This window comes from Python bivittatus, unplaced genomic scaffold (assembly GCF_059951505.1).
Source record: "Python bivittatus isolate LINGU-HERP-01145 unplaced genomic scaffold, Pbiv_v1 ctg000220_np1212, whole genome shotgun sequence".
NCBI classification, from domain to species: Eukaryota; Metazoa; Chordata; class Lepidosauria; order Squamata; family Pythonidae; genus Python; species Python bivittatus.
This window is the reverse complement of record NW_028277048.1, coordinates 7,554,191-7,658,363: the sequence shown is the minus strand read 5'-3', so window position 1 is coordinate 7,658,363 and position 104,173 is coordinate 7,554,191. Positions and strand designations below refer to the sequence as shown.

The 104,173-nt window shown below is 42.0% G+C and overlaps 2 protein-coding genes across 22 annotated transcripts; one reads left to right on the top strand and one right to left on the bottom strand.

The window, feature by feature from the left end:
* The first annotated feature begins 11,748 nt into the window (after positions 1-11,748).
* Positions 11,749-19,420, top strand: CCNQ (cyclin Q). Of its 5 annotated transcripts, none has more exons than XM_007420483.3 (6): positions 11,749-11,944; positions 13,319-13,430; positions 14,100-14,283; positions 15,161-15,293; positions 15,460-15,720; positions 18,795-19,420. In XM_007420483.3, exons 2-6 carry the CDS (start codon positions 13,343-13,345, stop codon positions 18,879-18,881), a joined length of 753 nt encoding a protein of 250 aa, XP_007420545.1. In that variant the 5' UTR covers positions 11,749-11,944; positions 13,319-13,342; the 3' UTR covers positions 18,882-19,420. The 5 variants fall into 5 exon arrangements, with proteins under 5 accessions (XP_007420545.1, XP_007420544.1, XP_007420543.1 ...); XM_007420482.3 differs by having other exon boundaries at positions 11,750-11,925; XM_007420481.3 differs by having other exon boundaries at positions 11,751-12,145.
* Positions 19,421-25,153: 5,733 nt separating this feature from the next.
* Positions 25,154-101,928, bottom strand: ATP2B3 (ATPase plasma membrane Ca2+ transporting 3). 17 transcript variants are annotated; one of them, XM_088137754.1, is made up of 22 exons: positions 101,724-101,928; positions 89,449-89,646; positions 87,001-87,258; positions 86,086-86,211; positions 82,362-82,487; positions 79,265-79,285; positions 74,524-74,559; positions 71,689-71,853; positions 70,359-70,573; positions 69,317-69,559; positions 65,965-66,206; positions 64,576-64,810; positions 62,990-63,169; positions 62,061-62,148; positions 61,742-61,848; positions 55,220-55,411; positions 49,928-50,141; positions 48,375-48,586; positions 47,131-47,238; positions 46,252-46,434; positions 38,602-38,688; positions 25,154-28,728 (listed from the first exon to the last, which is right to left on the bottom strand). In XM_088137754.1, exons 1-22 carry the CDS (start codon positions 101,926-101,928, stop codon positions 28,405-28,407), a joined length of 3,765 nt encoding a protein of 1,254 aa, XP_087993880.1. In that variant the 3' UTR covers positions 25,154-28,404. The 17 variants fall into 17 exon arrangements, with proteins under 17 accessions (XP_087993880.1, XP_025021242.1, XP_025021257.1 ...); XM_025165474.2 differs by lacking the exon at positions 79,265-79,285 and adding an exon at positions 76,144-76,161 and having other exon boundaries at positions 74,524-74,565; XM_025165489.2 differs by lacking the exon at positions 38,602-38,688.
* Positions 101,929-104,173: the final 2,245 nt, after the last annotated feature.

Sequence of the window (104,173 nt, the reverse complement as noted above, 5' to 3'; positions counted from 1 at the left end):
GAGGTCAATCCTCTGTGAAAAAGGCTGACAGAGAAAAAATGGTTTTCTGTTTGAAAGCTGAGCAAATCTAGTCAGGACTAAAGAGCCATAAAGAGAAAGCACAAGGAGGGTCTTTGCCCATCAATATTTAGTAACCTGGGCAGCAGACCAAACAGGTACATACTGTAAGTTGCTTGGTCCACTGTATTAAGATGTAATGCATTTTTACTTTTACTTTTATTTCTATTATTATCATTATTATTATTTTGGCGCAGAGTCAGGTTTTTTTTTTGACTCCTGGCGACTGCCTGGACAAGTCACTGCAGTTTTCTTGGCAAGGTTTTTCGGAAGTGGTTTGCCATTGCCTCCTTCCTAGGGCTGAGGGAGAGTGACTGGCCCAAGGTCACCCAGCTGGCTTCACACGTAAGGTGGGACTAGAACTCATGGTCTCCCAGTTTCTAGCCTGATGCCTTAACCATTACACCAAGCTGGCTCTAATGCATTTTTATTTCAGTGTTGATAAGCATCTCTAAATTTGCTCATACATGACATTTAAATCCACATTTTGTTTTGACGTCTTTTATTGGGTGATGCAAATCTTCTCCCTGTTTTGGGGAGATGTTTAAGTGTTCACTCATATTGGCTGTGTTGTATTAATAGACATGGAATCTTCGTAGTCATAAGAGTTTGTTTCTGTAATATATTTTATGTGGCTTTGAAAAAAGTTCAGATGCTTTACTGAGTACAGAGAAAGCCCCTGTTTGCTTACAAAGATGAAGACAGATGTGATGTAGACATCAAGGAGGTGGTAAATTGGTCTCCAAGTTGTACCACTTCAGCTTTCAGGTGGAGGCTAAAATGACAGAATACTCTTCCCAACTTAAAATTTCCTTCACCTAGAACATGCTGGCTGGGGAATTCTGGGAGTTGAAGTCCACACCTCTTCAAGTTCCCAAGGTTGAGAAACCCTGACCTAGAAAGTACAGTAGATGCCAGGGAAAAGTTTTAACCCTGCCTTTTTTTTTTAAATGGAACAATCCAGGCATAGGCTTACCATTGCAGTGAGAATTAATAAGAGGACTGCAGTGGGAAATTAATATGAATTTATCTATACACACATATGCATTATAGCCATCAAGTTTCAGGTATAATGTATACAGTATCGCAAAAATGCTCTTGGGAAGGAAGGACTGTGACTTATCCATATAAATTTGTGGCACAATATGCAGAAATATCATTTTTTAGTAGAACAGCTTTGGAAAGTAAGGCATTTCTAAGAGAGCAAAGAGATTTAGGGGTGGAAAAAAGGCCCTTTCAAATAACCTTCAATGGTAAATGAAATCCTCGTTCTCTAACCATGTCTATAAAAGCTTCCAAGAAGCTACCTTGATTAGAAAAAAAGTACAAGTACTGTATGCATGTGCCACTGTCCCATTTAAGGCTCTGCTGTATTATTCACTTGCTACATGTGGTGAATTAGGGGCACTAATGGGAGCACTCACTTGAGTTTTTCAAATATGCCATTCCCCTGCTTCAGAATTGACATTTCATGCCAATAGGGTTGGGGGTCCATTTGCAACTCTTCTGTGTTTTTCAGCTTCTTCTTCTACTGTGCAGTGTATTTTGATTGTAACTAGTACCACTAGGAAGGTAAGGTCTCTTGACTTTATAACTATTCCATTCCAGCTGTGCAGTGCTTTTCGATTAGATCTTCAAAAGCGCTTTGAAGTGTATGGGAATGGGAATGTAACGCCTGACTGGAACGTGTTAAAGCAGCTGTGCTTGATCCCAGGGAAAGGTGCAGATGTTTTAAAGTACAGGTATTCCTAATTTAGCAACCACAATTGGGACCGGCAATTTGGTCAGTAAATGAAGCGGTTGCTAAGTGAAACCGCGACTGTACTAAAGCTCTTACTTCAGCTTTCCGTTGCTTTACAGATCTGCAAAGGTCATAAATGTGAGGATTGGTCACCAAGTTACTTTTTCATCACCATCGCAACTGCGAACAGTTGCTAAATGAGGCTAAACAAGGACTACCTGTACTTTAGAAGATGCAATGTCAATGTTTTTGCAGCCCTTTTTAGAGATCCATTCCAAGGCACTGCACAGCCCTGACGTTCATGAATTTTCTTGACAACAGTTCAGAAATGGATTGCTATTGCCTTCCTTCAGGATGTTTTTTTGACTCCCAGTTGAGCCTTAGAATTCCCTGGTAATTATGATACCTGCTGATGCTTCACTTCCAGGTCAGACAAGGCCTGTACATGTTGCTACTTAGCTAGTCATCTGTCTAGAAATACTTCAGGTTTTCAAATCTTTGGCCAGCAACACATTTTCTTGAAAAGTGTTCACAACTAGGTGATGGGCCAGCCTCTCAAACTTCTGGAGAATGTTCCATAAAACGTTGTAGCAAAATGTGCAGGTTTCTCAGTGCCTTTCTGCAACCATTCACCATAGGTCTGCATTTTTCTTTTTTGTTTAGATGGGGAAAAAGTTACCTAGTAGTGACTAGAAAGCTATGATCATCATCTCCTGGCTGCCAATGATCTGGGCTGGCCCATGATATTTTAGTGCCTGAAATGCAGCAATATTCTGTTGTTTATGGCAGGGAGTATGGTTGAAAGCTGGGAAGAGTTGTGGAAGGTGGATGAAAACCAAAAGGCTATTTACATTATAACCCATACTGCAGAAGAGCAGTTAAGGTGGCCTGGCCCGTAGGATATAGCCAATTATGATGGCCAGTGAGGTCATCACTAGCACAGCATTCTTCCTCGGCCTTGATATTAGGGAGCAGGCGATTGCACTGATGGACAAAAAGGCCGTCCTCCCCCCATTCTGAATATAGATGCTGACAGGACTGGCAGTTGTCATTTATAATAATATTATTAATTGATCAGTTAAAAATGTTGAGCAATGCACCCCCACGTATGTATGCATGTTTATTAATTCTTTAAATGTACTGCTATAGTAATATATGTACAGGTAGTCTTCGAGTTACGGCCGTTTGTTCAGTGACCATTCAAAGCTATGACAGTGCTGAAAAAAATGCACTTACGAGTTGGTCCCTGAAGTTATGGCCATTGCAGCACCAGCACCCCAGTCACATGATTGCGATCTGGGCACATGGCAACCCCTTCGCACTTATGACTAGTTGCCAAGCACCCCGCGATCACATGATCATCATCTGCAACCTTCCCTGCTGGTTTCCCACGTCAATGGGGAAGCCAGCAGGAGAGGTCACAAGTCACTCTGGTAAGTCTCCCCCACTCTCTCCGGCCTTTCTTTGCTCACACGCACCACACCCTCCTTCCCCCTTTGCTCACTCACTCACATGCATGCACTGAGCCCTCCTTTCCCCTTCACTTGCTTGCATGCACCGCACCCCCTTTATGCTGTGGCACGGCTCTGGGGCTTGCAGGAGGAAGGGGAAAGCTTCACAAATGGCTAGCAGTTTCCAACATGAGCTGCAGAGCATGTGCCAGAAGCGCCCCTGGAAAGTCCTTGGGTGAGCAAAGGAGGGAAGGAGGGTGCACTGCATGCAAGACATCGAAGGAGGAAGGAGGGCCAAGAAGCCCCTAAGCCACAGTGTGGCAAGCAGCCCCAGAGCTGTGTGGTTCTGAGGCTGCTTGCCACCCTGCAGAGTGGCCAAAAGGACAGAGATTGAGGTGGGGAGATAGGTGGGAGGAGAGTTGGAGGCAGTCTCTTATCTTACTGAGGCTCAAGGCTGGGAGGGATCAAGCCGGAATGGCTTGGGTGGGTCCTCAGCTAACGACTGATGGAATTCGCTTAACGACGGCAATGAGTGCTGGGATTGCCGTCACTAAGCGATGCAGTCACATGACATTTTGCTTTATGACTGCATCACTTAGTGATGGAAATTCCAGTCCCAATTGTGGTCATAAATGAGAACTACCTGTATATCATAAAACATAACCACCAAAATAAAAATTGAAAAAGGAAGAGAGAAAGGATGTGATATATAAATATAAATATAAATAAGCGTTCTACTAACAGAGAGAGTAAAAAAGATGACCTTGATGGAGATAAGCCAGATCTGTTCCCAGAGCAACAAGGCAAGAAGCACAACTCAAGCCCAAAAAATCTGAAGGGAGGAGAAAGTGGCTGAGACAGACACCTCCTTAGTTCACAGGAGTACAAAGGGGCGGGGGGGGGGGGAATAAAGCCCAACCAGGCTTGCAGATTCTGCTGCTATAGCTGATAAAATAGTTTTAACCTTCCTTTGGAGTTGTTTTCTTGGTCTGGTATACATAGTGGGGCTGACAACTCTTTTCTTCCTGTTCCCCGATGGTGTGTCTTGTATATGCCCTGATGAGCATGCTGTCCACTTTGGAGACCACTGGGCTTGAGTAAGGAGGGCAGGCCTCCTGCAAACACAGTAGGGGGTTACTATTGTTCACCTTACTATCTGTCAGCTGTCAGCTGTCTCACTCTGCCTAATAGTAGAGCAAGCCCTTTGTGGGATCATGATCAAACAGCAGGATGGCCAGGATTTGGTGGCTGTGATGGTGGCAAAGATGTCGGTTTTCAGTACGTTTGCTCAGAAAATTGATCTTCATCTCCTTTTTCTTCCTTCTCCTTCTCCCTCTCTCTCCCCCATGACCTGCAATGTTTTCTTCTCCATTCCTCCCCTGGAGGAATTTGGTGTGCAGTTAGCATTCTGCCCTCTTTCTTATGATCTGCGGTGACTTCAAGGAGACTTGATACCTGAGATATTTAAAAGGCAAGCTACTTGATGTAGCCCTAATGGGTCTGATTGATTCTTAGGCTGTGGATCCCTCCCTCCCTCCCTCCCTGGCCCAATCTCCAGAAGGATGCTGGAAATCAACATCATTTTTCTAGCTAAGTGGTATCATCTCTCAAGCAAAGCTGTTCTCTTCTCCTGCCTTCAGCCTAAGAAGAAAAAGGGGGAAAAGCCTTTTTAGTGGCAAACTAGCACATATGGGAATGGAAACCATGGTAACGGGAAAAGTGGGAGCCTGTTTATTGTGCAACTCTATGGCTTTTGCTCTTTCTCCTTATATGAAGAGATGATTTCGTGCTTCTTCAGATGATATATTATTTTGTGGGAATGTCAGCGCTTAAGGAAAAAGGGTTTGATACATTACCTTGGTTGCTTTCACCAGATGGAACAAAGGTTGGGCAAGATGCTTTCCCATCCCGACCCGTTCTCACCTACATCTCCACCTGCTATTGAAGCTCCAGATGCCTTTGTAGCCACAATAACATTGAGAACTATTACAGAAGAGATTAGCAAGCTTTTGGCTGGGTTCACACACCACGCGAAGTCATAATTTGATTTGATTTTAGCTATGACTGTTGGGTGAGGCCAGTAATTGCAGTTTGTCATCCTTGTTTTATGTTTTAGCAAGAGGTATGATCCCAATCTCAGAATGATATTCAAGGCCAAGAAGGATGGAAAATTAGGAGTGTTAATCGGGTCATTTTTCCGTGATATTAGCTTTTCACTGAGACTCACATGGCTAGCCAACCACTTTCACAAAAACCTGCGATCTAAAAAACCTCTGGTGGAAAGGGGCTGAAAAGGGCCTGTTTGTGTGAACTTGTGGGGAACTGTCTGCAAATATACCCCCTTTGTACTTTAGATTATAATATGTAATTAAGATAGACTTTTAATGTAAAGGTTAACTTCTGACATTGTCCTATATAGATTGTCTCTAAGGCTGAGATTCATAATCAAATCCTCAGCAGGGAAACTTATGTCAGCTCACTACTTTTCAGCCTAACCTACCTCACCGAAATATTAGGGGTGGGGGTGGGGGGCATGTATACTGACTTGTATGCAACACAAGATGGAATATTTAAAAACTATTTTTCAGCAGGTGGCAGCCTCTGGAGAACTTTGCGTGGGCTCAAAAGCTAAGCAGAGTTGGGCCTAGTTAATACATGGATGGGAGACTGCCAGGGAAAACCACAGTAATAGGGCTAGACTGCAAAATGAGAAGAAAAAAAAAAAGGAAGATGGCAACGGCAAAACATTTTCATTTGCTGCCAAGAAAACTATATAGGTGTGTCTGTAAAGGAGCCAAGGAGACTTTAATAAAGCAGTGGATTCATTTCCATAAGAAACTTTTATTAGATCTCTTTAAAGGTTTGCAGTTATTAACAGATATGCATACCATCCTCTCCCCTGTAGACTCTGGGTATTTTATTCCATTTGTAAAAGATGAAAAACACATAAATGTTCAAAGAGCGCTTTCAAAGAACTCAATGAATGTTGTGCTAAAGCTATTGCCAGCTGTGATGGAGGGACATGGGAAGAACTTTATTTTATAGATTCACAAGTAGAATCGCAACACATTTTTGCAATCTAGAATGCTCCTCTTCAGGGTTCCAGTCAGCTAGTTATACCCTTCTCCTTCTATTAACTCCCCTACTTATTTTTTTTCCCCCTCAACAATCAGTGGATGGCTTGACCCTGCAGTGCAATGGATGTGCCAATGAACCAAAGGAAGATGCCATCAGATGGACAGATGAAAGGAACAAGTCTCAAGGGTAAACTTTTATCTCAAATTCAGCAGTTCTGGAACTTAAGTTGGCTGCTAGGGTTGGTAAAACATCAAAGATGGTTTGCAATCCTGCTGGTGGTCTGTATATTGTCTGTATAATAGTTTAACCAGAGATAACAAAAGAAATACCTCAGTACACTATAAACAAACTATAGAAAATAAACCCTCTTCCCTTTGGCATGTTCAGCTACAATAGTTTAAAAACTATTACCTGTCTCCTATCTTGTATTACACGCCCAATGTATTTCTGCTAATATACAAAAGGAGCTTGCAGTCCGTTGGCACTGTGTTCCTCCAATTCTCAGCACTCTAATGTAAGCAAAACCTCTTCATGCATTTCATAGTATAAAGAGGAGACATTTCATTCTCATAGTAGGTTGCTACAACTAGCCATTAAAAAAACAACTGTGAGTTCTTTTACTGAGCGGAGTGTTTATCCCACTCTCTTGCTGGAACTGAATGTGGGTTAAACTTGGCCAGTTTGGAAATACCCGCTCCTCTCTTCTGAACCAGATGGCTTGTTTGCATACCCCTGCACAATCTATTCCAGGAGTGAGCAATGTTTGAGAGGTCAGAGGTCGCAACTCATCCTTCTGCCCTTCTGAAGGGCCTTCAGCCATCCAGTGATGCTATGACATCACTGTGGGGGGCATAGATGAATTTTCTCTGCTTCTGAGAGTGGGTTTAAGTTAGGGAAAGGAGCATGAGGTCTCCTAGACATTACTTCCATTTCCATACTTAGAACCATCTTAAAACCTGAAAATGGGCTGAAATTGCACTACCAAATCTCAATGACATTCTCTTGGGGGGGTTGGGGGTACATGTGGTCCATTGATTATCCATCCCTGATCTAGAATCTGACTGGAGTGCTAAGGAACATTTTAAATGCCCTTTTTAGAGATTTTCTAGTGGGGCAAGGAAATGAACACACTCTATAGGATAAATGCTTTTTCACTGCATTTTTATTATTTCTCCCTTGGCAACTACTAGGCTCCCTGCCCTACCTGAGGAAGATAGAGGGGAAAAGAAGGAAACTGGCATACTGCAAATGGACCCCAGAAGGTTTTTTAGAAGTTAACTACAAGGCATTGCTTGGATATATGGTAACTCCAAGGCTTTGCTTGGGTATATGGACAGATGCCCAGAAAAGGGGTAAAATAGTACAGTGCATTGGCAGTATTCTGCTATAGCAATACCCTGTAACTGTTTATGTCCCCTGTGGGAGCTGTTTTGTGAAGCAACCCATATGAACAAAATATGCTCACATGCTCTCAACTTTCCAAATGTTCCTACCAGCTCCCAAACACTTGGCCCTTGATCCAAACCATGAACAAATTACAATGGCTGTGTTCACATAACATCCTAAGCCAAAGCACACAACATTTTCACTTAATGGAATGCCCTGATTCACCAAACATGCAGACATCATGCGATTGGTTTGCTTTTGGTTTTGCTAAGTTTTATAAAACATGGTTTAATACATTTTGTGACTAGATCTGCTATGTATCTCATTATAGAATCAGAGCTGGAAGTGGTCATTTAGGCCACTGGCTCCTTGCTTAATGCGCCAATCCAACTGTTTAGTCTACTGTGAGAGATGGTGGGGTTGACATCTGTCCTTGAACCCTTCCAAAGAAGGGGAGGCCACTACCCCTTTGGGCAATTGGTTCCCCTATCAAAATGTTCTTACTGTTAGGAAAAATTTTTCCCAACATTCATTTGGAACCTGGGATTTAAATCCCTAATTCCATGTCCTACAGATGCATTTTCTGGTCATGTTTTTATCAGTCCCAGGTTTCAATCCCTGTCCCTCCATGCCCTTCACAATTACCTGGTAGTAATGCATTGTTTTGTCTTGAAGACTGAAGCAAAATAGGGTTGGTTGGAACCACTTTGTTTCCACATGCATAGCACAAACTTCCTGTTTACTTAGAAGTTAGACCAGCAGCTTTCAATCAATGGATTTTACTTCTAGCAAATTTGTTTACATCTATGCTGAAAAAGCTGAAATTGCCCTGCAAATGAAATTATTCATTTGTAAGTTAATTTTGAACAGCACCCTCTAGTGATGAACCATTTTGACACAGGCTTTACAATTGTTTTTAGTTTATGATCTACAGCACTTATTTACTTAGCTGTGGTTTTCTAATTCAGTGGTTCTCAATCTTTCACATTTTACCTCCTACCAATCACAGATCCCACCGGAAAGGAAATATTTTTCTGAGTACATTTATACATTTACAAGCATTTTCTTGCTTTAATCCTTCAGAAACAACAATAACACTGCTATAAATAATAAGGTGGTAGCACAGTAAAGCTTTAGATGTGTACACAGGGGTACACGGGATGTTAAGTCCCACTAAACTTTGTGGGGATTACTTTTGAGAAGGCTTGGGCTAAACTCTGGCTGGTTTCTAAAGCACTTTAAGGCTGTTTCTGAGATGTAACTTGCAGAGCAGTAACTTGATGCCCTTTTGCCTGGGGGGGGGAAAACCCCCACCCTTAAACAGATAGCAGGGATATGGAGGAGGAGCTGTTACTAGTTAGTCTCAAGCAACAGAGATGCTATCCTATCTATGAGTTTGAAAAAAAGTGAGCTAATTCTACATATAAGGCCATGCGACTGTATTGCCTCCTTTTTTCCCTTCAGTTGAACTGATTATGTGCCATCAAGTTGGTGTCAGCTCTTAGCAGTCACAAAGATAGACTTTCTTAAGATGATCTGTCCCCAAACATGCCCTTCAGGTCTTCTAACAGTGCCCATCACTACTGTAATTGAGTCCACCCACCTTGCTGTTGATCCTCCTCTTCTCTTTCCTTTCACCTTTCCCAGCATTATGGCCTTCTAAAGGAAGCTGGGTCATTGTATAATTTCAACCTGGTCATTTTGTCTTGAGTGACAATTCTGGGTTGATTTGTTCAATGATCCATTTGTTTTTTTGGCTATCTATTGTATTCTCAGGGGTCTTCTCCAACACTAAAGTTTAAAAGTTTCAATACTCTTTCTATCTGGCTTCAAAGCCCAACTTTCACTTCTATAAAGGGTCACAGGAACACCATTGTCTGCACAATTCTGATCTTTGTAGCTATAGACGCATCCTGGCATCTGAATATCTTTTCCAAGGCCTTCAGGGGCGTTCTACCAAGTGCTAGTCTGCAGCATACTTCTTGACTGCTGCTTCCTTTACTGTTGATAGTTAGTTGTAAAAGACAGAAGCTAGCTACCACTTCAATATTGTCACTGCCAATTCTAAGGCTGGCTGCTGTTCCTATTGCCATTAGTTTGGCCTTCTTTATATTTAATCTTAGTCCGATTTTTTTCACTGTGCTCCTTGACTCCCATTACTAGGGCTTGCAGATCATCTGCATTTTAAGCTATTAGAGCAGGGTCATTGGCATAGCACAGATTATTTAAGTTTCTTCCTCATGCTCATCTTCTTCCAATCCAGCCTCCTTTCAACTCTGCCACTGATCTGGTATGAATGGAAACTGATGGCTTGCCAAGGCAGACCTTGGCTGCCATCTCCACTTCCTGAGATGCTGCAGGCTAATGCCAAGGAAGGACTGGCAGTGTTTTGAAGGAGGCAAAGTGGATGGAAAGCAAAAGCAGAAAGCTGGCTCAGTGAGTCCTCACAGACCCAAAGCACCTGCAGGATGCCAGAGGAAAGATAGTAGGCTGGTGAGGGTGGGAGGGAAGTTATCACATGCTTTCAGGCATGCAGCCAAGCACGAAGATTTTAAGGTCTGCCTTGTGTCTTATGTATAGTGTTTTGGTGTACCACTAGTGGTATGTGTATTATTAATTCAGAAACCTTCTCCTGAGCTGGTAAACTACTATACTTCAGTCAATGAGGGCTCACAAAAATGTCCCTCTCTATAAATGATCTGCAATCAGAAAAAGATAATATGTTCAGAAGGCTAGGCTAGAAGCTTTGTTTAGCTTATGTCAGTGTTGTCCAAACTTGGCCACTTTAAGATGAGTGGACTTCAACTCCCAGAATTCCCCAGCCAGCATGGCTGGCTGGGGAATTCTGGGAGTTGAAGTCCACTCATCTTAAAGTGGCCAAGTTTGGACAACACTGGCTTATTGTATTATACCCCGTACAAACAGAGGGTGAAACAGCACGCTGTAACACGGAGGAGGACTATTGATTCAGATGGCTCTTTGGTTGGTTCCCTTTAGAAAATTGTTTATATTATTTGGACATAACCAACATTTTGTTGTAGAAAATGACTACAGTATTTGTACAATGTATATTCTGCCTGTCTCTCCATAGGGCACTCATGGGGGTAACAATAAAAGAGAAATAAAAACATTACCACTCAAAAAAGTTAACCATTAAAGCTAATTCAGACTGAATTGGAAGAGGAAGATCGTGACAAATGGCTAAGTACAACTCAGTAAAGAGTGCAATCCACAGCTTGGAAACTATATTGTATATATTTAACTTTTTTTTAATGCTCCCTTTATTAATCTCCAGCTGGCTACATCCAAACTATAATACTTTTCAAGTTAAGGACCATCAGCCTAAGAATTAATGTTTTTCTGCTATTTCTAGCATCACCTACTAATTTCCAGCAGTCATCTTCCTGTGGGATTCAGGGCCTTGCACTTTGGTGAAAACCAGTCTCTGCTGAACCTCTCAAAGAGTTTTCCAGTTTCCAAATGGGTGACCCTTTTAGCTTTTTTGCAGCAAAAACTGGCACAGTGCATCTTACACTAACAAAAACTATCAAGAGAAAAATGCATTAGTTAGGCTGCATTCACACATTAACACCCTAGGTTTGTTTAAATAAGGTTAACTGGATAAGCATAGCTGGCTGGATTTCCCAAGATCAGAGATTCCCCCAATTACAGTTCCCCCAACATCACAGATTTAAGGTATAACATTGACTGTGTACACACCACACGTTAACTAAACACAAACAAGCATAGGTTTTTGATTCAGCGCGTTGTGTGAAAGCAGCCAGTTTCTACAATGCTATTTGTAATGTAATGTTTTTACAGTGCTGTTCACAAGGCTATTTTCCCTGTGTACGCTGCGAGAAGAATATCGAAAGGGAAACAAAAAGCCCCGGGAAACAAAAAGCCAAGGCGGCTTTTCACCTTCGCTTGACTCGGTAAGCGTTACGCACACGACAGCAGCGCGCCGAACGCCGTTCTCCGTACAAAGGGGCAGCGCTGGCTGCAGCGCGCGCCCTCCCAGGCCTTCTTCACGTGATGGGCCACGTGGACGCACAGCGCGCTCGGGCGCCGCTTCTCTGATTCGGCGGGGAGGGAGGCTCCTCTTTCCGCCGCGTCCCGGGCGCTTCGGGGTGGCCGCCACTGGCCGGAGGACAGCCCAGCGCGACTACCAGGAGGGGCGCCCTGGGCTGGTTCTCTGGAGCGAGTCAGAGGGTAGCCGCGGCGGGAGCGGGTGAACAAGCGGCGGGGGAGCATGCCCGAGGGTGGTCCGGGAGAGGCTGGCGACTGAGCACGAGGCGCCGAGCTGCCAAGCGACGACCGGGAGACCGACTGAGCAGAGAGGGGCTCGGCGCCCGCTCTGGGTCTCTCCCCTGCTCGTGTCCGGGGCTTTCCGGGTCTCAGATCGTCCGGCCAGCTCGGTGGCGGAGCGTAGGTGCGATCAAATGCTGTCATCTCCTGCAGGGGGAGGTGGTTGCAGCCAAGTTCATGATGTCGCGGAAGTTTCGGCTTCTGGCCGGTCTTGAATAGGCCCCCCAGCTCTGGAAAGATGAGCTGTTGGGAAGGTGGTCGCTCTAGGATGCTGTCCAGATGTTGGGGGTGGCAGCGCTGATGAGTCCTGGCCAAACTGACTGCTGGTCCTTCTGGGTAGGAATTATGGTAGTTGATTTCAAAGGCACGTGGAGGACACCAGATTGGAGGAGACTTCCATAGGGTCTGTTACAACTAGGCATGATCTGCCCTCCCACCTTGCCCCCCTCTTTGATAATTCATTCTTAGGATTTTGTAAATAATTAAAACATTTGTAAAATAACATCTTTATTGGTCCTGAGTATGCCTACTAGCTGGAAGAGGAGCTTACTCTAATCTCTTGTTCATGTATTGTGTATACTGCCTGAGAGCTCTTTTGATGTGTTTACCTTTACTATATGTGAAACAACCATTAAATTATAAGTTCTTTCTGTCTTTCTTCCCTCCTCTCTTTTCAACTTCCTCAAACTGTTTCTCTTTCTGTTGGGTACCTATCCCCTTAAAAATTAATATTGCTATGTTTGTGTGCAGAACTAGTAGCACAGTTGCAGTAGCCTTTAAGTAAATAAATTAATTACATTGTAATATCAGATTGCAGTTCAGCCATTAACTGAAAAAAATGAACTAAAGCTCCATGGGTAGACTACAGTCTACCTTTGACTCACTTCTGCCAAAGATCTCTGTGTGTAAAACATGTTTCTGTACCATGCTCACTTTCTCTTAAGTGTAGATTCAAAGGAACATTGGGAAGATTTCAGAGTCAGGATCTAAGTTTTGGTATTCCACAGCCACAATAGGGTTGAGAAGGCTAGCTCTACAGTCCTTCCTCCTAGATCTGCTCCAGATCTCCAGTTGGCTATGATCTTTCCTCTACAAGTGTCCTTCAGTATACTGTGAATATGCAACTCTTCTGGATTGTTTTGAGTCTGGTGTTTGAGTTTCATTTAAAAAATGGAACCCAACAGAATATGGTTAATAGCAACTTGTGAGAAGAGCTTTGTTTATACAAGGAATAATGGAAGTTCTGTAAAGGAGGCGTGTTTCCTAAATTGACTATTTGTTTCTCTTGCTTATGCAGATCCTTTGAGACCAACCAACATTCATGAATCCCACTAGATTGCAGGAAACCAGCCAAGTATCTGCAAATGTCAGAATTCACTTCAAAGTCTGCAGGTTCATCATGGAAGCAGGTGAGAGAACAATTGCTACTGGTAATTAAAATATCTGCCTTCCATGGTTAGTAATGCCCAGTTCCTGTGAAAACAGTGTTGCTGTATTGGGAGAAAATGCTGATCTGTAAGGTCCTTGGAGTTAGGGGGTTTTACTGGATAGACGTAGAGTCAGAGACAATGCAAGATGTTAGATTGGTGGGCCTCATGAACTAGTGTGAAATAGGTATGACTTACTCTATTTCTTACTTAGTTTTAATCATGTCTTACACTTGAGTAGACACATGTAAACATTTCCAGTGTCTTTGCACTTATTTGGGAGAATTCTAGAAAGTGGGAGCAGGTTTACTTCTGATGGAGGAACTGGATAAAAATACTTGGGTGTTGATCCTATGGCCTCTGCAACTCCCATTTTTCCTGAATCTTGGCTGTGCTGTTTCTCATCCCAGTAGGCCTCAAGTCCCCTATTCCTGAACTGCTTTACAATGAGAGCTGTGCAAGTAGGACAGACCTTGGCAGCTTCCATTCATTTCCAGGAGGTTTGTGTAGGTGAACCTCCTGATGGGCCATTACGTCCTCTGCTTGTAGCCAGGTCATCTCTGAGTCAAGAGGTTGTATCTTGCTTCTCTCCTCCTTTTTCTTTCATGGGGGATCTAGAAACTCCTTGTTGAATCTCCTTTCTGCTGACAGGTGTGAAGTTAGGCCTGCGCTCTGTCCCTATCGCTACAGCGTGCACCATTTATCACCGATTTTTTATGGAGGTGCCTCTGGAGCCATATGATCCTTACTTGGTAGCTATGGCTGCACTGTATCTGGCTGGGAAGGTAGAAGAACAGCATTTGCGGACAAGGGACATCATCAATGTGAGCCACAGGTAATAAGCGTTGGGAGCAGGGTATGTAGCTTTGACTGGCAGGCTGGATGTATGAGTCAGCAAAACCTGACTTCCTGCAGCTTGGCATTCCCCATTGCAAAGGGAGCCTCCACTACAGTAAAAGTAGTTGCTGAATCAAGGGATGTGTAGCCAGATGGATCTGGTGCTCTCCACATGTGATGGAACTGGAACTTCCAGAATTTGGTCATACTAGTTAGGAATTCTGGCTGCTGCAGCCTCCACATACTTGGAGGAAGAGCAGATTGGAGAAGGTTGGCTTAGGTCATAGGTCCATTTGCTTTAAATTATAATGCACTTCATCTGTTTTGCACATCCAGTTCTTTAGGTATTACTAGGCTAAGTCACCTTAATTCACAAGACTTCCTTGTAAGATTCAGGAACCCAAAAAGAACCTTGTGGATCAGAAAAATACCTCATCCGTTTTTGTATTGGTCAGATAGTTGCTCCCAGGAAGTCCATAAGTAGAACATGAAAATAACAGCTGAATAACTTTGTATATTGAACTGTAAGGTTGTGTGGAAGAGATGTTTCTTCCCTAGCAACTAGCAAAGCTGACCTGAAGGGAAATTCTTTCCTGGTTTTATGGCAATTTCTTTCTGCTTTCTAATAATTATATATTATAGCAACAACTTTAGAGCTATGATAGCCTACAGAAATAAATACATCTACTCCATCAAATAAAATTTATTCTTTCTATTGAAAATGTCCTTCATAAATGAACCGACCTAACAGAAAACCATAGAAGATTGTGAGGTCACCCTTGACCTGGGAGCTCAGAGGAAGGATCAAGTCAGGTTACTTGCAAACTGCAAGAAGGAACCAGAAACTTTTCAGCATTTTTCTTTACTCCTCTCAGGTACTTGCACCCTCGGAGTGACCCCCTGGAGCTGGACACACATTTCTGGGAGCTGAGAGACAGCATTGTCCAGTGTGAGCTACTCATGCTACGGGTGCTCTGCTTCCGTGTCTCCTTCCAGCACCCCCATAAGGTCTAGGCTACATAGCATGGGACTCAGGGTGGAAATGGGGTGCATGAAGTACATTGGAGGCCAGGGGCTAAGTCTTTACTTCTCTGCCTTTAGGCACTGAGTGAATACTCCTGTTGCAAGAGAAGTTGATACCAAGTTCTTTTCCTCTCCTCCCCCATGTTTTCAGTTATCCCTGACAGATGTCCTCCTCTTTATGCAGTACCTTCTCCATTATTTACTGTCCCTGAAGCACTGGATGAACCGGCATAGTTGGGAACGGACCCCGGTGGCTGCAGCAGCTTGGGCTCTGTTGCGGGACAGTTACCATGGACCCCTGTGCCTCCAGCACCCTCCACAGCATATTGCTGTGACAGTCCTTTACCTTGCTCTGCAGTGTTACGGGGTGGAGGTACCTGCTGACGCTGAAGCAGAGCGGCCGTGGTGGCAGGTAAGAGAGAAGTGGTGGGAAGTAAGCATCTCAAATGTGTTATGTGTCCTTCAGCTCAAATTGGATCAGGTTTGGAGCATGTCCCCATGGGATTTTGTTTATATGGTTGTTTGCTTGTTTATCATCCTTGTTTATTTATTATTTATTTATAGGTCATATTTATATAGCAGCCCATCTCACACAAAGTGACTCTGTTTCATGGCCTCTGCACTTTAAACTGAAATGCAGGCAGTGCAGTTTCTTAGATGTTAAGCTACTGCTATCACCTGACCTGCACCAGAAGTGGAAAACCTCCCTCTGACCTACCATACTTTAATCAGTATATGTACAACTTTCCATATTTAGGGAAAATCTTGAAGCAGCATACAGTAATATATCAGAACCAAGGCAAATATTAAACTACATATAATCTTTATTATACATATTTTTAAATCAGATCATTCAGTCAGAAAACTATAATGCTGCCTGGTATCTATCAGCCCAAGCCAGCTTTATCACACATGGAAGGACACAGATTCCTCAATCCTGGTCTATGCATTCTGGCTGGGTTCATACATCATGCTCAACTGTGGGTTTTAACCAGGTTAGGCAGAACAAACCCTAGGTTGTACCTCATATGTATAACTCTGACGTGGTTAGGTAAGAATGGAGAGTAAAACCATCTGAGAATTGTCCACCAGGGTTTCAGATGTTTCAGGAGCTATGCATTCAAGGCCAGGGAGCATAGTGCTGATTTTGTGTGGACCATTCCTAGGTGCCCTACTCTGCAGTGGGCTGGTTGTGAGTATTTTCTGAAACTGTGTTCTGGTGACAAGCTAGGGATTCTGCTGCCTCCCCAGACACCCTGTTGCCCAGTAATTTCCCTTCCTGAGCTTCTAAATCTCATTGTGGGGCTAGCATTGAACTCCTTGTGGCTCTTAGCACAGGAGAATTCAGTTTCCATGCTCTGGGAATGTGATTTGGAATAACTTGGTTGTTCATGGCCCCCATGGCCCCCAGTGATGTAATTAATACTTTGTCATGATCAGTCTGTAGCTATTTGCTTTTAGGGACCTCAGCAAGGGTGGAGGATTGATTAAAATGATCTGCCCTGGACACCTTATTGATCTGTTTTGTTTCCATCTCATACTTGAGGATTTTGTCAGCATTGTCGTGGGCAGTTCTGCTGCAAGTCTTGCTTGTCTTTGAAATGTGAAGATAATGAGGGCTTTGGATATGAATTCCAGCAAGACAGAATTGCTATTTGTACATAAACATTCACTGGCTCTAGATAGAATTGCATTCCCTCTGACGAAGTAGGTCTGCAACTTGGGAGTTCTCCTGGATTCATGGTCCCTCCTGGATTATCAGGAAGAGCCTGCGGCCAGGGGAGCCTTTGCCCAGCTCTGGCTGTTCTGCCAGTTCAAGTCTGGCCCTTTTTAGAGTGGGAAACCTTAGCATCTGTTACTCCTGCCCTCGTTATGTCAACATTAGATTACTGGAACCTTCCTCTGTTTGAGGCTGTCTTTGAAGACTACCTGGAAACTGCAATTGGCACAGAATGTGGCAGCCCACATGCTGGCAAGTGAGAGCTGCTTCAGCAGAGTTAAATCCACATTGTAGGTGCTGTGTTGGTTGCCAGTATGGTTTTGAGGACCTTCAAGAAGCTTGCCTTAGCCTACAAAGCAACTATGTGGCTTGGGTCTGAATCACACACAGAATTTGCCTGTCCTGTTTGATCAGTCTGCAGGGGGTGCTCTGGTCCCTGCTCCTCGGGAGGCTGGGGAGACAGGTTCTTGGATGGAAACAGGGTTTCTTGGTGGTCTTCCCCCAGGTCTAGATGGGCCCCCACAATTTTAGTATTTCAGAAAGCAGTGAAAATCTGGCTTTTCTGTTGAGCATTTGGGACCTGAGATGTTAGTTGATGATGATGTTGTTATTTCTGATTATGTTTTGAAACATGGAGGTTTTAACTTTATGTGGGCCAACCAGAGTTGTTGAAATGTGCAAGTTATAAATTATAGAAGTAAATAACCATAAGAAGACATAACCTGTAGCTTACAAATCACAGTGGCTAGGTGCGCGTATCATGCTAAGTCAAAACCAAACAGAGAGTGATGTATGAACTTAGCCAAGACTTACTCCTCCCTACTTTGCAGGGGGTACATTAGGGTCCCTGTGTAGGAAGAAATTCCAGGTCTGCCCTCAGTGCTGATTAGATCCATACAGTTGGCATGCTCTTAAATGAATAATAAAATTTGAGTTGTGAAATGAGTTGAGGTACAGCAGATCCATAGCTGGGTTACATCTTTTTGTTTTTAAGTGACTAATACAGCCATAGCTCCCTTGAACTGAATTAAAACATACAAGTACCCTATGGAGCAAATAATATCTATATCATGTGGAGAGCAGTTTCAGCTAGATAAATAGCATCAGGTAGGAAAGCTAATCTTCTTCACCCTAAGCCTTAGTTTGGTGGCCCTAATCCATTCGTTTGCAAAAACATGGGAGAGTTAAGCACAGATCTGCTATAATTCACTTTAAACAATTAGGCCATATCCTTGCTTAGACTTAAGCTTACTCCTGTCAAAACTGTGGAATCCCACAGATAATAGAAGGTGATGAATGTTAAGATGTAAACCATTGGGAGTTTCTGGGAATTATGGTGATGTAAAAATAAAACAAATAAAGAAAATGTACTTGCGTTTATTTTTAGCTTTGCAGTTCCACCTTCTAGTTCAGGCATTGGAGCTTCTTTGCAGGATAAGGACAAAAGCCAGTAGTGTGGTGGTCAACAGGGAAGTTGGAAGCAGATTGCAATTTTTAATGGAATAGGCATTAATAGGGAGAAGCATCACTTTATGTGGTGTGTTTACACCCATTTCTTCTGTCCCTCTGCCAACTGTGGTCAGATGAAATTTTTGAATTCTGCAAACCTATCTTAGTGAGGGAAAGTAAGCGAAATAGATGCACCAAAACTGGCTATATGGCACTTTCATTTCAGGAAGAATATTTTACCCACCTGCTCCTGTGAGTATTAGTTTTTTTTTCCCTCCTTTGCTAAAACCTTTTCCTCATTTTAATTTACTTTTTAGGTGTTCAGTGAAGATCTTTCCAAGCCTGTCATTGACCAGATAGTCTTGGAACTGATACAGATCTACACGTTGGATGCAGAGATCTAAGTGCACTATGAAGAGAAAGACTTCCAGCCCAGGGCCTCTAGTGAATTGGCATGTTTCAAGCTGGGATAGTGGTGGAAGTATTATCTACACTTGAAGGGACTGGCACCAGAGGTGCATCCCGTTCTTTTGAGACATCCTGTTGAACAGCAGTGGAGTTGAACAAGTGAAGCACCTTGATAGTGCTGGGTATCTCCCGATTCACTTTCCAGTGTGGAATTAATCTGGAACTCATCTTCCTCTCCCACCAAAGAAGGATGTTCTGAGCTGAAGTTTGTGGAATGATGAAATGAGTGAAAAAGATTCTTTTCTTCACCTATTTCAAGTAAAATGTGTTGGCCGGACATTTAACTTGTTTCTGGAATAATTTCCCAAGCCTGAGTGCAAGCACTGCTTTGTGCTGACCTTGTTACGAAATTAGTTGGGTGTGTGGCGTATCAGAACCAATAGGTAAACCCTCTGTGTGGTGCAGTAGTATCTGAAGGGTAGTCTGACTCCATTGTTGTGTTTTCTTCAGTTCTAGAGTAAAAAAGGAAGCTTCACTGGGCTGCTGCATTTTTGTGTTTCTAGGTCAAATGGTACTACATGTCCAGAAGAGGTCTGTACATTGATAATCCTCCTGAATTTGTGTTCCTTCTGATAATAGAAATATTTATCAAAAGAAGGAATTGGTGTATGGAGCTGAAGGCAAGATTCTAGGTAGACATTCTCATTTTCCTAGCTAATTGTGCAGAGGAGATCAATTCCAACTCTCTCCTTTTTGGGTCTTCAGATTTTCTCATTTGTGTTAAAGGCCCTGCCCTTTCTGGTTATAAATTTGCTCCTGTCTTTAGGTAGTGTGATTGGAATATATTTGGCCAAGGTACCTTATAAAGAATATTTACTACCTCCAAGAAGGAAAGCCTTATGGTCGTCCATCAGCCCTATCTCCTAATTTACAGAAAGTCTGATAATGCCATCTGGTGTTTCTAAAGTGTTAAGCAGAAATTATCTGTGTCCTTTTTATGCTTTTCTCTATAATGAGAAGGCCTAGAAACCTTTTTCCCACTAGCTACACATGATTTTATGGGAGCTACTCTGTAGGAAATCCTATAGAATTAATATAGTGCTGTGATTGAAATAATGTTGAACACATATACCTCCCCAAACTTATACTTTATTTTACTTGCATCCTTTAATCTGAAGCTGTGTTTTAGACAGATGGGAGTTCAGTGCAAAACTTGGAATTCTGTAGTTGTTCATCTTTAAGGGACCAAAGCAGAGAGATGCAAGAAGGCTTTCAGCTCCAGGCATAAGAGCAAGGGGAGATTTGGGAAGTTTTTCTGGGTAAGATAACTGCACTTCCAGAGGAGGGTGTTGCAATTGTTTAGGGCCACAAATTGGGTACACATGCACTATTAATTGAAAGCCATGCCAAAACTATCAGTACAACGTCTCAGGGAATTTCACATTCATGTTTTTTAAACATACTGTGTACAGAAAGTCCCCTAGATACGAACTTTCAAGTTGCGAACTTCCACTGATACAAACAAGATGGACCAGGAAGTTGGAACCAGAAGTCGGACCAGAAGTCTGGAGAAAGCGTGCAGCAAACTAATCCTTTCCTGCCATCTCCTGACTTCCGGTCCTGGCTTCTCGCCTGGTCGGTTGTGTTTGGTGTGTGGCGACTGCAAATTGCAGACTGCAAATGTCTGCAATTAAGCACAAGAGTCTGGAAGGGGACTGCCGCTTATGTAAGGTGCGAGCTGCACATGTTTTTTTTGCTCGTTGGACTTATGAACCAAACGGACCTAAGAACAGCGTCTCGGAATGTAACCCTTTTGTAAGTAGGGGACTGTCTGTATAACTAAAGTTAGTGATCTAGTCGAGTATGTTGCACAGACAGGTGATTATCTGTTTATATGAGCAGCTGATTGCATCTCGGTATAAATAGTTGTATTTGTACAACATGCTTGATTGAATCATGGGGGACATAATATATCACTGGGTTTCCCAAACACTCTGCTGCAGTGCCCTAGGGTGCCATAGCAAACGTACAGAGGACCATGGGATATTTTAAATTTTTGAGGGAAACACAGTGATATTCAACATTTGTCGGACACAGCAAATGTTTTGGCTTAGGGGCACCATGAAAACAATTACTGAGACACTAAAGGCTCCATCAAGTACAATTTTGGCCTAGGGGCACTGAGAAAGTTTGGATACCTCTGGCATATCATATGAACAGGACATTTTGTTTAAATGACCCAATCATTATAATGCCAGACAGGCTGGGCTTGTTTGGAGTAAAATAATTCCTGCAAGTCAGCTGTATCATCTAGACCAATGTTTCTCAATCTTGGCAGCTTGAAGATGCATGCTGGCTGGGGAATTCTGGGAATTGAACTCCGTGTATCTTTATGCTACCAAGATTGAGAAACACTGGTCTAGATGATAAAGGATGCTGGCTGGGGAATTCTGGGAGTTGAAGTCCATGCATCTTCAAGCTGCCAAGATTGAGAAACACTGGTCTAGTCTGAACTGTTATCTCTTTAAGATTGAAGTAGCATCTTACAGAGACCATAGAAATGGAGTTTGTCTAGAAACACCGACTCTGATTCCAGCTTTCACTTATGTAGTAGCAGTAGTATCATTTTTCATGTGTCTGTGCATGGTTTACTTGCAGTCCAATATATCATCTGAGGTAAGGAACTCAGATCTGTCATAGGAACACCAACCCCAGTCATCATGAATTAAAAAAAGTTCCTCAACCCTAAAGAAAAAAAAACAGAGTCAGGAAGCAGGAGGTAGCTGGCAATCTCTCAATCTTTTTTGGTAGCAGCTGAGAAGAGAGTGTAAAATTGCTGGTGGATTAGCCGCTGGTGCATGAAGCTGACTGGGAGAAGGGATGAAGGAGTTGTTTGTGTTGTGTGAGTACAGTTGCTTAGTGGTAAACTTAGACTTGGTCTTGCCCTTTTACAGACTTAGCTTTGGGTTTAACCAGGAACTTCCAAATAGTGCCTAAGGTCTATAATCATGAGAGGGTGAAATGTAAAATGAGTCTCCCTAACCTCAGTATTCTTGGAATAGTGGATAAAATATAGGTAAGGGTTTCCATACAATACATTGTGGGTACTCCCCAGGGTGTTTGTAGTCCATGCTGTGGACATGAAACAAAGGGTTCAGATTCTATGCCAGGGAAAAAAGTGCCCTTTTGAAATTGATGTTCAATGATATATATATTGGTTCTTATTATTTTCTCACATTCTGGTTATGGGAAAAGAGCAATGTCTTAAATGGAGCTCTGAACCCACCTTGTTATTTTATTCAGCCACTCTCCTTGCTTCTAAAAATTCAGCAGGCATTGTTTTCACTGTTAAGTATATCTTCTTAACCACAAGGGCTAGAAACTTGTGTTGTTCTAAACCAACACTGGGATTTTCAGGAATTCAAATCTAGGGTCTATTTTCTTTATAGTTGCGAGCAGTTTTCAGTGCCAGCAGACTGAGTTGCAGGGATTTTGACAGAGAACTTGGCTCATGACCTACTTTTCTAATCTTTGTACAAAGAATGTGGGAGTATAAAATGAGGTGAACAGCACGGCAAAGCATAGCTTCTGGCATTCTTTCCAACCCCATAGAACTCTTGTTTCTTTTCTGTCACTTAGTGATACGTGCCTGTGTATCTTTGTGTTTCTGCTGTCCCCTCATGTTACCCCTCTCTGTGTTTGTCTATATGTGCAGATGGGGATGTGTAATCGGGAGAGTGTTGGAATTCAACTTTGTATGTACCAGTTTTCTATACTAATAAATGTATTGATCACTAGGGACGAGAGAGAGAGAGAGAGAGAGAGCGGGATGTTGCCATTTTGATGTCTTTTCTTGCCAAAAATACTTCCTTTACATGTGCCTATGTGACATGCCTCCTGTTGTTAGACCAGTGTTTCTCAGTCTTGGCTACTCGAAGATGTGTGGACTTCAACTCCCAGAATTCCCCAGCCAGCATGGCTGGCTGGGGAATTCTGGAAGTTGAAGTCCACACATCTTCAAGCTGCCAAGACTGAGAAACACTGTTAAACTGTGATACTTTTCCATCACTTCTCTTCTCACTCAGCTCAGCACTTTCTTCTGACTGAGGAATGGGCAGTTCAAAGCAGTTCCAGATTTGCTCTCTTAATGGAGCAGAGCACACTACAGGCTCTTTCCTGCAGCTGGATTTAAAGAATTTGGGCTTTCCTGAATAAAGCTTATCTTTTTTCTTTTTTTTCTTTTTTTTAACACAAGAGTCAGCTCAAGAATGTGCTCCTAACTTTGGAATTTTTCTGTTTATACCTCCTTTCCACTGTACAAAGCTATCTTTCAAGTTATTCTGGAGGGCTTGTGATGAGTGATAGGGCACTCAGTTGGATTGTTTTTGTTATGTTTACGGTTTGGGGGTTTTAGAGTTTTACATGTTTTAGTTTCTGCCACGGATATTTTATTTAAATGATTGGGTTGCTTGAAATTACTATAAACTGCGCTGAGTCCAGCAATTGTGGCAGGAATAGAAATAAATAAATAACGACATCTGTATCCAACAGGGAGAGGAGAGAGGAACTTAGCAGATTCTGAGTTGCTGCCCAACTATCTCTTCCATACGGATCCATTGGGATTTTTTTTTTCTGGAATGTTTTTCCCCATACTCCCTGGCGAGATTCAGTCTGCTTTCAAACTCAGTCTTTTTGCTGGCTTTCTCTGCTACACTCGATTTGGTTCCCTTCTGTTCAGTTTTCAGAGAATCTGCTGATGGACAGAGAGACCTATGAACAGAGTCCTGAGTCCCTTTTCATAATGTCTTTCCAACATTTTACTGACTAGGAAAGAAGAAAAAAGGCCATTACAGTGATGATAAAGCCGTCCTAACATCCTTCCATTCGTGTTTATAGAGCCACAGATCTTGTACCTCATGTAATTCAGTTGCTGTATGTTTCTTCTCTTAACAGAATAGTCAGATCTAGTTACTACAAATCCTATTCTACTGGAAGGAAGCAGAGAATGTTGTGTGGGCAATCTGAGTAAGTTGGCTCAACCTTTAAAGAAAGTATGCTACAAGTCAGCTTCTCTTCAGTTTTGCCTTTCTCTGTAAGAAATGGTTTCCATGCACAGTAAAGTTAGATATTAAAGAAATGGTTCCCATGCACAGTAGATATTAGTGCAATCCTAATTAGGTTGCAGCTAGTCTCCCTGGAGCATCAGCTGTTATTTAGACATGGCCTACTGTGGCCAGTGCTTGCTTGTCTGTGCCAGTTGGCCATTCATGAACACTAAGGCCCTCTGTTCCAGCCATTTCTAAACTGACTTATGTTTGCCTGGCATTTGCAATACACGAGCACGTGCACAAATGCAAACACGCTCATATACATGCACCAATGAAAACCACCAACTAGAACGAGGTGGAGAAGACAAAAACTGAGCTGGGAATTTGATCCAGATACAGGATAGAACCTAAATGGAACTTTTCAGCCTTCCCACGCAAAAGCTACGGCCCCAGGTTCTGTGGCGGTGATGGAGAATCATTTTGTGGCTGCTGCTCTTAAGCAGTTGGAAATCAGAAATGTTTAGTGATCTACTTTCAATTATCCAGAGATCCAGCAGCAGATCCTGATCTGTCTCCTTTCTGGATCTAAGGAGCTTTACGTAAAGTATGTCATGCATTGAAGGGAGGGAAGAGTGACAAAGGGGTATGGTAGAGAACAGGTATTTAGTTCAAGTGCATTGGTAACACCGACTAGTTCATTATTTGGCAGTTCATTATATGCCAGGATTTCTGGTAGTGATCTTTCCCAGTGCTACCTATTGATGCCAAGGACTGAGCTTTTCAGCCTCTAAAGCAGTGTTTCTCAATCTTAGCAACTTTAAGAAGTGTGGACTTCAACTCCCAGAATTCTGGGAGTTGAAGTCCACACTTCTTAAAATTCCCGAGGTTGAGAAACACTGCTTTAAAGCTTTGTTCCGCTATTGAATTACAAACGCTCTAGGTAAGGATTGCTACATGGAAATAAGAATAGGACGGAGCTAAGTAGAAGAAAAACGTGTTTTAAAAACTACTATAAGAAGTGACAGATTTTGCTCATGTGAGGTGGTTTTACTTCAGGAGGCTGTTTTACCATTGATACTCTGATGGTTTTTGTGCTAACCAAGTCGATTTTAATAAAGCCGTTTACTGGCTACTTCCAGCTTTATGCTTTTGGATTTTTTGCGTGGTCTCTTACATTAGGACAAATGTACAAAAGCACTTTTTTTTTAAACTTATTTATTTATTTTTTTAAAAAAAACCCTTCATCCTCTTCCCATTAGAATATGGTTTAGAAAAGAAATGTCCCCAACAAGAATGGATTCTTCTCCCCTCTTCCCCCTTGGAGTGAATGTCCTTTCCCTTCCCCAGTTGTGAACAAACTCACTTGTAAATGGCTGGCAAATTTACAGCGACAAAGTGACCTTTTCTTTGAATAATTTTTAAATATTTATAATTGTTTCTATCAATAATATCTACAATATTGAATGAAAAGAAGCCCCGGTTGAGACAAAAGTCTTCCGTGGCTCCATTCCCCTTCCCTGAAAACTAAAGTATTTAAGATTTTGGATTTATTTTTTTTAAAAAACACTCAGATGAGAAAAAAGAAAAAATTGTTGTTTTTGTTGTTTTCTTCGAAAGAAAAGATGGCAACAAAAAGATTTACAGATGGGTTTGGCATTTGCCCTTCCGGAGGAGGGATGGCTTTTCTGACAGTGCTGCAGCTGGTATTTTCAAGCAGGCTTGCCCTAGGAAATACAAAACATGTAACGTGTAACATAACGATGGATGCTCAGCTGTAAGGTCGAGGGTGGAGGAAAATGACACTGCCAGAGTTCTCGAGGGACTCATCTCTGCAGCCTAAGTCAAACAGTCTGAGTATGTATAGCCCCCCCACCCCACCCCACCCGCTGCCTGATTTCTGCCTAATCCACTTTTAACCACGAAGTACTCCTTGATCATCTTATTTGACTGAGAACCAGGAATAGCTTTTAGGTGGCTGCTGATGCTGCCCCATGTTTGAAAACTCTTGGTATTGAAGCTTTTAGACCGCTTTCACGGTGAAAGGATTTGCCTGGCTAGGGCGACATCTACCCCTCGTGCAGCATTCTGTCACCCACCATGACATCAACTTTTTTTAATGTCAGTATAGATACCTTAGATTTGTATTGTTTGGGGGGGGGGAAACTGAAAACGTGTTTAACCCAGTGCCCTTCTCCCCTTTTGGTGATAAAAAGAATTTTATGGTCATATGTGACAAAATTCAATATATTAATACTCTCTTGAATTTTGATCAGGATATGGTATCTCATGGCCTAACTGATGCTGTGTGGTAATTTTTAGTATGTCCTCCTTAACTGTCCTAACTTACTTTATTGAACTGCTTAAACATGGTCTTCACTCAGCCACAAAGCTTATTGGATGGCCTTAGACAACTTGCTCATTTTCTCTCAGCCAGCACAAGATCATTGTAAGGATAACATGGAATAATCCCTAGCAGACTGCTCAGAGCTCCTTGGAGGATATAAGTGAAGGGTTACACTTAGACAGTAGTCTACTCAGAGGATTATAACATACGAGTCAAGAATACACAGGAGCTATTTCTGTTCTCTTCAAATGCTCGATACAGGAGATATAAAGTACTAATAATATGCACTTCTCTTCCACAAATTAGTACTGTATGGATGCTGGAAATTTTCCAAGGCAGCTCCCCTGAAATGGAAGCTCATTTCAATGAGGCTTGTATAGAAGGGACCCCAGAAAGTTGCCTATGGATTAACTACATCTATCTCCCATAATGGCCCTCCAAACCCGCTGTGTACATTGACCGTCCCATTTTATCTTATTGGCAGGATCTCCTTTTTTTCTCCAAGACGCAGTTTGAATTGGTTTGATTGAGAGAATTGCTAAGGCTGAACTCAATTCCTTGTGTATCATTCATTAGAAGAAGAAGAAAGATTTCAGCTTTAGACCCAAGGTGAATTTTCCCAAGGAAGTTTGGAATCCATACGGATCCTTGTTGCTCCTAGCTCAGAGTTTGCACATCCTGTCTGAAGAGAAATATCCTCTCAATCAGTGCAAAGGGCATTTTGAAGTCATGGTAAGCGTAACTAATCTCTGGAATAAGGTGGAATAGAAAGGTAATTTTAAAGTGGTAAGTTCAAGCCGCAGTGTGGAGGTGAGTAGCCGTAATGGGCCATGCAGTCTTGTGCAGTCACTGCATGTATATTTTTCTAGGTTTCCTCACAACTATAAGGATAGAAATCTTTGTTGTGGTGGTTGATGTTTTGAAAGTTAAATGATTCTCAGAAATATAATTTTCTGACAAATCTATCAGATAATATAGATAGCCCTGATGAATGCTCTACTTTAGTGATCTTATGCAACAGGAAAGATGTTCTGTTCTTTCTCACTGGGTCACAAAGTGCGAGCTTTATCTTCTTTTTCCACCCTAAATTCTCTGTACTGTTCAGCTATTGGACATTTGGTTAAATCACTACCTATAGGAAGCATATGGATTGTGAGGACTTGGGGGGGGGGAGAGAAGTGCCCCACTGAAATGGGACCCCACTTTTGGTCACTTTTTCAGTATTTACCTGAAAAGTCCCAAATTTGTGTCACTGCAACCACACCCTATTTTCAGTCATACTATATCTGCACTATCCAACCCAAAAAACATTTCCATGTCTATTACTCAATAATTGTTCCACAGTCAATTCCCCTCCTAATAGAAAGGAATCTATTTTTTTCTTGGCAAATCCTGATATAAAATACAAGCTCCAGCAAACAATGTTTTTTTTTTCTTTTTTTAAAAAAAGCAAAATTGCCCCAGACTGAAATTCCATTGGGGGAGGAGGAAGAAGAAAGGAGAGTTTGATAACAGGCATGCGTTATGGTCAGAAGATCCGTTAATACATCTGTCGGTTGGTATCATATATATATATATATATATATTTTAGGATAATAGTTGTCTAGATTATTCCTCTTTTTCTCCTTTTTTGTTTTGTTTTGTTTTTGTTCCTTTTTCTGGTGCAAATATAGTTTCTTTTTTAAACACTGAGAGGGGAAAAGAAAAAAGAAAAAAGGTTCCACAAGAAAATCAAAGCAACCCCCAAATTGCAGGATCATTGTGGGTTCGGTGAGTGTGTTTGTGTCCAAAAAAACCCCAAAGAACAGATTAGAGAAATGCGTGGTTTTCCTGTACACTCTCTGGGACTCAGCCCAAACCCCTCGAGTGACTGAAGAAAACATCTCTCCCCCTCTACAGGATGCTTTCACTGCATCAATTCAGTATGTCTTCGGTTGTCTGAGCCATCCAATGGCAGAAACCTTGTCCTTTTCCACCCCACTGAGAGAAAATACCTCCGGCATCAAGAGGTGAAGTGCCATCTCCTGTCGGCTTTCCATCCTTCCTTAGCTAGCCTATCACCCAGGAGGAACTGGACACCTCTGTTGTGAACAAAGTCAATTCAACTGGTTGCATGGTAGGGTGGTGTTAGAGGGAGGTTTCCATGCTGTGGAGTGGGCTAACTGGGCTGGATGAGGAGGTAGGTGTCTTGCTGACATCGGTGCTAAGGTAGATGCCGCTGTCAATGGCATTGTTGTTCTTGTTGGGAGATGGTGGGGGACTGGCCCTGAAGTGCTGTCTTAGGGGACCCTCGCTCTCCTCCACGTCTGTATCGTCAATGAGAGGGATGTTGTGGATGTAGTCGTTGATCAAGAACTCGGGCGTTGTCATGAAGTTATGGATGGAGGTCTTGGTATCTGGCTTCTCCAGCCCTTCATAGAGTGAACTACGGAACGCTTTCACTACGCGGATCTGCAGAGAAGGCCAAAAGGAAGGAGAAGAGAGTGAATGAAAGGTTGACTTAGTACTGCTGAACCCAATGCCAGGCCACATTTGTGGATTTTGCTAATTGTTCATCCTTTGCCATCTCCGCTTGGTCTAGGAGAAGGCTGAAGAGATGGGATAGGAACCATTAATCCTGAATTTAATTTTCCCCTGATTTCAGCCACTAGACATAAGGCAGTGCTGACCAAGTGTTATCAGTAATTCTCTACTTTTTTGCAAATATCCTTAGTAAAGGGACTCCCAGTCTGTCAGTAAACTGAGGGCATGTTGACACCACAAATATGTATTAATCGTGCATAATTCTAACTCTCATGACTTCTCTGATATAATCCTACGGGACTGTACGTTAGTGATGGGGCTAAATGTTTTGCTAGAATTGCCTTCCCCGTTTAAACCATTGCAGTTCCCTAGGGATAAGGAATGACTATTAAGCCAGTGTAAGTATTCTGTCAATATGTGTGAAGAGCTTTTCACTGGGGGTGGCAGCAACTGAAAGAAAGCCCTCCATGTTAGTCTTGTATGTTAGGCTACCTGAAAGCTGTATGGGTACCTACCTTCCAAGGATTATTATGAGCAGAAGCTAAAACTACTAAGACAAGCTTGTGAAACAGCAGCTGGGCCATGGGTGACACATCAGTGTTATGCTGCCATGCCAGATTCTCTGTACCGTGTTGCTATCCAGTCCTTCTGCATCCTCTCCCTATTCATGATGTTTCTCCAGTGCCCCCCTTTTTTATTGTCTGTAGTTTGACTGTTTTGAGTTAATGTTAATTGGTCCTGGGATAAATTGCTTAATGTGTAGCTGAGGAAAAAAAGAGCCTTCATTGGAAACAAGGAACAAAACAAAAAGGGATGTAGAACCGTCAGTTAAATGAATGAGACATGAATGGTTAAAACAGGCATAGGAAATGGTGGTGATATGTGGGCAACCAAATATGCTTAGTGACCTAATCTAGCTGTGGTAGGGAATAGTGTTTGTGTGTGATGGTGGTAGTACAGTAGTGGACATGAGTTTAATTTAAATAAAGCAACGGGAATGGAAAATGAAGGATTTAACACCTCACTCAAGAAATATCCATGTTTGTTTTGACTCTGACTGGTTGGGAATGGTATTTCATACTTGCTCATGGTTTATTGTAAGCTGACCTCACCTCACAAAGCGTTGCTGGCTTGTTTCAGCAACAGAAGTGTATCTGCTGCTTCTTTTAAGGAAGCCCTGGGGAAATTACACCCTCCACCCCAGTGAACTGTGCTGCCACCTTGCATTTTGATCCATCAAGACATTGTGGCTGTAGTGCTTTGTGAGTAAACATCTCAGGATACTTTGCATATAACATGGAGGTCAGTGTCTTATAATTTATGGTGGATTTTGGTGTGGAAGAAGGAGGGACTTCTCTCATGCTTCTTGGATAGGAGTAGCCCATCTTGATAAATGCTCAGAAGGTTGGTGATGGAGAGGAGATACATAAAATGTTGATAGGGCTGCATGCTCAGTGGGGAGGAGAAAGATTGAGGCAGTCCTAGGCAATTGCATGCATTTGACTGTCTTCTTGCCACATCATGCTTTGGGGACCCAGCATCCAGCTCCTTTATCAAAAGGATGAATTGGGGAGGATCAACCTGAGAAGTCCTAAAAGAGAAAGGCAAACCCCTCCAAAAATAGGAAAACAAAACAAATTTACAAGCAAAACCAAATGAAAAACAAACAAAACTCCCAAACCAAAGCAATTTGGAAGCATGCAATAATGGCAGCAATGTGGGGTCAGATTCCCAAAGGCAATTTATAGGATAAATACGGAGTAGAAGGAACATAATGTCTGGGAAGTTCCTTAATTATCTTTCCTACTCTTGGAGAGAAATAGGTGTATGAATGTGTGTGTGTGAGTGAGTGAGTGAGTGAGTGAGAGAGAGAGAGATGAGAGAAGACAAAGGAAAAAATAGGACATTTAATTCTAAAAGTAGTCGATTGGTGTGTGTGTGTGTGTGTTGCAGGGGGCGGGGAGGCAAATTCTTGTGCAATTTACAACCAGAGAGACATTACCTTCAAGCTGGAATTCAACAGAGGCTCTGGATTTCAGAGCTAAACGTCCCTCAACATCAGCCAAAGAATCTGAGGAAATGGGAAGATGTACAGTTTACGCTGCACCATATTTGGAATGACCTATTTTGGCCTTTAGAGCCAGTTTGGTGTAGTGGTTAAGGCACCAGGCTAGAAACCGGGAGATTGTGAGTTCTCGTTCTGCCTTAGGCACAAAGCCAGCTGGGTGACCTTGGGCCAGTCCCTCTCTCTCAGCCCTCAGAAGGCGGCAAGGGCAAACCACTTCTGAAAAACCTTGCTAAGAAAACTGCAGGGACTTGTCCACGCAGTCACCAGGAGTCAGCTCTGACTCAGAGGTACCAATAAATAAATAAATAAATGGCCTTTAGCCCAAGCCTCAAACTAATCTCAGAGAATTATTTTGATACCAAAATCATGTCAGGTTTTAATCCTAGGTGTCTTGCTAACTGCATTAACTCCTCAGTAGAGATTGTTGCCTCTGACAATACCTGCTAAACTCTGTTTGCTTTAGTTCAGTTCAGTGCCTTGACCAGGTAGGGTTTTATGTTTCATTTGTGAAGTTGGAAATAATCTGGTCAATGGCCTAATCCCCAGTTTCCTACCCAGATATCATCAAAATCAATTAGGACACTGTGATTAATAAGATGATTCATTTCAGCAGGACTGATATAAGAGAAGTGTCCACTGTTAATTTCTGGAAGGGGAGCCATTTTGATTTTCTGCCTAAGTTCAAAATGACTTGTGCCCATCTTATTTGCCCTAAATATTATTGTGTTGGGTTCCTTGATATTTCTGGCTTTCAGAACTGTGACAGTTCCTTGGGTCATACCACCCCTTGGAAGACGGTGGGGAGTGTGTTAGAAAGGGGTAATTTTGAGTACAAAAGAAGAGGGGGGGAAAAAAAACTACATGTGACTTGACATCAGACGTAGTTTGGCTCTACAATTCAGATGGCAGAGGGAGAAAGAAGTGCCTGTCAGTTGTTAGTGATACATTTCAGTCCTTCATTTGCAAAATGGGAATGAGAATTGGACCCTGTTTACTTTGCAGCGGGCTGCAGAGACAAATTAAATGAGAGGCCTATTGATCCACCAACCTGCCTATATGCAACTTCTTGTCATATAGGCCAGCCTCCATTTGGGAGTGGCTTCTGCATGTTCTTGTTATATATACCTCACCAAACCCAATAGATGGTTAATAGGCTACCCATTTGGGCTACCCATTTCAGTGGCTAGGCTAGAGGTTATGCTGAATTGAAGGAAAAATGAAATAATGCCTTTTTCACCCTTAAAATGGCTGGAAACATGAAAGAACTGTTATTCGTTTTTGGGGGGAGGAAGGAGAAACCATCCAAAATCAGCATTCCCCAAGTATCTGTTTAGTTGGTTTTTTTTTTAAGTTGTTGTTGGCGCCTTCAGACTTGATCTCTACTCAAGCCATGGACCCTGTGGGTAAGCTGACCTCTTGGAAAGACGCACACGGTGCTGTGCAAATGGAAGTGCATGATGGCTGGCAGCTGCGGACACATAGAGCCAAAACCCCTGTGGGAGACTTCAAGGTGCATGTGGCAAAAGCAGAGATGGGGGGAAAGGTTGCTTTCATGCTGCAAGAAAGTCAGGGCACGATACCCCCAAAAGACTTCAGAAAAGCAGAACGGCACAGACACACAGTGAAAACGTCTCCAGTCACAGCCGCAGGAGAGGAAGAGAAGAGAGAGACCCATGCATTGTTGCAACAGTACAGTAAACGTTCGAGTATTGAGGCCCATCCTTGCTGTTTGGGGAGGAGACGAGGGAAGAGGGGATAATGAGTTCATGCTGTGCCATTGGGCCCCTCCGTCCATGCTTCGCCGACTTCCCTCCTGCCCCTGCCGTGGCCAGAAGCAAGTGGTAGGACACAAGAGAAAAGATGAGCCAGCAAGTTGAGGTGGAAAAGCACGGGATGGCAATGGGGAACCCTTCCGGGACATCCAGTCTTCAGACACTCTGTACAATTGACGTTCCATGCTTCAGTCTTAACCTGCACTAACGCTTCGGGAAAGCTTAGAAAAACGTCTCTTCCACTTCTCTTACGTTTATGACTCTGCTACAGAGGTAAACTGGTTTAATAGGCATTCCTTCCCCGGGAAACTTTAGTTTGGTGGCACCAGCTCTGCTTAATGTTCCCAAGGGGAAAGTGGTGCGGCCAAGAGGTCTACCTGTGTCTGCACTGCTAACTGGCTGAAATTATAGATCCGGGTTCAAACTATGATGGGATTCTTGCATGGAGTTATGGTCCTTTTCCTAACCAGGGAAAACATCTCCCTCCCACCTCTCATTCAAAGCCAAAGATCAGTCTGCCACAATTCAGCTGCTAGGATCTAACGTGATCCAGAAATAGAACTATGGGCAGATTGAAGAGCAGGACCGTTGCAAACAGAGGTTGATTGGTTTTGAGTTCTTGGACCCAGAGTGCATGGACTCCTATCTGGAAAACTTAAAAGGGATAAACCTTGGGGTCAAAGCAATTTTTGCATCAGTCCAATGGCATGGCATGTTTCTCCTTTGGCTTGGGTTAGAAAACAGCTGCCATTCCTTCTCAGGAATAAAGCAAAACCTGCGTGTGTCCAGCTGTTCCTTAGAATCCCTAAATTATAGGCAAAGGATCCCTAAATGATACAACTTGTCACTATTTTGAAGTGATAACTAGACACTGATGACGACCTAGCAAATCTGTGGAATGGTGATAAGCTGAACGTGCATTTTTAAGAGTAGTGACAAGATAATTCCTCCTTCACTGAGCCAAATTTTATAGGAAGTATATGGGACACAGAGTTGAGAAAAACACGCATCTCTCGTTTAATGTTCCAATGGTACACTATTTGTATCTTTCAACACTAGAAAAATGAAATCCCCATAGACTGTATCTATAGGTAAAACTATTTAAAACTAAGTAAGGGAATCTGACATACTATTGCTTAGATTCTGGCTGGGGTTTTATTACCACACGCATAAAATTATCCATGGATAATAATTATCAGTGGTTAATAAAATTATCAAAGATTGGGTGGGCGATCTTTTACTGACAGAGGCTATACTTCAAAAACATCAAGAGGGTAAGAATGGGATTTCCAAGTGGTGGTTCATTTTTTTTGGAGAGAGATTCTTTTTGGGGGCATATATTAAGCCAAAATAAAAACTTGAACACCGTTTTCATTGTATTGCTAGAAACCACTAGGCAGTTACGTCACAATTTCTTAGCAGTCTGCTACTGAAATTTGGTAGCACAATTTCTGAAGCTTCTGGAACTGCAAAAAAAAAAAAAGAAGAAGGGGTGAGGGAGATAAATTAGATCACTCTTTTTGGTAGGTGATCCCAAATGAGTGCCTGCTATGGAAAAAGGTGGCCTTGAATAGAAAGAAGATTTCACATATTCAAGTAAATTAGGGGTCCTGCTCTTGATGGCAAGGAATTTGGCCTGGCCTAGATCCTATCCGTGCATGTAATGCCCGAAGTCCCCATGAATAAGCAAAAAGCAGCAGTGATGGGATGAAAGTAGGTGAAGAAAAAAATAAAGGAGTTGTGGGAGGAGGAAGTGTTTGATTTTGTTTTTATTAAACCCTAAAGGAAATTCCCAGCTGGTATAGAGGTGGTTCCATCCATGACATCTTGGAAGCTGAAAAGCAAAAAGGAAGGGGAACTTTGTAAGGGGAGGGTACCTGGGACAGGGACTAAGGAGATTCATTTCAGGCTCCAGAGGGAAAAGATTTTGAAAAATCTGGTTAGGACAGCAGCTGTTGTACCGGGCCAAAGTGGTACCTGAGTTAGACATGTCTGTAAGCCAAGTTTATAGATCTTATGGGTGCTGTTTTTGTTTCTTTTAGTAGGTATATGTCTGCAGTTTATATATCACAATTGCAGTCTTACAAACTGTGAACACTGCTAGAAAAATTGTGAGCTTTTCCCTAACCTTCCTACATAGCTCCTTCCATTCACAATACCTTGATACTCCATATTAATTAAATGAAAACAAACTATCGTTCACTGATTACAAGCTCATAAATTAGAATCCTTGTTTTTTTCAAAAACTTTGGAAGAGCGGGGGATTTATGTCTGAATCATTCTTTAATCTTGCTGGCAGAGTGAATGCAATGGGAGAGCTAAGTTATTCCACGTACGTACCCAAAATGTGTCGTAACTCAGTTAACAAATGAAATGCCTCTAATCAAAGACATATTTATTTATTTGGATGATTTATACGGCTGCCCCTCTCACAACAGTGAATTTGTTGATTATGTCGGTGTGACTCCTTGTCACAGTCCATGATCTATAGCGGTGTTTCTCAACCGCAGGAACTTTAAGATGTGTGGACTTTAACTCCCAGAATTCTGGGAGTTAGTCCACACATCTTAAAGTTCCTGAGGTTGAGAAATACTGGTCTATAGCATTCAAAACAGGGACCCATTCTGTCTGCAATGAATAGACATGCCGCCACTGCCCCTCAAAATAATGATTCCCTACTTTCTTAGGTTCCCAGCTGATATAATTCAGGCTTGTATGTTAAAATCGATACCTAATGCTGTGAAAGAAACAAAGTCTAAAATCTTAAAAATCTGCTAGATTCTAGTATAACTCAGCCCTACCAAAAACTGTAGGGTTATCAAGAATAAGGCTATTTGCAAAATAGTACTGATTTGAGAAGCATTGCCTGGTTCTTTTGGCAAGGAAAAACAGGCTTCGTATCAATTCATCTGTGCTCTCTGCTGGCTCTCAAAGAACCCTCTGTCTTTAAAGAGCACATCAAAAAATTTCAGCAGAAACTGAGGAAACATTAACTCACCGAATTCTTGGCTATCGGTGTTTAAGGCATTAGGAATGTATCAGGAAAAAGCAGGAGGTGGGGGGAGGGAGATAGCTGGAAGTCAGACCAGATTCCAGTTAGCTGATAACAGTTCACTTTCCCCTCAGTTTTAAAAATGGACTGAAATAGTCCCAGATCTGCTGAATGAACCTGTTTCTTTCTAGCTGGGTTTGGGTAGCATACAATGTATGTTAAATGCAGCTCTGTTTCTATTTGGGTGAAAAGTGATGGGCTTCCTAAGCACAGATAGATAGATAGATAGATAGATAGATAGATAGATAGATAGATAGATAGATAGATAGATAGATAGATAGATAGGAGAGAGAGAGAGAGAGAGAGATCCAGCACCTACATTGTCACATTATGGACAGGAAATTTGTGTATGAGACTGTTATGCTTTAGCTTTAGAGGCAAAATGAGATCTTGGGTGCCAATTAGTGTTACAAGATTGGGCTGCTGCAAAGCTCTTTTTCTGCTGAAATGGCACTGAAATAAAGCATTACGCAGGGTCTTTAACCTCAGAGGGCTTTCTTGGGAGAGCGTCTTAATAGAGTGCATTCGGATGGTGGAAGCTGCTAATTGGACTTTCTGTTTCACAGACCAAAAATGTTTCAAGCTGTTCTGTGAGCCTGAAATGACAAGATTCCCCTGTGGAAATTTTAGGGAGGAGAAACCCATTTGCCATCCATAACATGGTTCCTAAAAAAAGAAATATAATCATCAGAAACAAAAAGAAAAAGAAACAAAAACACACACAGCCTTTCCAAGATGCAGAAGGTGGGAAAAGATTCCCAAGGACATTAATGGATATCAATTGCCCAAAGAGCGACAGCAGCTCGCTGGAAGGGAGGAAAAGAGTTTAATATAAAGGCAGCATTTAGAGAGACAGAGAGAGAGAGAAAGAGAGAGAGAGAGCTGCTAAAAGAGCAGCAAAGATGACAAGGCCATACTCGAAGGTTTACATTGTAGGTTATGCCCCCATTGAAAAGCAAGATCAGTGCATGTCATACCAAAAGGCACCATGAATCTACCACACCACACCACAATGCCGGCATGACCACCAGCATGGCTTTGATTGGTTAAAAACAAAACAAAACAGAAGAAAAGAAATAGTTGAAATATTCTAAACAAACCAACTTGCCAAGAATACCTGGGACCAGCAGCTGGAGAACAGACGGCTTACCTTTGTGGATCTTTCATTGTTGTGCCAAAAAAATGAGAAATAACAACAGGGCTTCTTTTCAAGTAGGCAAGGAAGAGTTGGTACAGTTTCTGATGAGGGATGGGGTGGGTTAGGGAACAGAAAAGGGGACTGAGGGGGATAAAAGGAGCAGGGGAACCATTTCTTTTCACCAACACACAGAGGAACTGGTCCATGACATCACAGGAGTGCCTTCAAGAAACATGTTCTTGTCTTTCACTTCTTAGGAGGTCCTCTTTCCTGACACATCCCATCCCCAGAATTCTTCCCTGCACTTATGTCAAGATTTCAATCTTTTCCATGGACACTTTTTAAAACCCTTGGATGTCCCACCCAAGGCAGCATCTCCACCTATAGAGCAGGCATTCTTTTTCTCAAAATCATTCTTCTCCAACGTGATTTTTTTGTTTGTTCAAAACCTTCCTACAACTAACCCATTTTGTTAGTGAAAGATGAATAGGATCTCCTCTGCAATTTCTTCCACCCTATCTGCAATCTAGATTACAAATCTGAACCAGTTTTGAATCCATTTCACTGTCATAGTACCATCAAGGACCTTAGGACATATTCTCACTCTAACATTGTATTAATGCTATTTGAACTGTCATGGCTTCAGACCACAATTCTTTTAGAGATCTGTGCTTCTTCTACTACTAACCTTCATTACTTTAATTCATCTGGTCCACCAGAATGTGGGAGAATGCTGTATCAGTTGTTTCTAGTGAAGATGTGCCCAGAATCATAGATTTATGACAGCTCTCCTATTTCCCTTTCCCCCAAAAAAACATTTGGAGCAAAGTTATACAACTCCCAAGATTCTTTGGAGGCAGGCATACCTCTAAACCTGTTTTTTTGGTAATTGAATGTGAAGTGTGGGTGGCAGACTATATTTGAACTCATGGAGCTATCTCCATGAGAATGTGTTTTGGCGCAACTTCTGTTTATTCTAAAATGTGTCCTGGTTCCCTCCAGATTTAAACCAGACCAGAATTGCCTTAATCTCCTTTATAGTCATCAGATGATTTCAGATTGAGGCAGGAATATAAGAATCTACTCCAAATGTTTCGTGCCCTAATCTGGAATTTGATGCCCTTTTGCTCTCATCTGTACCTCCTTCCCCATCTCTTACATGCAACAGCAAGTGACACACACCAAACAACACAATAAACACCAATCACTATCAAAATGCGTGGCTAGATCAAGAAATGAGGCTGGATCCCCAGCTGGTATTGTTCTCCCTTGCGGTGGCTCATCTGACGACTTGACCCGTCCCCAGGCCCAGCCCCAGCCCCACCTTGCCAGCTGGGGATCTGACTCCAGTCCATTAAAAACCAGCAGCCACGGAGAGAGAAAGTGAACGAGACGAGCAAACCAAGGAGAGAAAAGGGGTGCAGGTGGTTAAAGAAGGAGAGGCAAAGCGCAGAAATTGTATGGCTTTATAGAAGTTGGAAATCCGGCATGGCTGAGACCGGACAGAGTAAAAACTGAAATAAATAATATCGCAACAGTGGCTGCAGCAACGAGGGACTGAGGGATGGGGGTGGGTGGATAGAAGAGAGGGAAAGGGATATTGTAGGAGGGCAGAAATAGAATGGGGTGGGTTTTTTTTTTTTTTTTTGTCTTGTTTTGCTTTTTGTTTTAAATCACAAGCAGTAAGAGGAAATCAAGACTCACTCCCGGCACCGGTGCTGGCATTTGCGGCGGAGAGAATTACGTGAGTGGGGGTAGAAATATTGGTTACATCGTGCAGTTGACTGAGGACGGAAGAGCGGCGTCGGACAGCCCCCTGAAAGGAGCCGCTTCTCTTGAAGGTGCTAACTACCTCCATCTGCAGGAGAGAAAATGAGATAGAAAATTTGGGTGGCAGCGGACAGTGGCTGCAGTGGAACAGCCCGTGCCAGCCAAAATTGGCCATGCTGGGTATTTGGCTTCCTGCCAAAGGCTGTGAAGCATTATGTGCCAGAGACCAGCTGGTGGGAGTTGGCACCACCCTGATGTTCTTTGATGGAGAAAGCAAGTTGCACCAGCAGAAGATCGAGGAAACTGGTCACACCCGAAGGCTCCATTTCTAGATCATTTACACAAGGTACAAACCCATGATATGTTACCCCAGAATTATTCGGGGAAAACCAGCCACCAAATCAGTAACTGCCAACCCTCCTATTAAGAGTAGAGCACAAGGCACACCTGAGTTGTCAAACTCACTGCTGCGAGATGTGGTGAAGGCAAGGACTACACTTTAAGATGAATCATAATGACAATCATTCCATCTTTGAGTGTCACCAGGGCAAAAAAGAGTCAGGCAAGGGGAAGGGGCTATAAAACATTTCCAAAATCTCAGATTGCTGTGTTTGAATTACCTTATAATCTCTTGTATAAAAACCCATTCCTCCCTTCCCACTGGTATCCTTTTTTAGCATGACTAAAGAGTTGTGTGTTGAAGAGCAGACAGTACAGAGTAGGTAGAGGAAAATTCAAATAAAAGTAGACTTGATTCTTTATAAAAGGGATGACTATGGATAGGAAGAAGTTTGGGCGTCAACCTGGTTGTATCTCTGAGGATCTTGATTTCTCCTATATTAATGTTATTCATTCCTGTTTTTAAATTTAAAAGAAAAAAGAAAAACATACTGTTGCCATCAAGACAAATCTGTTCCCAGGGTTCCAGTCATAACTCTGCATGGGTTCAGCAAGCATTGAGAAAGATCCAACATCCAGAAATCCTTGAATTTTAGAATTTCTTCATTCATATCGATAGAATATTGGATATTATTGGGTTTCATTGTTTGTCTCTCCCCAAGCATGGGTTATATATAAAAGGTTGCACTTACAATGTGTCTAACACTCTAACTTTTCCTATCTGTGAAAATCCACACTTGTTGAGGCCAGTACATCTTTTCACTGGAATGTGTCTGAAATTTCTCCTGAGGCCAAGGGCTCCACCCTATACTCTATTCCAGGTACAGAAATGAATTGAACTGGCAGTTGAATTTTACTTTGAGCCTGAAAATAAAACAATGTCTTCCACTACACTTAGGAACAGTAGCTTAGGATAAGCTGAGTAGTACACACAGCTCTCTTTTCCAACACCCCTGCTCACTATTCCTCCACTTCTGCCCTCAAAGCCACCAACTCACTTTGACTAATAGTAGAGCCAGCCCTATTTCTGAACATTGAGTTCCACTTCCCATGTGAGGGAGAGGAGATTCTAATCCTTTTCTTTGGTGATGTTTCCACAGTGTTGTCAAATAGACTTTTAATTTCAAAGTTACCTGAAATAAACCTGAATAAACATATTATCTCAGAAGGTCTACTAAGTGCAGTGCTTGGCAAATAGCATGAATCTTATGGGATCCATACATTGAGGCAGTGCTGACTTTGTATAGTACACAGTTGTACAGTCACTTAGGATATAAATAAGAGAAAAGACCAGGAAATAATAGGGTAGGATGTTGGAAGAAAAGTTCATTCTTTTGGTTCAAAATTAGGTTATACTAGTATGAATTTTGGAGGAAGAGCAACGTACAGTATTGTAAATAATAATAGTTAACCAGATATAACCAAAGCCTTTTGCAGCTGGGCCTACCTTTATCACAGAATCATAGGACTGGGAGAAGTCTAACTACCTCCCCTCAGTTTAAGAAATTACTCTTAAATCCCAGAAATAATTCTAATGGGATTACTGTATATACTCATGGATAAGCTTATCCATGGATAAACTGACCCTCAATTTTTAAACTAAAATACCATGAAAAACATGCCATCTGCGGATAAGCCAATTGTGAAAATTAAAACATACAAAAATGTGGAGGGTCAGCTGATCCACAGATGGGCTTATATGTGAGTATATGCATAAAATATAAAAAGTTGAGGGAAAAACGTACTGTATATACTTGTAGATAAGCCCATCCACAGATAAGCCGAACCCAATTTTTGGGTGTATTTTGGCACCTAAAATTCTCGGCTTATCTGTTTCACACTAAGCCAAAATGTTTCTTTGGTTTTGGCATAGTGTAAAATATGAAACTAGGCACCATGGTTAATAAATCATGTCTTATGATGTAGCGTGATAGGTGACGCAAACATCTTCCACAAGCAGAAGGCCTTGTCTCATCTTTCCCTAACCCGGATGACCTCGCTGGCTGGAAATTCTAAGTCCCAACTTATCTGAAGTGTGACAGACAGGGATGGCTGCATTACATCAATCAGTGCACAGGAGAAATCTGCCAAGATTTTAATAAAAGATTAAACGAAAATAAACCATCATGTATTTCTGAAACCCATCATGCATTATGTGTAGCTTAAAAAAGAAATCCCACTTCCAAAACTAGCTGTTATATCTAGTTCATGCAGGTATGTTGATTATAATATACGTGATGAAGCGCGTAACTGAATGTTGGCCTTCACCATACAGAGGTTGCATAGCATTATTGGAGATAGTCTCTGTATATAAATATTAAGACAAACATGCCTTCTGATGCTATAATATCTACTGTGAAAAATGAATGGATCAATCCTTTTGGTGATGTTTCTCTCTTATTTACGTGTGTAGGCCTGGTTCTAGGTTCTTGAGTGATGGAAAGGACCTACTGCATCACACCAGTTTGGTTCACTCATTGCTCTAAGCCATGGTTTGTTTAGTTAAACAAGATATAATGGCCTGATTCAAACATTATACTAAGCCAAAATCAAGGAAACCAGATGATGGCTTAGTATGATGCATGCTCCCAGCCAACTGTATGCACAAGCTGATTAAAACTCGGAACAAGTGAGGATGCCACTAAATTGATGGGCTTCTTCTTAGCTGTTTGCAGCATTAACAGGGACCAAGGAAAGCATGAGATCTCAGCATGCTAAGAAAGGGAAGGTAAAACCTTTTTGTTCCCACGCATGAAATAGATTGGTTGGAAAGGTGGAGTGTGTGACACAGTAAATGAAAGCAAAGTTGTATGTATGTATATGTTTGTGTCCATGTAAGAAGGACATGTGAAAGGGAAGGAGAAATTCAGGATTCATCTTTGTCAGCTTCAAACATGTCCACTGTCAGCTTCTACCTTAAATTCTAAACATGAATTTACACACATCTATTTCATGTTTTCCCTCACTCCCTGCAAAAACAAGACAAAGCAGGCTTATGCATTTAGGATATTGGTATATTCAGTGGGATGAGCGCATAAAACTATTCCTGGCACTTCAGACTGCACAGATGTGTTATGTGTACATGTACATGTTTGCATACTCTCCCTCCACCCCCTAAAAAATTTTAGAGTAGAATATCAGCATGTCAGAGTGAATGGCTGAGTAAAAACTTTATTTTTCTATGTGCAGCGAAATTTTGGTGATGTTTTACATGAAAAAAAGTTGCAATGGGACATTATCTAGTCCATAAAAAAGCTTCTTTGTATGATTTCTACTGAATTTATAAATAGGATGTATTACATCCAGCATCCCCAATTTCCTATTTCTAAGGGTAGTCAGGTATATGATAGAGGAAGAAATAGCTGGGAAGGGGGAAAGTCATGCCTGAAGAATTATTATTATTAATAATAATAATCCAGGATCATAGAAGTTCTGAAAAAGAGGAACACTCATATGATGTATTTGGTTACACATATAATTGTGTTTGAGGAGTATTGCATTCTCCTCATTTAGAAAGTGCACCTTCATATAATTCATGACTATCAATAGCATTTGGACAGCAGCACAAAATCAGTGTGGCCCAAAGTGAATACAGTAGACTCTGGAATGAACATTCCCTCTTGAACATATGGCCTGCATCTATCCATGGTACAAACATACACTGGCAACATCTTTTTATTCTGCTGTGTCCCCATGATGTTCCCTTCATCCTGCTCCCAGCCCATGAGTGAAGCAGGCTTAAATTGTTTTTCTTACATTTATTCTGACACAGATAGCCTGAAGGTGTCTAAAATTCATTAAGCTTTCTCACCCATTACCTTGGAGGAAAGTGAGGTAATGGGGGAGACTGGGAACAGAGACAAGATAGGCATTAACAAAGGGCTTACCAAATGTCATGCCAGTATTGTTATCTGCTGACTGGTAGACGGCTGGATAGCACATCACAATGGGGAAAGATCCATGGACTTACCAGGATGGCTTTTGCCAGGTCACTCTTTGAGCTGTATTTCCCCAATTTTGCAATAGGAAACATATAGCTTATACTAAAGGGCCACAAGATGGTTAAATTAAGCATACAGATCCAGATAAATCAGTCATCTTGGCTAGAATGGAGATATAATATAGGTACAAGCCAGTTTGGAATTCTTGATCTCCTGCTGGTGCAAATGGTATGAGCAGGCAGAAGCAGGAGAATGTCCAGTTTGATACCAGTAGGTTTTGGTGCAAGGCATTTTGAACTACAGGAAGCTCCCTGCTCCCCTCTCCTTTAGTTAGTCAGCTTCTCAGAAGCTGTTCTAGTTTTGACTCAGATTGATGTTGCACCGTTGCTACAGCTTATGTTTCAAGGGGATAAAGTTGATCTAGCAGGCTGAGATGAGGGGTATGCACTTAAGCTCTTAGAATGAAAAGAACTGGGACTTAAGCTTGCATGGAACCTCTACACTCCATCCTGGAAGCCCTGGTTCTTCACCCCCGAGGGGGAAGGTTGGGAGGGGAGCCAGATTCCTGGGTTCCATCATGAAAGATGGGGCACATGGGCACCCTTCATCAGTGTAAGATGATTGAGAGCTGTTGTTGGGGAAGGGTTGGAAGACATGATTCTTGGGTGGTAGTCATTTCATTATAACCATTCAACAGCAATTTTGATACATAACATGCTATTGGTCATTTCTCATCATGCTCCTGGCCAGGGAACTTCCTTGATCCAAGAGCATCAACTCTTAAGGCAGGAACAAGCCACCTTTTTTTTTTTACATGCTAAAAGAAAAGAGTTGCAACAAGGCACATGTCCCACCCCCTCTTTGAGGCAGTTGGAGGAAGTGGGAAGGGATGGGTGGGGAAAGGCTGCAACCAGAAAGCATGTCATTAGAACACAGAAGCCAGACATGGGTGTCTTTGGAATCATGCCTCTCACATGGACCACTTGTGACCACTCGTACTTGTTGTACAAACTCTGTAAATACCCAAGGTGGAACAGCCTGCCTTCAGATGTGTCCCACCTATCCTGTGTCCCACCTATCATCCAGGGACCTTATCTTGTTGTATGGTTAAGATTACATTGAGATTGCCCACCAATTTATGAGTTCAACTCTTATGTACCTAATAATCCTTGTTTTAATGTTTGTTGAAAAGGAATAGACATAATGCAGAACTTTATAAGCCCAGGTCAATCAAATGCAGTATAGTGAAATTAATTAGAATTATCTCAGGGCGCTTCCAAACTGCAGGCTTCTAAACTTACTCAGTCATTGTTTTTCTGCTATAAATTATATGCTGAGTGGCAACTGGTTTTTCACATTCAGTCAGTACAATACTTCTGTGTGGAGACATTTCAATTTTTTCCCAGTCTACTAGAAGATGTAATTTAACTGTGTGGGTAAGGGATCAGAATTAAGCAATATATGTATAAATTAATTTTAACATGCTGACATAATTTTTCAAGTGTATTGTTTTGTATTTTATTTTTTTAAAAGAAAAGCTGAAATGGATTTTAGCCCAAATGTAAAGGCTTACTAAAAATACTGCCAGAACTGAGCTATCTGAAAAGGTAATAGTGAAGTATACTAATAAGAAAAGAGCAGCATTAACTACCCAAAACATCACTGAACTCATCAAAGTCATACCTCTTTAAAAACAAATGGAGGATTTTAGACATTGTGCGGTTGTTCCACTCCTTACAAAAAGAATAAAATAAAATTTCATGAATTTTCAAAAGAACATAAAAGAAGCATGAGGAAAACATATGATAAACAGAAATTTCATGTTGATTATTTATAATTGCCCCATCTCCACCCCAGGCTAGTAAAGCTTCACTATGTGAATTCCTATATAAATATCACTGGGGAAGCACCATGACAGGAGGATTTCCAGTGGGGTGAAAGAGCTGTCTTTTATGTTTTACAGACCCATTTCTTTCCTTTGGATGCTAGACTGTCCCGCTTTCTTCTTTCTGTCAAAATGCTGTTTCCTCATAAATGGAATAATGTGCTATCACTGTATCGGACAAGTTACAAATGCCAGATGGAGCACGAACCTCATCCAAACTTCTTGTGGAAAACTTGGGAACCCTGGCTTTGAGGCAATTTGGAATTTGTCTTACTGATAAAGCAAGGCCCATGATTATATTTTAATACTTTGTATTCCATGTGGCTACCATGGGAGGACTATCACCACCATAAAAGGAAATAGTGCATGAGCAGGGAAATTTCTCCTGTTTCCTTTTTGATACTTTGGTTCAGGGATGTAAAACCAAAATTGGTTGAATGGCCAAATTTTTCACCCAGAAAGTAGTCAAGATAGAGCTATAATGTTTTACCTTCCCCAATATTCTTTCATTTTCAACTGATAAACATAGATTTATCTTCTGTATGCAAATGTTTCTTTCCTAAAATCCATTTCAGCCAAGGAAAGAAGGGCTTTGAAGGAGAGATCATAGCCTAAACTCACTTCATGTGGTGTCTTTGTCTCACTACATCTGTGCAAGGAATACTCCACAATTATGTCTTAGGTACTGTACTTATGGTGTTACAAACTGCAAACTGGGCTTGTTTCCAGCAGTGGCTCTGCTTGTGAACTAATACACTAGCTTGGTGTTTGTGGCTTCCTGACCCTGCATATGATCAAGGAGTAAAGTCATAGAATGAAGAATCTGCAGGATCTTATGGGTCATGCCCCAGCTCCAGTACCATCCTGGATATTTGGATCAAGCTCCCTGAAAAACAGGTACAATGTGGCATAGCCAGCATTATATCTGGGGTGATTTAGACAGTACATGCTATACTGGTCTTACCATTATCACCTTTTTCCTTATTGTAGAAATTACTGCTGCTTACTCTATTGCAATGAACATAATTGGCACTGGTACTACTGTTACAACTGCCGCAACTGTCTTAGTTAGAGATTTGCTGTCTTTTTCTTGGACCATTTTTAAGTAGCCCAACAACAAAAATCATCATCCCATTTCTGCTTTTATATGCTGCCTCTGTTCAGGCATCCAAGCATGGCATTCATTAGTTTGTTCTGTTGAAACCAAGTGGGAAAATGCCTGACATTAGAGGTCTCTCTCTCTCTCTCTCCCCCAGGCATGAGCACCGAGTGAAGCCACCATGTCCTGGGAGGGGGCAGGAGATAACCAGATGGAAGATTTGTCTTCAAATCACTGCTAAAGCCAAGGAAGGATTGGGTGAGGGGATGGGGTGGGAAGCACTGGTAGGAGTCAGAGGTGAGGGGGCTCCTCCTCACTGTCTCATACCTGGGTCTGGATGCGGTTGAGGCCACGGAACCACAGGATCTGGCCACGGCGCAGCTCCCGCTCAGCGTGGTCAATTTCCTCCTCATCCTCAGCCATTTCCTCATCTGTGATCTCATCCTTACCAGGGCCATGTCCTGCCTCCTTCAAGCATTTAAGTTGGCTGGTAGGGATGGTGGCAATGACCTGCAGCAGGGAGTAAATATCTAGGCTACTTTTCAGTCTTTTCTCTGTAGAAGATTTCTATTGCACAATTTCAATATTTTTCAGAATAAAATTTAATAATGGTGATGGACCAGGAAAGGGATCATGGGGCAACCAGAGTTTGTTTAATGAACACAACAGCTCAGTGGGCCTCGGATGTGAAAAAAGACATATTCCATGCCAGGGATGGTTAGGAAGTACTGTACTGTAGTCTATAATGCATTACAAAAATATACAGTTGTAATATAAAGGTACTGTAATAACTTTAGGCAATCTATAAGGCAATGGGTGAAGAAGAGCAGCCACAGGTGTATAGGTCTGGAGCATCTTACCTATGGCCAAATTTGACATTTGGAAGTTTCTACTTTGAAGGAAAAGGAAGGAAGGAAGGAAGGAAGGAAGGAAGGAAGGAAGGAAGGAAGGAAGGAAGGAAGGAAGGAAGGAAGGAAGGAAGGAAGGAAGGAAGGAAGGAAGAGGGATAGGTAAGTATGGGAAGAATGAGAGAGGTATACGATGCTGTGCATGGTGCAGCAAAAATGACTAAGAGAAGTTTTTCTTCTCTCCTGTTTCATATTTTGTGGGACATAATACTGAAAACAAGGCCTGGAAGGAAACATCAATACAGATGGAGAAGTAAGATAAAGCACATACCAGTGGAAATGAACATGATTTCCTTACCTGTCCCCAGACGAGTTCCCCGAAGCCCACAAAAAGACACCACAGCCATTGCTCTGCATTCAGTGGAGAACAGCTGAATGGCTTTCCCCCAAATTGCACAATGAGGATCTGTGGGGGATGGGGGGAAGAGAAGTATGGTAAGCTAATAGCCAACTTTTTAGTGTTAGAACAGGCTTGACTGAACAGGACAGAACGGAAATCAGGATCAGGTTCAGGACAAAGAACAGATAGGAACAGATCCAGGATGGGAGGCGGGAGGCATCCTCAGGTAAATGTGAGAATAGGATTTGCAAACAAAGGACCAAAGGACTAAAATATTACATGTTGCAGGGCGAGAACTACCAGAAGTCTGAGGAGGACAACCATAAAGCTACAAAGTAAGTGAAATCTCTGAGACAGATAAGCTGTCTAAATACAGATCATCCATCCATCCATCCATCCATCCATCCATCCATCCATCCATCCATCCATCCATCCATCATCCCTCTGTCAGCCCCACTAGGTAGATCAGACCATGAAATCAGCTCCACTGGAAGGCTAAAACTACTTTTATTGAGATTGGCTATAATAACAGAACATTGCAAGTCTGATTGTGCTGTCCCTCCCCCCACTTCTTATACTTCCTGTGAATCAGGACGGCATCTGCCTGAGCCACTTCCCAATGTTATCTCGTTGCTCTGGGCTTAAAAAATGTTTCAGTTCCATTTGCTAGGTAACTGTTTGTGCATATTTCCATGAAGGTCATCCATTTTACTCTCTACACTATCCATCTATCTGTATACCATTTGTATTTTAATATATCTATCTTCTGTCAACCTTGCTTCTCCCTGTCTGCCATGCCTTTCCTTCAAGGTGTTGTAGTCCTCAGTGTCAACATTCATATTTGGGGCAGGTATATGTCTACCTTGTCTATATATGAAGTGTCTGGGACCTCTAATAACTATGATCTACAGAAACATGTATGAAAAGTCATATTTCATAAAAATATATACTTAACCACTGAACCATTCATTTATAGTTATACACCAGATTTCCTGATTAGCTATCCCTAAATCTGTTGGGATTAGAATCCTCAAACAGCATGGTCATTGACCGTGATGGCTATGAATTCTGAGAGTTGCGTGCCCAACATATCTAGAGGGCACCAGGTTGTGGAAGTCCTCAAAAAGAGGAAGTACATTCCTCTTTTCCATCTTTTTCTAACTCCATCCAGCTCTTCACAACTGTTCGCTGCAAGCTTATACCTGTATGCCAAAGGTGCCCAAAACAATGGTGCAGAAGATGGGGTTGCCAAAAATGCCATCAAAGACATTGCGCTCTCCATGGATTTTGCGGGCATTGATTTCATTGAAGAGCTGCATCATGACAAAGGTGTTAAAGATGATGGTGTAATGCTCCGAGGGTGGGGAGTGCAGGGGAGCATTGCGGCCACTGTCGATGTCAAATAAAACCTCTCCTGTGGGTAAGGAAAGGGGGTAAAGCAATGCATCATGGACAGAGAATACCAGATCCAACCAGCCAAATTCAACCCTCCGCTGAAGTTCCAGGTTGGTGTTGTACTGAATGGGCAAGTAAGCCCCCACCCCAAATTCACTCTCACTGCCTACCTATCAGCCCCTCATGACAGATGGCAAATTGCCAGCTCAGACATTCAAATCAGTGTGTTGGGATTGGAATTCTAGATCTTCTCGAGGGATGCAAGACTTCTTGTGGGAGAGGTCTTTACTTTAGCATGTAACAAAGAGTGCTTCTCCCCCAAGCCCTCCCTTTCCATGGGGGAGAGCTTTTGTTCTCTTGGAAACTGCAGGCAGGACTCCAGGAGAAAAAGAATAAGTAGATATGTGTCGAGGTGGGTGGGAGAGAAGGAACTAGGATTCTCCTCCAGCTCCGTTTAAATTGGAATATATAGGAAGTTTGCTTTTTAGCATATTTTAATTAATTAAGATTTATCTATTTTAATTAATGTTTATTCTGTTTTTACTGTAAATGCCCAGAGTCACTCTGTAGTGAGATGGGCAGTGACAAATTTGAAATATATAAATAAATAAATAATTTCCAGATAACGGTTGAATCTAAAGGCATTTGATTCAAGCCTAGTCTATTCTTTAGAGAAATGGGGGGAAAGTTAGCTAAGAACTCTGCTAATTTTAATTTTAGTGAACATTTATCATCTCTGGTATACAAGCTCAGTCACTGGGGGTGGGGGTTGTAACTTGGAACCTCTTTACATCAGAGTTGCCTCTAAACTAGGAGCAGACCAACATTCTCCGGTGGCCTTCATCAGATCTTTCTCTTTTCCAGTAGTTCTTTCAAGATGCTGACTGTGATTTTAGCAACTCTCTATTTTTATCTCCTTCATCACTAATTATCTTACATGTGACTACTTAAAGTTGAAAAGGAATTTTTATCTCTTCCTTTTTTCCTACTAACGGTTGATTCTATTTATACCTTGTGAAGTTGAACTGTTTCCCAAAGAAGGGGGGCCTATTACCCTATCTGCTTGCCTAAGTGCTGCAGGGCAAAGAGGTGGCACTATGGAATTTACTTTTTTCCCCCTTCTCTCATTTCTCCCTTTAATTTGCCAAAGAAGTAGCACAGGTTGTAGAACTCTCTCTCTCATGCCAGGGTTAGGGATGGGGTGCCCCTGGAAGACAGATGTGGCAGCCATAACTACTGAATTGCTAACATGAGGCAGGAGGCAAAACTAGGACATATCGATCCAGAAGGCTTCTGGGACAGTAGGTGGAGACTTCCAAACTTCTACCCTCTGGGTTCTACAGTTTGCTTGTTAACTCACCCACAAAGAGGAGAGTAAAGATGATAATGAGCTGGTACACAGCATGGCCCAAAATATTCTTCATCATGGTGCGGGAAATGAGGGGTTTGTTGCGTCCATATGGCTTGCGCAGCAACAGGGCCTCCGTTGGGGGTTCGGTGGCAAGTGCCAAGGAAGCAAAAGTATCCATAATGAGGTTCACCCACAGCATCTGTACTGCTTTGAGTGGAGAATCCTTTAGGAGAAATTGAGAAGGAAGATTACGACATCTTTAGGAAGAGAAGGAAGCCCACACCCATCCATCTCTATGTATCTTAAGATATTACACCAATGGACTACTCAGAAATGGGCAGACTTTCAGTTACTACCTACAAAGGATCAGTTCACAAATCCAGGCTTTTTTGTAACCCAATCAGTACCAGTCAGGGCTTCTGGCATTTGGGGTATACTAGGTCAACTTCATCAATGTGTTGATCTACGTACCATCACAAGGGGCATTTCCAGGCAGAAGATCTCAACAGAGATTGAGGCTTTGTAGGAGAGAAGCCATGTTACTCTATGGTAATCAAAATTCAGAAGGTGTCTGGTAGCACCTTTGTTAGGCAAAAAAAGTGCTACCAGACTACTTCTGAATTTTAGTTCAGGTCTGTGCTTCAACTAAGAGCTTATGTATAGCTGACTAGGAATCAAAAGGAGGAGGAAATAAAGAAGAAGGAATCCATCAAGAATGAAAGGACAAGAGAAGTCTTGCTCTCCTGAATTTACCTGTTGATGGACAGCTCCAAAGACTCGTCCTTGCGCTCTTTATTATTCTTTTATTTTAAACTGGATTGAATTGGATAGTACTTTAAATAGAAGATGACATGGAACAGAGTACTGTATTGTACAGTTTGGGAGTAATTTGTAAGGTACAATTGACAGGTAGGGAGAAAGTTAACTCTTTTATCTGTGACATCTCTTGCCTGTTATTTCCCTCTGGAAATCTCTGCAGTAGTGTTATAAAATCAACAAGGAGTTGGGAACCCAGGGAGTCGCTCTACTCTGAAGATTTGTGAGAGGTGCTGATATCAGAGTAGAAATCATCGGGCTGGATTTGCCAAAGGTATGAGCTGGTGTAAGGAGTTCCAATGTCTATCAGCTCAGTCTGCTTTTCACAGACTAATTAGGATATGGCATGTCATAATCTGGATTAGAAGAGCAATTTGATGCAACAGCAGCAACAAGGGGATCTTTACTTCAATATCTGCAGCATGTTTCTGTCACTGAATTAATAAACAGATTCTGGCACTTTCTCTTCGATGGGAGAAACAGGAGGATTTGTTACAGTGCCTGTCCTTGTTGGCGTAATCCTTGTGCTCCTTTCCTTAGGAAGTAGAGCAGAAGTCCTAAGGGTGCTTCAGAGAGTGGGGAGGGAGAAGACAATTCCTTAAAGTGTGGCAGGTGATCACCAAAAGCAGCCAACACACCCGCTATTAATATTGGGGGCTGCTGGGGCTAACTCTGCTCACCATAGCATAATTCTTCATCTTTTTTTTAATTAAATTAAAAATGCTTTATAGTCAGATTAATAGAATATATATACATTTACAGATGTTCATCTGATTATTTTTACACACACACACACACACACACACCTGTATATATATATATCGTCTTTTCTGAAATGAAAAGGTGAAAATGCATTTAGATATCTTTTTCTCTCTCTCTTTCGTTCTCTTCGTACAACTACTAAGGCAACAGAGAGTTATGGGAACAAACTGTGCGTGTGTGTGCAGGCATGTGTGTGTGGTGTCTGTGTGACCATCATTCCCGCTGTTGAATCCTCCCATCACCCTAGTTCATTGCTCTAAGAGAAATAGCTAAATTGAGATGGAATTTTGGGTCAGCCTCATTTTCGGTACAAATCTTACACATGACAGATGGCATCTTTCAAAAGCCATTTCCCATTCAGTTTTATACATGTCAGAATGCTAAGAACTTTCCAAACGTGGTGCCTTTTGGATGTGTTTGAACTGCATGCTGGCTGGTGTCAGGCTCCTGGCTTATGCTTAAACCCAAATTAATCCCCTTTCCAAGCACGATTCTCACAGAGTCTCTTTAGCAAGATGTGCTGAGATGAAAAGGACGGGTTACATGAATTTCAGCAACTCAGCTATTTCCCAACATCCAACCAAGGTATTTCCCAACAGATATTATGGGAGAACCAGTTTGGTGCAGTGATTAAAGGCACCAGGCTAGAAACTGGGAGACGGTGAGTTCTAGTTCTACCTTAGGAACAAAGCCAGCTGGGGGACCTTGAGTCAGTCCCTCTCTCTCAGCTCTAGAAAGGAGGCAAGGGCAAACCACTTCTGAAAACCTTGCCAAGAAAACTGCAGGGACCTGTCCAGGCAGTTGCCGGATGGAGTCATCCTTTTAGTTTTTACTGTGTTTCCATGAACCAGCAAACTGCCAGGTCTTTTTACTGATCAGGAAGGAATTGCGGATGGTGCTTTCTAAAACCTTCTTTTGAATCTTTATGTCTGGGGACTGATCATTACCTCTGAGAATTTTGGGATTTGTAATTGTAACAAACCTGGAAAGATATTCAGCTGGAGAAAGCTAACTATGACCAGTGTAGGCAATTTAGAAATCAAGTATCTGAAGGAATCTCTGCTTTTATAGCAAATTATCTAATGTTGGAAGGTCTCCTCCAGTTGACCTCATCATCTGTTTTTTAAAAGATTTTTTTAAAATTTAAATTTATTAACAAGTAACAGTTGACAATACAGTGGAGTGTATACAGAAGCAAAATACACATAATCTTATTTAATTAGATTTTCTAGAATTTTGGAACTGGGTAACAGACAATCATTATGCCTTTGTTTAAACCAGGTGAAATAAAAAATAATATTGTATGCTATCGTAATACAGTACTGCCATATTTTTTAAGTCAGATTTTCCATTAGAGTGATTTTCCAGCATCTCTGCCACCATATGGAGATATTCAAATCCTTTCCTGTTTTCCAGGATCTTGCTACTATTTGCCTGGCTGCAACCAATAAGAATATCAATTCTTTATGTTTCAAAATGTTGTTTGGATTATGAAAAAACAAAAATCTGGCAAGGTCAACTTAGGATCTAATATAATGGTCTGAGTTGTAATACTTCAGTCCAAAAAATCTGAACTATTTTATATGATCCTATTTCTTTACATTTTCTACACCACATTTTGCTCTTAACACTTGGGATCATGTAGATTGCAACCCAAGACAGACTGTGTTGAGTTTTTATTTTCCCAGGCTTTCTTTTCAATTTTTCTTTAGATGTTGTCATGTTAATTAGCATTTTAAACTAGGTTTTGTAAATTGCCCTGGAAGCTTTATTGAAGGGCAGTATGGAAAATTTTAAAATAAAATAAATATATGCTTCATAATTATTGTTTCTATTCATTTGTATATTTATGCAACTTTGACTGATCACCTAAGCATCTTTAACTGGATGACAGTTTATGCAAAAGATTTCAGAAAATGGAATGAATACACCATAAAATAGAGTCAAACTTCACCTCAAGTCTGATCAAAGCTTGGAAAGATGAAGGCATTTTTTTTTTACCCTTTGCATCTGTGCTGTAAATTTCATGGGGATTATTTGACACTACAGGTAGTCCTCACTTAACAACAGTGGGAACTGGAAAATTGGTCATTAAGTGAGGCAGTCATTAAACAAGTCACCACGACCAGACCCAATTTTATGACCATTTTTACAATGGTTGTTAAGTGAATCAGGTGGTTGTTAAACAAATCCAGCTTCTCCAATGGATTTTTTTGCCAGAATTCACTTAACAACCATGTGATTTGCTTAACAACCATCATAAAAAAGGTCACAAATTGTGATCATGTGACCATGGGGGGTGCAACCGTTTGTGACTGTTGTAAGTGTGAGTACAGGTTGTAAAGCACTTTTTCCGAGGCTGTCATAACCTTGAACCATTGTTAAACAAATGGTTGTTAAGTGAGGACTACCTGCATACTGTATTGTGTTCTTCCCTCCAGTATGAAATCTGATTCTCAAGCTTTAAATGGACTGACCTAATAACACAAGTTGTGAGTAATTGGTGCTGAAGCAGTGTTTGACTGTAGGTGTAAACTAAGTTCAAAGCAACAAATACATCTAAGTAAGGAGTGAGAAGTAGCTTGCTTTTATAGGCCCACATCTGTATGTCTTAGCTGGAAATGCTTTGCTGACCAGTTTATTCAAAATTGTCATTTACCGAAAATAGCAGATTGTGTGGCAGTAAAACAACCCCCCCCCAAAAAATAGTTTCATGTATCTGTCACTGATTGTGTGGATTGAACAAAGACCTGATCAGTGCTTGGGAGGATTTTAAGCTGATTTATCTGTCTGCATTGTCCTATGTTTGTCAGGCCCTAAATGGCCCTTGACATCAGGAATCTTACCATAGAGCAGTGTTTCTCAGCCTTAGCAATTTTAAGATATGTGGACTTCAACTCCCAGAACTCCCTAACCAGCATGTTGGCTAGGGAATTCTGGGAGTTGAAGTCCACCCATCTTAAAGTTGCCACAGTTGAGAAACATTGCAATAAAATATTGAGAAGCTCACAAGAATGTGTGTCACAAAAGGCATATGTGTTTCCCTTTTGGGGTGGCTTTGTAAGTCCCCTGCCCTCAGCCAAATAGGAGAAACTGAATGTAGTTTCACAATGTTTTTTGCTTAGAGTTCTGTTTCAGCACAGTGGAACAGTGAGATTTGGGGGGGGGGGAACCCCCTACTGTTCTGGATAAGAAAGCTCATTGATTGGAACACTTCAAAGGATGTCACACAGAAGAATGCCAAGACCTGTTCTCTATCATCCCCAAGGGCAGGAAACAAATTAATGGATTTAAGTTACAGAAAGGCAGATTCCGGTTGAACAATTGGAAACATTTCCTAACAGTAAGAGAAGTTCAGTGATGAAACTAATTACCCAGAGAGGTGGTGGGATCCGCATTGAACAGCCCTCCATTGGAAATCTTTTTGTATTCCTGCTTGGAGCCTGGATCTGGACTTGCTGGCTTAATGGCTCCTTCTAAGTTTATGGTTCTATCAATATTTTATCATGATTTGATGAGGGTTTATCTCCCCTTCTCTTAACCTCTCTCATCCTTGAATATTCATTTTCCATTCAGTCATCCAAGACACACTCACACATTTTTCCACTCGGCTTGAGAAAAACAGCTTGCACAGGTAATTCTAAAAGTCCTATTGTGTGTTTTCCCAATTTCTAGACAACCCTGCGTCCTCCATTTACTGCTCCGCCTCGCGATGCAGCCCACCTGGGTGATGCAGGCCCCAGTGAAGGCCACGATGACGGCCACCACATTGACAGTGAGCTGGAACTGTAGGAATTTGGAGATGCTGTCATAAACATTGCGCCCCCACATCACTGCCTTGACGATGCTGGAGAAGTTGTCATCAGTCAGGATGATGTCCGAGGCCTCTTTCGCCACATCGGTGCCTGCTATGCCCTGAGGATGACACGGAAGTAGATGGTTGGTACTTTTTTTTTGTAATGGGCAAGCAATCTCTCTCTTTGTTCTCTTAGGACCCTAATGTTCCAATAGATGTCTATTCTAATAGTACTTTAATTGATCTAATTCACCCATCGCTTTCCTTCAATAACAGTTTGTGCCCATTCTGCCTTCCATGCTATGATAGGAAGATCAGATCCTTCTGTCGGACAGCAGACCATTAATTTCATGCCATCCTCTTTCTTTTCTTTTGGCCATGATGTTCTTTTTCCCTACAGATTTCAGTTTATTTAATGTCCTTTGAAGCTAACCCTATGCAAATTAAAACATCTATGTTTATTTAGGTTTATTTATTGATTTGCTATACAGTTGTAGGCTGGAAATGTACATAACAACAGAAGAGTATACCTGAAAGCAATGTAGCCAGGACAGAAATCATAAAAGACAATCAAACTGCATTAGCCAACATGTTTATCAAAATCTATTCTTTTCTGGGCAGAGCTCAAACCCAGTGCTATCAGTAACAGGGAAAAGATGGCAATGTTCCTGGAGATTTCACTAGACTGATCATTTAATTAAAAAACTTACAATCTCTGATTGGGACCAGCTCAAGTATTGGCTAAGTAAGGGGGAAATTAGGTCTGCACACCAGGTATGGTATAAAGGGCAATTCAATAAAACATGCACAACTGTCTCAACCTCCACCATTGAGTACATGGGCAGGTATTCCTAATAAGGGATCTGCTACATTTCCCCTCCAACAGTAGGACACCACACCTTGCCAACGTGAACTCCCTTTTATGAGGAGCAGGGAGAGTATGATCAAAATGTTGAGGGACCAAGGTCTCTAGAGTGGTGGTAGAAAGCTTTTGACTTGTTGCTTTGTACATCTAAATCAAGCACTCTCTGCTTAACTTCAGCCACGGCTTTTTCTGGACCAAGATGAGTAGGGTGTGGGTTGAGATCCCACAGTATGACATATCATAGCCTGTATGCTCCTTCCAGCGCATTTGAGAATGCAGCTGGGTTTGACTGGCCTTATATAACGTACCTGCTAGAGATTCCCCACAAACATTCCTGGGTACTCCCTGATTCTTCCCTCCACCCCCACCAGTCATCCCCTTTTGGCATTCTCTCTTTTTTCTCTGATCTCTCTACCAACATCCCTTCTTCCTTAGGGGAAATAAGCATTAGCTTATTTTATTTTATTTTATTTTATTTTATTTATTTGTTGCATTCCTTTCCCTATGGTTTGCCAGTAAACACTGTAGGAGGAGCATTATGTTAGTCTACGGTAGCCAAAAATCAGGAGTTTGGTAGCACCTTTTCTGATTAACAAATTTTATTAAAAAACATAAGCTTTTGTGAGCTACAGCTGACTTCATCAGATGTGAAATGGCTAAACTGATGTAGCATTTAAATGGGGTGAGGCTTCCCTTCCCTTCCCTCCCCCCCCACCCCATTTCAATTTAAACTCTACAACTCCATTCCTCTGATGCAGTGAGATGTAGCTTTTGGAAGTTGATTTTTTTTTTTTTAAACAAAATCTGTTAGTTGGAAAAGATGCTACCAGAGTCCTTCTGATATACGTTTCTCCAGGAAGTTTCTAAATAGACCCACATATGAAACAGAAAAAAGAAAAAATGGCATTGTAACTCTACAAGGTTAAAAAATGGAGAGAGACAACAGAGATATCTCGCCAGCCAGCCAGGAGAACATGGATAAGAAAAGAGACAGGACCTTTGATACATGCATGCACACGCACACACATACATATACTGTATATTTGGGTGCCTCAGGAACTGTGGAACCCAGTCCTGTGCCCTAGAGTGGCAACTCCAAAAACACTCTGGGTGCCTTCCAATTTTAAAGGAATACATAATATAAAAGAAAAACATGAACACCTAGACAAAACGACACAAATAACAACCAAAGAATGCTAGGGGCTCCACATACACTCTAACCCCAGGTCTGGGAAGAGAGCCAGGTCATCAGAAACCTATGAACATTTAAGGGTGGGAGCCATACATATTTCCGGGATTCTGCTGTTCCAGAGGGCAGGCACCGCAACAGAGAAGGCACACTTCCTAGGACAACATTTAACTGAAGGAACTGGAATACATCCACTTTGCCCAATCATACCAGATAAGCAGAAACTATTGGACACAGCCATTCCCTCAAATAACCAGGCCCTGTGCCATGAAGGACTTTATAGGTGATGAGCAGCACCTTGAATTGCACCTAGAAGCCAGCTGGTAACCAGTGCAACTCATGAAGCAGTGATGACACACAGGTGCAATGAGAGACACCCATTACTACCTGCACCACTGCATTTTGGACCAGCTGTAGCTTCTGGATGGTCTTCAAGGAAACCCATGTAGAGCGCATGGCAGTAGTCCAATTGTGAGGTGGACAGGCATGAGGGACCATCTGAAGGGTCTTCTGGTCAAGGAAAAGGTGCAACTGGAACACCAAGTGGACCTGTGCAAAGGCCCTCCTGGCCACAGGAGCCACCTGCTTTTCCAGCAGTAGCTGCAACTCCAGGAGGACCCCAAGTTGCACAGTAGTCCTGAATGGGAAGTACAACCCCAACCAAGTCCAAAAATGAAAACAACCCAGACCTAGGGGACCAAAACCACCACAGCCACTCAGTCTTGTCAGGGTTGAGTCTGTTCCTCCCTATCCAGACCTGAACAGCCCCCAGGGCCAGTACAGTGGCAGCTTCAACTGCACAATCCAAGTTGAGATGCACAATTGGGTATCATCAGCATAGTGATGATACTGGACTCTAAACTGACATGACCTCACCAATGGTTTCACATAGATGTTAAACAGGAGGGCTAAGAGGGTTGAGCCTTGAGGCACCCCATAGGTGAGGGGCTGCAGGTATGACCTCCCCACCGACAATCACCAATTGGAAGTGACCACTGAGGAAGGAGGTAAACAACTGCAGCACAGTGCCCCCCACTCCCAACCCCCACAACCAGTCCAGAAGGATACCAAGTTTGACGGTACTGAAAGCTGCTAAGAGATCAGCATTCCCAGCATCCTTGAGTACAGCCCCCTCAGATTCCTGCCATATCTACCTCTGCCCGTCTCAATTTCATTCATAGCACATGCCCTCTCCTCTCCCCAGTTCCCTCCCACCCTAGTTCCCCAGCCCCTCTGTCCCAGGTCCATCCACTCATACCTCCCCACACCTACCAACTCTCCTCACCCCACCCAAAACAAACAAACCAAACATTAACAACCCCCCCCCCCACTACCAATGCAGCCAGCCTGGTTCCTCCCAAGCTTCTTGGTCCCCCACCAGCTGCTCTGCTCCTGGAGCTCTGCAGCTTCAAGGCATCTGATCCTCCAAGGGAGCTTCTACACTCCCACCATATAGTATAGCCCCGTTGTATTGTGATTACAGAAGTTCTCTTTCCTTGAATAGATTTACTTTATTTAATTGTTCATGCAATATTAATTTATCAGCATAATACTTTTAGACTTCATATCAATATAGTCTATAAACAGGAGTAACTTCTGCAAAGGTGAGAGGGAAGTGCAGAATCATTTTAAACCCTTCTTTCTTTCTGGCAAGCTACCCTTCATCTAATATAATCACATGTTATTCTGCATTTCACACATTTTCGTTCATCTTTATTGTTTTCAAGGTAAGTTAGACCAATGTATTGTTTCAGATTTCTCTCCTTCAGTGAAATACAAAATGGCCCTAGTATGAGATACAAGCTAGTTTTGAGAGTTTTCATCAGTCGCCAGTAAAATACTTCAGAAATGTTTTTCATAGTCCCCCACCTGAAATGTTTCGATGTCACCCTTTCTTCCTAATCAGATATGTTTTGTGTTAATGAGTTGTGAATTCAGACAATTCTGCAAGGGAAGAAAAAGGCTACTGGCATTTTAGAGACTTTCTAGTCACTAAAGGAATTGGGACGAAGTAATACAGCACAGAAGAGTATGCAAGCTTTTGAGTTTCCCAGAACTCTTTATCAGGTGAAGTGATATAAGAAGAAAGAGGTGGAGAAGAAGGATCTGCTTAGCAAGTATACAAATTCTCCTTCATTAGCCATCTTATGATCCCCTCACGGCCTAACTTTCTGGGACCTATTTGTCAAGTGAAAAAGTGCAATTGTTCAGTGGACTGGAAAATAAACTTTCATCTCCCCAAAGAACAATCACACGCCAAACTTCATAATATATACGTTAAAGTTGCTCCTACAGTTTGCATTTCAATCAAGCATTTTTACCTGGATTTCCTTTTCTTTCCAGTAGGCCTCTCTAGGACAAAACGTACATGGATATTATTTAAGGAGGCTCTTCTAAAACCCAAGAAAATAAAGTAGTCTACAGGTGTTGCTGATCTTTGGCATGGTATTTTCCACTGGGAGTTTAAATGCATCTTTAAAAAATACTTTTCCCCAATAAGAATAAACGTCTGCTAAAATTCCAGTCTTGACCCCCTTCTGCCTCTGGTGACATCATCATCACTCCACTTCCATGAGAGAGAGGTGAAAAAAATGGGGGAGAAGTACTGTCATTATTGTGATCAGTGATCAGATGTTTAGAAGATTTATCAGTCATTAGTTCTGATCCTGTCTAGGAGTGAGTTATAAGTATACAGTAGTCTGTATATATAAGCCCTGGAATACGTTCCTGCCTCCCAATTCCTATTTCTCACACATCTCAGTCAGCAGCTTTTTTGGAACCTTAAAACAAACAAACAAAAAAAAATTGTGCTTCTTTCTAACTTTGAGATTTTGGTCAGAATTCCTAGAACTGACATGATAGTGTCACAGCATCAATATATAGTCAATCAGGTCCTGATATCATAAAGCCAATTCAGAGTGAGGAAGCAAGATGATCGCATGTTGTTTTATTCCTGCATACAAACGAACCGTAATAAGGCAACTGTTTCAACCCAGCCCTAATTAAAACTACCATAAATGATTGGTAGCATATACTGCAAGCGTGCAATATATGTTCAAGGGTGTGCAATCCATGAAAAGGATCAAAAAGGCCTCAAATAGCAGAGCCCAGTTTGAATCTTGTTAGTTTCATTATGAATATATTCACTCAGCACTCACCAGTAAAGTGGTAAATTTGGAGCTGCGTAAGCTCATACTGACCATGAATATACACAGACAGACATCAACAGCTTTATAGCAACAGCTTTATATTAGGAATGTAGTTCTATGCATACTTACCTCAGGCCAAACTCAACTGAAATCAGTGGTGCTCACTTCCCATTGAATAGGTTCAACTGATAACACATTTTGACTTTTTTTAAAAAAAAGTTCTCCAGCTAGTTGAGATAAACCTTTAGCTTTTTAGTTAGATGTGTAAATAACTTGCAAAGGAGCCAGTTTGAAGTAGAAACCCCACCCAAGAAAAGATGCATCTAACCAGCACTTATTTTGTTTATTCTCTTGGCTTCCTATATGGATATCTGGCACAAAGAATAAGAAATTCTGAAATCCTTGTTATCAACTCATTTACTTGCCAGAGCAAAGAGGGACCAACACTTACTTTGCAAATGACATCACTGCTGCTGATCTGAAAAAAACAACCATAGAGCTGTGCCTCCTGACCTTTCCTCTCTCACCTTGCAGACTTGATCAGGGGCCGCTGCTTATCCAGAACTGTTTTGATGGCCAGCAAGAGTGGGCTGGTTGGTGCTAATTATGTTTGTAAACTTTAATATTTTTTTAAAGCTCCAAGTGACATTTAAATTAGCTAATGGCTGCCCGTGGCTGAGCCCCTCAAGTTGGATTTGATCCAACTAACTCATAACTTTGGCATCAACACTGACACAGAGCAGCAGGCTACATTAGAATTGGCCCCTCTCTTTTCAGTTCAAGGTTGCCTGCTCATCTGCAAGGTCAAATCCTGAAAAAAAATCTGCAAATCTGCAGAAATGGCTTATATAAGCAGCATTAACTGAGTGACGACTATGATGTCCCCATGGCACCTCCCTGTCCCCAACTCCCTTGTGCAATTGGTATTCAAAGATTTTTTTTTTCATGAAAATGGCAATAAACAGATAAACATACATACAGTATTTGCTTGCTTTTTAAAAAGGTGGACAGCCTGTATCGAGCATAAGGGAAGGGAAGGACTGATGGCGGCTGGGCCAGCATTGAGTTAACTAGTACGTACATCTGTCATTGCAGCTGCGACGCCAGGAGGATGCTGGGCTCATCCCACAGATGAAGGACATGCTGTGAGCTCTCTTTTTATATTATGTTTGTCTTCACCCTAGTTCCCTGTGAAGTGGATGTCCCTGTGGACACAGGGGAGGGAATTCAGTTCAACTCCTCTTACCATGGCAAAGCCCACATCGGCCTTCTTGAGCGCGGGTCCATCGTTCGTTCCATCCCCAGTGACAGCGACTACCTGGCGCTGGTCCCCAATAGTGCTGTCAATGATGCCTTGAAGGTCAAGAATGTGAGTTAGCTAGTAGCGAGTGGGCTACGATCCAAATACATCCCAGAGCTGTTTGCATCTTTATGTGGACATGCTTTCAGAGAAATTCTGGGCTGCATATCTGGAGTTTGATTACAGGAAATAAATCCAAATCCCAGGAATTCTGATTCCCACCACCCCATTTTGACTGAGGATGAGGAGATTGGTGGCATCTTACCTTTCACAAGGGTGTGCTTATCGGTAGGTGATGATCGAGCCAGAACTCGCAGCTTTGGCCAGATTTTATCAAGACGTTCTTGTTCTATCTATAAGCATAGAGAAGTAGTATATGTAGTATAAGAGCACAGAGGAAACTGCCCTGGGTCATTTCTGCACGATCAATTTATAGCATCTTCTGGAGCTATCCAGCCATCATTGGCCAGAATAATGCAATCGGGCTTTATATCACAATGGCTGGGTGATACTCTGGAGGTGCTGTAAGTCCTTAGTGTGGCAATTACTGAGTCTGGCCATTAATCATTTCTAGCTTACTGACTAGGCTAGCTAAGGGTGAATCAAACTGAAGTCCAAAATATCTGGAGAGCATCGGTTGCCTACTTCTCTAGTTTTTGCAATAGATCTTTTCCCTCCCCCCACCCCCCCAATCCCCTCTGGAGGGAGCGAACCTAGGATTTTCTGCTTTGTGCTATGGCCTTTCTCCAAACAGGTCTGAGATTTATACAGGTCCCCTCAAGTTTGACACTCATCATCATCTCTCGGTGATTGCAATATCAAAGGCTTGGGCCAAATGAGTGACATCCTCTCTCATCCTCAGCTGAATGTGACAGGGAGTATCACAAGTAGCTTGGCAATCCATAAAATGGAATAGAGTTTTACCCCTGATATGCCAGCTTTCTGTTTGTGGGAAAATTTTTAAAAAAGGTGAAGAATGTTCAGAATGTTCCTAATGACTGGAGTTCATGAAAAACTGAGATTTGTTCAACTTGAAGGTCTCTTGCTTAGGAGGATCCTCTTCCTGATCCCCAAAAGAACTGCCATCTGGGCAAGCCCTGGGAGAAGGAAAGCTACTATTTCATTACTCATCTCCTTGACTTTGGATTCCAGGAGTAGCACCTTCCCCAAAGCTTAAAAGCCCTTCTTCAATACCTCTCCCTTCTCGTTGCGGATCCTTCGGTTGAATTCCTTTCCCTCCAGGCACAAGAAGTCCTCCCCTGGCTGGATGATACCACATTTGGCAGCAATGGCCCGGGCTGTGTTGATGTTGTCTCCTGTCACCATACGAACAGTGATGCCGGCACGCTGGCACTTGCGGATGGCCTCTGGCACCTGGAAAGGGGACACGTGGTATATCTAATTAAAGGCATTGATTGTTACAGCATAACCTGATTCTTGAATCTTCCACCCCAGTACTGAATCTGCTATCCGAACTAGGAATCGCAGCTTTACATTTCCAAAACAGAATCACGCTGGATTCATATCCAAAGTCACCAGTTAATCACTATTTCACCCCCAAAGAATCTAGCAAAGTTGGGGAAAGTAGAGGCCAGGAAAGAAATTGAATCATAACCCCCAATCTTTTTCTTTGAAGTAAAAGTGGCCGACTTCAGTATATTTTTGTTTCGCCCATCCAAGCTGCTGAGATATATCTACAAATATACCCTGATACTGTATCACATTCACAATGCTCAGCTAAAATAGATGGCTAATGTCAGGAGGACACAATCCTGTGTAGGAGACATGTTATTCATCTTAGAAGCCCTTCTCCTAGAGCCAGATGTGTTGAAGATGATTGTCATCATACTGAGTATGAAAGCAATCCATATATATTGAGAGGAAACTATTCATTGACTTCCTGGGTAGTTAATCATGTTCCCCATCCATAATGCAATGCTGCATCTTATTTTCTCAGATAATGAAAATACTTACTTGCACAGGATAATAATTAAAATCTATGTCTTAGTTCTTCATTCTCTGCACTAACCAATGAAAATATGTACCACAGGAGTCCAAATACTTTGTCATGCAAAGTGTGCCTTTTTAAAAGTTGAAGCAGTTATGGTGATTTTACTAGTCCTGGAAAAAGGGGAAGAGCTGTTATTTAGCACAGAAATCCCAATGGATCTGGCCATTGGAAATCTCCTTTAGCAACTTCTCCAGCTTCTTTCTGGCCTCTAAAAATGTATTAGGTTTTGACAAACATGTCTTCGTAGCCTAAGGATTAGAAACATCATTTTCCCTTTTTGATTTTTCTTAAAATCAAAAAGAAGCTATTGTTAGGAAACTTAATTTTGGGCTCTGTTCTACACACCTCTGACCTTATCTGTACTTCTACAGCAGTGTTTCTCAACCTTGGGAACTTTAAGATGTGTAGACTTCAACTCCCAGAATTCCCCAGCCAGCATGAATCCTGGGAGTTGAAGTCCACACATCTTAAAGTTCCCAAGGTTGAGAAACACTGTTCTACAGAACTCAAGCAGCTCTGCATGTTTGACAAAATTCTCTTTGGATCCAAATCCAACACTTTACGGGCTAGGCCATCATTTTGTTCTTATTCACCAACAGAACTCAGACCCCTTCCCTTCCCTTCCCTTTCAACTTTGATGAGCCACTGGGAAGAAATGGGAGATTGAAAGCTAAAGTTGAATTCCCCTGACTCAGAAAAACACTAGGGTGGGACCGAGAATCCAAAGGTAGGTTTGTTCACAGAAAAGCCACCTCTATCCAGCCATTACCTCTGGCCGCACAGGATCCTCAATCCCCACCACAGCGATGCAGGTCAAGTCTATCACAATATCATTCTCATTCTCCCAGTCAGGCTCCTTCCCTGCTGGAAAATCCCGGTAGGCTATGCAGATCGTTCGCAGCCCATCACATGCCATGGGCTCAATCACTTTCTTCACCATTTCGTCTCGGTCCCTGGGCCGGAAGGCCCGTAGCTCTCCGTTGCTATTGAGAATGTTTGTGCACCTGAAAAAGGGATGAACACACACACACACACACACACACACACACACCAACAGCAGGTTATACAGAATCCCTTCTGCTTAGCTTCAGTTCTGCATACCGTACAAGATATGCAGTGACTCATTTACCCAGGCTGTTTATTACCTGAGTCTAAAAGACAGTAACTTTTCAAAATGGGCTAGTTTTGATAAAGAAAAAAAGAAAGTTGTGCCTTTGAGTCATTATTGACTCCTGGTGATTGCCTGGCTAAGTCCCTGCAGTTTTCTTGGCAAGATTTCAGAAGTGCTTGCCCTTGCCTCCTTCCTAGGGCTGGGAGAGAGTGACTGGCCCGAGGTCCCCCAGCTGGCTTTGTGCCTAAGGCGGGACTAGAGCTCTCCCAGTTTCCCTTCCCTGTTCCTAGCCTGATGCCTTAACCACTATACCAAACTGATAAAGAAACCTCTGCACAATACTGTAATGGTAGCTAAAGGGGGCTAAATGGGAAATGAAATCTGACGTGCCAGAATTCTGCTAATTCCGACTTCTGAGCCACGTCAGGGCTTTTCTAGTGACTATCACCCTGAAAGTTTTAATTAACTCAACACTGCCAGTGTTAATTGCATACTGCTCTGTTGCTTTATTGTTTTAATGAAATGCTGCTTTAATTTATTATTATTATTAGCTGCACTTGTAACAGTTGAAGAGAGGGATGAAACTTATTTACAACTGTTCCTGTTTCTCCTTGCTCCCAGCCTTTAGGGATTTTTGCTGTCCTTCACATTTGGCCATTTTAGTCATTGCTGATGTCCCCATTACAAATGTATCCTCAAGTGAAGTACATCGGTAGCCTTAGGCAAGCTCTTGGTCTTAGCTCATCATCACGTTACCCATATTTATTTGAACTTCTTTAGCCTGCTTCTGAATTTAAAATAAATTCTTTGTCTGGATCCCAATATCATGGGGATAATAATGTTGACTTTTCACAGGGGGTGTTGCAGGAATTCCTGGGATAATGTATGGGAATGTTTCAAGATTCTTCAACACTGGAAACTAAGTGCAGTTAGAATGACCACCCTGGTGCAAGCTTCAGAGTAAGAGATAGTCCTGCCCAGTCTAAGATAGTAGCCTTTATCTGTATGAAGGTCCCTTTCATCATTTACAATGCAGAGCAGACTCACTTTTTGAGGACAATTTCGGAAGCGCCTTTGCTGAAGAGGCGATAGCCACCATCAGGCATACAAGTGACGGTGCTCATGGATTTGCGGACAGAATTGAAGGTGTAAACCTTGTAGAGCTTCTCCTCTGGGATGTGTTCACGGACAGGCTGGTAGTCACGTCGCAGATCAATGACAAAGCCCAGCAGTGCACATTCTGTCTTATTGCCCACCTGGCGTGGCAGACCCCCTTCTTTTTCTGGAGGCTAAAGAAAAGAGAGGGTCAGAAAGGAGAGACACCCAATTCAGTTCTTCCTCCTTCATCATTTATGCATCAAAAAGTGTGTGCATGAGGGTAGGGATGGATCGGTGATTAAATTACTGGGTCCCAGAATTCAGACTTGTAATAGGCGTTGAACCTAAGGCCTAGAAAAATTGATTTAATAATTGTTTAAATTATTAAAGCTTCCTGCGTAGAAGGAAGTCTAGATCTCTCTAAAAGTTTTCAGTGTTCTTGCCAGTTAAATTGGCAATTTGGTAGCACACCAAGGTAAGTATTTAAAGTGTGATTCTGGGGAGTTATACCTTCTTAAGGGATTTAAAAAAAGTCTCAGACCCTAGAGATTGGGACTCAGATGTTGCTGGTCTACAGTTCTGGCAGCTCTTGCCAACAGAATGAGTTATGAGGGATGATGAAAGTCTTCGTTCAGCAACATCTGGAGAATCAGAGATTTGTCACTCTGTCTAGTCACTTTTCTCCAAATTGAGCTGGCTTCTTCCACTGGAGTTTGGTTGGATCAGAAGGAAGTTGGGCAACAATCTGCAGGTGCAAGACTGGGAAGAGTTTGGCATCTCTCATCATTATGCCTTCAAAAAGGAAACCTTTTCCATGTGTGCCCCAGGACTGGGAAAGGCTTTCATTCAGCTGCCACCCCAAGTAGTATATTTAACTCTGGTGTTAATGGTCATATGTTCTCCTCTTTAAATAGTAATGCTGGGGAACCTTCCTGCAGATGTTGCTGAATGGGGCCCTGCTCCAGTGGCCCTCGCATCTGATCTGATCTTCAACTGGAACTCATGAGGGCCTCCAAAGGAAATAAAAACAATGACTGAGTTTATTTGTCTAGGCTAAAATGGGGTTTGATGTTGTGGTTCAGCCATTATCTTCTCCTACTTTCTGAACCAAACTGTCATGTTAAAAGGTACTATGGTTTCTTTGTTGGGTTATAGCATTCTAAGTTGGGTTTTGTTATCCTGGGTTCAGGGTTTAACATTTCATTCATTCATTCATTCATTCATTCATTCATTCATTCATTCATTCATTCATTCATTCATTTTATATAGTCACCCACTCAACATGTGACTCAGGATGGGCATACATAGTTAAAAGCAACAAATAACAATCACCTCCACCACCAATAAAATATATATTAAAACCTATTGTGCTGGAGGCATTTTGAACAACCAGGAACAATTAAAATGGACTCACAAAACCTTCTGACCCAGTGCCTGGAGGAAAAGCCAAGTCCAGAGTCTTTTGGCAGGTTTGGGACCATGTGTATCTTGGGGAAAATGCTATTCCATAGGGTAGGTGTGGTGACAGAGAAGGCACATCTCTTGAATGCCTTGAGATGCCACTGCCTGAGTGATGGGATGACAACCCTGTTAAATCTTACTGGAATAGTAATCCAATACAGGCAGTTCAGCTAATAATCAGGCCCTGTGCCATGAAAGGCTTTATAAGTAACAACCAGACCTGAAAGTCCAATGGTAATGTTATGTTATATGGGCAGTCCCCAACCTTTATTGCCAGTGGATCCAACAGGTACTCTGCCTCCCCTATGACATACTTAACTCAAAGTACCTAAACATCAGAGGGCCTTTACTCTGGCACGATGCCATGCCCTCCTCTCAGCTATCCTTGAAGGCCGATACAGGAAGACCGCTTGCCCAGAAAGACAATGCCCCTGTGACTCTGGACACATGGAAACAACAGAGCATATGCTTCTCCAGTGCCTGTATTACAGAGACATTCATACTAGGCTCATCTCACCATTATTCCATAAATACCCAGGGTGCACAGGACAATTCAACACCTCCCTGCTGCTTTCAGATACCAACCCTGCTACAACATATAATGTTGCCAGGTTCTGGGCAGCAGCGATTAAAATTTGTCAGATGATGACCTGTGCCATAAACTAGTCTTAATGAGCATCTAGTTCGTCATACTAGAGTGCTCTCTAATTTGATATCGTCTGCCATATGCTAACCTTTATGCTCCCCTACACCCATCTAATGCTCCTACCTCTCCTTTTAGATTCCTTTTAGATATACACTTTCTATTTTATATCTTTTAGCTTTTTATTATTATGCTTTTTAATTGACTATACCCCACCCTCCATATGTTGGTCTTTGACCATAATAAAGATTTGATTGTTATTTTATATGGGCATAGCAAGTGCTCCTGTAACTACTTGCATGGCTGTATTTGGATCAGTGGTGAGGAGTCTTCAAGGGCAGCCCCACGTAGTCCCCACTTGGACTAGACAAGAGGTGTCCAAGGCATGAGTGACTGTAAATAGGACTTCCCAATGGAGAAATGGAGGCAACTGGCACACAAGATGGAATTGTGCAAAGGCTGCCACCTGCTCTACGAGCAGGAGCTGAGAGTCTAGGAGGACCTCCAAGTTGTACACCAACTCTGTCTGGGGGAGTGCCACACTACCCAGAAGTAACGATGGAAAATCTTCAGATCCATTTTGTGTGAATTCAGCTATATATTCCTAAATGGCCAGTCGGACTTTCTCCCTGTTCTCCATGCACAGGTAGACATATGCAGGAAACCTCCCCGCTCCTGTTAATTCCATCTCCCTGGGCTTCTGCCTGTTTTCCTGTTTGCAGTTCAAAATATTAGCCAGAGATCAGTTTTCTCCAGCTGGATGTTTCCCCAGAATTTTTAGAGCACAGCCTCCTAGCATTCCAGGAGCTTCCCTTTTAGCTCTTCTTCATGTTCTGCATTTTTTTATTTACTGCTAATTACTCCCAACTCAAACGTCACTTCAAGTGAAACTACAGAGGTAGCCTTACACCAGCTGTTGGTTCTTAGTCTTAGCCCCTCCCCATATCACCCTGATTTTTTTTAACATCTTTATACCATTTTTCAATTTAAAATAAATCCTAGATAATGGTATGATGGAGATAATAACACTGACTTATTTCACAGGGAGCTATGTTTCCCAAGACTGCAGCCAGCATGGGTAATGGTGGTGGGAGCTACAGTTCAACAGCATCCTGAGGACCACAGATTCCCTAGTACTGCACTTCTGGCCCAATCTAGCCTTAGGAAGGTGTATCTCCACAGGGGACTACTACTCACTAGTATCTTGGTGGTATAGGCACTGTTGATGGCAATGGCATGCACCAGCAGATCCAGTGTCTTGGATGTCAGGCTACTGGGATCAGGGGTCTCCTTGTAGTGAGTGTCACCCATGTAGGACTGCACAACTGTCATGCGATTGGTGGTAAGGGTCCCTGTCTTGTCAGAGCAGATGGCCGTGGCATTGCCCATTGTCTCACAGGCATCCAGGTGCCGGACCAAGTTGTTGTCTTTCATCATTTTCTGTAGTCAGGACAGGAGATTCAAATGTTTAGCTCTATACATATTTCTCTCCGTAGGACAGAGTGAGCAAATGGCGGCCCACCAACCCACCCACTTGCATCCCCACAGCGTTCCCAGAATAGGCGAGGGCAAGTTTTGAGTCCTTGTTTTTTGAGAATTGGGAGATTTAAAGGACAGAATTCCAGATGCCTAATGTACCCACAGCACCCCTTAAAAACCTTGACCCTCTCCAAATGCCAAAACATACATTTATATTTTTGTGCAGCCACATCACACTATGGGCTCATATTCAGTTTGTAATCATCTCTTCTTCTAAGATCTTGTTCACAACCCATTCTGTATCTGTGGAACTGATTATTATTGTTTCCTAACTGAACAATTTTGCATTTGCTCTGTTACTCTTCATTCTGTTATTTTCATATCCCACCCACCCTTAAAGTAGCTTGTTAATCTGCACCATGGATACTTCTTCAAAAGTTTGCATTCCTATAATTTATTAAGGAAGTTACTGATTTTAAAAAATGAATTAAGAGGTAGTCTGGTGAACATTGTTCTTGACAAATGCATACTGATTTCTAATGATAACTGTATAATTTTCAAGGGGATGGATGATGATCTGCCTTATGATGTATTCTTCAATCTTCCCAGACATTCCTGTTAGGCTAACTTGCACCAGAGCTTCAAAATTAGAAGGCCATCAGAGAGCATTTATGGGAGTAGACAGCACCAGAGCTTAGCCAAGAGTCCAGCCAGGTATTTTAGAGAAAACCAGTGAAGACACTGGGGGCATGATGCTCACCTTGACAGAGTAGGCTAAAGAGATAGTGACAGCCAATGGCAAGCCTTCAGGCACAGCCACCACCAGGACAGTGACCCCAATAATGAAGAACTTGACAAAGTATTGCACGTAAACCGGAGTGCACTCAGCTAGCCACGTCTTCCCGTCAATAACAAATGTTTGAATGACGAAATACAGGACGAGGATGATGACTGTGATAGCTGACATCACCAGTCCTAACAGGAGTGGAGGAAGAAAAAAGAGACAGTCAGATGCAACAGCGAGACCTGAATCTGTGAAACCACACACCCTGCAAATAAGATTGCGTCTTGAGAACATTCTGTATTAAAAGCCAGAATGTGAGAAGAAAAGTCCCCAAAGGGCTTCTTGGCACAATGCTCAGTCAATTCCACAAATTTCCACTCCTAAAATGAGAGCTGATGGGAGCTGTTGCTGTATAAACAACCTTCTTCAATCTGATGGCCTCCAGATTATATCTCTTTCATCCTCCAGCAATGTAAGTGTCTAGAATGGGAATGATAGGGGTTGAAGTAATCCAAAACATCTGTAAGACAATACACTGGGGGAGGTCTAGGAAACAAAAATGGGTGGGTGGAGAAAAGAGGAGCAATTTCACCTCCTTTGTACTATATTTGTTATCTGAACATAAGGGAGCACTGGAGATTGGTGATGTTGTAATAATGTGTCTTTGTCCATCTAATAGAGATGGGAAATTCAGCTTCTCAGCAGCATCTGTCCAACATCTCAGCAAGGTTTATTCCACCAAAGGACCAGCTTTTAGGGAGAGTGTTTTTTTCTCCATGCCATAGGGAACAGACCCCTTCAAGAATGGGCAGTTTTTAAAACTGCAAGTAATGGGAATTTGGGTGCAAGGCCTTTGGGCACCAAAAGTTCCAGTTTTGTGGGCAGAAAACTGATCTACCAAACACTGGGTATTTATGGTCTCCATCTTCCTGAGTGCAAGAAGTTGGCTTTAATAAGAATGAAGGCATGCCTGAGTCTTCATGTATGCTTATGGGGATCTCCAAAGGCAGAGAGAAGGACGAAGAAGGCTTCCCATGACCCTGAGGGTAGTTTCAGTGCTGGGGTAGTTCTTTATCCCTCTAAAACTGTTAAAATTGGATTAGAATACTGACAAAGAGTAACAATGGATAAATAATTAATACGGAATAAAAGAACAGACAAGCTCTTGCTTAATTCATACATATTGCATAACAGGCCCTTTCTTGGCCAAGAATATTATTCATTCATTTATTAGCAATGGTGCAACCAAGCTTACTCCCGACCCCAAAGGGAAATGTTCCCAGTTGTTACAATGCAGCCCCCGTACCTGCTTTCCCAATTTGAACAGCCAATTTGGTGAGCTTCCCCTGCAAGACAGATTTCTCTTTTTTGGGCACACTGGCCTTCTTCTTCTCCCGTTCTTCCATCTCACCACCCTCGGCACTTTTCAGGGGTTGCATCTCCATGGCAACTGCCCCATCCTGTTTTTTGGCTGCAAAGAGATAGGAGCAAATATGGAGTTGCCCAGAATTGCTGGATCTTTATTATAATTCTGTTGCTGTGGTTGCCCTTCTGTGTGTGTGTGTGTGTGTGCTGTTTACTTTTCTTGATCCAGTTGTTTATAAACAGCATCCTGGTATGCTACAAAAAAAATAAGACAGACATTTCCTAGCCAACTTATTGATCTCCATGAAAAACTTGTTAATAAGCTGTAGCTGAGTTCACATTTTGTACTAAATCACTATGATGTTTAGTTGGGTTAGCAAGATGTGTGAAGCCAGACATTGTGGTTTATAAACAACGGTTCATGGTTTAGAGTGAAATGTGAATCCAACCAATTGTAGCTTGGTCAACAAGGTACATTTTTAAAAAATTGTGACCTAGCATGAGGTGTGAACTCAGTCTGCTACGAAAGGCATAAAAGCAAGGCCATAAAAAGTTAGGGTTCTTTTTGCAATATTGCAACTGGTGCCATAATCAAAATGGGTGTATTGGATAAAGCAGAATTTGCCCAATGTTAGGGCAGATCTGGTTTTTCAAAATAATTTTTTACTGCAAGTTGTCTGATTCATTCCTGGAATTATACAAGGTGTGTGTCCAGGCAACATCATAGATCATTATAATACTCCTGTGTTTTTCTCACCTGTATTTTTGTTCTTAATGTAACAACCTGTTTAAAGGAAATGGTATGGCTGTAAAATGTATTTTGATTCCTAGTACTAAAAGCCACCTAGATTTATACATTACACTAAGTCATGACTTTGGTTGTGGCTTAGCATCACCTGTGAACTAGGCCATTATGGCTTACTTAACAATCAGCAATTAAAACATTGCCCTTCTTCTCAGCTATCTCACCCCTCAGATCCATGCACACACCAGTTATCTAAACAAAAGTACAATCATTCCCAGGTACTTCCAATATATAGAACAGATCTGCATAAGCAATTGAGCTTGTTTTAACAGCAAAGACTTTTCCCAGTTGAACTCTAGAAATGTAAGTTCCAGAGACAGAGATTTTCAACAAACATTAGGACCCCTTATAGAAAAACCACTTAGCTGCCATGGATGAACAAAACTTATTTTCACGATAAGTCCAGAAAGTTTGCATCTCAGGTGAGACATACTGTTCTGAGACTCATTCAATGCATATTGAACCTACAGAAACACAACATATCCATTCAGGAGGACACTCATTCCTTTTAAAGCTAAATAACCAATACTTTATGATACTTCAACAAGAGTTTTGTTAGCACTATCTTTTGCACAAGATGCTCATTTTTCTGAACAATCATATTACATTTTATTCTTTCTTGGAAAGAAGCTCATACGCCAGACCTACTGCCAAGCTTCCAGAAAATTCAAAGTTCAATTCAAAGTCCAGCAATACAGCCATCTGGTAAAGACCTGTAGCGTCTTAGTACCTTATATCCTCATTTTTTCTTTTCTTTTTTGGGAAGATAATATTGCAGTGGATGTTGATTAATCAAAGCAGTTCTGACAAATCATTGTCTGGTAGATGGAACCATGCTTCTTTTGGTTTAGAACTGAAGAAAAAATAGAACCTGACACACATTTGCATGCCTCTAATATTAACTACTGTAGGTCCTAGTTGATCAGGCAAATACTCCTAATTGGTTGTAAGCTGGCAGAAAAACAGAGGGTTAGGTGAGGTGATTGTCTCAAGCTTAACTGTGTATGTTAGGTTAAGGTGAGGATGTGATCATCCAGATGTTGAAATCCAGCCCTTATCAGCTATAGTGAGCATGGCCAGTGGTTGGAAAGGATGTGATGCGCTGAGGTCTTATCTACTAATCTAACCTATGTCTAGTACATTATCCAGCATTGATTTCCACTTGAAAAACCCAAGAACTGCCATGTTTCTTTTTTTACTTCTGTTCTCTGCCTAACCAGAAACCCTGTGTTTTATTTAAATCTGAAGATTAAATAGGATTAGTCATTCAAATATCACTTGCCACTGTATCCTAGAATCCTAGGGTTAAACGTATAAATAATTCAAACATCTGAGGCTAAATATATATTATGACCCTAAACATCTAGCATAGTTTTGCTCTCTGGTCCATGCTTCCATCCATGCCTTTGCTTTGTGGAAGATTGGACCTTTGGGAGAAAAAGCTTCTTCACTAGTCTGCCATATTTTGGTTGGTCCTAATACTGAATGATTGACATATTCCTGGAAGAGCTAAGAGTTATGCTAAAGACAAGTCAAAATGACAAAAATTTGTTCCTACAGTCACCGGGAGTTGAACTGAACCTGATAGCACTTAATTAACTAATGGTTTTAGGGGTTCTCTGAGTTTCATTTTTCATGTGCAGACGTTTATAACCCATCTAGCTAACATCTTCAGTGCTATGATCTTGGAGAAGTGGGGCTTGTTGTGGAATATTTAGTTGCTTAACAGGCCATGAAACATCTGCAAATGAAAAAGCTCTGCATATCTTGGCCTCAGGTCATCAGGCCTAGACTTATTGCTGTTGTTGCTGTTGTTAAAAAATACCATTTTAGAATGCATTGGAAATTATGGTATAACTAAAAAATCTCCAACTAAACTATTAAGATCTGGAGAACTTTAGTTCTTTCCAATATATCTGGCTCCTCCAACTAAATGCAGGCACTCGAGAGATATGTTGGGGAAACATTTACCTTTGTTTTGATTATTCTCCACTGCCCCATCCTGCTGCTTCCCTACAACAGAAGAAGGGAACGACAAACACAGGACGCTTGAGAACAGACAACACAGCACCAGCACAGCATGCACGCACGCACACACTATGGAGAGCGTGGATCATGATAAAGCTCCTCCCGCTATGCCCTGTAGGATGTAGTCAGTCTTCTCCAATCTGATGTCCACCAATTATATTGGCTTGCAGCTCCCATCATCGTAAACCAACATGGTCCACGGCTGGTTGGAGATGGCAGGAGTTGTAGTCCCACACATCTGCAGAACACATGGTTGAGGACCACTGATACAGGTGCAGGTAAAGATAGCTGGAACTAGGAGAAATGGGCCTGATTTAGTGGCTTTCGTCTACTGCTAAGTTGGATTGAATTGTACGCATTGAAAAGAGAGGGGATAGTTTTAGGTTCCTGTAAAAAAGAAAAGGGGTGGAATCTTGCCCCATTTCAAGGATAAGATGTTCAAACAGGCTAGGTAAAAACAGAGTAGGAGATCTGCAGAACTGGGAGAAATGTAAATATAGCAATGAACGTAGAGACTTCTATTAGCGTTTAAAGTGGAATGAACTAAAAAGAAGCACCTTTTCTATCAAAGAACTTTCTCCTTGAAGAAATTAAGCTCTTCAGGGTGGCCCCAGCAGGACTTTTAAAAAGCTGATAGAAATCCTCTTCATAAATCACAACTGACTGCGTGATGATTTTGGTTGATGCTGGTATTGACAAGATTCTTATGGAGGCTTTAGGCAAAACATCTTACTGGCTCCATCTCTCTGCCTTGCTCCCTCACTCTCCTGTATGACCTCTTCTTGCCTAGAATAAGAGAAGGACTGTGCTCCTCATCCTTAACACACTTATTGGCTTCCTGCTGTAAGGTGACCAGATGTTCTACTTTCTGGAAGATAGTTTCTATTGGAATGGGTTCTACACTGGAAAAGCTGTCCAGCCTGATTTTATTTTAACAATATAGACTATGAAGAAGAGTGAACAGGTTTCTTGGAACTGTCCATCAACTGTCAGAACCTGAGATGTATTGTACATTTATTTCCCTTTCATCCAGAAGAAATGAAGCTTTTTCTCTTTTTTAGTGATATATAAACAGCACCTGTAATTTACTGTATCCCTCTGGTGATGGTTAGGATGAAGACTCATGGAGGACTGTAAAAACAAGCTGTAGAATGAGCAGGCAAGTGGGGACAACTACTAAGAGGAACAGCAGGAGCTGGGCTGAATCCCAAATGCAACATTATTATTATTGTTATTGTTATTTAAATGTATTGGCTACTCAACTCTAGTGGACTGCATCTCAGTGTTATAGCCATAACTGAAATATGCAATACCTGATGAATGTATCTCTTTCTATATAGAGGAGCCATCATTTAAGAATATGCAAGATTCAATGGAAATACTTAGAATGGCCTATAGATCTCCACCAGGGAGGGAGCCTTTTGCTTATAGTTATGTTTTTAGGAGACAACAAGGAGTGTTTCTTGCAGGTCCTGCTTATCAGCTCCCCAGAATAATCTGTCTGGCCATGGTGGGGAAACAGAATGCTAGACTAGATGGGCATTTGACCTGAACCAGAAAGACTCTTCTTCTCATTATGTTCTTATGGATGCTCATAACTGGCCTGCATGGATGATTATGCATTCTTTAGATACTCAGAGATATGGCCTTGGACGTATATCCCCTACACTCGCAGTGCTGGAAACCTTTGTTTTGGCCTTGAGAAGAAATCAGTGAAAGAAGGGACCATAGCACAGATGAAGTTGACACGTGTAGAAAGGGAAGGCATAGCAAGGTCCAAAAATGGTGGGAATCAGGGAAGACAGAGAAGCAACATTAGTAAGACACTTGGAGTGGCACCATTGTGAATGGCGGGCCTCGCCAAGGAAAGTTGTGTGTGGGGTACCAGTGGCTTTGTGCCAGAATACCTTCCTGTCTCAGCAATACAGGCAACTCCAAGTATAAAAGGAAATGTAATTCGTCAGTCCATTCTCCCAACAAATGGTACAAGTGCTGAAGCTCTCTGTTCTGGTTCCAATCAGAATGAGGTGAGAGACTACAAGGTAGCCTAGGAAAGCCTTCTGAATTTATTACAGAAACAAAATAAACAAACGAGAAAAAAAAAGAGCCCACGAAAAAGGCAATCAAATTACAGAGCTCAGGAAACAGGAATCTGAGAAGACAAAGTAATAACTATGCAGATCCAGTGTTAACCATCCATTAAATGATGGCATTGATCAAGAAATCAGGGATGCTATGGAACTTGTTTGGTGTAGATGGTGACTGTAAAAAGTCCATTGATATGAAATCTTTTCTGGATCTCTGTAATTAGGACATGTGAGTACTGAATAATGAATGAAAGACGCCTTGCTGCAGTGAACTGATGAAAAGTGAAGCTGGAATGGGGTAATATTGACCACTAGTGAGAATGAGTTCAGTAAATCCCAATGGAAATAAGCCACACACATTTTAAAAATGTGAATATCAGCAGTATAGTGCAATATTTTCAATTAAAATGCTCAGTACAATTTCCTGTTACATTAAACATGCTTTACCAGCGTCCGAAAAAGTCCACATTGTAGTCATCTGGCCACTGCACAGAGATAATGTCACTCTTAGAAGGTCCAGACACCACTTACCTTACTTCAGCATGATGAATGCTGAGCCAGTCTTTATTTTGTTTCTACCCCAGCTCCATTTTATCTTCAGATTAGGTGTATATTTTTTAAAAAGTGCCATTGCAATAGGATGGGGTAGGAAGGTATATTGGCAAATTGATGGATACTAGCCAATATATCGTCTCCAGAGGCCCCAGTGTTCTCCCTTCAAGCTGAATCAATGTAAAATACCGAAAAGCTACTTTTTCTCCAGAGCTCTCTCACAGAAGAAGAAAAAAAATTCACACCCATATGTTTCTTTGCAGATTGTGGAGGTGCTATCAACTATCTCCATTATTTTTTATATCTGTTTTCATTCAAAAGTTAGATCTGGAAGACAAGGGTGGGGGTGGAGAACTTGTTCATTCATCTGTTAATTTGTTTTTGTCTATTGGGATATGCACGGTGCATAAAAATGTGGAGGGAAGTGGGAGGTAATGGGAAATGAAAGGAGACAAGACTATTAGTAAGGACACTTGTGGGCTTCTGAGTGAGGACCTATGGCAGGCTAGACGTCCTTGCGAGCACCTCCATGAGCGAGGACAGCACCGTGATGAAGATCGGCAGCCACTTGGCGAATTCTGGCTGATGAAATTCTCTTCGGAGAAGGAGAGATTGGGAGATTGCCCACTTGTGCTCTGGATAGCTGGTCCTCATGAGGAGACCATAGGAACTGAGTTTCTTGGGGTTGATTGTGAGTTGAACAGCTTGGGAGACGAGGGAATATCAATGCACTCAAAACCCTTGTATAGCCTTTACAGACATATGACCTGCAAAAGCTTCACTTTCTTAAACACTTTTGGATACAATTTAAAGCTTAAGAGAGATCTTCTGAACAGCAGGAAAGAATAAAGACACTCGGTAAGTCGCCTTCTTTTTGGAATTAAGAAAAAAAAATATTATCTTAAAAGATTTTAATTTAAAAGTAAAAAGCTTAACAAGATTTTGATTTAAGAACATTTCAAATGGTTAAAAGGGACAGTAATTTTAGAAAACAGACAAATATAATTTTTTTCTGACCAAGGTGCCTTTAAACATAGTAAAATTAATCAGACAAGCTGACCAGACCTCTGTGGGAATGATGATTGTTTTTTATTAAGGAAAGTAGATAATTGGTGGATTTGACAAAATAAGAAGATAAGGGTAATGTGAGCCAAACTGTGTGACTGTAGCTATGGAGAGCAAATTGAGACTAAAGTGTTAAAGACAGAAAAGCAAAACAAGAAAAAAAAAGTTTGCCTTTTACTTTCATCCTAGTAATTGACATACTTTCACTTTATCATAATGGCAACCACAAGAAAAGCAACAAAATAGGAGAAGGAAGGAGATGTTCATTAGAACAACTTACAGATAAGGCATCATGCCAGATTTATTGCAGAAAATGTTTGAGGAATTTGGCAAGAAGATGACTGCAACAGTTGCCAATAGTTTGGGTGCTTTTAGAAAGGAAATGGAAGAAGGATTTGCAAGGATAAAAAAGGATATGAAAGAAGAAGTTAAGAAGATTGAAGGATCTGTAGGACAATTGACTAGAGATGTAAAACAAATTAATGACAAAGTGGAAGTTTTGGAAAGTAAGACAGAAGTTATAAATAGAGAGATGGAGAAAGATTTGGGCAACTTGGCATTACTGGAACTGAGAGAAAAATAATTTTGTTTTAGAGCACTTTCAGAAGATCGTGGGGAAGATAACAGAGAAAAGATTGCTAAATCTTTGTGTAATTTTTTGGACTGGGATGAAGATGACACAGAGACAGAGACTGATAAGGCAACTGACTTCTTTGATTAGAGAAAGATAATTACTTGACATTCATCAATGACTGGAAATCCCTTATGGACTTTTTGCTTTATGACTTATGGTTTTGATGATTAAGAAAGAATAGGTTATAGAAAGAAGGGAATTATGATCAAATTTCAGAGAGAGAGGTTTGATTAGAATTGTATGTATAACTGCCGAGAAGACTGGAAGCCACTTCTTTATGTGTGTGTGTGTGTGTGTGTGTGTGTGTATACCCATGTTTTCTGTTCTGTTCTGTTCTGTTCTGTTCTTTTATTTTCTTTTTCTTTTTCTTTTTTCTATCTTCTTTTCTCTTTGTTTTTTTCTTTTTTCTTTTTCACATTTATTTCACTATATTTTTTCTTTCTTTGAATGTATTTCTTATTATCTATGTAAAATCTTTTAATAAAAACTATTAAAAAAAATAAGGACACAAACTTAGACTGTTGGGCCAGAACCAATTGGTTAGGCTAATTGCTGATTTCTACTCGGTTTTCTCTGATGTTGAGTTGTTAATAGATAATTTGTAGGCTATAGTGAATGGTCACAGACAATGACTGAATTGATGGCCACCTTTGGCCAACAACTGCTTAAAACTCTACGGTCATCTTGGTGGATGACCTTTACTAGAAGCTGGGTGGGGGAATGCAATCCTGCTAATTCTCCTGGATTTCTTAGCAACTTTTGCTACCATCAACCATAATATCCTTCTGGTTTGCCTGACAGAACTGAGTTTGAAGGACATTGTTTTACAGTGCCTGTGGTCCTTCTTGCCCAGAAAGTGGTCCTGGGAGATAACTGTTTGACTGAGACGTGGGTCTCATCTTTTCCCCCTTATTGTTCAACAACTACATGAAAATAGGAGTCAGTTTTCTGCTCTGCCAGGTACATGATATCTTAGTTTTGACATCAGAGCCCTCCAAAATAAACAACCAATAAGTAAGTCTTTAGTCCACGTATACTTACAAGCAACTGTATTTTATATTAGTGAAATAATGGATAATCACTGTGGCACTAAACACTCATCATTGCTGATATTAATGATGGAAGATATTGCATCATTTTGGATATAAAGGAAGTCACTTAGCACTTGAGTTAATGCATTATGCCAATTATTAATGCATTATGACAGTGGGCCAATTTGCCATTGTATTTAAATTGACTGTGATGGACACCCAAAGGCCATGGCATCACAGAGTAAGCCAATTAGTGCCATTTTGAACCTAGGCCAGCTACCACCTTTCAGTTTGTTATGAATGTTTGTTTATTACATGAACATCCCTCCTTTCTTTTAAAGTGTACATAGGATTCACAGATGATTTTACATCCAGATCGTGGCTAGAGTTATGTCTGCTAACTATAAATAACTAATTACAGCAAACTCACTATAATATGCATCTTCAGACAATGACCTGGACACAGGGCATGTTAGGAAGATATACAGGTAGGAAAATGATAAAAGATGATGTCAATTCATTTTGGAGAGAGATGGTTAGATAAGTATTGTGAGTTTTACTGGGTGAAGAAGATTGCTTGACAGTGGTTGGCTAACTTAGATGGCTTTTGATTGAGACATTGGCAGTGCTTCAGCCAGCAGAACGTTCAGATTGACATAAATGGATTCTTGTCAAAAAATGAAAGTGTGGTAGAAACCATCAGGGACTGTGAACAAATTAAGATGCTATTTATTTAATACCCCTTTGCTATGATGGATTCAGTGGTACTGTCCCCTTAGCTCAATTGTTCTTTGATCAAGAATTAATTGTAGTCGATTTTTAAGGTCTAGCACTAAATCAATACAGGTTTGGACATAATTAACAAGCTAACACAGAAATAAGCTGCTTATTATTCAGAAGGAATAAAAAGAGGAATTTAGGCAAAGTGGAACACTTTTCTCCTGCACCGCTTTTTTCATTGAACATTAGCTCTTTTTTTAGACTGGCTGGGAAAGGCGCTGCAGTGGTTTTCCCACCTTCTTAGAGAGTTAACATAGTTAATGAGTCTTGCTATATGGAAGATGCAACAATAAAGAGGCAAATGCCAAAGACTTTGAGCTGTGTCCAGTTCCTTGCTGAGGCAGATTCCAAAAATGATGAGCCATAATTCAGTATGCTGAGTCAAATTTCAGCAGTATTGAACCAAAAGTATTGACTCAAATATTATTATGCAGTAGTGCCCTTTCAATGTTCTCCCAGCTGTGTGGGAGTCACTTTTCTGTGCACTGCTGGGAGAACATTTTAAATCAGCTGATCACATGGGTGAATAGCTTGCATGAGCAATGCCTGTGATTGGTTGGGCTGGGTTCTTTATGTGTTCCCCCAACTCCATAGGGAGAAGAAGAGAACCAAGCAGTGGGTAGAACCAGTGAAGGACAGCCAAGGGACTTATGGGGGCAAGTAAAGAGGAGAAAGTCTTGTGAAGCCAAGAAAAGAAGGAATGGGGAGAGCAGAAAAGATGAGTGGATTCCTATCACCAAATGAGAGATGTCTGGGATCCAGTTAAAAGAAGGAAACATAGAGGGAGATGATAAAACAGTTTTAGTAAAACAGCCTTTCCCAATGTAGTGCCCTTGAAACTACAGCTCTAAAAATGTCCAGCCAGGATGCTCCTGGGAATTTAAGAATTATAGTACTAATCCTAGGGGACATTGTGCTGAGAAAATAAAGCTAGATGGAACAGTCCCACTGATCCAGCAGTGAAGCAATGTTTCCAGAATATTTATTCCACCTCAGTTTTTAGATAGTCCAGAGCAGTGTTTCTCAACTTTAGCAACTTTAAGATGTCTGGACTTCACCTCCCAGAATTTCCCAGCCAGCATGCTGACTGGGGAATTCTGGGAGGTGAAGTCCAGACATCTTAAAGTTGCCAAGGTTGAGAAACACTGGTCCAGAGTGTGAGTCTACTTTGTGCAAACATCCCACACAAACATCTGTTCAAAACCTAGCAAATTATCTACCCAACATGTGCTACCTGAAGCAGCATGGGGAGTGTTATCTGGGAATGGTGGGCAGGCTGGGGAGTAAGGTAACCAGAGGGTTCTGAATAGTCTTGTTAGATAACCAAGGAAAGCAAGCAATGCTGAAGATGAGGGCCTATGAATCCTTGTCATGATCAGAAAGGGAGCAAATTATAATAAGGTTCTATTAGCCTGAAGTCATCTTTGTGTCAGCTATGCAGAGACTATAGATATCATTTGCAAATGCTGGACGTTTTTGAAGACATTTATGTGGAGCAGATCTGAAACGCATCTTGATGCCCTAGCTTTGGCCAACAAGAGAGCTGATATAAGCATGAAGACTGGCATGCAGGACAGTGGAGCCAGAGGTACACTGAGGACGTGCTTACCTTGACCAAAGAACAGACCTTACCTTTTTTCTCTTTCTTTTCCTCCTCTTCCCCACCAGCCCCCAGCAAAGTAAAGATAATCCCAGTCTGTGAGTTGATCCCAACAGCCGTGATAACCATCCGCCCAGAGCCTTCCATGACGTGGGTGCCTAAACCAAAGGACAAGTCAGAAAAATACTTAATGGAAATGTCAGGAACCCAAGAAACAGATCCTCTGGATTCATTACAAAGTGATGTATTCTGGAATGGGTATAGAGTTGTTTGACATCTGTTGATGGTGTGATTTGCAAAACATTAGCAAAGGGTTCTCATAGGGCTATGCAGTACTTGGGACTTGAAGGGAAAAATATGTTTTGGAGTGCGGAGAGGGGCTTCATGTAGCCCCTGTGGCAACTCTTTAAAGCAGATGTGAATTGTCCCCAGATTGCATGGCTGCAGCAGCATCATGGGAAGAAAGACATTTGGAATTACTGATGGGTGCTACATGCACGGCTATATCTGTTTTCAGAAACTCACCAGAGGTAATAATTTGTGATGGATAAATCTCAACTTTCTAGTAAATGACAACAATTACATCTATAACTACAGTGTTGATTTTGCAACCCTGAAGTCTGCTGCTGTAAGCCACTGGTCATCAGCTTGGGTCTTAAAGAACCCTATGCTTCCTCAGAAGCTTAACCTGAAGAGAGCCAACATGGAGGACTAATTCCTCTCAAAGAACAGTAGACCTTTCTAGGTGATCTGCAGCCACAGGGAACTTTTGGATGGCTTATTAAGTACATTATTTTCAGCTCAAGAAGTATGGCAATGAAACTTGAGAGGCTCTATGACTGGTTTCAGACAACCCACTAGCATAGCTAAAATGTTGTTAGGGATCTTGTATTTTAACGTCTTGAAAGAACTCAGCGATTGCCCAGTCATATTACTTGAAGCAGGCCATCACATTAAGCCATAATTGGTTGCATTTTTTGTATGTGATGCATTATGTGAACACAGCAATTGTGCATTATTAGGCTGGGATTTAGGATTTAGTGCATCTGAACCAAGTTTGCCCCGCTAGATCACTCCCTGAGGTCATTTTGGCCATATAATGAAGCACACCATGGTGAAAACACTGTGTTTTTCATGTTATTAAGCCAAGGACTGAACTTCCAGGCTCAGTCCCAAGAGCTATAAAATAGTGATAATGTTTAAAGTGCTTCTCAAAATTACAGGGAATGCCTTGGCGCCAACCCCATACATACAAGAGAACAATGTACTCCTTTTGGAAGTACACAAAGGAACGGGGTCTGCGAGCAACACTTGAAACGCATTGAGTCTCATCACTGTAAAGCTTATCTACCTCACATGGCCCCTGCTCTTTTGGGACTGACTCAGTCCCTGGATTGTTCCCCAGCAAGTAATGAAAGCTCTTTGTTACTTGCTCCAGAGTTGAGATTCAATATGAAGATGTACATCTTGGCTGAGCATGAACTCTTCTTCTGGCATCTTTCTTTAAAAAGTTCCATATTTCCAATCAGTGTCAGTACCTTGTATGATTCATGCCAGTGATTCGTCCAAATCATTATGTGATCTGGCTCTGAACAGAAGACAAAGGATTAATGGGCTTTTGGCTGTTCCAAGTCTCTGGTGTGAGGGACTTTTTGTGGTTTAGAAAAACAGCCCTTTGGATTTGTCTGGGAAAGAGTTGACTTGGATTTGGAGGGTGAAAGTACCGTTGACTTTGCACTAATACTATTGACTTGCTTTATTGCTTCTTTGCTCTTAATGATGCCTGCTCAACTGTAAGGGGTGTTGTGTTTGTTTTTAAAAGCATTGATTTTATTACAGGTAAATTTAGCTCTCAAAAGAGCCTCACAGGGCCCCAGGAGCCTCTGAAATATTTGGTACTCCGTGTGAAAAATAGAAATGAGGTGCCATACTACCAATCTTAGGTTTCAGTGAAGCTTAAGCCTCACTTCTCAATCGTGTCATTAAACTTCAGAGTTCTCCATTCTGATCCATAGCCTACTGCTCTGTGCATTGCTCTGATTTCCCCCAAATCAGCACTTCTTGGTGGGCTGTTGCACTTACAGCGAAGAAGTAATAGAGTGTCTGATGGGAGGTAATAAGGGACCTTCATATCCTTCTCCCCACATCTGCTCTCACACACTCGGCTGCTTTGGCAGTGCTCCTGTTAAGGATAGAGTTGCCATTGGGATCCGTGTGCCAAGGCCCTGTAGGTCCCGTGACAGCCATGATACCAGCCCTCCTGCAGGGATGGCTTTCAATCAGAGCCCTGGGCTCTCAAGGGACTGTGGGGCTACTGTGAGCACTTCTTTGTTTTTTTAGCAGGATCCCAAGCTATTCGAACTTCATGCAGCAGAATGTAGGGTGAAAGGATTCTAAACCAAGGATTTATTTTGAGTTCCAGAATGGGATAAATCTCTCAGTCCTTCTGCACCAACCAAATACAGTCCTGGTTATTTCAGTGAAGGAAAGCATTGTGATGTGGCTGCTGCTGCTGCTGAAAAAAATCTTGACGGATCTATTTATTTCATCAAATTGATAGAGCTGCTCAACTCAATTGTCTCTGGTGGCTTACAATAAAAATAGACAATAACACAAAAAGCCCTCAGTAAGATGACATGGCCTGATAAAACTAATAAAATCTGAAGAAGAACAAAGTCTGTTAATGCAGGACGGCTGAAAACAAACAAATAAACCCTCCTCATCCCAAGAGAGAGTCAGGTCTTCAAGGCTCACTGAAAGGATGGCATGCTTGGGGCAATACCCACCATTCAGGAATAGACACCCTGACGGAATGGTATCTCCATAATATCATAGCTACCCAGAAATCTGCCAATAGATTGTGACTTCTTTTCTGCTGTTACAACATGCGGACTGTCTGCATGGCTCAAATACAGCTTCCCTCACTTTGTGCTAAGCTTATGTTCCCTGAAAACCTCTCATAAAGTGAATTTGCAGAAAGCAAGACCCTGACCCCATGGAAAAAAGGGCTTGTGGGATCTGGCATCAGATTTTGTAACCTGAAGGCATTGACAAATGTGGTCCTAAAGTTTTAGAGGAAAGAAAGGGGTTTTTGAGGGAAAATGTTCAAACAGTTTTGGTGAGAAAAGCCTTGGCATGTTTCCAGACCTGTGGCACAAGTTTATGCTGGCACAAAGCATATTTTCGACAAAAATGATATATCACATGTGCACAAAGCAAGGGAAACTTATATGCCCAGGCATCCTTTAATGCCACAAGGGATCCTCGGGGAGACATGCAGGAGTCCCTTACAGAAAAGAATGGATATAATTTCTTCACCTTGTTTTTACATATAGAGTAGTCGATTTGGTGTCTGTTCTAAACTACACCGTTTTATTAGAAAATAATAATATAGTTATATTAGTAAGTTGCTACTTAGTTTTGACGTCATATCATAGTTAACCTTTTTAAAAAGAAATGTTAATTGTAATGGTTTTTGAAGACATATTTTGTGCATTTGAATCCGTTTTAACTCTTGGCGACAAGTCCATGCAATTTTCTTGGCAACCTTGGAAGTGGTTTGCCCTTGCCTTCTTCTTCCTAGGGCTGAGAGAGAGGGACTGGCCCAAGGTCACCCGGCTGGCTTTGTGCCTAAGGCAGGACTAGAACTTACGGTCTCTAGCCCACTGCCTTAACTGTTACATAGACTGACTCAGTGATTACATCAAGCCAGAGTTCTGCATTCAGAGATGCAGCCCTTTCTTTGAGGCCCCTCACCTGAGAGCAACATGGGATCCTTGTCCACTGATTTGCGTACATGATCTGACTCCCCCGTCAAGGAGCTCTCGTCTATCTTGAGATCGTTCCCCTGGATGAGTACTCCATCTGCGGGAAGCAGATCACCTAGGAGGGGAGAGAAATAGGTCAAAGCAATGGATTCCACCAACAAATAACCTTGGGCTACATCCTTATGCCAATTATCTACACTGGATGCCACCCATTTCCCCCGCTTAATTACTTAATGAGGAACAAGCATGCTTGCTATTTAATAGTGAGCAATACACTTGTCCTTAGTACTTCCAGGATTTCAGTGGGAAAAGACTTGAAAAGATATGCATGCTTGCAGTAATTATATTTCTGGAATTAAGTGTAAGGAAGAGCAACAAAATAGATGTGCAGACAGCTGTGCACATGTTGCAACTGCCACTGTGTTGGGGAGTGAATGGGGGAAGGACCAGCTTATCTAAATCCTGGCAGGGACAGAATAGAGTCGGTTTCTGTAGTGTAGGTTGTTTGAAATGAACATAGAACAGGAATGAGTTCTGTGGGCAATTCATTGCATTCCTTGAGAAACAAGAAATGAAAGCGCAACGGCATAATGAGAAATAAAGCTTTTGTCTGGAAACTGTCCTAGATAATCTTAGAGACCAGCCCCAAGGTTTCCTCCCTGATGACCCATCATAAACGTTGAGACTGTGCATCTCTGCATTACAACTGCAAGAGAAGCTCATATCAAGCTATGCACCAGCCCTGCTCTGGGATACCCCCGAGCCCTTTGTTCAGCCAGTACCTTTGGAATTCCCAGAGAGATAAACCAGATATCAGGGTTGTTTTAAATCCAGTCCCTGAGCTATCTCTGGATACACCACAGTGCAGCTGACGTGCCTTTGCAGTGGTCATCCATCCCCTTACCATATTTGATCTGGGCAATGTCTCCCACCACCAGTTCAGCCACGGGAATTTGGACCTGTTGCCCATTGCGGATGACTGTGAATTTCTGTTCCTGTTCTATGCGGCTTTGCAGACCTCGGAACTGCTTCTCTTTGCTCCAGTCGTTGAAGGCTGTGACCAGCACCACGCAGATCACTGATAGTAGGATGGCAGCACCTTCAATCCAGCCAGCTTCTGACTCACCCTCATCCTCTGCACCCCCTGACACGTTCCCGCAGGCTGGCAAACAGGAAAGAGGAAAGTGTTGAAGAGGAGAAGGCTCCTATTACTCTGACCACACATCACTCATCGCCTTAAATCAGAAAGAGGTGCCAAGTGTTTCACACTGTAACTCCCATCCTTCTATCAGCCACAATATCGGGGGCTGCTGGCAATTAGAAGTCCAACCGTGGCTAGCCCTTCTTATTGCCCACTCTCCTCCTCCAATAACTACAGGTCTGAGGTATCCTAGGAGTGAGGCAACAGTTCTAAAGATTGCCAACTTTGCCATTTAATTTTCCAGTATTAATATGCCCTAAATCCCATACAACTGTCAAGATGAAGCCCCATAAATACAAATATTATTAACTGGGGTGTGTTGCTATTGATGCTCATAGACTGCTGCAAAATGGCATAGAACTGGATGATTTCTTCGATCTACTCCAAATGGATTGTGGGAGAAGTGGGCTGAAGTATAAAAAACTCAATAATAGGTGAGTAAATGGAAGGTAACAGAATTAAACCAGCCTGAACACCCTGATCTTGCCTGGGTAAAATGGGTAAAATAAGCCTCCATTTCAGAGTGTGGTTGTGTATGTGAAAGTCACTTGTGAATAATAAAAGTATACAAACATTCATAAAAAGCTGAATCAGCACAGCAGACAAAGATATTGGTCAGCATGAAGAAGTTTGATAAACTTGAGTGGTCTAACCTGCAGAATCAATTATCTCTTGGCTGACCCAGCTGATCTGCAAAGAGGGCAGATGGATCCACCATCTAAGGGCAGAGCTTTGATGTCACATCCACACAATCGCCAAAATTGTTCCCCTCCCAGTGTGGAACTAGCAAGAAATCAGGCTGCCCTCACAGTTTGTCCTTATTGTGCAGCCAGAATAGCTCTGGGCTGCCCTGCGGCTTTCATGTACAATTCTATGGGCTGCGATTGGTGGTTTCCTTGACGGAAATCCTAGCCCTGCCCAATGTCATGCACCTACATCCTCCTATTGGTACGCACAATGTTCTGATTTACCCCTTACACTGCAGTGTTTTGCTTTTTTTCTTTCCTACTATACTGTGGATGGATCGAACTTTAAAAAAGTCCTTGAAACGATAGGCTGACTGGTTGACTGGTTGGCCCATGGATCTCTTGGCTGTCATCTCCTGTTGTCTGGATTTGTGCAGCCACTGGAAAGAGCTGGCCCTTGAGAAAGGGGGTTACCTGTGGGGATCATGTAGGAGCTGTGAACTACCCTAAGAACATTACATGAGAGGAGGAAGTGGCGAGCCAGAGTTCCTGGGAGCATGGGCTGGTGGGAATCACCAGCAGAGAGGCCATAGAGCAGGGTTTCTCAACCTTGGCAATTTTAAGATGTGTGGACTTCAACTCCCAGAATTCCCCAGCCAGCATGGCTGGCTGGGGAATTCTAGGAGTTGAAGTCCACACATCTTAAAGTTCCGAAGTTAAGAAATGCTGCCATAGCGTATGAAAGACAAGCCCTTTCAATTACACTTCCAATTTGTTAAATCAGGGACGTGCTATCCAGTTACAGGGTTCTGCACTCTCTAGGTCCGTCAGAGGCCTTCCATGGTTCTTCTACAAATTATATCAGGGAGTGCCTCCTTTGAAGGGAGTCTGCTTGTTCTGTGGAGTCCATTCAAGGTTCCTTCAGGTTTCCTCCTTCAAGAGCTGAGAAGGGTGAGAGATCAGGCCTTCTCAATGGCTACCCTGTCCCTTTGGAACAGTTCACCCTTCCCCCGAGATTTGGGCAGCCCCCACTCTGGACAGTTTTCAGAAGATGATCAAATGAGTATTGTTCCTTTGGGCATGCAGGATCTAAGCACTGTTTGTTGTGCCTTATCTGTTCTGATGGCTCAGATTCTACTGCTGTTTTTATGGCTATCTTATGGCTTTGAGGAGAAGGTTGCTTGGTTTATTGTAGGGATCTGTCTTGTGAATTGCCCGGAGTTATGTGACTGGAATAGTATATAAATAATCTAATCAACCAATCAACCTCTGGCACTGGATGGCCATAGGGCATTATGGGAGATTTCAGTGGTGGCACTTGGTTATATTTTCCCAAAATGCTCCAGAGCAATGTTCCACCAGGAATGTTTCGGGAAATGCAACTGGCAGCTCCCCAATCTCTCGAAATGAGGGACTCCACCCATCTGTGGACATCATGGCAGGGACAACAAGGATCCGACCTCACCTTCACTCTGTTCACCCGGTGGAGCATAAAAAGACAGTCCCAAGGAGATGATGGCAGCAATTTCAAGAATGATTAGGGTCACATCCTGAAGTGCCTCCCACACTAATTGCAGGAAGGTCTTGGGCTTCTTTGGGGGGATAAAGTTCTGTCCGTAGATCTGTCTTCTCTTTTCCAGGTCAGTTGTGTTGTCGGAGAGACCTGGGGTCAAAAGAGAGAGTGGTAGGCATGAGGCAGCAACTCTTGTTGGCCTGTTTTATGGCAGGCCAGGAAATGTAAATGTACCAGGAGAAAAATGTGCTGGTCAGCTTTCCCAGCTTGGTACCTCAGGAGCTAGACTACAGTGCCCATTGTCCCCACCCATAAGGCACCAGGTGGGGAAGGCTGTTCTGTTCTCATCATTCTATCATTCTCCAGACATTCTATTACCCCCTAGGTTCATTCTTTTAATGTTTGAAGTGGAGCTATGCAATGAAGGGGTGGGTTGATGTAGATACAGTCCTCACAAATCAACTTCAGATAACTCCAGCTCTTGCTTGGCAATTAAAATTGCTGCTGGCATGTGGGTGTAGCACCCTAACTCTCTTGATGTTCTCTTGTTTGGGGCCTGCTGGGTGGTTTGCAGTATGGAAAACAGTGGGATAAAGCTGCTTCAATCGTGGTCTGGGATGAGGTGACCAATGCCATGAAAACAGGAGGGCAAGTTACATTCATTTATTTATTTAGATTTATATCTAATTTATATCTCCTATTTATATCTCCTTTTGTTCAGCAGCTCCAGCTGGCATACATAAGGCTCCCTCCTCCCATTCCCCTCCCGCAACAGCCACCTGTGACGAAGGTTGGATTGAGACAGAGGGATTGGCCCAAAGTCATCCAGGAGCTCCTGTGGTTGAGGATGGATTTGAACCTGGGTGCCCTGATGCCACTTTAAGCACTATAGAACAAAATAAGAGGAAAGAAGGAAAGTGTGGGTCTAAGTCTAAAGCAGGTGTCCTTAGTAAATGGCTTTGCCCTCTTAGAAACCAGCCAGAGATGCTCTTAATTCTTAGGGCACTCAGTTACGGCTTTGAGGACAAATCCTGCATATCTGAATAGGTTGCACTAGAGGCCCTTAATGGGGGAGAAATATCCTTTCTTCTACTGTTGCAGAGTTGTAAGGGAGAGGCGATACATTTCGGTTTCCTATTCTCTCCTCCCCCCACCCCCCACCTTCAAACCAAGTGCCTAATTCAAAGGAATAGGGGATAGTTAATGTTTTTCTGGAATTCTGTCAATGTTTTGTCAGGACAAAGCAAGAATGAACTCTGACTTATGCAGAGAGACCAAAACCCATCTATTGTAAAATAAATTTGGTCACAGTAGTCACTTTCAGCATGCAACTGATACAACGTCCCGGTCCAAAGGTGAAGCCTGGCATGACTTTTTCTTTTTTATCAGTTTGGCCCAGATTAGAAATTTGTTCCCATCACAACTTACAAATAGTTTTACCATCAGGGTAAGATGGGGGTGCTGACAGCAGTCTAGGCCCCACTCTGCTGAATGATTAGGAGAGACCCCCAGCGGGAGGCTTATGTTGTATTTTGAGAAAAATAAAATAAAACACATGGTCATCTAAAACAGCCCCTTGATAAAACCATTAAGTCCAGAGAATAAAACTATGTAACTGCATCCTGGCCTACATGGAACACCTAAGCAAAAAAAGTCTCTCCTCTAGCATTCAGCTGGCAGGTACTTACTATGTTCCCCCACCCAGTTTTCATAGCTAAATATCTCCTCTCCATTTCCCTGCCCCCTCCCAGCCAGGGGTGCTGGTAGATTGAGTGTGCTGCTCTCCCCAGAACAGAACTATACAATGGGCCCTTCCCCACTTCACAGGGAGAAGTCTGGAAGGGAGCATTGGTCATGTCCAGCACTGTGAGAGCAGGATTTGGGGGTCCACCTCTGTGACGGCTTCCAATGGAACAAGCAGGAGCACTATAAAATGCTTGCCCCAGATTGAAGAGAGTGAAGCTGCTGTCCCTTCAGTTTCCCTCTCCGAAATGTTAGGGCATCTTTCCACCCCAGCCTTCTCTAAAAGCTGTGGACCTCACAGCAGAAGCAAATGGGTGTAGGTTGGCACTTCAAAGACTTGGCACCGGCAGTGAAGGAGGAGGACTTCACTCCAGGCTGGGACTCAGTGGCTCCTGGGAGATAAAAGGGCCAACTGGGTGGCCCTGCAGTTGTCCTCTCTTCCTTTGCTCACCTTTCCTTAGCTTTTGACTCAGGAGGGAGGTCCTTGTTAAATATTAAAAATGCCAGAGAGCCAGGCAAGCAGCAGGAATGACAACCCGGAGTTCGCTCTCAAATGCCCTCCACAGTTGGCCCTGGGGAGCCAGAGTGGGGCCTCTGCTTTTTCAAGACAAGGAGGCAACAGGGCAGCAGTCTAGAACTCATGCTTCTTCAGATTAACAGAGGCCAGGGTTACTCTGAATGCTAAGAAATATATGCTCCCGTTAAAAAACAAACTAAAGTTAAGGGACTAGAATCCTGGGTGTTTTTTTAGTCAGCCCAGCAAGCCCCCGATGTCTGAAAGAAATAATCATAATCGTAACAGTGTATTTTCATGTGTTAAAACTCTGATTTGGTTTAAACAATTACATTAAACATAAATATAAACTATTGTGTTAATTACCTCATCAATCTGATACATAAGTTCAAGATAATTTGATTTTGGGCACTGGGTGGCAGACAATACTCCCCAAATGAACTTGAATAGTAAAGTGTACAGAAACATGAGGTCACAAATTTTCATTTAAAAAAACAACAACCAAGTTTCATCCCCTTTTGATTGCTTGATGAAGCTGTCTGCTAAGAATATAATACATATAATTTGTAATATCCTTGACACCTTTTATTACTTAAAGACTGTATTTACTTAATCAAAGATTTATCAATTTCACTTGCACTTGTCACTTTTGCAGAATATTAACCTTGGTAAGGTTTTTTTTTATGGTTGAGCATGTCACGTGAGCTTCATTCATTTGGTCAGCTTAACGCTCAGTGAATTGTGCAAACCCTGAAAGTGGGTTAATTAATTAACCAGATTCAGTGTGTTGCATGCACACAGCCATAAAGGAGCTATTTTTCTCATTAACTAGCAAGATTTCACAGGATATTATAGTCCATGGGTGCAATTTCTTTTTTGCCTTCTATGCTTACCAGTTGACCACAAAAATTCTGGCTATTCCCCGTGCTCTTAACATCCTGTTTAGGTGAAGCAAGGAGAAGCAGAAGCTTTTCCCAACAAGGCGGTGATGATAATGATACTTTATTAAAGGTGCATGCTACTTAATTATTCCAACTCCTGACAGCTTACTAGATAAAAGACAATAAAAAGTCTATGGCAAGAGGATAAATAATATTGCTCATTAAAGTCTGTGAAAGAAGCTGCTGGATTAAGACACAGAATAAACACGGTGGCACCTTGAAGGCAAGGACCCTCAAAGGAATGAAAGTGCTTCAGTCTTTTGGGGTCTGATGTTAATAATCAGGAAAAATATGGTGGAAAGTTAGATCTGGATGGGGCCCAACCTTTTTGATGGGTGGATCCCTTTGGAAGAGTGTGTTCTACCAGCCACAGAACATTTACCTCCCAAAATGTAAACTGAGGAGGTAAAAAGATTTGTCCAAAGGTAAGACCCAATGGGATCGGAATGCCAAAATGCAGATCCATTCTTTTGATTGCTGTTTTCTGTTCTAACACACATTCCACAGAAGGCAAATGAAGGAGGTTCAGAGAGACAAAAAACCTGACTGAATACAAAACAGAAGTTGGGTCTGAACTTCAGAAGCCTAGTAATGCCCCCAGAGGCCCAACACGCTGAAAATGAATCATCTCTAGCAAATACAAACAGACAAAACATTCATGCCACACACCAAACCAGATGGCACTCTTCCAAAGACTTCATCTCCTATTGTTACTCCTGGAGCCTGGAGAAATGACGGGCAATAAAAAGGGCATGAAAGGTCACTGCTTCCTAGTTGAAATGTTTTTGAGAAATAGCCTTATCATTAGTTAAGTCAGGAGGGGCAAAGGGCCTGGCAGAAGGCAAGAAGATTGTCTTCAGGCTTATGGGTTTCCCCAACATCTTATTCCAAAAACAGCATTTTCTCACATTGTATTGATCTCACCTCCTGCTCTGTGAACCTATCGATTGTGCGCTCACTTGCTTGGGGGCAGGGACTGATCTTCTATTCTTCTATTCTGAAGAGCTCATAGATCTTGGTGATGTGATAAACTAGAGTGGTCAGTTAAGCATCACTTCAGAAATGGGTAAAAGAATATAACAAATCTCCAATGGGTGGAAAAGACTGATCAGAAAAAATCTGTTGCTGCTGCTCAGTTTGGGGTCCAGATCTCAATCTTGTGCAGGCAACTCAAAAGCCTTCTATGCACCCCCTTTATATAGTGCACCATCTTTAAACTGGCTGGTAATGGCCAGCGCTTCCAATGAAGAATGTCTTAGACCAGAGTAGAGATGTGCAACCTCTGTTGCTGTGACAGATGCAGTTGCTTTTGGGCAGCCCATCAAGGGCAACAATCCAAAAGGCATGGGGCCATTTTCAGTTTTTCCAAAGCACACACATTCGCATGTGTACATTCCATACAAGTTTAAAACACACTCTGCAGAATATTTAAACGTTCTACGATGCTTTATTCTGCCTGTTCATAACTTTTCTATGTAGTCACATTTTCCCCTCCAGAAACCTGCGTACAATATGGCTCTTTGAGGGGACTTTAAGCAACTGCACTCGACCCCACGCTGGACTACAACTTGTGCATCCACACGATAGAGGAACGTCCTCTGTATAATATGCCCCCAGCTCATATTAATATTGAAATCCTAAGCATGCTTAAAAGGGAGCACCCACTTCAACACAATGGGACTTTCTGAAAAAAACAAGCAGTATCGTTACTGTTTCCTGCAAAACAATGATTACGATAACAAACCCTATTTTGTGTACATTGCATTGGGTTCAAAGCATTTGATCTACATTCTCTGAAGACACTGTTCCTATAGGGTGAGCCTATAGAATATGCTCAGAAAAATGATTTCAGTCTCTTCCATGGATCAGAACAGGGGACCTAATTACAGTAGATATGGTCCAGAAGGATCTCCAACAGTCTTCTGAATTTTCCTCTTCCTTGAAAAGGTGAATCTTTCCTCCCTTGGATTCTTGTTCCTCAGTCATTTTTCTGGTCAAGTCTACCTTCAGATCAGCAGCTTTTTCCACAAGGGGAGTAAGATTGGAAAGAAGCCGTGGGAGGAAAGATGATGGCAGTTTTTTGGCAGGTTGATATAGTTTCAGGGTCTTTCCAACACCAAGTTCTAGTGCTCTCCACCCACTCTCGAGTCAGCAGAAATCTATACCAGCATGGAGTTGGCTGTCCTCCTTGCCAACCTCTATTCTACTCTATTGTCTGTTTCAAGTCACTTCTGCAATCTGACTTCCCCAAGAAAATTAAGGGGTAAGAAGACTTAGCTCTCTGGAGAAATCTATAATGCTGGGAAAGATGGAAGGAAAGAGGAAAAGACAACAACCAGCAGCAAGGTAGAAGACCTGAAGGGCCAGGTTGGATAGATCACCCTGGAGAAGGTTTACCTATGTGGCTGCTAAGAGTCAACCCCTACCTGATGACACATAATCAAAAGATCAATGCCTAAGTGTTTTTATAGGTCTCAAGGCTGCCCTTGGAAGGTGTTGGAATAAGGGGAAAACATGACCTTAACATTGGTACAACTAAGAATAACTTATGGGCTGGGAATAAGATGCAGGCAATGCCAGGAGGACATGATAGAAGGAAAGATGTCATCAGGGCATGTGAGATACAAGCGGGGACAATGTACAATGTAAATCTAGCACACTGAACAGGGTTCAATAGGGAATAGGAGCCCAGTGTAATCTTTCAGAATCAAAATCCTTTTCAAAGATCCTTCTCCTAATAAAAGATCTTACAGGAATCCAGCTGAAGGGACCAGAGCATGACCCATTATAACCAATGTGTGCCATGGTTGAGGAACTAACCAGCCAAACTTATTGAGCCTCGTAGTAACCAGGTAACTGCTAGGGATTGGTCAGATCCGAATTTAGCTCCAGTCCCTTGCCCAGCCAGTTAGTAGCTAGAGAAATGAGAGAATGTCAGTCCAGGCAGCTTATCATGAAATGTAAAACAAGAACAAAAATGGCATCTTCCCAAATTCCATATCCAAACGACAAAGATACATGAGTCACCAGGGATGCCCCTAGGGTGGCCTCCCAGATACACCCCTAAATTCAGGGCTGAGAAAACTCAGCAGAACTGCTAATACAGAGGAGGGAATGAATAGAGAGAAAGACAAAAAGGAGGGGAAGAGAGGAAAAGGAGAAAAGGATAGGAGTGGCGTGGGGAAAAGACAGCATGTTTGCCAAGTGGTGGGGGTGCAGGCACAGGAAATATGGATCATCCAGGAATGCGTGTGGAGCCTCTTGTCCTGGGCACTTCAACCCTGGCAGTGCTACGGAGGGCCATGGAGATTAATTTTTTTCTTGGGTTTCTCTGAATGATCATCTATCCTCTGGTTATTCATCTATCCTGGTTGTTCTTGGCTTGCTTTTTGCTCCTCTCCTGTGCCGAACCTACAGAGTGCCTTCCTTCTCTGCAGCCCTTGCCCGCTGCCCTGCTCTTCCTTGCCTGGTTCCCCTCCTCCCTTCCCCTCTCAGTGCGATGGGAAAGAGCCTGCAGCTCCCTGCAGCAGAGAACGAACCAGCCTTGGCTGCAGCAACCTCAAGGACAATTCAAGGAGAAAGCAGCAAAGGGAGAGGTGGAGGTAGGCAAGCAGGCAGAATGGGTCTGCTCTGCATCCTCTGCGTTTTCCAGGAGCTCTGTTGCCTTCCCACACTTGGAAACCCAGATTGTTATAGGAGAGCAAAGCAGGGCAGAGAAGCCCTTGGTTTGTCTGTCCTTTTAGAAAGGAACAGAAATACGAGCATCGCAAGATGCAGACAATGCCTAGGAAGGACATTCCTTCAGCCTGCCCAAACCTCAGGCCCTCTGGATCTGTGGGAGTACAACGGCATCATTCCTAGCTCCCCCCAACCACCCCCCTGCACCCACCCCGGAAAAAAAGAAACAATTTCAGAATAAATGGTTGCTTATGAACAGCTAAATGTACGTAACTCCTACGTAGTAACTTATTATCAAGGGCGGGGGGGAGGTCCAGTACTCATGCTTAGAGGCGCTGCTTCTCAGGACTCAGCCTTTCCATTCTGAGGCCGTGCTGCAGAAGGCCTTGGCTTGCATTAAGCCTGACAAAACACCACTACTGAGATTGGCAAAGCAACGAACTGTGAGAAGAGAAAATCCTTCAGATGACCTGATCCCAAGATCAAGACCACGTGGGCCGGGAAACCCCTTGGTGCTTCCTGCGCTCCCAGCATCTGCTGCCCGGGGCAGTTGCTTTGCTCTCCTTAGTCACTGCAAGGTAAAAACGGCATTGGAAGCTACGGTACTGTCTGTCCGTCTAGTCCAGGACTGCCTGTCTCTACAAGCAGCCAGTGATACCTTTGGCCCCGTATGGAGAGTTGGAATAAGAACTCAGATTGAATCAATTATATAATCATACTTAGGAATATATTACCTAGGTTTACGTTCTTTGCTGTATCTCCTGTGTAGCTCCTTGGGTATAGAATTTTTATTATTTTGCCAATCTGGGGCTGGTTATAACTAACTGATTATAGAGTTTATACCTCGAAAGGATCTTTGCTGCCATGCCTCCTTATCTCTTCTGCTTGTAAACACAGGGTCAGCCTCTTAGAATATCAATATTTGGGCTCAACTTATATATCAAAGCAACAGGGCCTCCTTTCTGGGAAACTGCTTGTAATGATTTCACATTATAAAGGGTGCCCATGTCTTCCCTTCTGCTGATCTTGTTTTCCTATCAGGTGTAAAGCAATAATTTTTGTATTTGGGATCACCTGCTTACAGTGGTACATGCTCGCATTGTTTTTGATCAATATTCTGCATAAGATCTGTGTAACCTTGTGGTTCTTGCTCTTGGCTTGTTTGAGTGCAAGAGACCAGTGACTCAGTGTAACTAGCTTTGGTACAAATAAAAGAATTGTCTGGAACCTCGCCAGTTGTTGGCACTTTGGAGGTGAGTTTTTCAACACACCCTAGGACCAGACACTAGCCTAAAATCTATGGCTCAGAGCTCCTACAATCTCTGCCCTTGTGATGCTTAGCTGTAGAAGAGCAGTAGGCAGTTTTTAGGCAACTGAGTTACAGTACAGGTGTGTGTTTCATACACAACCATACACTTGACCATATCTGCTTGTACAGCTTGATTATAACCTTGATTAGTTTTTATGTGACTTTGTGTGTTGTGGGAGCCTAGCCCATTCAGTTACTTTATGGTTTCGTGTTTTGCATATACACAGAAAATGAGGTGATTTGATATGCAAGTAAAGTATGTGTGTGTAAATACAGTTGTTTTCTTTTTAATTTTGGTGGAGGGGGTGGTGGAGGGGCTGCAGTGTGCAGGGCAGGGGATACTACCAAAATGGGCAGACCAAGGTTTCTGTTTTATGGAGGGAATTAGATTTCCCTTTCTCTGTGTGTCCATGTGACGTTAAGTTTAAGAGAAGCCTTAAACACTTTTTTCCCCTGCTGAAATATGGGAGAAAATTATGTCACCATTTCTTGGAACTTCAGGGGCCATCATAGGTTATTCACCACTGCTTGGAAATAGAACTTCCTACTCTCTTCTCGCTTGAGTCACCTGAGGAAGAGTCAGAACTAGTAGGTGGCCATTGAAATGGATGAATCTGTTACTGGTATCAGAGCCCCATAAAATGGAATATTTAAAAGGCCCAAGGGATCCAAGAGGGCAGCCCAAAGCCAAAACCTCTGTGACAGATTGTTACTTTCCCCTGGGGATGAACTGAAGCGAAGGAAAAACAGCTGTTTTATTCAACAATCAGGGAAAAACATAAAAGCACTGGGTCAAACCACCTCCAGAAGAGTTAAGCTGTCTATGTTCCATGGGTCACTAAATCAAGCCCTTCCAAATTTTGCAAGCTTTAGTATGTATAAACCCCAGTCAAGCAGCATAATTCTTGCCATGTCAAGGGAATCGAAGCCAGGAGATTTAGGTTAACATAGATTGATCTGTCTCCATAGTAGTGTGAAATTGAACAATCTTGGTAAATCTTTCCTGCAGTTCCTTTAGGCCCTTAAATATGCTTACTAAAATTGAATGTTAGGGCTTTCTTATGAGCAAATGTGCATAGAATTGCACTGTTAGTTGTGGATGCTGGCCTTTTCTTTTGCTTTAACATTAATTCACACACTAGAATTTAGAAGAGGGTTTTCCCTGTCAGGAACGTAAGAAACTTCCTGTACTAAGTCACATCTTTACATCCATCTAATCCAGGTTTGGACTACCACATCTGAGCTGTAAAAATACAGATGAACATAAAATGTTAGCAAAGAGGTTAGCAAAACCTCTAATTCTTTGCTGCCATGTAGCAGTCATCTAGATTTCTGAAGCCCAGATATAGTAGTTCTGTGTTGGACCATGTTGGCCAACCAGATGCTTCCAAGAAACCTCTAAGCAGAACATAAAGCCACTGGTACCCACCCACCTGTGTCCCACAGCATCCTGCCTGTCATGCTGGAAGTCACATATAGTCATAAGGATGGATAGTTTGAAATTCTTCCAGTATGCCTTTTAAAGCTATCCAAGCTGGAGGCTAAATCGACAGCTTTTTTGGTGGGTGGATTCCACAATGGAACCAAGTTCTGGATGTTCTTTTACTTTACCTTGAACCTCTCCCCACATAGCTTCATTGGAAAAGCCCTGTACTACTACAGTTACTCTTGTGGTTGTTGTTATTATCACTCAAGTGATGAGATGGCACACTTCCCCAAGAGTGCTACTTGTTAATGCTCTGCAGACCAAAGCGATTTGGAGTTTTTCCCAAGTAATCTGAGTACAGCAAGAGAGTAAACTCTAGGGGGATATGGTCTAAATGAGTGGTGGCCAACCGTCTGAGACATGGAGATGCACTCTGATTTTTAATGGATAGTGGAGGGCTTCAAGGGACTGGCAGTGATGCAATGACATCACTAGAGAGATTGGAACTGGATTTTTCAGCTCCCTCTCCACCCATTTGGAGGGCTTTTGAAAAGAAGTAAGAGAAGAGCATTCTATGGAAAAGTGTGCTGCTGCCGTTCTCCATAGTCGTTGTCAGCCTTTGGTAGGGTCATCTCAAGTGCAGGGGTGGGGTTTGGAGGCTGGGAAAAAAAGGACCCAGAGGGCTATGGATTGCCCACCCTTGATCTAGATGAAACCTACTGGAAATGATAGCATTTTGGAAAAGATAAACTTCTTTTTAAAAGCCCTCCAAATGGGTGGAGAGGGAGCTGAAAAATCCAGTTCCAATCTCTCTAGTGATGTCATTGCATCACTGCCAGTCCCTTGAAGCCCTCCACTATCCATTGTACAGGGTATACAGATTATTGGACTTTTTTCCTTTGATCTAACAATCTGTAGTTTTGGAAGGCAGGAAGATTGTTTCTGTTCCTTCCTCTTACAAAGGCTCATAACACAGATATCCAACTCCTCACACATACAGCACTCTGGTTATTTTATCCCAGAACAGGATTGCACACTTGGCAGATATAGACAATATGTAATCACACCCTTCACACATTTTCAGAAGCCTCAAACTGCTTCCTTTTAATCATGTTCACCCTCCCACCCAAATCTCTGGAGGCTGTTGCTAGAAATGACAACAAATAAGTGATCCAGGCAGACATGAACTTCTACTCTGACAAAGTTCTCCCTTGGCCACTTGGGAATAAATGATTTAAGTACATTTCTGTGTCAGGTGCCAGGACCTGATAGTTTAAGGATGTGAAGCATCCAATTACTGAAAATATAATTAATTCTTAGTCAATTAAACTTTTAGATAGATAATGGATGGATGGATGGATGGATGGATGGATGGATGGATGGATGGATAGATAGATAGATAGATAGATAGATAGATAGATAGATAGATAGATAGATAGATAGATAGATAGATAGATAGATAGATAGATAGATAGATAGATGTTATAATCTTATGTGCTCTAGAAAGCATCTTCCAGCTGGTGAGGTAAGGGAACCTTGTTTTTTTAAAGATAGTATTTCTTATGTCTGGATGAAATGGCCCCACTCTACCTCATGGGTGACATTGATCCAGACTACCATGGGATTCTGATTTGAGATGGTGCTTTCATTTGGGAAATCAAGTTCTGTAACTCTACTTTGATGCCTCAGAATCAAAGTGTTGAGACGATCAAACTTGATGCCGCCAGTTGCTACTCAAGGGAAGAGGTCTCTGCGCATGCATAGTGCATGCCCCCAAAATCCTTTTAGCTTCCTGTTTGGAGCAGGGTAGCCATTCCAATATGGTGTTTTGGGGAACATCACTTTCCCATTGACTTTGCTTTGAAGGAGGCTTCAGTAATGCTACAACATCAATGCAGATATATGTTCCTAAATAAATATTGCTGCTAAAATCAGCAAATCTGGTTAATTTATTAAGAAAGTAATGTTTTATTTCCTGGGATAAGGGTAGACTATTTAGGAACAGGTTAGATTATTAGTGCCAGTTCTTAGAGGGTTAATGGGCTAGAATATGTAGAATTTAAGGTATGTGTAGTTGATTTTGAGATGGTGGGTTACACTGAATAGGCCATGGAACAACAGAATTTAAATGTAGGCAGTTTATATGAAAGGAATGGCTACATTTTGGCAAGCTTCCATTGTAAGGTTGAGACTATAGGTATAAAGCATCTCTATAGATGCTATAGGTTGAAGCATCTCTGAATAATAACAGCAATAAGAACAATTAGAGATTATCTGATGTACATGAAGAATGGTAGAATTTGGATTTAAACATTTTATAAAGGACCCTCTTTAGATGGTAAAGTTTATTCCTTTGCTTTCTTTAAAACGTGGCAAGCCGACCCCATGCCAATTCTTTTATATAGTAATGCATGTTACTTCCTTTACTTCAAATGGCCTTATGCCACTGATGTCCCTTAGATGATAATGGTTATGCATTACTTCACTTGCTTCTGTCTGCAGTAGGTCTTAGGGGAGCACCTACTTATTCTGCTAACTGGCTCCCTGACTCCTGCTCCTAAGTCCTGACCTGATGATCCCACTGATTATGAGCCTGCCCAGTCATTCATCTGGTACCTTCGGTGGGCGAGGACTTGAGTCTCCTGCAGAGCCCGTTGACATCGGTGTAGGTCTCCTGGACTTTCTGGAGAGCTTCAGCCCCACGTAGCTCCATGAGGGAGCGCAGCTCCGATAGGGTGCAGCCAAAGCCACCTGCATGGTTCATTTCTCGCCGCTGGTTTTTGGGATAGAAATCCACAGAGCTGTTGGCCATGTCTCCCATGTTGGACGTGAGCCGCAGCCTGGCTGAGTACACTGGGCAGAGGTGTGGGGGATGAAGAGTAGACTTGAGCTAAGTTAGCCTGGTAGACAGAATGAAAAACCTGTGGGGGAGGGGGGAATGGAGAAAGGCATACATTGGCCAGAAAGAAAAAGTCACCTCTGCAAAGAATGTCCATCCCCACTGTTTCCTGGTTGGAGGTTCTTCTCGCTTACCTGCTCAGTCCCGGCTGTCTCCTGGATTCATTCTATAGAGCCTCAGGGGTGGGGCCACAAGGTTTTGTCGAGGCCAGCCAGCCAGGGGACCAAGCCATGGAAGAAGCAGAGAGGAAGACCTTCTCAGAGTTTGGCACAAAGGGTGTTCCTGCTGCCCAAAGGAAACCTGTTAGAAAAGCAACAGTGCAGTGGTGAAAATATACGCTATATACTGTAAATGTGTCATATAAATAAATACATATAAATAAAATGAATCATTTGCTCCTGCCACTCATTCAGGTCAGCATAGCCTGAAGCTGTCAAGTCAATCAATGTCTGCAGTGACACACAGAAATAAGTCAGGAATGTATATCTTCCATCAGCTTGAGGGCTACACACGTCTTAAGGGCTGATTCCCCCAAATGGGCTTGGCCAGGGTGTGTGTGTGTGTGTGCGTGCGCGTGTGTGTCAGGATTTTTAAGAAGCATAAGAGGGGCCTTTAAGCATCTCTCAGGCTTGATGTGCCTTTTTTTCCCTAAATGTTTTTTGGGGGATCCAGATATTTGCATCAAGGATATGGGTGGTTCACATGAAGCCCATGGGCTACACCTTCCATACCCCTACACTAAGCCATAATGTGGCATATTTAGTTTTAGCTTAGCTTGTTGTATGAACCCAGACATTAATATTTGCCAATCAACATTTTATGGCTTAACTCAGTGTGCCTTAGTCAAGAACTATGATTAAAACATAGCACGGTATAGTAAGATGTGCCCATTTAAAATCTCTTGCTGTCTCTCCACCTTCCTTAACCTTTCCTTGTTAATCATATTTAATTTGCTGATGTTCTTTAAAATGCCATTTTCCAAGGAATGGCCTGCAAATCCCAAGGGCTTGAATACATTGATACATTGTAAAAGACAGTATGATGAAAACAGCAAGGTAGATATTTAACTGCAAATAGGTCTGTAATCAAGGGATTAAATTTAAACTGGTTTGCATATTATCCCTCCATTGTCTTTTTAAATATATTGATATAAGTGGGATACAAATTTACCAGATTAATAAATCAAGGCTTCAAGCATTTAAATCAAGCAATAAAAAGACATTCCTTAGTATTCTCTGAAATATATCATTTAAGGCAATACACAAACACGCACACACAAATAAATAAATAAACTGCCCCACATCGGGGTCTTATTAAAGAGCAAAATTGATAACAGGAATTTTCTTATATTCAAATAAGGGAGAGGAAATAAGTGTTTATTTCTAGCTCTGACTGGCAAATGTGCATGATTTTTGGAGAAAAGATGGGGTATCTACAGAGTTCAGGCCTTAATCTGAATTCATCTCCAGCTAAAGAAACAGGTCTCACATTTGAGTATGAAAGGCAAGCAAAGCCTAAAAGTTTCACATAAATCTGTGAGTTCTAACAGAAAAAGAAAGAAGCAGAGCCCCAATTTTTAAGAAGCCTGCATGAAATTGGTAAATTTACCTTAGGGCTCTGTACTGTTTCAGATTCTAATTTTAAAAAGTGCTTTGACGCATGGAGTTGTGTAAACTTTGCAACTCCTTAAAACAGCTGTGTCTTTTCCAGGGATTGCATGGCTGCCCTCAATTTGACTTTTGGAAACAAATTTGCAGCATTCCCCAGTCCTAATTTATACAAATACATGTGATTATGTTTCACAAGTGCTGTAATTCAACAGGAAACAATATATGACATCTCTCTCAGTGAGTAATGAGATTTAAGCCTGGATCAGTACTCTCTCTGGAACCAACCAAATCAGCCAATGTTGTGAATAAATCTTCATATGTGGAGAGAAAGGTTCCATAGAGGAAGAGTTGGTGGGTATAATGTAAGAATATAGAGGCTTTAAGATATATAGTGCTGGTACTGAATGATTCATGAGTAGTAAGTGTAATGAATGCTAACATATCTAGATTCAACACCTAACCTTATAATTCTGGCTTCTAAATAGCTTCAAGGTCCATCCATTTCTAAGGCTACAAGCAAGCCTCAACTCATTTCTGCTGTATGTTTATTAATTGCT

Excerpts from the sequence above, each read along its gene's own strand:
- CCNQ (XM_007420483.3), top strand. The coding sequence starts at position 13,343 with ATGAATCCCACTAGATTGCAGGAAACCAGCCAAGTATCTGCAAATGTC. Across the intron at positions 14,284-15,160 it reads ATCATCAATGTGAGCCACAG|GTACTTGCACCCTCGGAGTG; the intron begins GTAATAAGCGTT and ends TACTCCTCTCAG. Across the intron at positions 15,294-15,459 it reads CCTTCCAGCACCCCCATAAG|TTATCCCTGACAGATGTCCT; the intron begins GTCTAGGCTACA and ends CCATGTTTTCAG.
- ATP2B3 (XM_025165471.2), bottom strand. The coding sequence starts at position 101,928 with ATGGGAGACATGGCCAACAGCTCTGTGGATTTCTATCCCAAAAACCAG. Across the intron at positions 70,574-71,688 it reads TGTTCAAATTGGGAAAGCAG|GACTGGTGATGTCAGCTATC; the intron begins GTACGGGGGCTG and ends CACTCCTGTTAG. Across the intron at positions 61,849-62,060 it reads TAAGCACACCCTTGTGAAAG|GCATCATTGACAGCACTATT; the intron begins GTAAGATGCCAC and ends TTGACCTTCAAG.